The following is a 144179-nucleotide window of genomic DNA, read 5'->3' on the forward strand; positions in this document are numbered from 1 at the left end:
AATCACTGTCCAGGAGAACAAACACCAGCCAGGATGACTGTCGGAACTGCCGGTCTGCATGGGCTAGCAGTTAGCTTAGCCTGCCCCGCTTCCACGTCCTGTCAGAATGCTCTTGGCGTTTCCTCTTCGGGTGCAGCTCCAGGCAGGGCTGTGGTCCCTGGGCCCATGAGCTGCATGTATAGAGGTGCATGTATAGAGGTGTATGTATAGAGCTGTATGTACAGAGGTGTATGTATAGAGCTGTATGTACAGAGGTGTATGTATAGAGCTGTATGTACAGAGGTGTATGTGTAGGTGTATGTATAGAGCTGTATGTATAGAGCTGTATGTGTAGAGCTGTATGTAGAGGTGTACATATAGAGCTGTATGTCTAGAGGTGTACAAATAGAGCTGTATGTATAGAGTTGTATGTATAGCGGTGTATGTATAGAGCTGTGTGTATACAGGTGCATGTATAGAGGTGTATGTATAGAGCTGTATGTACAGAGGTGTATGTATAGAGCTGTATGTACAGAGGTGTATGTATAGAGCTGTATGTACAGAGGTGTATGTGTAGGTGTATGTATAGAGCTGTATGTATAGAGCTGTATGTGTAGAGCTGTATGTAGAGGTGTACATATAGAGCTGTATGTCTAGAGGTGTACAAATAGAGCTGTATGTATAGAGTTGTATGTATAGAGCTGTATGCACGGAACTGCGTGTGTAGAGCTGTATGTATAGAGGTGTATGTGTAGAGCTGTATGTATAGAGGTGTATGCATATAGCTGTATGTATAGAGGTGTATGTATAGAGGTGTATGCATATAGCTGTATGTATAGAGTTGTATGTATAGAGCTGTATGTACAGAACTGCGTGTGTAGAGCTGTATTTAGAGGTGTATGTATAGAGCTGTATGTATAGAGGTGTATGTGTAGAGGTGTAGGCATATAGCTGCATGTATAGAGGTGTATGTGTAGAGCTGTATGTATAGAGGTGTATGTGTAGAGCTGTATGTAGATGTGTATGTATAGAGTTGTATGTATAGAGCTGTATGCACAGAACTGCGTGTGTAGAGCTGTATTTAGAGGTGTATGTGTAGAGCTGTATGTATAGAGGTGTATGTGTAGAGCTGTATGTATAGAGGTGTATGCATATAGCTGTATGTATAGAGTTGTATGTATAGAGCTGTATGCACAGAACTGCGTGTGTAGAGCTGTATTTAGAGGTGTATGTATAGAGCTGTATGTATAGAGGTGTATGTGTAGAGGTGTATGCATATAGCTGTATGTATAGAGGTGTATGCATATAGCTGTATGTATAGAGTTGTATGTATAGAGCTGTATGCACAGAACTGCGTGTGTAGAGCTGTATTTAGAGGTGTATGTGTAGAGCTGTATGTATAGAGGTGTATGTGTAGAGCTGTCTGTATACACACACACACACACTATTAAGGCATGCATAGAAAACCTGTTCGATATATTACGTGCAACTACTCCCAACCCCCACCCCGCACAACCACCCTCCCCCCACACAACCCCCACCCCGCACAACCCCACACAAAACCACCCTCCCCCCCCGCACAACCCCCTGCACAACCACCCTCCCCCCGCACAACCCCACGCAAAACCACCCTCCCCCCGCGCTACCCCCACCCCGCACAACCCCCCTGCGCAAGGTGTAATGTGAGGATGGTAAAACAGGATCTTCATCACACTGAGGTGTAATGTGAGGATGGTAAAACAGGATCTTCATCACACTGAGGTGTAATGTGAGGATGGTAAAACAGGATCTTCATCACACTGAGGTGTAATGTGAGGATGGTAAAACAGCACAGGACAATAGCAATAAGAGAAACCGCTAAGGGCTAGGAAGATGGGGTAAAATGGTGACGCTAAGCTGTGATGACTGTAATGCTGCAGCATTTCTCCTGAATCATAGTGCTGAGGCACTGAAGCACAGTGGAGCGATGCTGTAAAGAGGTCTGACGGAATGATCTCTACATCTCGGAATGTTGGAACGATGACACCGGAAGCTTACTAATGGTTAAGCTCTTGTAACATGAACTGTCGCTCATTGTTGTTGAACATTCTGTTGCTCGTTCTCTTTGCAATATTGCATTTTCCACATTTTACTGCAGATAAGAGGGAATAGAGTCTTGAGAAAGTGTTACACTGAATCAGACGTGTGTGTTGTTGTGATATTTGAAATTCATAATATATGATATGTATCCAATCGGCACTAAAATATCGGGTTCATATAGAATTGGGAGGTACCTGCCTGTTCCCAGCCTTAATATCTCTTTCAGTTGGATTTTAGTGATCACATGAATGACCGTGAAGTGTAGCGTTTAGCAGCTGACGCTGCTGTTCTGCACAGGCCTGGACCCTGTCAAACAGCTCACCACGAAGACTAGATACGGTACAGATTCAAGAGTGGGCCAAGCATCACCCACCTCCTCTACATGGACATTAAGTTGTAGACCAAGAATGACTGAGACAACAACCTGTTCAACCATACCAGGAAATGACATCAGACTGACTTTCAGACTGGAGCAGAAGGCTGAATCAGGTCATCTGGACACCAAGTTTACTGAGAGAAACAATTCTTCACCCATCTAAGTCACCTCTTCAGTCTCACCTGACTGCAGGTACCCCACCCTCATAAACAATACAGTGGCTGCAGGTGTCCCCACCCTTATAAACAATACAGTGGCTGCAGGTACCCCACCCTCATAAACAATACAGTGGCTGCAGGTACCCCACCCTTATAAACAACACAGTGACTGCAGGTGTCCCCACCCTTATAAACAATACAGTGGCTGCAGGTACCCCACCCTTATAAACAATACAGTGGCTGCAGGTGTCCCCACCCTTATAAACAATACAGTGACTGCAGGTACCCCACCCTTATAAACAATACAGTGGCTGCAGGTGTCCCCACCCTTATAAACAATACAGTGGCTGCAGGTACCCCACCCTCATAAACAATACAGTGACTGCAGGTGTCCCCACCCTTATAAACAATACAGTGGCTGCAGGTACCCCACCCTCATGAACAATACAGTGGCTGCAGGTACCCCACCCTTATAAACAACACAGTGACTGCAGGTACCCCACCCTTATAAACAATACAGTGGCTGCAGGTGTCCCCACCCTTATAAACAATACAGTGACTGCAGGTATCCCCACCCTTATAAACAATACAGTGGCTGCAGGTGTCCCCACCCTTATAAACAATACAGTGACTGCAGGTACCCCACCCTTATAAACAATACAGTGGCTGCAGGTACCCCACCCTTATAAACAATACAGTGGCTGCAGGTGTCCCCACCCTTATAAACAATACAGTGGCTGCAGGTGTCCCCACCCTTATAAACAATACAGTGACTGCAGGTACCCCACCCTTATAAACAATACAGTGGCTGCAGGTGTCCCCACCCTTATAAACAATACAGTGACTGCAGGTACCCCACCCTTATAAACAATACAGTGGCTGCAGGTGTCCCCACCCTTATAAACAATACAGTGGCATAACGACCCAAACCAGCGACCGGTTTCATATGTAAATAGGCGTGACCATTAACTAGAGTTTCAAAGGCCACGTGTACCATTCACAGAAGTTTGGGGTGGAATAGTTGTAATCACAGCATTGTAAGATGGTGGCAGATGTACTCTTAGGCCCATTCACACCAAACCAACTGTTGCTTGGCCTCACGTCGCCTGCGTCTGGGCCAAAAAGTAGCACTTGAACACACCACAAAGACTACAGCCAACGGCCAACTAGCATGTACGTTCTGCGCCTGTGTGAGAGGAAATAACTCTCCATACCAGCAGGTGGCGGTAGTCTGTATTCATCATTCAACATTTGAAACTGAAAGTCCCAGGACTGTGGATATACAAAACGCTAGTTTCTAAAGGGTAGAGGCTATTTCCCATCGATGCAGAGAACGGAAATGGAGTAGAGAACGGTCAACTGAGCATGCGCGAAATGCCTCTACCATGCCTCCACACGCCCCACATAGCATCCAGGCGTTAGGGGGCGCCACAGCGGATCATTCGTTTCCATGTCTTCCTGTCTTCTGTGTCTTCCTCTGTCACACCAGCCACCTACATGTCCTCCCTCACCACATTCATAAACCTCCTCTTTGGCCTTCCTCTTCTCCTCTTCCCTGGCAGCTCCATATTCAGCATCCTTCTCCCAGTATACCCAGCATCTCTCCTCCACACATGTCCACACCATCTCCATCTTGTCTCTCTTGCTTTGTCTCCAAACCGTCCAACCTGAGCTGTCCCTCTAATATACTCGTTCCTAATCCTGTCCTTCTTCATCACTTCCAAAGAAAATTGTAGCATCTTCATCTCTGCCACCTCCAGCTCCACCTCCTGTCTTTTCATCAGTGCCACTGTCTCCAAACCATATAACATAACTGGTCTAACAACCATCTTGTAAACCTTCCCTTTAACTCTTGCTGGTACCCTTCTGTCACACATCACTCCTGACACTCTTCTCCACCTACTCCACCCTGCCTGCATGCTCTTCTCCACCTCTCTCCTGCAATCCCCGTTACTTTGGATAGTTGACCCCAAGTATTTAAACTCATATTCCCTCATCACCTCCACTCCTTGCATCCTCACCATTCCACTGTCCTCCCTCTCACTCACACATAGGTATTCCGTCCTGCTCCTACTGACTTTCATTCCTCGTCTCTCCGGTGCATACCTCCACCTCTCCAGGCTCTCCTCCACCTGCACCCTACTCTCACTACAGATCACAATGTCATCCATGAACATCATCGTCCATGGAGACTCCTGCCTGATCTCGTCCGTCAACCTGTCCATCACCATTACAAACAAGAAAGGGCTCAGAGCCGATCCTTGATGTAATCCCACCTCCACCTAGAACCCATCTGTCATTCCAACCACACACCTCACCACTGTCACACTTCCCTCATACATATCCTGCACCACTCCTACATACTTCTCTGCAGCTCCTGACTTCCTCATACAATACCACACCTCCTCTCTCGGCACCCTGTCATATGCTTTCTCTAAATCTACAGACACAATGTACCTCCTTCTGGCCTTCTCTATACTCCTCCATCAACACTCTCAAAGCAAACATCACATCTGTGGTGTTCTTTCATGGCATGAAACCATACTGCTGCTCGCTGATCATCACCTCTCCTCCTCTTAACCTAGCTTCTATTACTCTTTCCCATATCTTCATGCTGTGGCTGATCCACTTTATTGCTCTGTAGTTGTTACAGTTCTGCACATCACCCTTGTTCTTGAAAATCGGTACCAGTATGCTTCTTCTCCACTCCTCAGGCATCCTCTCACTTTCCAGGATTGAGTTAAACAATCTAGTTAAAAACCCCAACTGCCATCTCTCCTAAACACCTCCTTGCCTCCACAGGTATGTTATCAGGACCAACTGCCTTTCCACTCTTCATCCTCTTCATAGCTGCCCTCACTTCCTCCTTGCTAATCCGCTGAACTTCCTGATTCACTATCCTCACATCATCCAACCTGCTCTCTCTCTCATTTTCTTCATTCATCAGCCCCTCAAAGTACTCCTTCCACCTTCTCAGGACACTCTCCTCGCTTGTCAGCACATTTCCATCTCTATCCTTCATCACCCTAACTTGCTGCACATCCTTCCCAGCTCAGTCTCTCTGTCTAGCCAATCGGTACAAGTCCTTTTCTCCTTCCTTAGTGTCTAACCTGTCATACAACTCACCATACACCTTTTCCTTTGCCTTTGCCACCTCTCGCTTCACTTTATGCTGCATCTCCTTGTACTCCTGTCTACTTTCTTCATCTCTCTGACTGTCCCACTTCTTCTTTGCCAACCTTTTCCTCTGTATACTTTGCTGTACTTCCTCATTCCACCACCAAGTCTCCTTGTCTTCCTTCCTCTGTCCTGATGACACACCAAGTACCTTCCTAGCTGTCTCCCTCACTATTTCTGCAGTGGTTTTCCAGCCATCTGGCAACTCTTCACTACCACCCAGTGCCTGTCTTACCTCCTGCCTGAACTCCACACAACAGTCTTCCTTCTTCAACTTCCACCATTTGATCTTCGGCTTTGTCTTCACTCCCTTCCTCTTCTTGGTCTCCAAAGTCATCCTACAGACCACCATCCGATGCTGCCTAGCTACGTTCTCCCCTGTCACCACCTTGCAGTCTCCAATCCCTTTTAGATGGCGCCTTCTACATAAGATATAGTCCACCTGTGTGCACTTTCCTCCACTCTTGTACGCCACCCTGTGTTCCTCCCTCTTCTTGAAATATGTATTCATCACAACCATTTCCATCCTTTTCACAAAATCCACCACCATCTGTCCTTCCACATTTCTCTCCTTGACTCCATACCTACCCATCACCTCCTCATCACCTCTGTTCCCTTCACCAACATGTCCATTGAAGTCTGCTCCAATCACCCCTCTCTCCTCCTTGGGTACCCTCTCCACCACGTCATCCACCTCACTCCAGAATTCTTCTTGCTCGTCCATATATATATATATATATATATATATATATATATATATATATATATATATACACTGTATATCATATACAATGGTTAATCTCAGTCATTTTTTCCCTCTCAAACTCCCTAAAACATTACAGTACACATTATACTGTTCATATGGTAGTCGACAGGTAAATTATACAAACACAAACAGAAAACATTTTTGTTTTCTGTTTGTGTTTGTGCTGCTGTGTTTGCTTTATTTTACAAAGCATGATAGATCACGGCGTCTCCCCCTCCCCACAACACAGAACACTGTACCTGACACACATTAAGACTTCTATGTATTACTACCTAATGAGCCCTACCATTAATACATCTGAGGAAGCTGCCCCACATCTCAGTGAACCTAGACACGGAGTCCTAGATGTTGCTGAAGTCAAGAAAGTGTACCTTTTTATCGTGGTTGACTTGTTTCAAGACATTTACTCAAAACAACTTGATTATCTCTTTAAAGACTTTTTGTTCCTATTTGGGAAAAATCCTCATAAGTCTTATCACAAAACAAGTATTTTCTTTATGCGAGCAGGATCTGTCAGTGGTACAAGAAATATTTACTGTCAGTATCTTGAAATAAGCCTTATGAGACTTGAAACCACTATCCAGTGAAGCTATTCCACCATAGCAAGTCAGTAAACACAACAGTTCTTGGTTGTTGCCGTCAAATCAAACTTTCCTAGAGGAACAGAAATGACCGTGACAACAGGAATACCTAGTGACAAAAATAAAGCGTGTTGCCATTCCAATGTCTTACTTCTTTTGAAAGGGGCCGACAGCTGTGAATCTTTCAGAGCCCAGGAAGCACTATGGGCATCATCCATAGTCTCACAGAGCTGTGCAGGGTGAGAGAATTGAGTCCGGCTCAGACTCCAGTCTCCACCGTACATCCAACAATGATGTTCTCGTATCTTCTTCCTCTGTTGCTATCTGTGTCTCTATGTACAGCTCACCAGGCTCAATCTGTCTCATCAACTAGGTAGTTAGTACCTAGTAGGTAGTTAGTACCTGACCACACAGCTGAACCTCTGTTGCTATCTGTGTGTCTACATACAGCTCACCGGGCTCCATCTGTCTCATCAACTAGGTAGTTAGTACCTAGTAGGTATTTAGTACCTGACCACACAGCTGAACCTCTGTTGCTATCTGTGTCTCTACATACAGCTCACCGGGCTCCATCTGTCTCATCAACTAGGTAGTTAGTACCTAGTAGGTATTTAGTACCTGACCACACAGCTGAACCTCTGTTGCTATCTGTGTCTCTATGTACAGCTCACTGGGCTCTGGCTGTCTCATCAACTAGGTAGTTAGTACCTAGTAGGTATTTAGTACCTGACCACACGGCTGAACCTCTGTTGCTATCTGTGTCTCTACATACAGCTCACCGGGCTCCATCTGTCTCATCAACTAGGTAGTTAGTACCTAGTAGGTATTTAGTACCTGACCACACAGCTGAACCTCTGTTGCTATCTGTGTGTCTACATACAGCTCACCAGGCTCTGGCTGTCTCATCAACTAGGTAGTTAGTACCTAGTAGGTATTTAGTACCTGACCACACAGCTGAACCTCTGTTGCTATCTGTGTCTCTACGTACAGCTCACTGGGCTCTGGCTGTCTCATCAACTAGGTAGTTAGTACCTAGTAGGTAGTTAGTACCTGACCACACAGCTGAACCTCTGTTGCTATCTGTGTCTCTACATACAGCTCACCAGGCTCCATCTGTCTCATCAACTAGGTAGTTAGTACCTAGTAGGTAGTTAGTACCTGACCACACAGCTGAACCTCTGTTGCTATCTGTGTCTCTATGTACAGCTCACCGGGCTCTGGCTGTCTCATCAACTAGGTAGTTAGTACCTAGTAGGTATTTAGTACCTGACCACACGGCTGAACCTCTGTTGCTATCTGTGTCTCTACATACAGCTCACTGGGCTCCATCTGTCTCATCAACTAGGTAGTTAGTACCTAGTAGGTAGTTAGTACCTGACCACACAGCTGAACCTCTGTTGCTATCTGTGTCTCTACATACAGCTCACCAGGCTCCATCTGTCTCATCAACTAGGTAGTTAGTACCTAGTAGGTATTTAGTACCTGACCACACAGCTGAACCTCTGTTGCTATCTGTGTCTCTACATACAGCTCACCGGGCTCCATCTGTCTCATCAACTAGGTAGTTAGTACCTAGTAGGTAGTTAGTACCTGACCACACGGCTGAACCTCTGTTGCTATCTGTGTCTCTATGTACAGCTCACCAGGCTCCATCTGTCTCATCAACTAGGTAGTTAGTACCTAGTAGGTAGTTAGTACCTGACCACACAGCTGAACCTCTGTTGCTATCTGTGTCTCTACATACAGCTCACCAGGCTCCATCTGTCTCATCAACTAGGTAGTTAGTACCTAGTAGGTAGTTAGTACCTGACCACACAGCTGAACCTCTGTTTCTATCTGTGTCTCTACATACAGCTCACCAGGCTCTGGCTGTCTCATCAACTAGGTAGTTAGTACCTAGTAGGTATTTAGTACCTGACCACACAGCTGAACCTCTGTTGCTATCTGTGTCTCTATGTACAGCTCACTGGGCTCCATCTGTCTCATCAACTAGGTAGTTAGTACCTAGTAGGTATTTAGTACCTGAGCACACGGCTGAACCTCTGTTGCTATCTGTGTCTCTACATACAGCTCACTGGGCTCTGGCTGTCTCATCAACTAGGTAGTTAGTACCTAGTAGGTATTTAGTACCTGACCACACAGCTGAACCTCTGTTGCTATCTGTGTCTCTACATACAGCTCACCGGGCTCCATCTGTCTCATCAACTAGGTAGTTAGTACCTAGTAGGTATTTAGTACCTGACCACACAGCTGAACCTCTGTTGCTATCTGTGTCTCTATGTACAGCTCACGGGGCTCTGGCTGTCTCATCAACTAGGTAGTTAGTACCTAGTAGATATTTAGTACCTGACCACATAGCTGAACCTCTGTTGCTATCTGTGTCTCTACATACAGCTCACTGGGCTCCATCTGTCTCATCAACTAGGTAGTTAGTACCTAGTAGATATTTAGTACCTGACCACATAGCTGAACCTCTGTTGCTATCTGTGTCTCTACATACAGCTCACCAGGCTCTGGCTGTCTCATCAACTAGGTAGTTAGTACCTAGTAGGTATTTAGTACCTGACCACACAGCTGAACCTCTGTTGCTATCTGTGTCTCTACATACAGCTCACTGGGCTCCATCTGTCTCATCAACTAGGTAGTTAGTACCTAGTAGGTATTTAGTACCTGACCACACGGCTGAACCTCTGTTGCTATCTGTGTCTCTACGTACAGCTCACCGGGCTCTGGCTGTCTCATCAACTAGGTAGTTAGTACCTAGTAGGTATTTAGTACCGGAGTACACGGCTGAACCTCTGTTGCTATCTGTGTCTCTACGTACAGCTCACTGGGCTCCATCTGTCTCATCAACTAGGTAGTTAGTACCTAGTAGGTATTTAGTACCTGACCACACGGCTGAACCTCTGTTGCTATCTGTGTCTCTATGTACAGCTCACCAGGCTCCATCTGTCTCATCAACTAGGTAGTTAGTACCTAGTAGGTATTTAGTACCTGACCACACGGCTGAACCTCTGTTGCTATCTGTGTCTCTATGTACAGCTCACCGGGCTCTGGCTGTCTCATCAACGAGGTAGTTAGTACCTGACTGCACGGCTGAACTAACAGACTCAACTTAATGGAAGATAATGATGTCTAAAAGCTCCATCCAGAATTTATCTATAGTGCGACCTTGCCCAAAGCTCCACCCAAGGAGGTAACAACGTGGCTAACTGCTAGCCCATGCAGACTGGCAGTTCTGACAGTCATCCTGGCTGGCGCTTGTTCTCCTGGAAAGTGAGTTTGGTTTTTGTTGTTTTGGTTTTTTTGGTTTGGATATGTGTGTTAGTGTGGATATGTGTGTTCTTGTAGTTCTTCAATGTGTTTTTGTGTGTATGTTGCACTGCTGTGGGCTGGGGGAAACACTGTTCTGTTTCACTTCATGTGTGCAAGTGCATGAGGCCTCAAGATACTTGAACTCCTTCACTTGTTGCCTCAAGTGAAGGAGTTCAAGTATCTCGGGGTCTTGTTCAGGAGTGAGGGTAGGATGGAGCGGGAGATTGACAGGTGGATTGTGCAGCATCAGCAGTAATGTCGACATTGTACCGGATTGTTGTGGTGAAGAAGGAGCTGAGCCGGAAGGCAAAGCTCTCAATTTACCAGTCGGTCTTCGTTCCAACCCTCACCTATGGTCATGAGCTTTGGGTAGTGACCGAAAGGGTGAGATCGCAGATACAAGCGGCTGAAATTAGTTTCTTCCGTAGGGTGTCTGGCCTCAGCCTTAGAGATAGGGTGAGGAGCTCGGACATCCGGAGGGAGCTCGGAGTAGAGCCGCTGCTCCTTCACATCAAATGGAGCCAGTTGAAATGGTTCGGGCCTCTGATTAGGATGCCTCCTGGGCGCCTTCCTTTGGAGGTTTACCGGGCAAGTCCAACTGGGAGAGGACCCTGGGGTAGACCCAGGACTTGCCGGAGGGACTACATGGCCAGTCTGGCCTCGGAACGTCTTGGGATCCCCCAGGAGTAGCTGGAGGGCGTTGCTGGGGAGAGGGACATCTGAAGTGCCCTACTTAGCTTGCTGCCACCGCGACCCGACCCCAGAGAAGCGGCTGATGATGAGATGAGATGAGATTAGATGAGATGAGATGAGATGAGATGAGAATTGCATGAGGTGGAATGACAAATAAACTGTTCCTGATTCCTGAATCCTGGTCTGTAAAGCAGCGGTTGCCTTACTAATGTCTTTGTATTATATTTGAGATTAACTGATCACTCTATTGGATTGAAGTTAAACTCTCATAGCCACAGGTTTGTTCATTGATAGAATTACAGTTTTAAATGATTTATGACACAGTAAATAGACTGTTAGCATTTTTATTGCTGATGTAAGGCTTACTGTATATTAGAAGTGTCTAAGATTGATATTTAAATCGAGGACGTTATTTTTCATCAGTGCAGTCCTTCAAAAAAGTTTACAGATTCTGATAATTGACATGCTAAATTAAAAAAAATAATAAGGAATCATCTATTGTGTAGATTCTGCTAACCATCCTAGTTATTTGTTCTGATGTTCATGGTCAAAATATTCCCTCGAATCCTGTTGTAACCAAGCTATTCAGGGAAGCTCAGATCCATGTTGAATGTAATTCCTGTCGACGGGACATGTTTCCTAACCTCAGGAGGGACGTGCTGTCATTAAATACTCACGGATGTTTAGATGGCCTTCTTCCTCTAGAGTGAACACTGAGCCTACTCCTCTGACCTTTTTCAGACCAAAAAAAAACTGGAGGATTTCACTCTATAAACAGAAACGACTCCTTGAATCGTGGCACAAGAAGCAACTTGGGTACTATTCCCATATCTGGGAAAGGAACTCACTCAGCATGGATATGATACATTTTTTAATTCCGTAGATTCTCACCTGAGAGCGGCCCAGTACAGACACGGTGCTCTACGGTCGGCTGTAGGACAACTCCAGTCAGAAATGTGGAGATTGTTTTCTGCATGGACACCTTGGGTTTTGTGGTGAAAGGCATTACTCATGCACATACCCCAGATGAATGACTTTATGTTTTCTCTTGTGTTCAAAGTTAACAAGGGAGTTTATTTTCCAAAATGTTTCACTGTAAATGTGCATGACTTTGCAATCTCCTATGTGCACCAGCTTATTCTCCTAATTGCTAACCACTGGGCAGCACGGTGGCCCAGTGGTTAGCACTGTTACCTCACAGCAAGAAGGTCATGGGTGAGAACCCCAGGCTGTCCCAGGTCCTTTCTGTGTGGAGTTTGCATGTTCTCCCCATGTCTGCATGGGTTTCCTCCAGGTGCTCCGGTTTCCTCCCATCATCAAAAGACATGCAAGTTATGGTTAATAGTCCTGCCTGTGCCCCTGAGCAAGGCAATGGAAAGAAGACCTGGAATTGGTCCCCGGGTGCTGCAGCTGCCCACTGCTCCTATACAATAGGATGGTTACATGCAGAGAACACATTCATTGTAACAATACAATGACAGAATAAAGTGGCTTTCTTTCTTTCTTTCTTTCTCTTTCTTTCTTTCTGTCTTTCTTTCTTTCTTTCTCACTTCATGGTGTGACCCAGCTTTAGGTCATCTGAGTGAATAAATGAGTGAACGGGTTGGTGGACTGGTAACACTGGACTACGGAGATTGTGCTTCCTGAATACTTCTGGGTGTATTTTTTTGGATTTTGGGCTGCTGCTTAAGAAAAAAACCTTAAAATTTCCCCATCACATACCGTTTTGTAGACATAACCTATTTTTTGTGATTTCCTGTCATATTTTAAGTCTACTAGTACATTTCCCACACAGCAAGCTGTTTTGGTCAGTCCAAGCATGCCTGGGCATGTACTCAGGGTAGGTGCTATGCAGATGTTGCCTTGGGCAGCCTGGGCATGCTGAGTCAGGTTAGATGCTGGCAGACAGCTGCTCACATGTACACATGCTGTTGGGACACATGTTGATGATGCACATGTTCTTCAGGCAGTAGCATAGTGAGTATACTTAACAACAGGAGTTATTGTCTTCAGGAAGACTTAATACAGCAGAAATGCCTCGTCAGTGTTGCAGCAGCTGCAGTACATCCTGTTACATCAGTGGTGAGTACACGCGTAAGGCTCAGAGAAGCATCATAACTGCACTTATTAAGAAAGCCTATGAGCTGTACTTCTGATGCAACGTTGGAGACCAAGAGAAACCCTGGGCTCCTCACATTTGTTGTGCAACATGTGCAGACACCCTGAGAGCTTGGCTCAGAGGTACTCGGAAGTCAATGCCATTTGCAGTCCCAATGATATGGCGAGAACAGAAGGATCACGTGACGGGCTGTTACTTCTGTCTGACCAATGTATCTGACTTCTCTACTAAAAATAAGAAATCTATTGAATACCCCAACCTGCCCTCAGCCATGAGACCAGTGCCACATGATGACAGTTTGCAGGTACTGAAGCCACCAGAGACATGGAACCTAGATGAGGCAGATGAAGATGCCACAACGCATGAACCAGATGTGGAAAACGACACTGATCCAGATGTTGAACCCTTTATGCCTGGTTATCCTCATCTGAAAACACAACCAGGATTAAATGACCTGGTCAGGGACTTAGATGTGTCAGAAGCTAAAGCAGAACTACTTGGTTCAAGATTGCAAGGATGGGGTTTGCTGTCACCAGGTACAGAAATTTCTTTCGGAACCGTCAAGAACATTTGACAAACTTCTTTGCGTAGAGAAAAAAGCATGAGATAAAGGGTGTTGGGAAAAAATTTGGCTTTTGGGGTGACTTTTAACTACATGATGGATGGATACAGAAGGCTGTATGCTGAAGCACAGCAGTTTTACTTGAGTGCACCATGAAAAACCACATCTGTGTCAGTGATGCAGACATAGACCTGTCCATGCGAGTTTCACATAACATGAATGACCAGATGGGTGACACTGATCCTTACGTCTAATACCGCTCGTCCCATGGCTCGGCTAGTATAAGACTCATATCTTTGCTAGGGCAACTGACAGGAATACAGTTAATCAACTCCTACAGTTGATAGTGAGTCACAACCCTTGACCTCTTGCTAATTGGCTAATCCATTGAAGACAGATTTTGCAGTGTAAATATGGGAAGGGGGTGATGACAAATTGAACCATGACCTTTTGCTGCTGACAACATGGCTTAGGGTTGCTCTGAATTGAAATGTAGCATATTATCAAACATGTCCCATTTCAGTGGATCATCTGAATGTGGTGGGTGTATGACACTGAGCTGGCCAAGACTCAGCATGCAGATACTAGTGTGACAGCCTGCCGCAAAAGGATGCAAGGTCCACTGCCAGATTAGAAAAAATAAATAAATAAATCACCTCAAAGACGTTTTTATTTCCAGTTAAAAATTATGATGCATTTTATCAATTTAGACAGCTCCTATTGGATGTTATGAGGGTGCCTGGGTTATTACACTTAATACCTAAAAAGCAATGGGTGGTTGGTTGTATTTATTTATTTAGTTAAACTCAAAGTGAAACAATTTGATTCTAAATATTTTATGTAGTTAAAACTCATTATCTCGAGGGCTATTGAAACAAGTCAAGTCAGTTTATTTAGAGAGCATATTTTAAAACAACAAACCAGCCACTAAGGATGCACAAGCCAGTGCATTCTTAGTGCCAGTCCTAAGCCCGGATAAATGAGGAGGGTTGCGTCAGGTAGGGCATCCGGTGTGAAACCTTTGCCAAATCAAATATGCGGATCATAAATCAGATTTCCATACCGGATAGCTCAAGGCCCAGGTTACGAACGACCACTACCAGTACTGTTGGCCAGCAGGGTGCTGGGGGAAAATATGCTACTGTTGGGCGAAAGAGAGTGGGAAGGCATGTCTAGAGGCAGCGAGAGAGGAGGAAGGGTAGGAGTGTGGAGGTGAGAGTCAGAACTTTGAATGTTGGCACTATGACTGGTAAAGGGAGAGAGCTGGCTGAAGGTAGGCATACTCTGTGTACAAGAGACCAGGTGGAAGGGGAGTAAGGCCAGGAGCAACGGTGGTGGGTTCAAACTCTTCTACCATGGTGCGAATGGGAGGAGTAATGGGGTAGGGGTAATTCTGAAGGAAGAGTATGTCAAGAGTGTGCTGGAGGTGAAGAGAGTGTCAGACAGAGTGATGAGCATGAAGTTGGAAATCGAAGGTGTGTTGATGAATGTTATCAGCACATATGTCCCACAAGTTGGGTGTGAGATGGAAGAGAAAGAAGAATTCTGGAGTTGGATGACGTGATGGAGGGTGTACCCAAGGAGGAGAGAGTGGTGATTGGAGCGAACTTCAATGAGCATGTTGTTGAATGGAACACAGGTGATGAGGAAGTGATGGGTAGGTATGGTGTCAAGGGAGGAATGTGGAAGGATAGATGGTGGTGGATTTCTTGAAAAGGATGGAAATGGCTGTGATGAATATATATTTCAAGAAGCGGGAGGAACACATGGTGACATATAAGAATGGAAGAAATTGCACACAGGTGGACAATATCTTATGAAGGGGCACAATCTAAAAGGAATTGGAGACTGCAAGCTGGTGACAGGGGAGAACGCACCTAGGCGGCATCAGATGGTGGTCTGTAGAATGACTTTGGAGACCAATGAGAGGAGAGTGAGGGCAGAATCAAGGATCAAATGGTGGAAGTTGAAGAAGGAAGACTTGTGTGGAGTTCGGGGAAGAGCTAAGACAGGCACTGGATAGGAGTGAAGAGTTGCCGGATGGCTGGACAGATACTGCAGATATAGTGAGAGAGATGGCTAGGAAGGTACTTGCTGTGTCATCTGGAAAGAGGAAGGAAGACAGGAGACTTGGTGGTGGAACGAAGAAGTACAGCAAAGTATACAGAGAAAGAGGTAAGCAAAGAAGAAGTGGGATAGTCAGAGATAAAGAAAGTAAATCTGTAATGAGAGTAGGCTGAGTTAAGGAGAGCCTGGAGAGGTGGAGGTATGCACTGGAGAGAAGAGGAATGAAAGTCAGTAGGAGCGAGATGGAATATATATGCATGAATGAAAGGGAGGACAGCGGAATGGTGAGGCTATAAGGAGTAGAGGTGATGAAGGCATATGAGTTTAAACACTCGGGGTCAACTGTTCAAAGTTACAGGGAGTGGGGAAGAGAGGTGAAGAAGAGAGAGCAGGCAGGGTGGAGTGGGTGGAGAAGAGTGTCAGGAGTGATTTGTGACAGAAGGGTACCAGCAAGAGTTAAAGGGAAGGTTTACAAGATGGTGGTGAGACCAGCTATGTTATATGGTTTGGAGACAGTGGCACTGATGAAAAGACAGGAGGTGGAGCTGGAGGTGGCAGAGATGAAGATGCTACAATTTTCTTTGGAAGTGATGAAGAAGGACAGGATTAGGAACGAGTATATTAGAGGGACAGCTCAGGTTGGAGACAAAGCAAGAGAGACAAGATTGAGATGGTTTGGACATGTGCAGAGGAGAAGTGCTGGGTATACTAGGAGAAGGATGCTGAATATGGAGCTGCCAGGGAAGAGGAGAAGAGGAAGACCAAAGAGGAGGTTTATGGATGTGGTGAGGGAGGACATGCAGGTGGCTGGTGTGACAGAGGAAGATGCAGAGGACAGGAAGAGATGGAAACAGATGATCTGCTGTGGTGACGCCTAACGGGAGCAACCGAAAGTAGTAGTAGTAGTAGTAGTAGTAGTAGTAGTAGTGGTGGTGGTGGTGGTAATGGTAGTGGTAGTAGTAGATTTAAAAACAACAAACATTGAGTAGTAGTGGTGGTAGTGGTAGTGGCAGTAGTAGCAGCAGTAGTAGTAGATTTAAAAACAACAAACATTGACCAACGTGCTTTATAGAGAGACTAAAATGATTTACAATCAAACATAAACACTGGACTGCTCATAGTTAATAATGCCAAGACAGCTCTAGTTAAGGTTACTAATGATTATTGCAACGTGCATTACTTGAGTATCAGCAAGGGCTCCCTCCACCGCCTGCAGTTGGTACAAAACGCCACTGCTCAACTCATTACCGGGGTAGACAGGCATGACCATATCCCTTCTGTAAGGGTGGACAGTAGCAAAGTATATTTACTTGAGTACTGTACTTAAGTACATTTTTTGGAGTATTTGTACTTTACTTGAGTATACATTTTTTGGAAACATTAATTTTACTGAACTACATTTGAAAGACAAATATTGTACTTTTGACTCCACTACATTTCTATCAATCAATCAATCAATCAGATTTTGTTTGTATGGCACTTTTCATACAATCAAATGTAACACAAAATACTTCACTCAATAAAACAATAACCCCCCCTCACAAAAAAACAACGGTCAGATCCAAAAAAAAGTAAAGACAAATTGTGTAAAAGTACAGACAAGTTTAAAACTGAGTTAGTAAAATAAATAAAAGTGCGTTAAGAACTGATTAATTAAAAGTAACAACAATCGCAGCAGAATACATACAAACAGCAAAATATACAAAACACACACACACACACACACACACACACACACACACCAAGAACTTAGCCATAGGCTGTTTTAAAAAGTAGGGTTTTTAACCTGCTTTTAAATGTGTCCAGTGTGGGGGCCTCTCTGAGGAGTAAATACAAACTGCAGCTTCCCCTGCTCTAGAACCCAGCTAGTAACAAAAAGCCCTCTAGAACCTAGCTAGTAACAACAAGGTTAATAAATGTTGAAGTGAAACCAAAATGCCCCATATTCAACCGACATATACAATCTTATGAAGGGGGGTGCTGGAAGACACCGTGGATGAGCTTTTCCTGCTGTTACAACTGAAAGAACCCAGTGGGATCTAATGTGGGGCGTAGAGCAGTGTACCTTTAAATAATTTGTCAAGCCCTTCACCCTTTTGACTCAGATAGCTTTAGCATTTAGAATGTCTTTTTTTCTAAATTATAAATCACGGTCCCTTGAATTATTCATTGTCCACTTGACGACAAGATACGCCTTCCAGTGGATCTGGAAGGCGTATCTTGCGTATCTTGTGTGGTATCTAGTTTGGAGTGCCTGTTGACGTTAGGATATAAACCTGTCATCTGCTGATTTGGTTTGCCTTGCCCTTAAGCAGCTATGAAGGACGAATCTTTTTGGTACCAAAGGTCAAATAATTTCACAAATTCCTGATCCCCTGACATTAAAGACTTCTGTGAGCGGAGCATGCACATCCAGAGTGCTGCTACAGGCCATTGGGACACCCGGCCCACGTAGCTAGCTGGTGTATAGTAGTTTTCACTGTATACCTGAGGGTTTGTAGTACGATGGGCGGGGCCCTGGGTACTTCTAACAAATGGCTGCCGTGCTAACCTGTGCACAATAAATGAAATTCCTATGCTAACCCTTTTTCTTTTATACAAAAATGAATTTTAATTGGCGACGGTGCCTCCACTTAGCAGGAACATAGATATACTACTTTTGTTTAATCCTACTAAGAATTATGTTTTAAAGTATTTGTTCCCTAATGAACAATTTCTTTAATCACTATTTATGACACATGACACACACAATACTTTAAATGCAAATTATGAATTTAGGAAAAGTAAAAACAAATATCTAAATCAATAATAAAAATAACAATTATTCAAAGGACAAGATACTTCACATCACTTAAATGTATTGACCTTTTGATAATGGGCTTTCTAATTAGGCTTTCTAATTAAATTCCATTTGACTTTAAACACTTTTCTTATTTCTTTACCTATATACCTCCTATCCAAATGGCCCACACACACACTCCCTCACACACATTCTCACACACACTCTCACACACACCCTCACACACACTCTCACACACACCCTCACACACACTCTCACACACACCCTCACACACACCCTCACACACACCCTCACACACACTCTCACACACACTCTCACACACACATTCTCACACACACTCTCACACACACCCTCACACACACCCTCACACACACTCTCACACACACTCTCACACACACATTCTCACACACACTCTCACACACACCCTCACACACACTCTCACACACACATTCTCACACACACCCTCACACACACTCTCACACACACCCTCACACACACTCTCACACACACCCTCACACACACTCTCACACACACTCTCACACACACCCTCACACACACCCTCACACACACCCTCACACACACTCTCACACACACATTCTCACACACACCCTCACACACACTCTCACACACACCCTCACACACACTCTCACACACACCCTCACACACACTCTCACACACACTCTCACACACACCCTCACACACACCCTCACACACACTCTCACACACACCCTCACACACACCCTCACACACACCCTCACACACACTCTCACACACACACTCACACACACCCTCACACACACTCTCACACACACTCTCACACACACTCTCACACACACACCCTCACACACACCCTCACACACACCCTCACACACACCCTCACACACACCCTCACACACACTCTCACACACACACTCACACACACCCTCACACACACTCTCACACACACTCTCACACACACTCTCACACACACATTCTCACACACACCCTCACACACACTCTCACACACACCCTCACACACACCCTCACACACACATTCTCACACACACTCTCACACACACCCTCACACACACCCTCACACACACTCTCACACACACTCTCACACACACCCTCACACACACTCTCACACACCCTCACACACACTCTCACACACCCTCACACACACTCTCACACACACTCTCACACACACTCTCACACACACACCCTCACACACACTCTCACACACACCCTCACACACACCCTCACACACACCCTCACACACACCCTCACACACACTCTCACACACACACCCTCACACACACCCTCACACACACCCTCACACACACCCTCACACACACCCTCACACACACACTCACACACACCCTCACACACACTCTCACACACACTCTCACACACACTCTCACACACACATTCTCACACACACCCTCACACACACCCTCACACACACTCTCACACACACCCTCACACACACATTCTCACACACACTCTCACACACACCCTCACACACACCCTCACACACACTCTCACACACACCCTCACACACACCCTCACACACACTCTCACACACACCCACACACACACTCTCACACACACCCTCACACACACTCTCACACACCCTCACACACACTCTCACACACACCCTTACACACACTCTCACACACACCCTCACACACACTCTCACACACACCCTCACACACACCCTCACACACACTCTCACACACACATTCTCACACACACTCTCACACACACCCTCACACACACTCTCACACACACCCTCACACACACCCTCACACACACTCTCACACACACCCTCACACACACTCACACACACATTCTCACACACACTCTCACACACACCCTCACACACACCCTCACACACACTCACACACACACCCTCACACACACCCTCACACACACCCTCACACACACTCTCACACACACCCTCACACACACCCTCACACACACCCTCACACACACCCTCATACACACCCTCACACACACTCTCACACACACCCTCACACACACCCTCACACACACTCTCACACACACCCTCACACACACTCTCACACACACCCTCACACACACCCTCACACACTCTCACACACACTCTCACACACACCCTCACACACACCCTCACACACACCCTCACACACTCTCACACACACTCTCACACACACCCTCACACACACCCTCACACACACCCTCACACACACTCTCACACACACCCTCACACACACCCTCACACACACTCTCACACACACCCTCACACACACTCTCACACACACCCTCACACACACCCTCACACACACTCTCACACACACCCTCACACACACCCTCACACACACCCTCACACACACTCTCACACACACCCTCACACACACCCTCACACACACCCTCACACACACTCTCACACACACCCTCACACACACCCTCACACACACTCTCACACACACTCTCACACACACCCTCACACACACCCTCACACACACTCTCACACACACCCTCACACACACTCTCACACACACCCTCACACACACCCTCACACACACCCTCACACACACTCTCACACACACCCTCACACACACCCTCACACACACTCTCACACACACCCTCACACACACTCTCACACACACTCTCACACACACCCTCACACACACCCTCACACACACCCTCACACACACCCTCACACACACCCTCACACACACTCTCACACACACCCTCACACACACCCTCACACACACTCTCACACACACTCTCACACACACCCTCACACACACTCTCACACACACCCTCACACACACTCTCACACACACCCTCACACACACCCTCACACACACTCTCACACACACCCTCACACACACCCTCACACACACCCTCACACACACTCTCACACACACCCTCACACACACCCTCACACACACCCTCACACACACTCTCACACACACCCTCACACACACCCTCACACACACTCTCACACACACTCTCACACACACCCTCACACACACCCTCACACACACTCTCACACACACTCTCACACACACCCTCACACACACCCTCACACACACCCTCACACACACTCTCACACACACCCTCACACACACCCTCACACACACCCTCACACACACTCTCACACACACCCTCACACACACTCTCACACACACTCTCACACACACTCTCACACACACCCTCACACACACTCTCACACACACTCTCACACACACCCTCACACACACCCTCAACGCTGCAAAAAATCGCAGCGTCCACGGGGTAAGGCCTTCATTAGGCCACCCTTACCCGAGGGATAGTGGGTGTAGATCGGTGTAGTGTTCGGGGACTCGTCGTTCTCCAGCGACCCCTCTGGCCCACCCGGGCGCCTGCAGCCAAGCAACCGAAAGCATTCTCCCTACGCCTCCTTCATGGCCTGGAGGTGACGCAATCCATGCGAGGAGGCTTCAGCGTGTAAAGTAGCGAGAGCAGCGACACGAGTTGGAAGGAAGCTGGTGTTACGCCTATCTCCTTCCTGTGGAAACGGGAGCCAGGGGAGTTATTCCACAAGAGTTCCGGCCATATGCCGCTGGGTTAACCGGCTGGGATAAGGGGAGAAACTAGAAATAGATTTTTTTTTAAATACTGCAAAACAAAACAAATGAATGTCATATATATCTGTCTGAAATGTCAGATTTGTAGACGGGGCTACACCGTGCAGGCATGTTGCAGCAGGCATGTTGCAGCAGGCATGTTGCAGCAGGCATGTTGCAGCAGGCATGTTGCAGCAGGCATGTTGCTGCAGGCATGTAGCAACATGCCTGCTGCAACATGCCTGCTGCAACATGCCATGCTGCCTCCTTGCCGGGGTCTGCCTGTCTCAATGGGATGTTACTGCAAAACACTTAAAAGTCCTAATGTATAAAAATCGTAAAACTGTGTAAATCGTAGTGAGCCACAGCAACATTGTGATTATAATGCATCAGTCAGGTGCTTCTCCTGTCTGATGACAGTGTGATCTGCTCATGGACATGAACACTTGATGCGTTTGCAGTGCTGTGTCCATATGATAAGATGGGTGTATGCATGTGTGTGACTATGCATTTGTCCATTAGTATGCCCATGTGCATATTGATGTGCACTGTGCACTTTATTTGTGCATGTGTATGTGTGTGTCTGCAAATGAGTAGTTGCCCACAGAGGGCAGATGCTCTGCTGGTCTGTCTTGCAGGTTATCTCCACTGACAGGACGCTAGTCCTCCCAGAAAGCTCACATCTTTTCTTTTTATCGTTATCATTTGGTTTTCAAGGAAAACACATCGAACTGAGCCATTACAGTTGAAAGACTGTGTAATTTTTTTAAACATTTTAACATCCCCAAATCCCTTTTACCCACATCCTGCTCCCTCTATCTACCCCTACCCTGTCACGCAGGCCCCTTCTCACAACAGAATTCAACCACATAGCAGTAGGTTCAATATAAGCACAAAAAAGGAAACAAAAGAAACAACAAAAACTAGACAAGTAAAAAAACCAACAAAAATAATAAAATAAAATAAAGAAGTGAGTAAATACATAAAAGAATAACTACTGTACTAGCATCTGAGCCATTTTAATGGTCTTTTTGGGGGGGGGCTTTATGGGGTTGGGTATCTGCTGGCTGCGTACGTGGTGGGCAAGCCACAAAAATAAATAAATAAATAAAGGGAGCTGACATCTTCATTCAGCCATTTTAATGGCCTAGTTTATGGTCATTACATAAGCCGGAGCTAACACGTTCTGCTGCACATACACAGAGACATGGAGGCAGGGAGTGAAGCAGGAAGTAGAGGCTTGACAAGACAGCGTTTGAGCTGGAGAGCTATGAGAGGAGGGGTCCGTAATGTTGTGAAAAAAAGGGAGGGAAAAAAGCCCCTAAATAAGTGTGAAATTAATGTTGCATTGCAGAGCTTTCATCAGAAGGGACACATCTGGGGCAAAACGGAAGTAGACAGCGAGGGCTCTCAGCTAGCTAGGCAGAGGATGCTGCACACCACCCTCACTGGTGAGGTGGAAGACCATATGAATAAGGATAATGACTACAGTTGTTCCAATAGATGTGGGAAATGGGAGCAGCTGTTTACTGACGGGTTGTGTGAAGCCCTAAAGATGACTACTCATTGCTAGACTGCGTAGGACTGACATAGCAACATTATCAGTTGTGGCAGGTTTACCGGTGTGTTGTTGCGGATGGTTCAGAAAAGGACACCTATAGTCCTTGCCAGCAGGACCTGCACATGTGACTGTAGCACCTGATGTAGGCCAGTTCAGCAGGAAAATAAAGTCACCTTGCCTGTCTGCAGGCGAGCCAGCTCAGCCTCCAGCAGAAGCAGCAACAAACGCCGTGCCAGATGACACAGGCACAGGCTAAAAAGTGGGCTTTCATGAGGACCGTGCTGCAGCCTCCTCCGCCATGCCAGGCAAATCATCCCCACCCAAAACTCTACATGGAGATGATGATAAAAATGGATGATCCAAAGGCCCTCCCAACTGAAACTTAGGTGGCAAATATGGCCAAACCGTACATTTTTCCAATCATCTCCTCCTTCTGCCTAATAAAGCAGCCAGCACCTGCTGACCTTGCCCCCTTCAGACCACTGACCATCTAAAAGAAGGTGGCCCCTAAAAGAAGCTGGACCAGTTCACCTGCTGGTCTCATCCCCTTCAGACCACTGACCATCTAAAAGAAGGTGGCCCCTAAAAGAAGCTGGACCAGTTCACCTGCTGGCCTCGCCCCCTTCAGACCACTGACCATCTAAAAGAAGGTGGCCCCTAAAAGAAGCTGGACCAGTTCACCTGCTGGCCTCGCCCCCTTCAGACCACTGACCATCTAAAAGAAGGTGGCCCCTAAAAGAAGCTGGACCAGTTCACCTGCTGGCCTCACCCCCTACAGACCACTGACCATCTAAAAGAAGGTGGCCCCTAAAAGAAGCTGGACCAGTTCACCTGCTGGCCTCGTCCCCTTCAGACCACTGACCATCTAAAAGAAGGTGGCCCCTAAAAGAAGCTGGACCAGTTCACCTGCTGGCCTCGTCCCCTTCAGACCACTGACCATCTAAAAGAAGGTGGCCCCTAAAAGAAGCTGGACCAGTTCACCTGCTGGCCTCGCCCCCTTCAGACCACTGACCATCTAAAAGAAGGTGGCCCCTAAAAGAAGCTGGACCAGTTCACCTGCTGGCCTCGCCCCCTTCAGACCACTGACCATCTAAAAGAAGGTGGCCCCTAAAAGAAGCTGGACCAGTTCACCTGCTGGCCTCGTCCCCTTCAGACCACTGACCATCTAAAAGAAGGTGGCCCCTAAAAGAAGCTGGACCAGTTCACCTGCTGGCCTCGCCCCCTTCAGACCACTGACCATCTAAAAGAAGGTGGCCCCTAAAAGAAGCTGGACCAGTTCACCTGCTGGCCTCGCCCCCTTCAGACCACTGACCATCTAAAAGAAGGTGGCCCCTAAAAGAAGCTGGACCAGTTCACCTGCTGGCCTCGCCCCCTTCAGACCACTGACCATCTAAAAGAAGGTGGCCCCTAAAAGAAGCTGGACATTTCGTTTCATTTCATGCACCTGCGCACATGAAGTGAAACGACATATCATTTCCCCAACCCACAACAGTGCAACACAAAGACAACACACATCCAAACTACAAGAAGACATATATCCAAACTACAGAAAACTATAAAAACTACAAAAAGACATATATCCAACATAAAAAATAAAATAAAATAAATGTATAAAATAAATAAATAAATTCACTGTCCAAGAGAACGAACGCCAGGATGACTGTGAGAACTGTCAGTCTGCATGGGCTAGTAGTTAGCTTAGCCTGCCCTGCTACCCTGTCCTGTCAGACCGGCCTTGGTGTTTCCTCCTCAGGCACAGCTCCAGGCAAGGCCGCGGTCCCTGGGCCCACCGGCTTCTCCAGCCGATCCACTGTCAGCTGTCCCAGCCAGACACCCTCGACACACCGCTCCACACGACGACACCTAAAACACAGTCAAGAGCAGGCGAGGCCACTGCCAACCCCCCCTCGGTGTTATCACAACTGCCGGTCTGCATGGGCTAGCAGTTAGCTTAGCCTTCCCCGCGTCCACGTCCTGTCAGACCGCCCTTGGTGTTTCCTCTTCGGTCACAGCTCCAGGCAGGGCCGTGGTCCCTGGGCTTACAGGACGCAGCAGACCGGGCTCCCACAGCCTGTCCAGCGCCAGCTCTCCCAGCCATCAAATGAAGACACAAACGTAGACACAGATGCGGACAAAGACCCTGCCTGGATGTACTGGGTGAGGCCGCTGCAAACGTGAATTCGATCAGCCATCTTCCCACACCGGAAGCGGAAGTCCTAATAAGTGAAATTCTAATTCTTACTCCCATCCGAACTGATATACGTATAAATCAGTGGGCAGGGGGTATTTACAATAAGTGGGGAAATGTTCTACAATACTAAAACCATCACAGCTCACGTTTACCATATTATGTGTGCGGAGGACCTTGTCATTGTTAGTCCCTGTAGCGCCGGTCTCCAGCAGCTCCTTGATATATGTTGTGTGTACGGTGTGGAGCATGATAACAAACACAATGCTATGTAAGAGTGTTGTCATGACCCGCAGAACCAAACAGGTCAAACATCTAACATGTCCTGATTTTAAATTACTGAACAAATGACAGACGATGATGATGTTTATACGCAATGCTGCATGATGTATGCACAAGCACACACTCTGTCACGCAAGTTTGGTATGTGTTCAGTTAGAGTGAAGATGTGACTGTTCAGAGCACATTGTACACCACTTTATACTGCCCCCTGTGGTCAAAAGACATATTGTACACCACTTTATACTTCACACCTGTGGTCAAACTGCATATTGTACACCACTTTATACTGCACCCCTGTGATCAAACTACATATTGTACACCACTTTATACTGCACACACGTGGTCAAATTATAAAAAGGCAAGCTTACAGAGGCTTCGAGTGGCTTATAATGATGCAGTGAGAATACTACTAAAAAGACCTAGATGGTGCAGTACAAGTGAGATGTCTCTGGCTGCAGCAGTCAGTACCTTTCAGGCTCTTCTAAGAAATCTCGTGTAGGGTCCGCGGTGGTGTAGCGGTCTAAGCATCGGCTTTGTGTCGATGCAGTTGCCCACTGGGGACTGGGGTTCGCGCCCCGGTCTCGTCAGATCCGACTATGGCCGGACTCGATGAAGCAGCAATCATTGGCAAGCGCTGTCTTCGGGAGGGGGGCGGAGTCGGCTTGTGTTCGTCACGTGAATGCGTCTCTGTGTGTGTCGGAGGAAACAGTGGTTCGGCTTGGAGTCGCCTTGTCACGAAAGTGGGGAGGCGGTCTCCTTCGAGACTGCCGGCCGGAGAGATGCAGTTGGCGAATGCATGCAGTACGAGGGTGGGTGTTTGAATTAAAATAGGGATCGATTGGCCACTAAATTGGGAGAAAAAAGGGAAAAATCAGAAATAAATTTATAATAAAAAAAAAAAGAAATCTCGTGTATAAATGTATTTGCCGGCTCAGTGACTCTGATAATGTAATCATCAAGAGTTTAACTAATATACGTAAGATTCAGTACCACATGCTACCAGTCCCGGCAGTGGGACCACCGGTATAGCTGCCTTCTTATGAGACACTGATTCGCTCCATTTATGTTATTTTATTGTGTTTACTTTATGTATTGTCTTGCGTTACCTTTTACCTATGGTTCTTATCTTTCATGGCTTCATTGTAATACCTTGTCTTTTCTGTTATGGACCCTGAGTCTGCAATAAAGTGTTGAGTTGGCTTGAGTAAGACCTTAAATGATTTAAATAAAATTATCTATCTATCTATCTATCTTAGGCTATTCCCAGATATGTTCAAAACGGGTGCTCGTTAATTTATAAAATGTTGTAGGGGCCAGAAGGTACCATCGTTTTCTCGGAAGTGCTTTTGCTGCAGGCTGCGGTGAGGATCCAGTTGTGCACCAAGCTGTAACATAATCCCTCATCAAGTACTGTCCCCTCAAAGAGCCATGTAGCACTAACATACTCAGAATGTTCTGAGAAGTGTCTGAACACACAAAGTACTTTATCATGATGAAGAGACAACCCCGGTAGAGTCAGAGTGGTGACAGACCTTGTTTTTTACATGTCCTCACTAATACTTCCACTGTTACCCTCCTGCAACAAGTCACTCCTCACAAGATTACCAAACCAGCCTTCTGCTCCGGTTGGAAATGGGTTATCTATATGGACAGTAGGTATCCATGAATGAAACTGGGACTCCGTAGCCTCCTTTCATAACATTTAGTGCCCGAAAAGGGCTCCTTTAGTGGACATAATTTGGCGTGTGCTGTTGCCCTGTAGGATTACATTGCAGCTCAGTGCACAGCAGTTGGCGTATGCTAGCTTGAGGCTAGCTTGAGGCTAGTTTGAGGCTAGCTTGAGGCTAGCTTGAGGCTAGTTTGAGGCTAGCTTGAGGCTAGTTTGATGCTAGCTTGATGCTAGCTTGGGGCTAGTTTGATGCTAGCTTGCTCAATAGTGAATCAATTTAATTTGCCAGTTTGTTTAAAATAAATCATGTCCCTTGATAAACTTACGGTAAAACTCAGTTCTAAAAAACCCAAGTACACAAAGATAGGTCAATAAGTGTGTTTTCAGAAGTAATACAGAGGCAAGGAAAGAGAAAACAACTCAGGAAAGACATAAAAATGTGTCTTTCTGAGTCACCTTCACAGTCTTAATAATGTTTATATATATAATCATATGATAATATGGTATGAGGACTACCCAGTTCTGCAGTGTTAAATCCATGCACATGCAGTCCTGTGAAAGTCCAGAACGGGAAGTGGACATAATCCCCGGTTAACATAAGCATTTCTGATGAAGGAAGTTTCACATGTTCAAGCAGCCAAGATGCTTGTGAGTGAAGAGGTGGGACGCTGGAGGGCGCTTCGGCCTGTTTCAGTAGCAAAGCTTTATTCCGTTTGACTCGCCAACACATTTGCACAGCTTGTCATCCACCCTGGACGGCGTTCTGCGAGAGGACAGGCCAGTCTGACAGAGGGACGGCAATGAAGGAATACCTTGATCTATTTATTGTCGCACAAAATATGTGTCGATGCTTGTTTTCCTTCCCTTCCTTCCCTCATCTGATTCAGTACAGGACAGTAAAGGTGCTTTGACGGGCTCGGTAGCTGTATAGGAGCTGCACAGCTGATCACAGGAGGACCATGATAACAGGGAAACAGAGCACCGTCCACTCTGCTACCCAGCTGAGAGTCCACAGAACCGACTTAACCCCAACACAACCCCCTCACAGCCGTGCAGCATGGATATTTAGCCCACAGTTCTTCTTTTAACTCCACTCAAGGCACACATGTTTTCTTTACCTGGGTATCTGTGTTATCATTAGAATTATTATTATTATTATTTTTATTTTTTTGCGGGGGGGGGGGTTATTCCCCTTTATCTACCCTATTGTACTTGGCCAACCACCCCACTCTTCCGAGCCGTCCCGGTCTCTGCTCCACCCCCTCTACTGATCCGGGGAGGGCTGCAGACTACCACATGCCTCCTCCCATACATGTGGAGTCACCAGCCGCTTCTTCTCACCTGACAGTGAGGAGTTTCACCAGGGGGACGTAGCGTGTGGGAGGATCAGTTCCCCCTCCCCCCCGAAAAGGCACCCCGACTGACCACAGGAGGCGCTAGTGCAGTGACCAGGACACATACCCACATCCGGCTTCCCATCCACATACACGGCCAATTGTGTCTGTAGGGACACCCGACCAAGGTGGAGGTAACATGGGGATTCGAACCGGCGATCCCCATGTTGCTAGGCAACGGAATAGACCGCTACGCTACCCGGCCACCCTAGAATTATTTTCTTTTCTTTTTTTCCCTAAAGGGAAATAGTTAAGGCTTCAGAACAAAGTAAGTGACTCTATTGTAGCGAATTCGGGGGGTGGGGGGCAATCACAGGAACTGCCGCGGTCGGGACGCGAACCCGTATCGCTCCGCACCGCGTGAGACATCGCTGACCGCTCGACTAAAGGGTCAGACCCTCGAGCGGTCAGCGATGTCTCCCGCGGTGCGGGCGACACGGGTTCGCGTCCCGGCCGCGGCAGTTCCCGTGGTTCGCCCCCGAATTCGCTACATTGGTGTCAGAAGTGGGATGGTGAGACTGTAAGGCCATTGGAAGCGTATGCCCCCAGAGGCGTGAAGGAGCTGATATGCTTAAGCGCGGGGACGCGCTTCTCGAAGGAGGGGGGTAGTGTAACGATGGCGGATGAATAGGCTCGGTAGCCCTTGGCTAACGGGTCGGACCCTTTAGTCGACTGGCTAACGTCGTCGCTTGCGGAGTGGGAGCCCCATGTTCGCGTCCTGGCTGTGGCGATTCGCGGAATCCCGTAGGAAAGGAGCAATGTAACAATCACGGATGAATAGGCTCGGTAGCCCTTGGCTAACGGGTCGGACCCTTTAGTCGACTGGTTAACGTTGTCGCTTGCGGAGTGGGAGACACGGGTTCGCGTCCCAGCTGTGGCGACGGTCTCCCGGACTGCCCCCCGAATTCGCTACATTGGTGTCAGAAGCGGGATGGTGAGACTGTAAGACCATCGGAAGCGCATGCCCCCAGAGGCGTGAAGGAGGTGATATGATTAAGAGCGGGGACGCGCTTCCCGAAGGAGGGGGGTAGTGTAACGTGCATGGAGAAGTAGACCCGCTGGCTGACGGGTCGGACCCTTTAGTCGAGCGGTTAGCGATGTCTCCCGCGGGGCGGGCGGTACGGGGTCGCGGCGCGGCAGTTCCTGTGGTTGCCCCTCGAATTCGCTACACTATGTTTTGGATGAACATGGCCTCGATCAGGTGATCTTGGAGCGGATGTGAACAGTACCGTGTACCCCAAGAATCCCCCTAGAGTCAAAACAGCAGCGTTTAGCGGGGGACCAACGGCAGGTTCCTTTGGTACGCCACAGGTGGCTCTTACAGAACTCGGATAATATTGTCGTAGCAGTCCGCACAGGACCCGCGGGCACCACCTGAGGCATTTTACTCACCAGAGCAGCGCCTGGAATGCGCAGCTGCAGGGTGCTTTTGCCCTCTTGGCGCATGCTCTTTCTGAACGTGATGACATCACCAGCCTTTACACGGACTGCACCAGCCAGACGAGCACTTGACAGTGAAGCGCAACGATATCAGGTCTGATGTCTGTGCTGCAGCGCCACCAGGTGTAGAACCGCTGGGCGAGCACGTGTGCAACACGTAAGCTGTCAGATAACGTGCCCAACACCACACCCCTGTTTATGTCAGGGCCATTCCCAGACGCGCTGCTGCTGAGGGCACATTTTAGACAGATGTACAGGTGTCGCATGATGTGTGCCACACGAGGAGGGCGTGTATAGTAGAAAGGATGAATACATTTAAAACCAAATCCAGCAGCGGAAGTGGTTTGGACCTTTCAGTGGAACATTGTGACACTGCCACACCTACAGTATTCAGCGCAGTGGAATGACTAATGCTCTAAAGAACCTCTTCTTCCCCCCCTCCTTGTTTTGTAGGATCTGCTTCACCTGTTTGTCATCAGCTACCGGTGCCACACAGCTTCCCCATGGTGTAGTGTTGTGTTATGTTATGTTATGTTATGTTATGTTATGTTATGTACACATTTCATGTGGTGAAGAACGTGGGCTAGGGACAACCTCTTCACTTTAATAAGAAAGAAAGAAAGAAAGAAAGAAAGAAAGAAAGAAAGAAAGAAAGAAAGAAAGAAAGAAAGAAAGAAAGAAAGAAAGGGTGGTCATAGTAGCACAAAAGGGGCAACAGTAGTCAGGTCAAAAGATTGTCCATTTATCATGTCACTACAGGAAGAGAAACAACAGAACAGGAAACACTGAGATGGGGCCAGGCGGAAGCGTGGCCACCATAAAACTCTGATATGCTCTATAGAAAAGTGGCCATGCAAATGTTTAGAGGGTAATAAATCTTTTACAATGTAACACAAGCTTGCCATACAAATACTGGAAGTTACCTCTGGACACCTATCGTCGTGTTTTGTGAGAGGTACTTGCTTTGGAAAATAGTTCATGTGCTCAAAGGTAACAATGATAAAATAGTCTGCAAATAGTTCACGCTACGACTGCTGGCGCTGATGAATGTTCACCTTCAATGTATTTGAACGCATCGAGAGTCTAATTTAGTCACAGGTAGAATCTAAGCCACTGGTGAGGCGTATGCACCATAAGATATCAACCTCTATAAACCCAAGCTCTTTGTAATGGTTCAGCTCTATCAAAGCACCTCCCCCTTCTCGGTCTTGCCCCAGAACAGGCCGAGTTCTCGGGAGATAGGCCTAAGCTTAGCTATGTGCTTGCGACAAAAGTTGTGCATCCTGATTTCAAAAAAGATTGCTCAAAATGCGGTCAAGCCATTAAAAAAGAGTTGGGTAACCCCCCGGTACCTAAAAAAACCAACTAAGGACCGCTCAACTTGAAGGTATTTCTCAGAACTAAGAGTGAAGCAGAGCGCTTGTATCAATCGACTGTGTGCATAACTGTAGTCCACTGACTTCCGGTTTCTACCGCAGCGGTCATACCAGTTTCCTGTTTGTTGGCGCGTGCTATCGACAATGGCATATTTTCGCGATGCCTGCCAGATTTACCATGGATAAATGTCAACCACATGCACACAACTGTCCACACACTCCCGCCTGCAGCTACCAGCACACGGGTGACACGTGTCAAGTGGTCCATGTCAAGTTACGTAACTGTGGAAGTAACTTGATATTGTAACGCGAAGTGTGCACATCCTCATAAGGGTCTTCGGAGCGCGGGTTTAACGAAGCGCGTGGGAGCGCTTCCGGGAGAGGGTGACTACTGTAACCTACAAAAAGGCTCACTGGCCGGTGGCCAGGGGGTCGGCCCCCTTCAGTCGAGCGGTCAGCGATACGACCTTGTGGTGCAGTACACTGCGGTTCGAATCCCGCTCCCAGCGGAGATATACGCTCGGTTCCAGGAGAACTTGAACCGCTTCACCCGTGTGCTGGCAGCGGCGGGTGAAAGTGTGTCGACAGCGGTGTGCGTGTCCTTGACATTTATCCATGGTAAATCCTGCAGGCATCGCAATGACATATGCCGTTGTCAATAGCGCACTCAGACAAACAGGAAACTGGTATGACCGCTGCAGTAGAAACCGGAAGTCAGCGGACTACAACTATGCAGAGCCTATTGGAAGCAATGTTCTGTCGTCAGTTCACCGGAACAGCGCTCACTCCTCAACTATAAAATGAACAAATCACCCAAGTTTGTTCTCTTCTCCGTGTGTATGATGCATGCTACAAGGTCAGCACAGTGCTTTACAGGGCAAATCGCCTAAAATCCCTCTATTAGGGGTGATACAAGGTCACCCTAATAGCGGTTTGGCACACCTCCAATTCTGACTGCAGGTTTTGTACTCAAGTATTGCATTAGAGAATGTGCTAGACTTGTACAAATGACGTCATGGCTTAAAGAAGCAAATCTATTATTATGAGTGTTTGTGCAACAGGATATGGGGAGGGCGGTTAACGTGGACATCCAGACGCAAGATGGTGTCAGATAGGAGGATAGTAGTTAACAGTATACATGGTACAGTAAACGTGTATTTCAGTGCAAGTCACAGCATATTCGACCTCATAGTAGCTACAGAAGGAATGCTAAGCACACTTATGGTTCAAAACGGTTTTCTGTTGAGTATGTGGTACCTGTACAGAAAAGAGACAAAATACAAAACATATCTCTGTCACATATTAATGATCTAGTTTTCAGTCTTTGTAAAATAAGTTATCTTTTATCTATTGAAATTGTACATAATATTGTATATTAAATAGCATTTTCTGGTGTAGCACCCTTTTCAAACACACACTATTTACAGTACAGGAAATTCAACAGTTTCACAGATATGGTACAATAAATTTGCAATATTTTGCTACAGCTTTAAATTGTCAGTGCTTTTTTTTCATTCTTGCAAAGAAATATATCCAAAAACTTACATAACTCTCTTGTCCCTGTCCAGAAATCACCGGCACAGGGTCAGTGCTACAACAGATATCCTCGGGAGCAACCACAAAGGTACACAGTGATTATTTCTACAACACCTCAAAGGTTGTGCTTTAGTCTCGACACATACAAAAAGTTCATGCTGGATAAAACCTCTTGTTTCTGTAAAGGTATTTACAGACTTGTAATGCTGCTATTTGGCCACGAAAGTTCTCTGGAAAATCTACTCGGTCCAGTCTGTCCGTTTCATTTTTTTAACTTGCTTTAGTTATTTATTCCTTAAAAGCAGGTGTTAGGGAGGTTCCTTTGTAGAAAATATTCCGGGTATTATCTGGACTGTTGGCTCTTTCTGGGATCAGAATCAGGTTATTCCCTTTCCGCCGCAGAGTGGAGTCCCGGCTGGAGGCTACTGAAGGAGCCTCTGAGGTGGCTTCCACACCTCCGGCCCCTCCACCTCCTGCAGATCCACAGTTGCCGCCATCCCCGGGAGTCACCCGGATGGTGGAGAAACCCTGGGGGGGCAGCCTCTGTTCTCCTTGGCCGCTGCTCTGGGTATGCACCGTAACAATGGGTGGAGTTGTAATGGTGGAAGTCATGGTAACAGCGGTGGGGATGACATGATTTGTGTGCTTCCTATCAATGGAGCCCTCGCGAATTGACTCGGAGCTTTCAGAGTCCCTATTGAGATCGTTGAGCTCAAATGACTGCCTCAGAATTCCTCCTCCACCACCTCCCCCTCCGACCCCACAGTTTCCGGTGCCATGATCCAGTGACCGCCACCTCCATGACCCACTCCCATCTGTGGATGGGGCTTGGATCACTGGCCTGTTGTTTTCAGGATGGGCCTCGACTCTAACGATTGCTCCAGTGCTCCCCGAAATACTGCCTGTGGTGCTCCCCAGCGAGCTGGGCCCGGCGGTGCTGCTAGGATCTTGGTCAAGTGCCCTGTAGCGAGCAGAGCCCTGGTAGCTTCCAGCTATGCTGCAGCCCATACTGCTCTCATCAAGGCTTTTGGAGTGGGTCTGCAGGAGACCCTGCTGCTTGGACATAGCTATGACCTGCATGATTCGTGGCTGGCCGTTTGGCCCACTTTCATTAGTCCTACAGGCTGCTGTCTTTTCCGCTGCTCTTTGCCAGTTTGCCTGTGCTGCACTGTTACCTGTTGTCAACCCCTCTCTGCCTCCTCCCTCACTTCCCCCTCCTCCTCCTCCTACAGTCCTTGGGGATGTGTTACTGTAGTTCTCATGTACTTCCTCTGGTATATAGACCAGCTGTGAAGATCCCGGTCGAGACTGCATGGCTATCCTGGCACCTCCGGTTATCCCGCTGCAGTTACTGGGTAGGGTGGTGCTGGCACCTGCAGCCAACTTGGCCATGTAAGCATAAGTGCTACAGTCAAAGCCTCCATTCAGGCCCATTGCTGATGGTTCAACACTTGAGTGGAGCTCCATGCTCCCATGGTGATGGGGGTGCTGGGAGGACTGGCCGGAGGAAGAGTCGACAGAGGAAGAGAAGGAGTCAGGTACCTGCAGGGAGCGACTGCGGATGTCATTTTTGCTTTTCCACTGAGACAGTAGCTGTTTGGAGCGACTGGAGTCCATCGAGGCATGGTGAAGGGTAGCAGCATGGCGTCTTGCTGCCTCATCATATGCAGCTATGGCCTGGGGAGTATGAACCCGTGGGAGAGTGTGACTGAAGGTGACCATGGACTCCTTGCTCAGGGGGCTGTGTGGAGAGATCACCTCCACATCAGCACTTGAGCGCTTGAGGATGTTACCAGGTCTCTGCTGCTGGAGGCCACGATGGAGGAGGCCCTCTGAGTGGGAAATGGGGATGCTCAGCTCTCCAGCCATGCTTGCCTTCATCTGTAGATGGTGGAGGACGGCCTCCTGGCTGATGTGAGGTAAGGAACAGGGATGGTGGAGCTGGGGAGAGGGATATTTGCTGGCCTCCTCACTCGGTTGGAAGTTACCAACCGCATAATAACCCTGAACACAACAGGAGAAACTTGATGGATCATGAGGCTGCAATGCAAAATTTTACTTGATATGCTTTAAAAAAACACTGCACAGTGTTCCTGCAAAAGTGAATATAATAATGTACGGTTCACAGCATGCATGTAGTTGATCTGAATGTTAAAAGGTAATGTATAGCCAAAGCATTTGGAACTTGTGATGTCAAGGCAAAATGTCTACGCAAGGACATAATCAGTTCTATTATAGCTACCACTTTACAATAACACTACACTTATGAAGGATTTATAAATGGTTTACAATTAGGTTATCAATAAGGTTGTTGTTGCTTTCTAAATCATTAATAAACAAATACAAACAAGTTGCAAGAGTTTTCATACATCGATGCAGGCAAGCTCACCATTTGGCAAGATAAAGTTACCGCTCCATTTTGTATCTATCCTATTCTGATTAAGGTCGGATCTTGCTAGTTGCTAGCAGATCTTGAAATTGCTAGCTAACCAATGAGATCTGAGGCTTAACAGTACAGATAAATGTGGGCTCACTATCTGGCAAGCAACATCACTGTTGCCCTTTTTATCTAATGTGTTATAACAGCTTTTTATGATTTATAAAGTGTTCACAATCTAACGAATGAACTAATTATAAACCATTTTCAATACTTTATAAGGGTAGTCTTATTGTAAAGTGGTACCATATCCAATTTCTAAATTAAATTTGAGACACACAAAAATTGGGTTCATAACAGCAACAGAGAGGTGAGGACAAATTTACCCCCAACTAGTCTTTCTCGCAAACAGTATTTCAAAGGAAATGGTAGATGTACCCTACCAGGTAGATGGCTATTGCCCCTCCGATCAGGAAGCCCAGATAGACATCGATGGCATGATTCTTGTACTGGATAATCCTGGTTAGGCCACAGATGATGGCACACATGATGAAGGAGAAGACCAACAGCGGCTTCAGCAGCTTGGACGAGTCAGTCAGTGTGCTGTTGAAGTACATCTGGATACACAGACAATCACAAACCTGTTTCAGTACGCTGACGAGTCGCCTCATGCACACCACAGAACCAAGCACACACCTCTCGTACCACACTTGGTATTCTGATGAACACAAAAGACTTTGTCAGACGTCTAACCCACACCATGCTATGCTATGGGCTCTAGTTTCCAGATGGTGCAAGGCCAGAGGTAGCTCTAACGCGGGTGTAGTGCCAGGTGGTTTTTCTCTATCCTGGATGCGTTTGCAAATTTCTGGGCTCCCCATGACATCGCTTGGGCCGAACCGGGCGGGAGGACGCAGTAGAGGGTGTGACAGTCAAAAGCAGGTGGTTCGTTGCTAGTGTTTAGTGTCAAATAAAACCAAATAATATGCCTGCGTCTCAGCCTGGTCAGACCACGTCTTAGTGCAGACGCAGACATCGTGTGGTGGTTTCCGGGCTTTGGGTAAAGGTACACCAACGTAGCGAATTCGGGGGGGGGGGGGGTAGCAGGGAACCGCCGCAGCCGGGACGCGAACCCGGGTCTCCCACACCACAGGCGACTACGTTAACCAGTCGACTAACGGGTCCGGCCCTTTCAGCCAAGGCCTAGCGAGTCTAGTCATTCATGGCCGTTACCCTAAGCATAGACTTATCCAAAATCACACACGCCCCTTTTGTGTATGTTGTGTCGGCCTATGGTGTGAACAATCTAGCTGAATACTGTCCTAAACCTTTTAGATCACAAAACAAAATATCTGCGTGCATCATTGTCTACTATCATGACACAGTCAATGTGCGTCGTAACGCATGGAAACCAACACGGTGACGGGGTTTTCAGTATCTCATCAACCTCATTTAACACGAAAGAACGAACTGATTGGCTGGACTCACTGATCCCTGATCACAACTATGTAAGGTCTCCTGCTGTGTTCATAGTACGAGCAGGAAAGCGAGGAAGACGCTGGTGAGAACGAAGACCAGTTAAACGGTAGCCTGTCAAATATTCGTCTTGGTGTCTCATATCACACTGGGATTGGTGTTAGTGTCTTTTGTAAGCGCACTTGGCGACTCTGCACCTCCCGGAAAAGGACATCAGTTCCCTCCTGCTGGAAGCTTTTCTGACTTAGCTGGACTGGAATTCCCGCCGTCCATTACGAAACTGGCAGTTCACCGTGACTCCAAGGAATCGGTCACTATATCCTGATGAAGACTTCATCAGGGGTGATCACCCTTTAAGTGCCACAGTTGTGTTCCCGAAACTGTGGGACTGGAAACTCGACTGTGCCGTATTGATCCAGCTGGTCATCGGTCAGGCCCGGTTTAACCAGGCTGCTTTCACAGGGAATGCCAGGAGCTGATTTGATTGGCCATACCTGAAGACAGCCCCCATCTCTCCCAGTGATCATTTATTCCCCCTGATCCAACCCTTTTACAACTGTGCCTCAATCGGGTCTGTGTGTAACTGTAGTCCACGGACTTCCGGTTTCTACTGCAGCGGTCATACCACTTTCCAGTTTGTTGGCGTGTGCTGTTGACAACGGCATATTTGTCGCGATGCCTGCCAGATTTACCATGGACAAATGTCGACCACATGCACACAACTGTCCACACCCTTTCACCTGCACCTCCCAGCACACGGGTGAAACGTTCCACATTGTACACATCAAGTTCCGTAACTTGCTAAGTACAACTTGAAACGTGTCACCTGGGATGACCCCTGCAGTAGAAACAGGAAGTCAGTGGACTACAGTTACGCACAGAGTCAACTGTGCCCGATTACCACCAGCGCAGCATGTCCCCAAATTAGCTGAAAGGTATTGGCTACACCTCCGATCTGTGCCGTGAAGTATCGCTGGCGCCTTCGACTGCACCATGACCCGGAAACTCGAGCCCTGCGGATGTGAGATAGGGAAAGAAGAAGAGACGGAAAGCGAGGGGGCGATCAGAGACGTGTGTGAATATGGGTTTGTGGAGAGGTTGAGCCTTCGTCTTCTGTCAGAGAGCTTCTATAAGCACAGACTGACACCGCCTTCCAAGTCCTTTTTAATCACGCAGCCCTCCGACTGGCCTGCGCCGCGGGCCGTGAAGGCCAGGCGTCCGGTCACAAGCCCCCTCAGCATCTTTAGAGCAGCTAGCAGCACTGCGTCTGGCAGCCCAGGTGTGTTTGTGTTGGAGAGTCAGACGGAAGACACACACACACAGAAGATACAGGGCCAGCCTCAGAGGACTGCATGACGCGAACTTTGTTAAGAAATACACAGTCGTTCTCTTTGAATACTGCAGGTTATATCACCACATGGGCAGATGTACATGTCATCCCTAGAACATACTGAGCCGAAGGCTTCCTGTGCGTCTACTGTGACTAGATCAGAGATACAACGACCACATGACCTGCACTGGGAAATGAGTTGCAGCCTGCTGCTTTCACTGTACAGAGTAGGAGGAATCCCACACAGCATCCGGATGTGGGCCACTTCAGGCACTGATGCGGCACTGGTGGCCTTCTTCTGGCCCTGACAAAATGGATGTGAGCCTGAAGTGGCCCACATGTATAATAACAAATATGGCCCCAATGTGCCAAATCAAATGTGGCCTTTTGTGGCAGAGATGCGGTGCTCTGGGCAACATGTGGTCTGGATGTGACCCTGAAGTGGCCCGTGTGGTAAATGCTGAATATGGCCCAAATATCACAAAACAAATATGGACCACCTCTGGCAAATATGTGGCACATGCAGCATTGCTATGGCTTGGTTCTGGCCCAGATCTGGCAACAGGAGCGGACCGCCCAAGTGCCACCATTCCTCATGGTATGTGGGCCGGATGATGTGTCGGGTGTGGGACGGGTCCGGGCCACAGCAATTTGGCTATCTGGGACACAGTTTAGTTGGTACAACCCGGGTTTCTAAGAGATTTAGCTGCAGCTCATAACCACCTCGCACATCTTCCCTGGTACTGTCCAATACTGAAAGTCCTTCTGCTGAAGCAAAGATGTCATACATATCAAAGTGAAGAACCAGAAGAGTCAGTTAATCCGGACTAACTTAATCTTCCTCTTGCTTTTTTTTTCACGTCACGTTTCATTAACTGGGCTATTGGAGGGCATTAAGCAGTTCTGGAGAAGGCCAGCGGGGCGGAGTGTTTGTGTGGGTATGAGCCATTACTCACTGAAACGTAGACCGCTGCAAAGGACGCTAGGGTGGCGTGCTGTGACGGAAAGGATTTTCTGGAAGAGACAGAGGACAGAAATAGACTGAGATGGTGCTCCAGCGATGCTCCACTGTGAGTCAACAGAGAGGCAATTACACCACATCGAAAAGACAACAAGAACCACATCTCAAACACCGCCTCTCACACACAGGCAAGCATGCACACACACACACACACACACACACACACACACACACACACACACTCCTCTTCAGCCGGTTGTTGTTACAGGGGACACAAGTTGAAGGCGGTGTTGGTGTGTGTATCATGGCCACATGGTAGCAGCACTGTTAACCCTCCAAACAGCTTCTTTACACCGAACTGCTTTAACAAGGCGGGTTAAGGCAGAGAGAACGGACGTGTAGGAGGTGTTTCCTCTCTCCTTGCTCTCATCAGCTCAGCCACACTGAAACCCAAACAATCTGCACACTTGCACACTCAGACCTCATTCAGCCTGAGACAACACGCTCCCTGTGTTCTGATCTGCTGCAGAGTTCAGCAGCAGCTCTGCTCAGCGCTGCACAATGGAAGTGAACCTGTGGCCCGGTTCCTCAGTACAAACCACCCACACGACCTACTTCTGCCAGCCCCAGCACCAGCCTCAGCCCCAGCACCAACACCCTCCCAGCCTTCTGACAGCCCCAGCACCAACACCCTCCCAGCCTTCTGACAGCCCCAGCACCAACACCCTCCCCAGCCTTCTGCCAGCCCCAGCACCAACACCCTCCCCAGCCTTCTGACAGCCCCAGCACCAGCACCCTCCCAGCCTTCTGACAACCCCAGCACCAGCACCCTCCCAGCCTTCTGACAGCCCCAGCCCCATCACCAACACCCTCCCCAGCCTTCTGACAGCCCCAGCACCAGCACCCTCCCAGCCTTCTGACAGCCCCAGCACCAGCACCCTCCCAGCCTTCTGACAGCCCCAGCACCAACACCCTCCCAGCCTTCTGCCAGCCCCATCACCAGCACCCTCCCAGCCTTCTGACAGCCCCAGCACCAACACCCTCCCAGCCTTCTGCCAGCCCCATCACCAGCACCCTCCCAGCCTTCTGACAGCCCCAGCACCAACACCCTCCCAGCCTTCTGACAGCCCCAGCACCAACACCCTCCCCAGCCTTCTGACAGCCCCAGCACCAACACCCTCCCCAGCCTTCTGACAGCCCCAGCACCAGCACCCTCCCCAGCCTTCTGACAGCCCCAGCACCAGCACCCTCCCAGCCTTCTGACAGCCCCAGCACCAGCACCCTCCCAGCCTTCTGACAGCCCCAGCACCAGCACCCTCCCCAGCCTTCTGACAGCCCCAGCACCAACACCCTCCCAGCCTTCTGCCAGCCCCAGCACCAGCACCCTCCCCAGCCTTCTGACAGCCCCAGCCCCAGCACCAACACCCTCCCCAGCCTTCTGACAGCCCCAGCCCCAGCACCCTCCCCAGCCTGCTGACAGCCCCAGCCCCAGCACCCTCCCCAGCCTTCTGACAGCCCCATCACCAACACCCTCCCAGCCTGCTGACAGCCCCAGCCCCAGCACCCTCCCAGCCTTCTGACAGCCCCAGCCCCAGCACCCTCCCAGCCTTCTGACAGCCCCAGCACCAACACCCTCCCAGCCTTCTGACAACCCCAGCACCAACACCCTCCCAGCCTTCTGACAGCCCCAGCACCAACACCCTCCCAGCCTTCTGACAGCCCCAGCACCAACACCCTCCCAGCCTTCTGACAGCCCCAGCACCAGCACCCTCCCAGCCTTCTGACAGCCCCATCACCAGCACCCTCCCAGCCTTCTGACAGCCCCAGCACCAACACCCTCCCAGCCTTCTGACAGCCCCAGCACCAACACCCTCCCCAGCCTTCTGACAGCCCCAGCCCCAGCACCAGCACCCTCCCAGCCTTCTGACAGCCCCAGCACCAACACCCTCCCAGCCTTCTGACAGCCCCATCACCAACACCCTCCCAGCCTTCTGCTAGCCCCAGCACCAGCACCCTCCCAGCCTTCTGACAGCCCCATCACCAGCACCCTCCCAGCCTTCTGCTAGCCCCAGCACCAGCACCCTCCCAGCCTTCTGACAGCCCCATCACCAGCACCCTCCCAGCCTTCTGACAGCCCCATCACCAACACCCTCCCAGCCTTCTGACAGCCCCAGCACCAACACCTCCCAGCCTTCTGACAGCCCCATCACCAGCACCCTCCCCAGCCTTCTGCTAGCCCCAGCACCAGCACCCTCCCAGCCTTCTGACAGCCCCAGCACCAGCACCCTCCCAGCCTTCTGACAACCCCAGCACCAACACCCTCCCCAGCCTGCTGACAGCCCCATCACCAACACCCTCCCAGCCTTCTGACAGCCCCAGCACCAACACCCTCCCCAGCCTTCTGACAGCCCCATCACCAACACCCTCCCAGCCTGCTGACAGCCCCAGCACCAACACCCTCCCCAGCCTTCTGACAGCCCCAGCACCAAAACCCTCCCAGCCTTCTGCCAGCCCCAGCCCCAGCACCAACACCCTCCCAGCCTTCTGACAGCCCCAGCCCCAGCACCAACACCCTCCCAGCCTTCTGACAGCCCCAGCACCAACACCCTCCCCTGCCTTCTGACAGCCCCAGCACCAAAACCCTCCCAGCCTTCTGCCAGCCCCAGCCCCAGCACCAAAACCCTCCCAGCCTTCTGCCAGCCCCAGCACCAGCACCCTCCCAGCCTTCTGACAGCCCCAGCCCCAGCACCAACACCCTCCCAGCCTTCTGACAGCCCCAGCACCAACACCCTCCCCAGCCTTCTGACAGCCCCAGCACCAACACCCTCCCAGCCTTCTGACAGCCCCAGCACCAGCACCCTCCCAGCCTTCTGACAGCCCCAGCACCAACACCCTCCCAGCCTTCTGACAGCCCCAGCACCAACACCCTCCCAGCCTTCTGACAGCCCCAGCACCAACACCCTCCCAGCCTTCTGACAGCCCCAGCACCAACACCCTCCCAGCCTTCTGACAGCCCCAGCACCAACACCCTCCCCAGCCTTCTGACAGCCCCAGCACCAACACCCTCCCAGCCTTCTGACAGCCCCAGCACCAGCACCCTCCCAGCCTTCTGACAGCCCCAGCACCAGCACCCTCCCAGCCTTCTGACAGCCCCAGCACCAACACCCTCCCAGCCTTCTGACAGCCCCAGCACCAACACCCTCCCAGCCTTCTGACAGCCCCAGCACCAGCACCCTCCCAGCCTTCTGACAGCCCCAGCACCAACACCCTCCCAGCCTTCTGACAGCCCCAGCACCAGCACCCTCCCCAGCCTTCTGACAGCCCCAGCACCAGCACCCTCCCCAGCCTTCTGACAGCCCCAGCACCAACACCCTCCCAGCCTTCTGACAACCCCAGCACCAACACCCTCCCAGCCTTCTGACAGCCCCAGCACCAGCACCCTCCCAGCCTTCTGACAGCCCCAGCCCCAGCACCCTCCCAGCCTTCTGACAGCCCCAGCCCCAGCACCCTCCCAGCCTTCTGACAGCCCCAGCACCAACACCCTCCCAGCCTTCTGACAACCCCAGCACCAACACCCTCCCAGCCTTCTGACAGCCCCAGCACCAACACCCTCCCAGCCTTCTGACAGCCCCAGCACCAGCACCCTCCCAGCCTTCTGACAGCCCCATCACCAGCACCCTCCCAGCCTTCTGACAGCCCCAGCACCAACACCCTCCCAGCCTTCTGACAGCCCCAGCACCAACACCCTCCCCAGCCTTCTGACAGCCCCAGCCCCAGCACCAGCACCCTCCCAGCCTTCTGACAGCCCCAGCACCAACACCCTCCCAGCCTTCTGACAGCCCCATCACCAACACCCTCCCAGCCTTCTGCTAGCCCCAGCACCAGCACCCTCCCAGCCTTCTGACAGCCCCATCACCAGCACCCTCCCAGCCTTCTGCTAGCCCCAGCACCAGCACCCTCCCAGCCTTCTGACAGCCCCATCACCAGCACCCTCCCAGCCTTCTGACAGCCCCAGCACCAACACCTCCCAGCCTTCTGACAGCCCCATCACCAGCACCCTCCCCAGCCTTCTGCTAGCCCCAGCACCAGCACCCTCCCAGCCTTCTGACAGCCCCAGCACCAGCACCCTCCCAGCCTTCTGACAACCCCAGCACCAACACCCTCCCCAGCCTGCTGACAGCCCCATCACCAACACCCTCCCAGCCTTCTGACAGCCCCAGCACCAACACCCTCCCCAGCCTTCTGACAGCCCCATCACCAACACCCTCCCAGCCTGCTGACAGCCCCAGCACCAACACCCTCCCCTGCCTTCTGACAGCCCCAGCACCAAAACCCTCCCAGCCTTCTGCCAGCCCCAGCCCCAGCACCAACACCCTCCCAGCCTTCTGCCAGCCCCAGCCCCAGCACCAGCACCCTCCCAGCCTTCTGACAGCCCCAGCCCCAGCACCAACACCCTCCCAGCCTTCTGACAGCCCCAGCACCAACACCCTCCCAGCCTTCTGACAGCCCCAGCCCCAGCACCAACACCCTCCCAGCCTTCTGACAGCCCCAGCACCAAAACCCTCCCAGCCTTCTGACAGCCCCAGCCCCAGCACCAACACCCTCCCAGCCTTCTGACAGCCCCATCACCAGCACCCTCCCAGCCTTCTGACAGCCCCAGCACCAACACCCTCCCCTGCCTTCTGACAGCCCCAGCACCAAAACCCTCCCAGCCTTCTGCCAGCCCCAGCCCCAGCACCAAAACCCTCCCAGCCTTCTGCCAGCCCCAGCACCAGCACCCTCCCAGCCTTCTGACAGCCCCAGCCCCAGCACCAACACCCTCCCAGCCTTCTGACAGCCCCAGCACCAACACCCTCCCCAGCCTTCTGACAGCCCCAGCACCAACACCCTCCCAGCCTTCTGACAGCCCCAGCACCAGCACCCTCCCAGCCTTCTGACAGCCCCAGCACCAGCACCCTCCCAGCCTTCTGACAGCCCCAGCACCAACACCCTCCCAGCCTTCTGACAGCCCCAGCACCAACACCCTCCCAGCCTTCTGACAGCCCCAGCACCAGCACCCTCCCAGCCTTCTGACAGCCCCAGCACCAACACCCTCCCAGCCTTCTGACAGCCCCAGCACCAGCACCCTCCCCAGCCTTCTGACAGCCCCAGCACCAGCACCCTCCCCAGCCTTCTGACAGCCCCAGCACCAACACCCTCCCAGCCTTCTGACAACCCCAGCACCAACACCCTCCCAGCCTTCTGACAGCCCCAGCACCAGCACCCTCCCAGCCTTCTGACAGCCCCAGCACCAACACCCTCCCAGCCTTCTGACAGCCCCATCACCAACACCCTCCCAGCCTTCTGACAGCCCCAGCACCAACACCCTCCCAGCCTTCTGACAGCCCCAGCACCAACACCCTCCCCAGCCTTCTGACAGCCCCAGCACCAGCACCCTCCCAGCCTTCTGACAGCCCCATCACCAACACCCTCCCCAGCCTTCTGACAGCCCCAGCACCAACACCCTCCCAGCCTTCTGACAGCCCCAGCACCAACACCCTCCCCAGCCTTCTGACAGCCCCAGCACCAGCACCCTCCCAGCCTTCTGACAGCCCCATCACCAACACCCTCCCAGCCTTCTGACAGCCCCAGCACCAGCACCCTCCCAGCCTTCTGACAGCCCCAGCACCAACACCCTCCCCAGCCTTCTGACAGCCCCAGCACCAACACCCTCCCCAGCCTTCTGACAGCCCCAGCACCAGCACCCTCCCCAGCCTTCTGACAGCCCCAGCACCAACACCCTCCCAGCCTTCTGACAGCCCCAGCACCAGCACCCTCCCAGCCTTCTGACAGCCCCAGCACCAACACCCTCCCCAGCCTTCTGACAGCCCCAGCACCAACACCCTCCCAGCCTTCTGACAGCCTCAGCCCCAGCACCAACACCCTCCCAGCCTTCTGACAGCCCCATCACCAACACCCTCCCCAGCCTTCTGACAGCCCCAGCACCAACACCCTCCCAGCCTTCTGACAGCCCCAGCACCAACACCCTCCCCAGCCTTCTGACAGCCCCAGCACCAACACCCTCCCAGCCTTCTGACAGCCCCAGCACCAGCACCCTCCCAGCCTTCTGACAGCCCCAGCACCAACACCCTCCCAGCCTTCTGACAGCCTCAGCCCCAGCACCAACACCCTCCCCAGCCTTCTGACAGCCCCAGCACCAACACCCTCCCAGCCTTCTGACAGCCCCATCACCAACACCCTCCCAGCCTTCTGACAGCCCCAGCACCAACACCCTCCCAGCCTTCTGACAGCCCCAGCACCAACACCCTCCCAGCCTTCTGACAGCCCCAGCACCAACACCCTCCCCAGCCTTCTGACAGCCCCAGCACCAACACCCTCCCAGCCTTCTGACAGCCCCAGCACCAGCACCCTCCCAGCCTTCTGACAGCCCCAGCACCAACACCCTCCCCAGCCTTCTGACAGCCCCAGCCCCAGCACCAACACCCTCCCCAGCCTGCTGACAGCCCCATCACCAACACCCTCCCAGCCTTCTGACAGCCCCATCACCAACACCCTCCCCAGCCTGCTGACAGCCCCATCACCAACACCCTCCCAGCCTTCTGACAGCCCCAGCACCAACACCCTCCCCAGCCTTCTGACAGCCCCAGCACCAACACCCTCCCAGCCTTCTGACAGCCCCAGCACCAGCACCCTCCCAGCCTTCTGACAGCCCCAGCACCAACACCCTCCCAGCCTTCTGACAGCCCCATCACCAACACCCTCCCAGCCTTCTGACAGCCCCAGCCCCAGCACCAACACCCTCCCCAGCCTTCTGACAGCCCCAGCACCAACACCCTCCCAGCCTTCTGACAGCCCCAGCACCAACACCCTCCCAGCCTTCTGACAGCCCCAGCCCCAGCACCAACACCCTCCCCAGCCTTCTGACAGCCCCAGCACCAGCACCCTCCCAGCCTTCTGACAGCCCCATCACCAACACCCTCCCAGCCTTCTGACAGCCCCAGCACCAACACCCTCCCAGCCTTCTGACAGCCCCAGCACCAACACCCTCCCCAGCCTTCTGACAGCCCCAGCACCAACACCCTCCCAGCCTTCTGACAGCCCCAGCACCAACACCCTCCCAGCCTTCTGACAGCCCCATCACCAACACCCTCCCAGCCTTCTGACAGCCCCAGCACCAACACCCTCCCAGCCTTCTGACAGCCCCAGCACCAACACCCTCCCCAGCCTGCTGACAGCCCCATCACCAACACCCTCCCAGCCTGCTCTAACTGAGTTTCTGCTCTCTTTGTCTTGCATAGCCTGGTGTGTGTGTGTGTGTGTGTGTGTGCGTTTCTTTTTGCTTGTGTACATGAACACATCTATGTGTTTATGTGTGAACTGCATCCCAGCTGTGTGTGTTTCAACACACACAGCTGATGTGAGGTGCTGTTGTACGTTGTATGTCAGTAAAGTTTGTGTGTGAGTGTCAGTATGCCTCTTCATTAATGGCTGCAAAACTTTTTAGTATGCAGACGTGGTGAGCATTAGCCAATGTTGAATTTAGATCCAACGGTTTCGAATAGGCTGCTAATATCCCTCCTCAACAAACGTCCCAGCATAATACTGCATGCTGTGCTGGGAACGTGACCACTGACTAAAGCTGATGCTGCCGGAGAAGACAATGGCAAACAGTGTTTATGCCGTGAGCGTTCAGTTATATTTAGCCCCTCTTCTCTGCAGCCCAGGAATGTGTGTCCCAAATGCGTGGGTTAAACCTTGCCTCATCCACTGTCCCACATCCAGCCAAGGTCTGCTGCCACAAACACAAACACTAAAAAACCAACATGAAGCCGACATGCAGCGTAAAACCAACAAACACTCTGGACTCTGTTCAGGCCCCTCACTGAAACGTGGCCAGACATGGCTGGGACGAGGAGAGCAGGCAGAAGCTGTGTTGATGCCTGAAGCTACAGCCAGTCAGATGGCTTGTCAGCAGGCTACGGATGCCTTTAGTGCTCCGATACATCTGTTGCAAGGCCCGGTTCTCCCAGATGACTCGGACATGACCGGGATCAAGTTCTACGGTTTAAGGGGCTAAGCCGTGAGGCTGGGAAAGCTGGGACATGGGTACAGGGGATGATTTTCTCACCATAGCTTCTGATGGAGAAAAGGAAGTATTGTGCTTATCTTTTTTTCTTTACAGTTTTCAAAGGAAACATGCTAAATAACTCTCACAATGCATGCATGTCCTGCACCTCTGTCTAGAGGTCTTCTGTCTGCTAAGTGTTTCTTCAGGACTTGCTTTCCCAGTAGTCCTCGGATGGGAATATGTATTTTCTGTCGGACTTTAAGGTCACTCTTTACACTTGAAATTCAAACTGCTGTGATGTTTCTTGGGCTTTGTCGACCTATTTATGAGGAGAGTGCATGCACTTATCTGCTCACCTCCAGTGTCCATGCCTTTGTTCTGCAAGGAGCTAGTCGCTGGTGTTTTTACTAAGCTCATTAATAAGAACATCAAAAGGCGATTCCTCTCTTTCTTTCTCTCCTCTTTCTCTCTGTTTCATTGGCACAAAAACAGACTTGTTCTGGATAATTCTCTCATGAATAAATACATACACCAACAACACAAACTGACAACAAAACAAAATCAGCCAAATCCTCCCAGACAGCTGGAGAAAGTGTGCCAGTTACATCAAGACTTGATCTCCTGCAACATTTCCACCACTGTCAAGACCCCAGCTTGAACTGAAGGCTGAAATCCACAACTTTTCTCCCTTAATACATCAACATTTTATCCATCTTGGATCATCGAGTCAGGTGACCTTATACTGACCAGCCTCTACACAACAGTTGGAGACACTGTATAAGTAAAATAAATGAATGAATGAATGAATGAATGAATATATATATATATATATACACACACACACGTCTCCTTGTGATACTGCTGAATTCTTGTTTGGTTGAGTCACACAAACTGGAGTTGGAGTTGCTTTCCTCCAAGAACACACATCTCATTTTGGTACACTCAATCAATAAATCAATAAATCAATCAATAAATGTCTTGCTAGTGTGAAACGTGGAGGTTTGCAGCTTTCTGTCCACACCTGCCCTGGTTGATGGCTGCGGGGTCGGAGCCCGCGCAGATGTCGTCCATGACGTAGGGGTTCTGCTCGCAGGTGACATTGAGCGTGGTGTAGTTGGGCTTGCACACAGTGAGGAAGTAGGGTGTGGGGTAGCCTGTCATGAGCTGCAGCATGGCGGTGATGAGGGCCGTGGCACACAGGCCGAACGCGTGGACCCCTGGGACGGAGAAAGACAGCGGAGGTCAGAGTTGGAAGTGTGGACAGATGGGCGGTGACAAGGTAAACTTGTTATACTGCCTCCTATAAACAGCACATAGACTCGAACCTCTATTTGAGCTGTTCTTGTTTTAAATGAATCATTTGGAAGTTTTTAGTCAGTTTTATTCGCATCACTCATGTAGGACACAGGTAGGTGTTGTTTTCATCCATGCTTTTCTTCACTCTAGACACACAGCTCCAGCCTGTCATCGACAGTTCAGAGCATTAATGTAGGACAAATCCACAATCCTCCGTGTAAAAACACCCCCAGCTCAGCCACAGCTGACATGATGCCAGGGTGCTCATTACAGAGAATAGTAGAGACATTTCCAACCTTTACAATGTTCTTTTTTTGATCATGAAACCCCTCTTTATTGCTGCTGTGACACTACGTAGTGACTCCTGCTGGTCATATCTTACAGGCTGCTGTGGCACTACGTAGTGACTCCTGCTGGTCATATCTTACAGGCTGCTGTGGCACTACGTAGTGACTCCTGCTGGTCATATCTTACAGGCTGCTGTGACACTACGTAGTGACTCCTGCTGGTCATATCTTACAGGCTGCTGTGGCACTACGTAGTGACTCCTGCTGGTCATATCTTACAGGCTGCTGTGGCACTACGTAGTGACTCCTGCTGGTCATATCTTACAGGCTGCTGTGGCACTACGTAGTGACTCCTGCTGGTCATATCTTACAGGCTGCTGTGGCACTACGTCGTGACTCCTGCTGGTCATATCTTACAGGCTGCTGTGACACTACGTCGTGACTCCTGCTGGTCATATCTTACAGGCTGCTGTGGCACTACGTCGTGACTCCTGCTGGTCATATCTTACAGGCTGCTGTGGCACTACGTAGTGACTCCTGCTGGTCATATCTTACAGGCTGCTGTGACACTACGTAGTGACTCCTGCTGGTCATATCTTACAGGCTGCTGTGACACTACGTAGTGACTCCTGCTGGTCATATCTTACAGGCTGCTGTGGCACTACGTAGTGACTCCTGCTGGTCATATCTTACAGGCTGCTGTGGCACTACGTAGTGACTCCTGCTGGTCATATCTTACAGGCTGCTGTGACACTACGTAGTGACTCCTGCTGGTCATATCTTACAGGCTGCTGTGGCACTACGTAGTGACTCCTGCTGGTCATATCTTACAGGCTGCTGTGGCACTACGTAGTGACTCCTGCTGGTCATATCTTACAGGCTGCTGTGGCACTACGTAGTGACTCCTGCTGGTCATATCTTACAGGCTGCTGTGGCACTACGTCGTGACTCCTGCTGGTCATATCTTACAGGCTGCTGTGACACTACGTCGTGACTCCTGCTGGTCATATCTTACAGGCTGCTGTGGCACTACGTCGTGACTCCTGCTGGTCATATCTTACAGGCTGCTGTGGCACTACGTAGTGACTCCTGCTGGTCATATCTTACAGGCTGCTGTGACACTACGTAGTGACTCCTGCTGGTCATATCTTACAGGCTGCTGTGACACTACGTAGTGACTCCTGCTGGTCATATCTTACAGGCTGCTGTGGCACTACGTAGTGACTCCTGCTGGTCATATCTTACAGGCTGCTGTGGCACTACGTAGTGACTCCTGCTGGTCATATCTTACAGGCTGCTGTGGCACTACGTAGTGACTCCTGCTGGTCATATCTTACAGGCTGCTGTGACACTACGTAGTGACTCCTGCTGGTCATATCTTACAGGCTGCTGTGACACTACGTAGTGACTCCTGCTGGTCATATCTTACAGGCTGCTGTGACACTACGTAGTGACTCCTGCTGGTCATATCTTACAGGCTGCTGTGACACTACGTAGTGACTCCTGCTGGTCATATCTTACAGGCTGCTGTGACACTACGTAGTGACTCCTGCTGGTCATATCTTACAGGCTGCTGTGACACTACGTAGTGACTCCTGCTGGTCATATCTTACAGGCTGCTGTGACACTACGTAGTGACTCCTGCTGGTCATATCTTACAGGCTGCTGTGACACTACGTAGTGACTCCTGCTGGTCATATCTTACAGGCTGCTGTGGCACTACGTAGTGACTCCTGCTGGTCATATCTTACAGGCTGCTGTGGCACTACGTAGTGACTCCTGCTGGTCATATCTTACAGGCTGCTGTGGCACTACGTAGTGACTCCTGCTGGTCATATCTTACAGGCTGCTGTGGCACTACGTAGTGACTCCTGCTGGTCATATCTTACAGGCTGCCGTGACACTACGTAGTGACTCCTGCTGGTCATATCTTACAGGCTGCCGTGACACTACGTAGTGACTCCTGCTGGTCATATCTTACAGGCTGCCGTGACACTACGTAGTGACTCCTGCTGGTCATATCTTACAGGCTGCCGTGACACTACGTAGTGACTCCTGCTGGTCATATCTTACAGGCTGCCGTGACACTACGTAGTGACTCCTGCTGGTCATATCTTACAGGCTGCCGTGACACTACGTAGTGACTCCTGCTGGTCATATCTTACAGGCTGCCGTGACACTACGTAGTGACTCCTGCTGGTCATATCTTACAGGCTGCCGTGACACTACGTAGTGACTCCTGCTGGTCATATCTTACAGGCTGCCGTGACACTACGTAGTGACTCCTGCTGGTCATATCTTACAGGCTGCCGTGACACTACGTAGTGACTCCTGCTGGTCATATCTTACAGGCTGCCGTGACACTACGTAGTGACTCCTGCTGGTCATATCTTACAGGCTGCCGTGACACTACGTAGTGACTCCTGCTGGTCATATCTTACAGGCTGCTGTGACACTACGTAGTGACTCCTGCTGGTCATATCTTACAGGCTGTTGGGAGAAATTATACAGTAAGGAACACATTTACATTTTTGAAATAATAATAATAAACTTTATTTATGCAGCGATTTGAAAACAATGTTACCAGATGCTTTACAAGAAAATAGTTTGTACAGTCAAGATTATATATATGTGTGTGTGTGTGTGTGTGTGTGTGTGTGTGTGTGTGTGTGTGTGTGTGTGTATGTATGTATGATTAAAACAAGTGAACTAAAATTGGCAAAATAGAAATATAAATGTGGCCAGCAACAGCTTTACTCTAAAAAGTCCCCCCTTAAACGTAAGTTTTGAGAAGTGATTTAAAAGAAGGCCCTGGGTTTGCTAGCCTTGTTTCCTCAGGTAGGGAGTTCTGCGGCTGCGGGGCTCCGACGTGAAACCCCCGGTGGCCTTTTGTGAAGCGGCTGGCTGAGGGAACCGTTAATCAGGTCCTTCCTGAGGAGCGCAGGCAGTGGCTAGGCTCACGGGGGGGAGTAAATCTGGGATGTACAGGGCCTTGCTTAACTATTCAACCCCCTTGACGGTCATCAGTAAATCCTGGATCCTGAAAGATACTCACGCTTGTGTCCCTGAACAGTATTGTTGTTGTGAACCCACAAGCTCTAACAGCACGTTCCCAAGGCCAGAATAAGTTAGGCTTCACTGGCCTTTGTTTCAGACAAATTAAAAACTAAAACATAGTGTTGTATAGTTATTCAACCCCCACATATCAACACGTTGTACGGTACCCTTTTGCTGCAGTAACAGCCACGATTATCTTGGGGTAAGTAATGCAGCGAATTAGGGGCGCCCCCCTAATTCGCTGCATTGGTGTCGGGAGTGGGATGGTGAGACCGGGAGGTCATCAGAAGGGCGTGCGCCCAGAGGCGTGAGGGAGCTGATATCCCGGAAGAGGGGGGACACGCTTCCGGAAGAGGGGGGACACGCTTCCCGGAAGAGGGGGGTAGTGTAACGTACACGGATAAGTAGACACGTTAGCCCTTGGCTAACAGGTCGGACCCTTTAGTCGACTGGTTAACGCTGTCGCCCACGGTGCAGGAGATACGGGTTCGTGTCCTGGCTGTGGCTAATACCTGGGCTGCCCCCTGAATTTGCTACACACACACACACACACATATATAAACTTAGCACAAAAAGTAAGGAAACGTGTGTTTGGTAGATTATGTCTTTGGTGTAACGAGGCTTCTTGGCAATAAATCTTCTATCAGGCAGCTGACTGTCAGCACCTGGGGGACCAGAAGCTCCAAACAAGAGGCAATAGCAATAGCAACAGCAAAATAAGCTGTTTGGCATTGGCAGAGAAGATTTGGCAAATGTTTCATGGGCGCAACCCACATACTCAGCTCTGCTGCTCATCCCACAGATGCATGTTCCTTACACATGTGGCGCCATTTAAAAGGGAAATAAACAGGCTTTCCAACGGTATAAGATTTATAGCCAAGAAGCATCGTTACAACAAAGAAATAATCTACCAAACACACATTTCCTTACTTTCTGTGCTAAGTATATATATATATATATATATGTGTGTGTGTGTGTGTGTGTGTGTGTGTGTGTGTGTGTGTGTATATATATATATATATATATATATATGTGTGTGTGTGTGTGTGTGTGTGTGTGTGTGTATATATATATATATATATATATATATCATAAGACATACATATTAAAAATGTGAGAAATTCTAAAACTTGGAGAATTTTGTTTTGTTTTTTCTTTTCTTTTTTATTGTGTTTTTGTTTTTCCCCCTTTTTCTCCCCAATTGTACTTGGCCAGTTACCCCACTCTTCCGAGCCGTCCCGGTCTCTGCTCCACCCCCTCTGCTGATCCGGGGAGGGCTGCAGACTACCACATGCCTCCTCCCATACATGTGGAGTAACCAGCCGCTTCTTTTCACCTGACAGTGAGGAGTTTCACCAGGGGGAGGTAGCGCGTGGGAGGATCATGCTATTCCCCCCAGTTCCCCCACCCCCCAAACAGGTGCCCCGGCTGACCAGAGGAGGCGCTAGTGCAGCGACCAGGACACATACCCACATCCGGCTTCCCACCCGCAGACATGGCCAATTGTGTCTGTAGGGACTCCCGACCAAACCGGAGCTAACAGGGATTCGAACCGGCGATCTCCGTGCTGGTAGGCAATGGGAAAGACCGCCACGCCACCCAGACACCCGGAGAATTTTGTTTTCTTTTAAAGTGTTCCGGATGAGAAACCCAAGTCCAGTTCCAAGTGTGTCAGAACTTAGAGGGAACATTGAACAGATTGCCATTTTGATCCACATTCTAAACACTCTGATGCAAGGATACACACACACACACACACACACACAAACACACACACACACACACACACAAACACACACACACACACACACACACACACACACACACACACACACACACACATAGTACACAAAAGAACAAGGTTCAGTAGTCAATAACAGTACATGTGTTACGGGTGAAGTACAGAGATGAATAAATAAGTAAATCAGCAGTAGAGAGAGAAGTAAACAAATCAGCAGTAGAGAGAAGTAAACAAATAAATCAGCAGTAGAGAGAGAAGTAAACAAACAAATAAGCAGTAGAGAAAGAAGTAAACAAGTAAATAAGCAGTACAGAGAAGTAAATAAGCAGTAGATAGAGAAGTAAACAAGTAAATAAACAGTAGAGAGAGAGAAGTAAACAAGTAAATCAGCAGTAGAAAGAGAAGTAAACAAGTAAATCAGGTGTAGAGAGACAAGTAAAAAAGTAAATCAGGTATAGAAAGAGAAGTAAACAAATAAATCAGCAGTACAGAGAGAAGTAAACAAGTAAATCAGCAGTAGAGAGAGAAGTAAACAAGTAAATCAGCAGTAGAGAGAAGTAAACAAGTAAATCAGCAGTAGAGACAGAGAAGTAAACAAGTAAATCAGCAGTAGAGAGAGAGAAGTAAACAAGTAAATAAGAAGTAGAAAGAGAAGTAAACAAGTAAATCAGCAGTAGAGAAAGAATTAAACAAGTAAATCAGCAGTAGAGAGAAGTAAACAAGTAAATCAGCAGTAGAGACAGAGAAGTAAATAAGTAAATCAGCAGTAGAAAGAGAAGTAAACAAGTAAATAAGAAGTAGAGAGAAGTAAATAAGTAAATAAGAAGTAGAGAGCAGTAAATAAGTAAATAAGCAGTAGAGAGAAGTAAATAAGAAGTAGAGAGAAGTAAATAAGTAAATAAGCAGTAGAGAGGGAAGTAAATAAGTAAATAAGCAGTAAAGAGAGAAGTAAATAAGTAAATAAGCAGTAAGGACAGAAGTAAATAAGCAGTAGAGAGAAGTAAATAAGCAGTAGAGAGAGAAGTAAATAAGAAGTAGAGGGAGAAGTAAATAAGAAGTAGAGAGAAAGTAAATAAGCAGTAGAGAGAGAAGTAAATAAGAAGTAGAGAGAAAATAAATAAGCAGCAGAGAGAGAAGTAAATAAGTAAATAAGCAGTAGAGAGAGAAGTAAATAAGTAAATAAGCAGTAGAGAGAGAAGTAAATAAGCAGTAGAGAGAAGTAAATAAGAAGTAGAGAGAGAAGTAAATAAGCAGCACAGAGAAGTAAATAAGTAAATAAGCAGTAGAGAGAGAAGTAAATAAGTAAATAAGCAGTAGAGAGAGAAGTAAATAAGCAGTAGAGAGAAGTAAATAAGAAGTAGAGGGAGAAGTAAATAAGAAGTAGAGAGAAAGTAAATAAGCAGTAGAGAGAAAGTAAATAAGCAGTAGAGAGAAAGTAAATAAGCAGTAGAGAGAGAAGTAAATAAGCAGTAGAGAGAGAAGTAAATAAGCAGTAGAGAGAGAAGTAAATAAGCAGTAGAGAGAGAAGTAAATAAGCAGTAGAGAGAGAAGTAAATAAGGAGTAGAGAGAGAAGTAAATAAGCAGTAGAGAGAAGTAAATAAGCAGTAGAGAGAGAAGTAAATAAGCAGTAGAGAGAAGTAAATAAGCAGTAGAGAGAGAAGTAAATAAGCAGTAGAGAGAAAGTAAATAAGCGGTAGAGAGAGAAGTAAATAAGCAGTAGAGAGAAGTAAATAAGCAGTAGAGAGAGAAGTAAATAAGAAGTAGAGAGAAGTAAAGAAGCAGTAGAGAGAAGTAAATAAGCAGTAGAGAGAGAAGTAAATAAGCAGTAGAGACAGAAGTAAATAAGAAGTAGAGAGAAGTAAATAAGCAGTAGAGAGAGAAGTAAATAAGCAGTAGAGAGAGAAGTAAATAAGAAGTAGAGAGAAGTAAATAAGCAGTAGAGAGACAAGTAAATAAGCAATAGAGAGAAAGTAAATAAGCAGTAGAGAGAGAAGTAAATAAGCAGTAGAGAGAGAAGTAAATAAGCAGTAGAGAGAGAAGTAAATAAGAAGTAGAGAGAGAAGTAAATAAGAACTAGAGAGAAGTAAATAAGCAGTAGAGAGAGAAGTAAATAAGAAGTAGAGAGAAGTAAATAAGCAGTAGAGAGAAAGTAAATAAGCAGTAGAGAGAAATAATAAGCAGTAGAGAGAGAAGTAAATAAGCAGTAGAGGGAGAAGTAAATAAGAAGTAGAGGGAGAAGTACATAAGAAGTAGAGCGAAAGTAAATAAGCAGTAGAGAGAAAGTAAATAAGCAGTAGAGAGAAAGTAAATAAGCAGTAGAGAGAGAGAAGTAAAGAAGTAAATAAGAAGTACAAAGAGAAGTAAACAAGTAAATCAGCAGTAGAGAGAGAAGTAAACAAGTAAATCAGCAGTAGAAAGAGAAGTAAACAAGTAAATCAGCAGTAGAGAGAAGTAAACAAATAAATCAGCAGTTGAGAGAGAGAAGTAAACACGTAAATCTGCAGTAGAAAGAGAAGTAAACAAGTAAATCAACAGTAGAGAAATAAGTAAACAAGTAAATAAGAAGTAGAGAGAAGTAAATAAGCAGTAGAGAAAAGTAAATAAGCAGTAGAGAGAGAAGTAAATAAGCAGTAGAGGGAGAAGTAAATAAGAAGCAGAGGGAGAAGTAAATAAGAAGTAGAGAGAAAGTAAATAAGCAGTAGAGACAGGTAAATAAGCAGTAGAGAGAGAAGTAAATAAGAAGTAGAGAGAAAGTAAATAAGCAGTAGAGAGAATGTAAATAAGCAGTAGAGAGAAAGTAAATAAGCAGTAGAGAGAGAAGTAAATAAGCAGTAGAGAGAGAAGTAAATAAGCAGTAGAGAGAAGTAAATAAGCAGTAGAGAGAGAAGTAAATAAGCAGTAGAGAGAAGTAAATAAGCAGTAGAGAGAGAAGTAAATAAGCAGTAGAGAGAGAAGTAAATAAGCAGTAGAGAGAAAGTAAATAAGCAGTAGAGAGAAGTAAATAAGCAGTAGAGAGAGAAGTAAATATGCAGTAGAGGGAGAAGTAAATAAGAAGTAGAGAGAAAGTAAATAAGCAGTAGAGAGAGAAGTAAATAAGCAGTAGAGAGAGAAGTAAATAAGTAAATAAGCAGTAGAGAGAAGTAAATAAGAAGTAGAGAGAAAGTAAATAAGCAGTAGAGACAGGTAAATAAGCAGTAGAGAGAGAAGTAAATAAGCAGTAGAGAGAGAAGTAAATAAGCAGTAGAGAGAAGTAAATAAGCAGTAGAGAGAGAAGTAAATAAGCAGTAGAGAGAAGTAAATAAGCAGTAGAGAGAGAAGTAAATAAGCAGTAGAGAGAGAAGTAAATAAGCAGTAGAGAGAAAGTAAATAAGCAGTAGAGAGAAGTAAATAAGCAGTAGAGAAAGAAGTAAATAAGCAGTAGAGGGAGAAGTAAATAAGAAGTAGAGAGAGACGTAAATAAGCAGTAGAGAGAGAAGTAAATAAGCAGTAGAGAGAGAGAAGTAAATAAGCAGTAGAGAGAGAAGTAAACAGGTAAATAAGCAGTAGAGAGAGAAGTAAACAAGTAAATAAGCAGTAGAGAGAGAAGTAAATAAGCAGTAGAGAGAGAAGTAAATAAGAAGTAGAGAGAGAAGTAAATAAGCGGTAGAGAGAGAAGTAAATAAGAAGTAGAGAGAAGTAAATAAGCAGTAGAGAGAGAGGTAAATAAGCAGTAGAGAGAAGTAAATAAGAAGTAGAGAAAGAAGTAAATAAGAAGTAGAGAGAAAGTAAATAAGCAGTAGAGAGATAAGTAAATAAGAAGTAGAGAGAGAAGTAAATAAGCAGTAGAGAGAGAAGTAAATAAGCAGTAGAGAGAAGTAAATAAGCAGTAGAGAGAGAAGTATATAAGCAGTAGAGAGAAAGTAAATAAGCAGTAGAGAGAAAGTAAAGAAGAAGTAGATAGAGAAGTAAATAAGAAGTAGAGAGAGAAGTAAATAAGCAGTAGAGAGAGAAGTAAATAAGCAGTAGAGAGAGAAGTAAATAAGCAGTAGAGAGAGAAGTAAATAAGCAGTAGAGAGAAGTAAATAAGCAGTAGAGAGAGAAGTAAATAAGCAGTAGAGAGAAGTAAATAAGCAGTAGAGAGAGAAGTAAATAAGCAGTAGAGAGAAGTAAATAAGCAGTAGAGAGAGAAGTAAATAAGCAGTAGAGAGAAGTAAATAAGCAGTAGAGAGAGAAGTAAATAAGAAGTAGAGAGAAGTAAATAAGAAGTAGAGGGAGAATTAAATAAGAAGTAGAGAAAGTAAATAAGCAGTAGTGAGAAAGTAAATAAGCAGTAGAGAGAAAGTAAATAAGCAGTAGAGAGAGAAGTAAATAAGCAGTAGAGAGAGAAGTAAATAAGCAGTAGAGAGAGAAGTAAATAAGCAGTAGAGAGAGAAGTAAATAAGCAGTAGAGAGAAGTAAATAAGCAGTAGAGGGAGAAGTAAATAAGCAGTAGAGAGAGAAGTAAATCAGCAGTAGAGAGAAAGTAAATAAGCAGTAGAGAGAAGTAAATAAGCAGTAGAGAGAGAAGTAAATAAGCAGTAGAGGGAGAAGCAAATAAGAAGTAGAGAGAAAGTAAATAAGCAGTAGAGATAAAGTAAATAAGCAGTAGAGAGAAAGTAAATAAGCAGTAGAGAGAGAGAAGTAAAGAAGTAAATAAGAAGTACAAAGAGAAGTAAACAAGTAAATCAGCAGTAGAGAGAGAAGTAAACAAGTAAATCAGTAGTAGAAAGAGAAGTAAACAAGTAAATCAGCAGTAGAGAGAGAAGTAAACAAGTAAATCAGCAGTAGAGAGAAGTAAACAAATAAATCAGCAGTAGAGAGAGAGAAGTAAACAAGTAAATCAGCAGTAGAAAGAGAAGTAAACAATTAAATCAGCAGTAGACAAAGAAGTAAACAAGTGAATAAGAAGTAGAGAGAAGTAAATAAGTAAATAAGCAGTAGAGAGGGAAGTAAATAAGTAAATAAGCAGTAAAGAGAGAAGTCAATAAGTAAATAAGAAGTAGAGAGAAAGTAAATAAGAAGTAGATAGAGAAGTAAATAAGAAGTAGATAGAGAAGTAAATAAGAAGTAGAGAGAAGTAAATAAGCAGTAGAGAGAGATGTAAATAAGCAGTAGAGAGAGAAGTAAATAAGCAGTAGAGAGAGAAGTAAATAAGAAGTAGAGAGAGAAGTAAATAAGCGGTAGAGAGAGAAGTAAATAAGAAGTAGAGAGAAGTAAATAAGCAGTAGAGAGAGAGGTAAATAAGCAGTAGAGAGAAGTAAATAAGAAGTAGAGAAAGAAGTAAATAAGAAGTAGAGAGGAAGTAAATAAGCAGTAGAGAGAGAAGTAAATAAGAAGTAGAGAGAGAAGTAAATAAGCAGTAGAGAGAGAAGTAAATAAGTAAATAAGCAGTAGAGAGAGAAGTAAACAAGTAAATAAGCAGTAGAGAGAGAAGTAAATAAGTAAATAAGCAGTAGAGAGAGAAGTAAATAAGCAGTAGAGAGAAGTAAATAAGCAGTAGAGAGAGAAGTAAATAAGCAGTAGAGAGAGAAGTAAATAAGCAGTAGAGAGAAGTAAATAAGCAGTAGAGAGAGAAGTAAATAAGCAGTAGAGAGAAGTAAATAAGCAGTAGAGAGAGAAGTAAATAAGAAGTAGAGAGAAGTAAATAAGCAGTAGAGAAAAGTAAATAAGAAGTAGAGGGAGAAGTAAATAAGAAGTAGAGAAAGTAAATAAGCAGTAGTGAGAAAGTAAATAAGCAGTAGAGAGAAAGTAAATAAGCAGTAGAGAGAGAAGTAAATAAGCAGTAGAGAGAGAAGTAAATAAGCAGTAGAGAGAGAAGTAAATAAGCAGTAGAGAGAGAAGTAAATAAGCAGTAGAGAGAGAAGTAAATAAGCAGTAGAGAGAGAAGTAAATAAGCAGTAGAGAGAGAAGTAAATAAGCAGTAGAGAGAAAGTAAATAAGCAGTAGAGAGAAGTAAATAAGCAGTAGAGGGAGAAGTAAATAAGCAGTAGAGAGAGAAGTAAATCAGCAGTAGAGAGAAAGTAAATAAGCAGTAGAGAGAAAGTAAATAAGCAGTAGAGAGAGAGAAGTAAAGAAGTAAATAAGAAGTACAAAGAGAAGTAAACAAGTAAATCAGCAGTAGAGAGAGAAGTAAACAAGTAAATCAGTAGTAGAAAGAGAAGTAAACAAGTAAATCAGCAGTAGAGAGAGAAGTAAACAAGTAAATCAGCAGTAGAGAGAAGTAAACAAATAAATCAGCAGTAGAGAGAGAGAAGTAAACAAGTAAATCAGCAGTAGAAAGAGAAGTAAACAATTAAATCAGCAGTAGAGAAAGAAGTAAACAAGTGAATAAGAAGTAGAGAGAAGTAAATAAGTAAATAAGCAGTAGAGAGGGAAGTAAATAAGTAAATAAGCAGTAAAGAGAGAAGTCAATAAGTAAATAAGAAGTAGAGAGAAAGTAAATAAGAAGTAGATAGAGAAGTAAATAAGAAGTAGATAGAGAAGTAAATAAGAAGTAGAGAGAAGTAAATAAGCAGTAGAGAGAGATGTAAATAAGCAGTAGAGAGAGAAGTAAATAAGCAGTAGAGAGAGAAGTAAATAAGAAGTAGAGAGAGAAGTAAATAAGCGGTAGAGAGAGAAGTAAATAAGAAGTAGAGAGAAGTAAATAAGCAGTAGAGAGAGAGGTAAATAAGCAGTAGAGAGAAGTAAATAAGAAGTAGAGAAAGAAGTAAATAAGAAGTAGAGAGAAAGTAAATAAGCAGTAGAGAGAGAAGTAAATAAGAAGTAGAGAGAGAAGTAAATAAGCAGTAGAGAGAGAAGTAATTAGTAAATAAGCAGTAGAGAGAGAAGTAAACAAGTAAATAAGCAGTAGAGAGAGAAGTAAATAAGTAAATAAGCAGTAGAGAGAAGTAAATAAGCAGTAGAGAGAAGTAAATAAGCAGTAGAGAGAGAAGTAAATAAGCAGTAGAGAGAAAGTAAATAAGCAGTAGAGAGAAAGTAAATAAGAAGTAGATAGAGAAGTAAATAAGAAGTAGAGAGAGAAGTAAATAAGCAGTAGAGAGAGAAGTAAATAAGCAGTAGAGAGAGAAGTAAATAAGCAGTAGAGAGAAGTAAATAAGCAGTAGAGAGAGAAGTAAATAAGCAGTAGAGAGAAGTAAATAAGCAGTAGAGAGAGAAGTAAATAAGAAGTAGAGAGAAGTAAATAAGCAGTAGAGAAAAGTAAATAAGAAGTAGAGGGAGAAGTAAATAAGAAGTAGAGAAAGTAAATAAGCAGTAGTGAGAAAGTAAATAAGCAGTAGAGAGAAAGTAAATAAGCAGTAGAGAGAGAAGTAAATAAGCAGTAGAGAGAGAAGTAAATAAGCAGTAGAGAGAGAAGTAAATAAGCAGTAGAGAGAGAAGTAAATAAGCAGTAGAGAGAAGTAAATAAGCAGTAGAGGGAGAAGTAAATAAGCAGTAGAGAGAGAAGTAAATCAGCAGTAGAGAGAAAGTAAATAAGCAGTAGAGAGAAGTAAATAAGCAGTAGAGAGAGAAGTAAATAAGCAGTAGAGGGAGAAGCAAATAAGAAGTAGAGAGAAAGTAAATAAGCAGTAGAGATAAAGTAAATAAGCAGTAGAGAGAAAGTAAATAAGCAGTAGAGAGAGAGAAGTAAAGAAGTAAATAAGAAGTACAAAGAGAAGTAAACAAGTAAATCAGCAGTAGAGAGAGAAGTAAACAAGTAAATCAGTAGTAGAAAGAGAAGTAAACAAGTAAATCAGCAGTAGAGAGAGAAGTAAACAAGTAAATCAGCAGTAGAGAGAAGTAAACAAATAAATCAGCAGTAGAGAGAGAGAAGTAAACAAGTAAATCAGCAGTAGAAAGAGAAGTAAACAAGTAAATCAGCAGTAGAGAAAGAAGTAAACAAGTGAATAAGAAGTAGAGAGAAGTAAATAAGTAAATAAGCAGTAGAGAGGGAAGTAAATAAGTAAATAAGCAGTAAAGAGAGAAGTAAATAAGTAAATAAGAAGTAGAGAGAAAGTAAATAAGAAGTAGATAGAGAAGTAAATAAGAAGTAGATAGAGAAGTAAATAAGAAGTAGAGAGAAGTAAATAAGCAGTAGAGAGAGATGTAAATAAGCAGTAGAGAGAGAAGTAAATAAGAAGTAGGGAGAAGTAAATAAGCAGTAGAGAGAGAAGTAAATAAGCAGTAGAGAGAGAAGTAAATAAGCAGTAGAGAGAAGTAAAAAAGCAGTAGAGAGAGAGAAGTAAATAAGCAGTAGAGAGAAGTAAATAAGCAGTAGAGGGAGAAGTAAATAAGCAGTAGAGAGAGAAGTAAATCAGCAGTAGAGAGAAAGTAAATAAGCAGTAGAGAGAAGTAAATAAGCAGTAGAGAGAGAAGTAAATAAGCAGTAGAGGGAGAAGCAAATAAGAAGTAGAGAGAAAGTAAATAAGCAGTAGAGATAAAGTAAATAAGCAGTAGAGAGAAAGTAAATAAGCAGTAGAGAGAGAGAAGTAAAGAAGTAAATAAGAAGTACAAAGAGAAGTAAACAAGTAAATCAGCAGTAGAGAGAGAAGTAAACAAGTAAATCAGTAGTAGAAAGAGAAGTAAACAAGTAAATCAGCAGTAGAGAGAGAAGTAAACAAGTAAATCAGCAGTAGAGAGAAGTAAACAAATAAATCAGCAGTAGAGAGAGAGAAGTAAACAAGTAAATCAGCAGTAGAAAGAGAAGTAAACAAGTAAATCAGCAGTAGAGAAAGAAGTAAACAAGTGAATAAGAAGTAGAGAGAAGTAAATAAGTAAATAAGCAGTAGAGAGGGAAGTAAATAAGTAAATAAGCAGTAAAGAGAGAAGTCAATAAGTAAATAAGAAGTAGAGAGAAAGTAAATAAGAAGTAGATAGAGAAGTAAATAAGAAGTAGATAGAGAAGTAAATAAGAAGTAGAGAGAAGTAAATAAGCAGTAGAGAGAGATGTAAATAAGCAGTAGAGAGAGAAGTAAATAAGCAGTAGAGAGAGAAGTAAATAAGAAGTAGAGAGAGAAGTAAATAAGCGGTAGAGAGAGAAGTAAATAAGAAGTAGAGAGAAGTAAATAAGCAGTAGAGAGAGAGGTAAATAAGCAGTAGAGAGAAGTAAATAAGAAGTAGAGAAAGAAGTAAATAAGAAGTAGAGAGAAAGTAAATAAGCAGTAGAGAGAGAAGTAAATAAGAAGTAGAGAGAGAAGTAAATAAGCAGTAGAGAGAGAAGTAATTAGTAAATAAGCAGTAGAGAGAGAAGTAAACAAGTAAATAAGCAGTAGAGAGAGAAGTAAATAAGTAAATAAGCAGTAGAGAGAGAAGTAAATAAGCAGTAGAGAGAAGTAAATAAGCAGTAGAGAGAGAAGTAAATAAGCAGTAGAGAGAAAGTAAATAAGCAGTAGAGAGAAAGTAAATAAGAAGTAGATAGAGAAGTAAATAAGAAGTAGAGAGAGAAGTAAATAAGCAGTAGAGAGAGAAGTAAATAAGCAGTAGAGAGAGAAGTAAATAAGCAGTAGAGAGAGAAGTAAATAAGCAGTAGAGAGAAGTAAATAAGCAGTAGAGAGAGAAGTAAATAAGCAGTAGAGAGAAGTAAATAAGCAGTAGAGAGAGAAGTAAATAAGAAGTAGAGAGAAGTAAATAAGCAGTAGAGAAAAGTAAATAAGAAGTAGAGGGAGAAGTAAATAAGAAGTAGAGAAAGTAAATAAGCAGTAGTGAGAAAGTAAATAAGCAGTAGAGAGAAAGTAAATAAGCAGTAGAGAGAGAAGTAAATAAGCAGTAGAGAGAGAAGTAAATAAGCAGTAGAGAGAGAAGTAAATAAGCAGTAGAGAGAGAAGTAAATAAGCAGTAGAGAGAAGTAAATAAGCAGTAGAGGGAGAAGTAAATAAGCAGTAGAGAGAGAAGTAAATCAGCAGTAGAGAGAAAGTAAATAAGCAGTAGAGAGAAGTAAATAAGCAGTAGAGAGAGAAGTAAATAAGCAGTAGAGGGAGAAGCAAATAAGAAGTAGAGATAGAAGTAAATAAGCAGTAGAGATAAAGTAAATAAGCAGTAGAGAGAAAGTAAATAAGCAGTAGAGAGAGAGAAGTAAAGAAGTAAATAAGAAGTACAAAGAGAAGTAAACAAGTAAATCAGCAGTAGAGAGAGAAGTAAACAAGTAAATCAGTAGTAGAAAGAGAAGTAAACAAGTAAATCAGCAGTAGAGAGAGAAGTAAACAAGTAAATCAGCAGTAGAGAGAAGTAAACAAATAAATCAGCAGTAGAGAGAGAGAAGTAAACAAGTAAATCAGCAGTAGAAAGAGAAGTAAACAAGTAAATCAGCAGTAGAGAAAGAAGTAAACAAGTGAATAAGAAGTAGAGAGAAGTAAATAAGTAAATAAGCAGTAGAGAGGGAAGTAAATAAGTAAATAAGCAGTAAAGAGAGAAGTAAATAAGTAAATAAGAAGTAGAGAGAAAGTAAATAAGAAGTAGATAGAGAAGTAAATAAGAAGTAGATAGAGAAGTAAATAAGAAGTAGAGAGAGAAGTAAATAAGCAGTAGAGAGAGAAGTAAATAAGCAGTAGAGAGAGAAGTAAATAAGCAGTAGAGAGAGAAGTAAATAAGCAGTAGAGAGAAGTAAATAAGCAGTAGAGAGAGAAGTAAATAAGCAGTAGAGAGAAGTAAATAAGCAGTAGAGAGAGAAGTAAATAAGAAGTAGAGAGAAGTAAATAAGCAGTAGAGAAAAGTAAATAAGAAGTAGAGGGAGAAGTAAATAAGAAGTAGAGAAAGTAAATAAGCAGTAGTGAGAAAGTAAATAAGCAGTAGAGAGAAAGTAAATAAGCAGTAGAGAGAGAAGTAAATAAGCAGTAGAGAGAGAAGTAAATAAGCAGTAGAGAGAGAAGTAAATAAGCAGTAGAGAGAGAAGTAAATAAGCAGTAGAGAGAAGTAAATAAGCAGTAGAGGGAGAAGTAAATAAGCAGTAGAGAGAGAAGTAAATCAGCAGTAGAGAGAAAGTAAATAAGCAGTAGAGAGAAGTAAATAAGCAGTAGAGAGAGAAGTAAATAAGCAGTAGAGGGAGAAGCAAATAAGAAGTAGAGAGAAAGTAAATAAGCAGTAGAGATAAAGTAAATAAGCAGTAGAGAGAAAGTAAATAAGCAGTAGAGAGAGAGAAGTAAAGAAGTAAATAAGAAGTACAAAGAGAAGTAAACAAGTAAATCAGCAGTAGAGAGAGAAGTAAACAAGTAAATCAGTAGTAGAAAGAGAAGTAAACAAGTAAATCAGCAGTAGAGAGAGAAGTAAACAAGTAAATCAGCAGTAGAGAGAAGTAAACAAATAAATCAGCAGTAGAGAGAGAGAAGTAAACAAGTAAATCAGCAGTAGAAAGAGAAGTAAACAAGTAAATCAGCAGTAGAGAAAGAAGTAAACAAGTGAATAAGAAGTAGAGAGAAGTAAATAAGTAAATAAGCAGTAGAGAGGGAAGTAAATAAGTAAATAAGCAGTAAAGAGAGAAGTAAATAAGTAAATAAGAAGTAGAGAGAAAGTAAATAAGAAGTAGATAGAGAAGTAAATAAGAAGTAGATAGAGAAGTAAATAAGAAGTAGAGAGAAGTAAATAAGCAGTAGAGAGAGATGTAAATAAGCAGTAGAGAGAGAAGTAAATAAGAAGTAGGGAGAAGTAAATAAGCAGTAGAGAGAGAAATAAATAAGCAGTAGAGAGAGAAGTAAATAAGCAGTAGAGAGAAGTAAAAAAGCAGTAGAGAGAGAGAAGTAAATAAGCAGTAGAGAGAAGTAAATAAGCAGTAGAGGGAGAAGTAAATAAGCAGTAGAGAGAGAAGTAAATCAGCAGTAGAGAGAAAGTAAATAAGCAGTAGAGAGAAGTAAATAAGCAGTAGAGAGAGAAGTAAATAAGCAGTAGAGGGAGAAGCAAATAAGAAGTAGAGAGAAAGTAAATAAGCAGTAGAGATAAAGTAAATAAGCAGTAGAGAGAAAGTAAATAAGCAGTAGAGAGAGAGAAGTAAAGAAGTAAATAAGAAGTACAAAGAGAAGTAAACAAGTAAATCAGCAGTAGAGAGAGAAGTAAACAAGTAAATCAGTAGTAGAAAGAGAAGTAAACAAGTAAATCAGCAGTAGAGAGAGAAGTAAACAAGTAAATCAGCAGTAGAGAGAAGTAAACAAATAAATCAGCAGTAGAGAGAGAGAAGTAAACAAGTAAATCAGCAGTAGAAAGAGAAGTAAACAATTAAATCAGCAGTAGACAAAGAAGTAAACAAGTGAATAAGAAGTAGAGAGAAGTAAATAAGTAAATAAGCAGTAGAGAGGGAAGTAAATAAGTAAATAAGCAGTAAAGAGAGAAGTCAATAAGTAAATAAGAAGTAGAGAGAAAGTAAATAAGAAGTAGATAGAGAAGTAAATAAGAAGTAGATAGAGAAGTAAATAAGAAGTAGAGAGAAGTAAATAAGCAGTAGAGAGAGATGTAAATAAGCAGTAGAGAGAGAAGTAAATAAGCAGTAGAGAGAGAAGTAAATAAGAAGTAGAGAGAGAAGTAAATAAGCGGTAGAGAGAGAAGTAAATAAGAAGTAGAGAGAAGTAAATAAGAAGTAGAGAGAAGTAAATAAGCAGTAGAGAGAGAGGTAAATAAGCAGTAGAGAGAAGTAAATAAGAAGTAGAGAAAGAAGTAAATAAGAAGTAGAGAGAAAGTAAATAAGCAGTAGAGAGAGAAGTAAATAAGAAGTAGAGAGAGAAGTAAATAAGCAGTAGAGAGAGAAGTAATTAGTAAATAAGCAGTAGAGAGAGAAGTAAACAAGTAAATAAGCAGTAGAGAGAGAAGTAAATAAGTAAATAAGCAGTAGAGAGAGAAGTAAATAAGCAGTAGAGAGAAGTAAATAAGCAGTAGAGAGAGAAGTAAATAAGCAGTAGAGAGAAAGTAAATAAGCAGTAGAGAGAAAGTAAATAAGAAGTAGATAGAGAAGTAAATAAGAAGTAGAGAGAGAAGTAAATAAGCAGTAGAGAGAGAAGTAAATAAGCAGTAGAGAGAGAAGTAAATAAGCAGTAGAGAGAGAAGTAAATAAGCAGTAGAGAGAAGTAAATAAGCAGTAGAGAGAGAAGTAAATAAGCAGTAGAGAGAAGTAAATAAGCAGTAGAGAGAGAAGTAAATAAGAAGTAGAGAGAAGTAAATAAGCAGTAGAGAAAAGTAAATAAGAAGTAGAGGGAGAAGTAAATAAGAAGTAGAGAAAGTAAATAAGCAGTAGTGAGAAAGTAAATAAGCAGTAGAGAGAAAGTAAATAAGCAGTAGAGAGAGAAGTAAATAAGCAGTAGAGAGAGAAGTAAATAAGCAGTAGAGAGAGAAGTAAATAAGCAGTAGAGAGAGAAGTAAATAAGCAGTAGAGAGAAGTAAATAAGCAGTAGAGGGAGAAGTAAATAAGCAGTAGAGAGAGAAGTAAATCAGCAGTAGAGAGAAAGTAAATAAGCAGTAGAGAGAAGTAAATAAGCAGTAGAGAGAGAAGTAAATAAGCAGTAGAGGGAGAAGCAAATAAGAAGTAGAGATAGAAGTAAATAAGCAGTAGAGATAAAGTAAATAAGCAGTAGAGAGAAAGTAAATAAGCAGTAGAGAGAGAGAAGTAAAGAAGTAAATAAGAAGTACAAAGAGAAGTAAACAAGTAAATCAGCAGTAGAGAGAGAAGTAAACAAGTAAATCAGTAGTAGAAAGAGAAGTAAACAAGTAAATCAGCAGTAGAGAGAGAAGTAAACAAGTAAATCAGCAGTAGAGAGAAGTAAACAAATAAATCAGCAGTAGAGAGAGAGAAGTAAACAAGTAAATCAGCAGTAGAAAGAGAAGTAAACAAGTAAATCAGCAGTAGAGAAAGAAGTAAACAAGTGAATAAGAAGTAGAGAGAAGTAAATAAGTAAATAAGCAGTAGAGAGGGAAGTAAATAAGTAAATAAGCAGTAAAGAGAGAAGTAAATAAGTAAATAAGAAGTAGAGAGAAAGTAAATAAGAAGTAGATAGAGAAGTAAATAAGAAGTAGATAGAGAAGTAAATAAGAAGTAGAGAGAAGTAAATAAGCAGTAGAGAGAGATGTAAATAAGCAGTAGAGAGAGAAGTAAATAAGAAGTAGGGAGAAGTAAATAAGCAGTAGAGAGAGAAGTAAATAAGCAGTAGAGAGAGAAGTAAATAAGCAGTAGAGAGAAGTAAAAAAGCAGTAGAGAGAGAGAAGTAAATAAGCAGTAGAGAGAGAAGTAAATAAGAAGTAGAGAGAAGTAAATAAGAAGTAGAGAGAAGTAAATAAGAAGTAGAGAGAAAGTAAATAAGCAGTAGAGAGAGAAGTAAATAAGAAGTAGGGAGAAGTAAATAAGCAGTAGAGAGAGAAGTAAATAAGCAGTAGAGAGAGAAGTAAATAAGCAGTAGAGAGAAGTAAATAAGCAGTAGAGAGAGAGAAGTAAATAAGCAGTAGAGAGAGAAGTAAATAAGCAGTAGAGAGAAGTAAATAAGAAGTAGAGGGAGAAGTAAATAAGAAGTAGAGAGAAAGTAAATAAGCAGTAGAGAGAAAGTAAATAAGCAGTAGAGAGAAAGTAAATAAGCAGTAGAGAGAGAAGTAAATAAGCAGTAGAGAGAGAAGTAAATAAGCAGTAGAGAGAGAAGTAAATAAGCAGTAGAGAGAAGTAAATAAGCAGTAGAGAGAGAAGTAAATAAGCAGTAGAGGGAGAAGTAAATAAGAAGTAGAGGGAGAAGTAAATAAGAAGTAAAGAGAAAGTAAATAAGCAGTAGAGAGAAAGTAAATAAGCAGTAGAGAGAAAGTAAATAAGCAGTAGAGAGAGAGAAGTAAAGAAGTAAATAAGAAGTACAAAGAGAAGTAAACAAGTAAATCAGCAGTAGAGAAAGAAGTAAACAAGTAAATAAGAAGTAGAGAGAAGTAAATAAGTAAATAAGCAGTAGAGAGGGAAGTAAATAAGTAAATAAGCAGTAAAGAGAGAAGTAAATAAGTAAATAAGCAGTAAAGAGAGAAGTAAATAAGCAGTAGAGAGAGAAGTAAATAAGCAGTAGAGGGAGAAGTAAATAAGAAGTAGAGGGAGAAGTAAATAAGAAGTAGAGAGAAAGTAAATAAGCAGTAGAGAGTGAAGTAAATAAGAAGTAGGGAGAAGTAAATAAGCAGTAGAGAGAGAAGTAAATAAGCAGTAGAGAGAAGTAAATAAGCAGTAGAGAGAGAAGTAAATAAGCAGTAGAGAGAGAAGTAAATAAGCAGTAGAGAGAGAAGTAAATAAGAAGTAGGAGAAGTAAATAAGCAGTAGAGAGAGAAGTAAATAAGCAGTAGAGAGAAAGTAAATAAGCAGTAGAGGGAGAAGTAAATAAGCAGTAGAGGGAGAAGTAAATAAGAAGTAGAGGGAGAAGTAAATAAGAAGTAAAGAGAAAGTAAATCGGCAGTAGAGAGAAGTAAACAAATAAATCAGCAGTAGAGAGAGAGAAGTAAACAAGTAAATCAGCAGTAGAAAGATAAGTAAACAAGTAAATCAGCAGTAGAGAAAGAAGTAAACAAGTAAATAAGAAGTAGAGAGAAGTAAATAAGTAAATAAGCAGTAGAGAGAAGTAAATAAGTAAATAAGCAGTAGAGAGAAGTAAATAAGAAGTAGAGAGAAGTAAATAAGTAAATAAGCAGTAGAGAGGGAAGTAAATAAGTAAATAAGCAGGAAAGAGAGAAGTAAATAAGTAAATAAGCAGTAGAGAGAGAAGTAAATAAGAAGCAGAGAGAAGTAAATAAGCAGTAGAGAGAAGTAAATAAGAAGTAGAGAGAGAAGTAAATAAGTAAATAAGCAATAGAGAGAGAAGTAAACAAGTAAATAAGCAGTAGAGAGAGAAGTAAATAAGAAGTAGAGAAAGTAAATAAGCAGTAGAGAGAGAAGTAAATAAGTAAATAAGCAGTAGAGAGAGAAGTAAATAAGTAAGTAAGCAGTAGAGAGAGAAGTAAATAAGAAGTAGAGAGAAAGTAAATAAGCAGTAGAGAGAGAAGTAAATAAGCAGTAGAGAGAGAAGTAAACAAGTAAATAAGCAGTAGAGAGAGAAGTAAACAAGTAAATAAGCAGTAGAGAGAGAAGTAAATAAGTAAATAAGCAGTAGAGAGAGAAGTAAATAAGCAGTAGAGAGAGAAGTAAATAAGCAGTAGAGAGAGAAGTAAATAAGCAGTAGAGAGAGAAGTAAATAAGTAAATAAGCAGTAGAGAGAAGTAAATAAGTAAATAAGCAGTAGAGAGAGAAGTAAATAAGCAGTAGAGAGAAGTAAATAAGCAGTAGAGAGAGAATTAAATACGCAGTAGAGAGAAAGTAAATAAGCAGTAGAGAGAAAGTCAATAAGAAGTAGAGAGAGAAGTAAATAAGAAGTAGAGAGAGAAGTAAATAAGCAGTAGAGAGAGAAGTAAATAAGCAGTAGAGAGAGAAGTAGATAAGTAGAGAGAAAGTAAATAAGCAGTAGAGAGAGAAGTAAATAAGCAGTAGAGAGAAGTAAATAAGCAGTAGAGAGAGAAAGTAAATAAGCAGTAGAGAGAAAGTAAATAAGCAGTAGAGAGAAAGTAAGTAAGCAGTAGAGAGAAAGTAAATAAGCAGTAGAGAGAAGTAAATAAGCAGTAGAGAGAGAAGTAAATAAGCAGTAGAGAGAGAAGTAAATAAGCAGTAGAGAGAGAAGTAAATAAGCAGTAGAGAGAGAGAAGTAAATAAGCAGTAGAGAGAGAAGTAAACAGGTAAATAAGCAGTAGAGAGAGAAGTAAATCAGCAGTAGAGAGAGAAGTAAATAAGCAGTAGAGAGAAAGTAAATAAGCAGTAGAGAGAAAGTAAATAAGCAGTAGAGAGAAGTAAATAAGCAGTAGAGAGAGAAGTAAATAAGCAGTAGAGGGAGAAGTAAATAAGAAGTAGAGGGAGAAGTAAATAAGAAGTAAAGAGAAAGTAAATAGGCAGTAGAGAGAAAGTAAATAAGCAGTAGAGAGAAAGTAAATAAGCAGTAGAGAGAGAGAAGTAAACAAGTAAATCAGCAGTAGAAAGAGAAGTAAACAAGTAAATCAGCAGTAGAGAAAGAAGTAAACAAGTAAATAAGAAGTAGAGAGAAGTAAATAAGTAAATAAGCAGTAGAGAGAAGTAAATAAGTAAATAAGCAGTAGAGAGAAGTAAATAAGAAGTAGAGAGAAGTAAATAAGTAAATAAGCAGTAGAGAGGGAAGTAAATAAGTAAATAAGCAGGAAAGAGAGAAGTAAATAAGTAAATAAGCAGTAGAGAGAGAAGTAAATAAGAAGCAGAGAGAAGTAAATAAGCAGTAGAGAGAAGTAAATAAGAAGTAGAGAGAGAAGTAAATAAGTAAATAAGCAGTAGAGAGAGAAGTAAACAAGTAAATAAGCAGTAGAGAGAGAAGTAAATAAGAAGTAGAGAGAAAGTAAATAAGCAGTAGAGAGAGAAGTAAATAAGCAGTAGAGAGAGAAGTAAACAAGTAAATAAGCAGTAGAGAGAGAAGTAAACAAGTAAATAAGCAGTAGAGAGAGAAGTAAATAAGTAAATAAGCAGTAGAGAGAGAAGTAAATAAGCAGTAGAGAGAAGTAAATAAGCAGTAGAGAGAGAAGTAAATAAGCAGTAGAGAGAGAAGTAAATAAGTAAATAAGCAGTAGAGAGAAGTAAATAAGTAAATAAGCAGTAGAGAGAGAAGTAAATAAGCAGTAGAGAGAAGTAAATAAGCAGTAGAGAGAGAATTAAATAAGCAGTAGAGAGAAAGTAAATAAGCAGTAGAGAGAAAGTCAATAAGAAGTAGAGAGAGAAGTAAATAAGAAGTAGAGAGAGAAGTAAATAAGCAGTAGAGAGAGAAGTAAATAAGCAGTAGAGAGAGAAGTAAATAAGCAGTAGAGAGAGAAGTAGATAAGAAGTAGAGAGAAAGTAAATAAGCAGTAGAGAGAGAAGTAAATAAGCAGTAGAGAGAAGTAAATAAGCAGTAGAGAGAGAAAGTAAATAAGCAGTAGAGAGAAAGTAAATAAGCAGTAGAGAGAAAGTAAATAAGCAGTAGAGAGAAAGTAAATAAGCAGTAGAGAGAAGTAAATAAGCAGTAGAGAGAGAAGTAAATAAGCAGTAGAGAGAGAAGTAAATAAGCAGTAGAGAGAGAAGTAAATAAGCAGTAGAGAGAGAGAAGTAAATAAACAGTAGAGAGAGAGGAGTAAACAGGTAAATAAGCAGTAGAGAGAGAAGTAAATAAACAGTAGAGAGAGAGACGTAAATAAGTAAATAAGCAGTAGAGAGAGAGGAGTAAACAGGTAAATCAGCAGTAGAGAGAGAAGTAAATAAGTAAACAAGCAGTAGAGGGGGAGAAGTAAACAGGTAAATAAGCAGTAGAGAGAGAAGTAAATCAGCAGTAGAGAGAGAAGTAAATAAGCAGTAGAGAGAGAAGTAAATAAGCAGTAGAGAGAGAGGAGTAAACAGGTAAATAAGCAGTAGAGAGAGAAGTAAATAAGCAGTAGAGAGAGAGACGTAAATAAGTAAATAAGCAGTAGAGAGAGAGACGTAAATAAGTAAATAAGCAGTAGAGAGAGAGACGTAAATAAGTAAATAAGCAGTAGAGAGAGAGGAGTAAACAGGTAAATCAGCAGTAGAGAGAGAAGTAAATAAGTAAATAAGCAGTAGAGAGAGAGGAGTAAACAGGTAAATCAGCAGTAGAGAGAGAAGTAAATAAGTAAATCAGCAGTAGAGAGAGAGGAGTAAACAGGTAAACAAGCAGTAGAGAGAGAGAAGTAAATAAGCAGTAGAGAGAGGAGTAAACAGGTAAATAAGCAGTAGAGAGAGGAGTAAACAGGTAAATAAGCAGTAGAGAGAGAGACGTAAATAAGTAAATAAGCAGTAGAGAGAGAGAAGTAAACAGGTAAATAAGCAGCAGAGGGAGAGAAGTAAACAGGTAAATAAGCAGTAGAGGGGGAGAAGTAAACAGGTAAATCAGCAGTAGAGAGAGAAGTAAATAAGTAAACAAGCAGTAGGGGGAGAGAAGTAAACAGGTAAATAAGCAGTAGAGAGAGAAGTAAATCAGCAGTAGAGAGAGAAGTAAATAAGCAGTAGAGAGAGAAGTAAATAAGCAGTAGAGAGAGAGGAGTAAACAGGTAAATAAGCAGTAGAGAGAGAAGTAAATAAACAGTAGAGAGAGAGACGTAAATAAGTAAATAAGCAGTAGAGAGAGAGGAGTAAACAGGTAAATCAGCAGTAGAGAGAGAAGTAAATAAGTAAACAAGCAGTAGAGGGGGAGAAGTAAACAGATAAATAAGCAGTAGAGAGAGAAGTAAATCAGCAGTAGAGAGAGAAGTAAATAAGCAGTAGAGAGAGAAGTAAATAAGCAGTAGAGAGAGAGACGTAAATAAGTAAATAAGCAGTAGAGAGAGAGACGTAAATAAGTAAATAAGCAGTAGAGAGAGAGACGTAAATAAGTAAATAAGCAGTAGAGAGAGAGGAGTAAACAGGTAAATCAGCAGTAGAGAGAGAAGTAAATAAGTAAATAAGCAGTAGAGAGAGAGGAGTAAACAGGTAAATCAGCAGTAGAGAGAGAAGTAAATAAGTAAATAAGCAGTAGAGAGAGAGGAGTAAACAGGTAAATCAGCAGTAGAGTGAGAAGTAAATAAGTAAACAAGCAGTAGGGGGAGAGAAGTAAACAGGTAAACAAGCGGTAAAGGGAGGGAGAAGTAAACCAGCAGCATACCAACGAAGCGCACGGCTCTGCGTATGAAGGAGTTGAAGTTGCAGCCGGCAGCGTTGATGTTGGCCTCGGACCTTGTCCCGCCCCTCCTCCGAGACACGCAGCAGAACAGGATGCCCTCACCTATCATGATCTGGACACATGGCACACGCATGTCACGGGGGGGGGGGTGTATACACATTCATCTTTTTAACGTTTTATGGTAGCTTGGTTAAAAGTAGGAGAAATAACTCAGAGGAGGGCTACAAGCCATGGTGGCTAGCTAGCCAACACATTTTCTTCTGCAAGACTCACAGGTGGTTGGAATATGACTGAAATCCCTAATCAGTAACTGTTCTCAATTGCCATAAGAAGTATGAGTGGGAGCTCTAGTCCTCATGAATATTCATCAGCTGTCTGACTACGAGTTCCAAGCAAGGGTTGGTGCAGGATGGGCAGGCGTTAATGTTGTGATAGTGTGATTTGATTGGCTGTATGGGAATGAGTGTGTCTGTCTGATGAAGACAAAATGATCGGCTGTGAGAAGCTGAATTAGGGGGACCGCACTGGAAAAATTAATTTATATATATATATATATACATATCGATATATAGATAGATATATATATATGTGTGTGTGTGTGTGTGTGTGTGTGTATATATATATATAGATAGATAGATAGATAGATAGATAGATAGATAGATAGATAGATAGATAGATAGATAGATATAGATATATATATAGATATAGATAGATATATAGATAGATATATGTATGTATATATAGATATAGATAGATATAGATATATATAGCTATATATATATAGATATATCTATATCTATATATAGATAGATAGATAGATAGATAGATAGATAGATAGATAGATAGATAGATAGATAGATAGATAGATAGATAGATAGACAGATAGACACACACACACATGTACACGTGTGTTGGTGTGTGCTGTAGAGTGCTGATTGAACCTCAGACCTGCCTAAGTGCTTGAAAAGATTCTAAGGACCATGCGCCATGCTACAGGCCAGGTAAAGTCAAGTTAATATGGCATGCAATTTAAATTATCATGTATTCATTGTAAGGTATTAGTCACTGAAATGTATACACTAGTACTTTTTTATTCACAAGACACTCTTCTGACTGCTGCCAGCTGCTATTGTAAGGCCACTAGTTACTAAAAATGAGATACTAGGTATATCAGAATACTATAATATTACTATAATAATAATATTAGAATACTATACTAGCTATATTAGAATAAGCACTAGCTACTAATTTCATTACAACTAGTCAGTTTTCACATTTAGTAGTAATTCAATAACCACGAGTAATTTTATTTTAGTTACTAGAATGTAATTTTCGCTTTTACTGGTTAGAATTGAATAAACACTGGTTCTTTTATGTCATGTACTACTAGCTAACTTAAAAAGCACCAGTGGCTCTTCTTACAGTATCTAATTATTCAGCAACTATTAAATTCACAATAAGAGCTAGAGTTTACAAAATAAGTACAATGGTTAATTTCTAGGGACGGGTGTCTGAACGGCCCCTAGTCCACCCGCTAAATGCAGCCTGCCATAAAAAAAAGATGGCTGAGTTGATCAGGCAGTAGCATTAATAATTAAACACTAGTATATATGTTTTAATACTACCTGCTATTCTGGCTGTACTTTGCTGACAATGAAATGCTTAGGCATCAGTTCAACCTCAAAAAAAAACTAAAGAACATGACGTAAGCGAATTTGAAAATAAACAAAAATTAAAATTATTCTAAAAATTAAAAAAATAAGATTATAAAATTACAGCATTTATAGTTCAGCCTGAGAAATTAAAATAAAGCTAAAATAACTAAAAAATAGACTAAAAGTAAGCTAAAATTCACAGTGTGTACAGGCTGGAGAAGAATAAAATAAAATTTAAAATAAAATTACACCTTACCTCTAAAATGAACAGTCGACATGGAAATGCAACGGTATATACAGCGTTGGCATGGAAATGTAACGGTATATAGAGAGTTGACGTGGAAATGTAACGGTATATAGAGAATGGACATGGAAATGTAACAGTATATAGAGAGTTGACATGGAAATGTAACGGTATATAGAGAATGGACATGGAAATGTAACGGTATATAGAGAGTCGACATGGAAATGTAACGGTATATACAGCGTTGACATGGAAATGTAACGGTGTATACAGAGTTGACATGGAAATGTAACGGTATATACAGCGTTGACATGGAAATGTAACCGTGTATACAGAGTTGACATGGAAATGGAACGGTATATACAGCGTTGACATGGAAATGTAACCGTGTATACAGAGTTGACATGGAAATGGAACGGTATATACAGCGTTGGCATGGAAATGTAACGGTATATAGAGAGTTGACATGGAAATGTAACGGTATATAGAGAGTTGACGTGGAAATGTAACGGTATATAGAGAATGGACATGGAAATGTAACGGTGTATACAGAGTTGACGTGGAAATGTAACGGTATATAGAGAGTTGACGTGGAAATGTAACGGTGTATACAGAGTTGACATGGAAATGTAACGGTATATAGAGAGTTGACATGGAAATGTAACGGTATATAGAGAGTTGACATGGAAATGTAACGGTATATAGAGAGTTGACGTGGAAATGTAACGGTATATAGAGAATGGACATGGAAATGTAACGGTGTATACAGAGTTGACGTGGAAATGTAACGGTATATAGAGAGTTGACGTGGAAATGTAACGGTGTATACAGAGTTGACATGGAAATGTAACGGTATATAGAGAGTTGACGTGGAAATGTAACGGTATATAGAGAATGGACATGGAAATGTAACGGTGTATACAGAGTTGACATGGAAATGTAACGGTGTATACAGAGTCGACATGGAAATGTAACGGTATATAGAGAGTTGATATGGAAATGTAACGGTATATACAGCGTTGACATGGAAATGTAACGGTATATAGAGAGTTGACATGGAAATGTAACGGTGTATACAGAGTTGACATGGAAATGTAACGGTATATAGAGAATGGACATGGAAATGTAACGGTATAGAGAGAGTTGATATGGAAATGTAACGGTATATACAGCGTTGACATGGAAATGTAACGGTATATAGAGAGTTGACATGGAAATGTAACGGTGTATACAGAGTCGACATGGAAATGTAACGGTATATAGAGAATGTACATGGAAATGTAACGGTATATAGAGAGTTGACATGGAAATGTAACGGTATATACAGAGTTGACATGGAAATGTAACGGTATATAGAGAATGGACATGGAAATGTAACGGTATATAGAGAGTTGACATGGAAATGTAACGGTATATAGAGAGTTGATATGGAAATGTAACGGTATATACAGCGTTGGCATGGAAATGTAACGGTATATAGAGAATGGACATGGAAATGTAACGGTGTATACAGAGTTGACATGGAAATGTAACGGTATATAGAGAGTCGACATGGAAATGTAACGGTGTATACAGAGTTGACATGGAAATGTAACGGTATATAGAGAGTTGATATGGAAATGTAACGGTATATACAGCGTTGACATGGAAATGTAACGGTATATAGAGAATGGACATGGAAATGTAATGGTATATAGAGAATGGACATGGAAATGTAACGGTATATAGAGAGTTGACATGGAAATGTAACGGTATATAGAGAGTTGACATGGAAATGTAACGGTATATAGAGAGTTGACATGGAAATGTAACGGTATATAGAGAGTTGATATGGAAATGTAACGGTATATACAGCGTTGGCATGGAAATGTAACGGTATATAGAGAATGGACATGGAAATGTAACGGTATATAGAGAGTTGACATGGAAATGTAACGGTATATAGAGAGTTGACATGGAAATGTAACGGTATATAGAGAATGGACATGGAAATGTAATGGTATATACAGAGTTGACATGGAAATGTAACGGTATATACAGAGTTGACATGGAAATGTAACGGTATATAGAGAGTCGACATGGAAATGTAACGGTGTATAGAGAGTTGGCATGGAAATGTAACGGTATATACAGAGTTGACATGGAAATGTAACGGTATATAGAGAGTTGACATGGAAATGTAACGGTATATAGAGAGTTGATATGGAAATGTAACGGTATATACAGCGTTGGCATGGAAATGTAACGGTATATAGAGAATGGACATGGAAATGTAACGGTGTATACAGAGTTGACATGGAAATGTAACGGTATATAGAGAGTCGACATGGAAATGTAACGGTGTATACAGAGTTGACATGGAAATGTAACGGTATATAGAGTTGATATGGAAATGTAACGGTATATACAGCGTTGACATGGAAATGTAACGGTATATAGAGAGTTGACATGGAAATGTAACGGTATATAGAGAATGGACATGGAAATGTAACGGTGTATACAGAGTTGACATGGAAATGTAACGGTATATAGAGAGTCGACATGAAAATGTAACGGTGTATACAGAGTTGACATGGAAATGTAACGGTATATAGAGAGTTGATATGGAAATGTAACGGTATATACAGCGTTGACATGGAAATGTAACGGTATATAGAGAGTTGACATGGAAATGTAACGGTATATAGAGAATGGACATGGAAATGTAACGGTATATAGAGAATGGACAAGGAAATGTAACGGTATATAGAGAGTTGACATGGAAATGTAACGGTATATACAGAGTTGACATGGAAATGTAACGGTATATAGAGAGTTGACATGGAAATGTAACGGTATATAGAGAGTTGACATGGAAATGTAACGGTATATAGAGAGTTGATATGGAAATGTAACGGTATATACAGCGTTGGCATGGAAATGTAACGGTATATAGAGAATGGACATGGAAATGTAACGGTGTATACAGAGTTGACATGGAAATGTAACGGTATATAGAGAGTCGACATGGAAATGTAACGGTGTATACAGAGTTGACATGGAAATGTAACGGTATATAGAGAGTTGATATGGAAATGTAACGGTATATACAGCGTTGACATGGAAATGTAACGGTATATAGAGAGTTGACATGGAAATGTAACGGTATATAGAGAATGGACATGGAAATGTAATGGTATATAGAGAATGGACATGGAAATGTAACGGTATATAGAGAGTTGACATGGAAATGTAACGGTATATACAGAGTTGACATGGAAATGTAACGGTATATAGAGAGTTGACATGGAAATGTAACGGTATATAGAGAGTTGATATGGAAATGTAACGGGATATAGAGAATGGACATGGAAATGTAACGGTATATAGAGAATGGACATGGAAATGTAACGGTATATAGAGAGTTGACATGGAAATGTAACGGTATATAGAGAGTTGATATGGAAATGTAACGGTATATACAGCGTTGGCATGGAAATGTAACGGTATATAGAGAATGGACATGGAAATGTAACGGTATATAGAGAGTTGACATGGAAATGTAACGGTATATAGAGAGTTGACATGGAAATGTAACGGTATATAGAGAATGGACATGGAAATGTAATGGTATATACAGAGTTGACATGGAAATGTAACGGTATATACAGAGTTGACATGGAAATGTAACGGTATATAGAGAGTCGACATGGAAATGTAACGGTGTATAGAGAGTTGGCATGGAAATGTAACGGTATATACAGAGTTGACATGGAAATGTAACGGTATATAGAGAGTCGATATGGAAATGTAACGGGATATAGAGAATGGACATGGAAATGTAACGGTATATAGAGAATGGACATGGAAATGTAACGGTATATAGAGAGTTGACATGGAAATGTAACGGTATATAGAGAGTTGATATGGAAATGTAACGGGATATAGAGAATGGACATGGAAATGTAACGGTATATAGAGAATGGACATGGAAATGTAACGGTATATAGAGAGTTGACATGGAAATGTAACGGTATATAGAGAGTTGACATGGAAATGTAACGGTATATACAGAGTTGACATGGAAATGTAACGGTATATAGAGAGTCGACATGGAAATGTAACGGTGTATAGAGAGTTGGCATGGAAATGTAACGGTATATACAGAGTTGACATGGAAATGTAACGGTATATAGAGAGTTGATATGGAAATGTAACGGGATATAGAGAATGGACATGGAAATGTAACGGTATATAGAGAATGGACATGGAAATGTAACGGTATATAGAGAGTTGACATGGAAATGTAACGGTATATAGAGAGTTGATATGGAAATGTAACGGGATATAGAGAATGGACATGGAAATGTAACGGTATATAGAGAATGGACATGGAAATGTAACGGTATATAGAGAGTTGACATGGAAATGTAACGGTATATAGAGAGTTGATATGGAAATGTAACGGTATATACAGCGTTGGCATGGAAATGTAACGGTATATAGAGAATGGACATGGAAATGTAACGGTATATAGAGAATGGACATGGAAATGTAATGGTATATAGAGAATGGACATGGAAATGTAACGGTATATAGAGTTGACATGGAAATGTAACGGTATATAGAGAATGGACATGGAAATGTAACGGTATATACAGAGTTGACATGGAAGTGTAACGGTGTATAGAGAGTTGACATGGAAATGTAACGGTGTATACAGAGTTGGCATGGAAATGTAACGGTATATACAGAGTTGGCATGGAAATGTAACGGTGTATAGAGAGTTGACATGGAAATGTAACGGTGTATACAGAGTTGCACGTAGTTGTAATGAATATGTTTGATGTATCTGTACATAGTGCAGGACTGGTATAGCTGAAAGTGAACAGTGCAGAATTAAGTAAAGCATATTCATTCTGCGAGGGAAAGTGAGAGAATTTTGAATTTTAAACAACTCTTTATTTTACATAAAACAAATTCAATAATGGCATATCCATTTCACAGAGAGAAACGGAGAGAGAGAGGGAGAGAGAGAGAGAGAGGGAGGGAGGGAGATAGTGTGTTTGTTCATAGCAGTCATCGTAGGCTGAGCCAATGGAAATAATGTTGTTCCAGTTGAGTTTATGAATTATGAATTCACTGTTTTCATTTACATCTGAGATAAGTTGAGATAAAATGAAATCAAGTCAATTTATATTATTGAAACATTTATGAGGTCAGTGTCTCAGTGTTCAAAATTAAGGCTGTCCCGTTGTCCCGGGGACCCTGGGTGCAGATCCAGGGGAGGCGGATGTTTTGTTTGTGGTTTTAAAATGAATGGGCCGAGACCTTTACCGAATTCACACCGAATCCTTTATTTATCCTACATGCCCGATTCCGTGTTCATACCTCCCGACCTCAGGCAGGATGGCAGCCAGAGGTGATTTCAGTCTGCACCGACTGGAGGTGATGGTGGCAGCGGTGGAGGAGGAATGGGACCCAGACCCCTGGTACTGGGTGGAGGACCGGGCTTGGGCCCAGGAACTCCATCCGGAAGGATGGGACCCTCATCGGCTGGGGCACAAAATTACATGTACCGTTCTCCGATGCCTGGGCCTGGTTATCTGAATCCAGCATGCCCCCTTCCTGACATATGACCCCTCAGGGGTCAGCCATGGGCTCCCCAGGGTACAGCAGTAGTCCGGTGTCCCGCCCTGGGACGCCTGGTGTGATGGACCCTTCTTGCAAGCGGCGTGTGCCCCAGCAGATCCAACAGAATCACAACCGGCACACAGAGAAGAAAAAGATGGCTGATAAAATTCTACCTCCGAGGATCAGGGGACTGGTTCCAGTCTCAAGGTTGCATCGACCTGCTGGCCTTCGAGAGGAAGCTGGACCAGACCATCATGAGAAAAAGGCTGGACATCCAGGAGGCTCTGAAGAGGCCCATTAAGCGAAAGAGAAAGCTCCAGATCTTGATATCAAACACCTTCAGCCCTGCCAAGCCTGATGGAGAGGATGGAGAGGGCACAGTTGCATTGTGGGAGCTGCGTGTTGAGGGGCGTCTGCTTGAGGATACCGCTGTGCCCAAGTAGGAAGCCACCAAGCAGAAGGGTAAGTTCTCCTCTTTCTTCAAGTCCCTGGTGATCGGGTTGGACAGAGACCTGTATGGTCCCGACAGTCACCTGGTGGAGTGGCTGCCACCCAGCAGACGAATGGTTTCCAGGTGAAGAGGCAAGGTGACGTGGGCGTTCGCTGCACGGTCCTGTTGATGGTGGACTACTGTTGGTTTGCTCTTTTAAAAATGGATGGACCGAGACCTTTTTCCACATTCACCCCGAAGCTTTTATCTATCCCAAATGCCCGATTCCGTGTTCGTACCTCCCGACCTCTAACCTCAGCACATCACTACCCTGCAACATAACAGCTAGGATTCTGGGTAACGCAGTTCCTAACGAAGGCATTTAGTAATACGGGGGGGGGGTGCCCTACAACTTCAGAATAACATAAGTTGTCCCCCCAATAAATAATCAATAAATAATTTCTAAATAAATTATGTAACTGAAAATATGTGTTTAATAGAAGCCGACTCTACTTTTGAAATGATTCACACACAACACAACAGTTTTGAAGGTTTTGTTTATGTCCCCCCTCTGCATCGTGCCCAGTGGTCTGAGCCATCGATACTAAATAAGAGGGAATTTGCATAGGAAACCCATCGCTGGTTTCTGTCCTTATGCCACTGTATTGTTTATAAGGGTGGGGTACCTGCTGTCACTGTGTTGTTTATAAGGGTGGGGACACCTGCAGTCACTGTATTGTTTATAAGGGTGGGGACACCTGCTGTCACTGTGTTGTTTATAAGGGTGGGGACACCTGCAGCCACTGTATTGTTTATAAGGGTGGGGACACCTGCAGCCACTGTATTGTTTATAAGGGTGGGGACACCTGCAGCCACTGTATTGTTTATAAGGGTGGGGACACCTGCAGTCACTGTATTGTTTATAAGGGTGGGGACACCTGCAGCCACTGTATTGTTTATAAGGGTGGGGACACCTGCAGCCACTGTATTGTTTATAAGGGTGGGGACACCTGCAGCCACTGTATTGTTTATAAGGGTGGGGACACCTGCAGTCACTGTATTGTTTATAAGGGTGGGGACACCTGCAGCCACTGTATTGTTTATAAGGGTGGGGACACCTGCAGCCACTGTATTGTTTATAAGGGTGGGGGTACCTGCAGTCAGTGTGTTGTTTATAAGGGTGGGGACACCTGCAGCCACTGTATTGTTTATAAGGGTGGGGACACCTGCAGCCACTGTATTGTTTATAAGGGTGGGGACACCTGCAGCCACTGTATTGTTTATAAGGGTGGGGACACCTGCAGCCACTGTATTGTTTATAAGGGTGGGGACACCTGCAGCCACTGTATTGTTTATAAGGGTGGGGGTACCTGCAGCCACTGTATTGTTTATAAAGGTGGGGGTACCTGCAGCCACTGTATTGTTTATAAGGGTGGGGGTACCTGCAGCCACTGTATTGTTTATAAGGGTGGGGACACCTGCAGTCACTGTATTGTTTATAAGGGTGGGGACACCTGCAGTCACTGTATTGTTTATAAGGGTGGGGACACCTGCAGCCACTGTATTGTTTATAAGGGTGGGGGTACCTGCAGTCAGTGTGTTGTTTATAAGGGTGGGGACACCTGCAGTCAGTGTGTTGTTTATAAGGGTGGGGACACCTGCAGCCACTGTATTGTTTATAAGGGTGGGGGTACCTGCAGCCACTGTATTGTTTATAAGGGTGGGGACACCTGCAGTCACTGTATTGTTTATAAGGGTGGGGACACCTGCAGCCACTGTATTGTTTATAAGGGTGGGGACACCTGCAGCCACTGTATTGTTTATAAGGGTGGGGACACCTGCAGTCAGTGTGTTGTTTATAAGGGTGGGGACACCTGCAGCCACTGTATTGTTTATAAGGGTGGGGGTACCTGCAGCCACTGTATTGTTTATAAGGGTGGGGACCACTGCAGTCACTGTATTGTTTATAAGGGTGGGGACACCTGCAGCCACTGTATTGTTTATAAGGGTGGAGACACCTGCAGTCAGTGTGTTGTTTATAAGGGTGGGGGTACCTGCAGTCAGTTAAGACTGAAGAAGTCCTCTAGATGATGCTGAAACGTTCCTGTCAGTAAAGGTGGTGTCCAGATGAACTGATTCACCTTCCTGTGAAAATCTGTTCAACAAATTGTGTGACCATCTAAACCACTCTCAGCAGAGAGCATGTGGCTCATCACTATGTCATCGTACACGTGTGTGTGGTTATTTTTTTTGGGGGGGGGGGTTCATCCCCTTTTTCTCCCCAATTGTACTTGGCCAATTACCCCACTCCAAGTTGTCCAGGTCTCTGCTCCACCCCCTCTGCTGATCCGGGGAGGGCTGCAGACTACCACATGCCTCCTCCCATACAGGTGGAGTCACCAGCCGCTTCTTTTCACCTGACAGTGAGGAGTTTCACCTGACAGTGAGGAGTTTCACCAGGGGGACGTAGCGCGTGGGAGGATCACACTATTCCCCCCAAAAGGCGCCCCGACCGACCAAAGGAGGCGCTAGTGCAGCGACCAGGACACATACCCACATCTGGCTTCCCACCCACGGACACAGCCAATTGTGTCTGTAGGGACGCCCGACCAAGCTGGAGGTAAGACGGGGACATACGTCTGTCTTCCTAGCGTTGTCATTTCATCTGCAAACAGGTGTTCAGCAGAAGATGCTAGTTGTTATTGTGGTTCATGGTACACGTCTCGTGTACTGCAATCATTTCCACGTTCAGCCAATTCTCTTTTGAGGGGGGCATTAAAGCAAGCATGATTTGATATTTTGACTAATTAAATAATAATTAAACCATTCATTCATTCATTATGTTTTGGAAGGACAAAGCTACCTAACTCTAAATTTAACAAAATGTCTGTGTGCTAGTGGTGTACTGGCCGTCAGGCATAATCCCAGTGGTGTACTGGCTGTCAGGCATAGTCCCAGTGGTGTACTGGCCGTCAGGCATAATCCCAGTGGTGTACTGGCCGTCAGGCATAATCCCAGTGGTGTACTGGCTGTCAGGCATAGTCCCAGTGGTGTACTGGCCGTCAGGCATAGTCCCAGTGGTGTACTGGCCGTCAGGCATAATCCCAGTGGTGTACTGGCCGTCAGGCATAGTCCCAGTGGTGTACTGGCCGTCAGGCATAGTCCCAGTGGTGTACTGGCCGTCAGGCATAGTCCCAGTGGTGTACTGGCCGTCAGGCATAGTCCCAGTGGTGTACTGGCCGTCAGGCATAATCCCAGTGGTGTACTGGCTGTCAGGCATAGTCCCAGTGGTGTACTGGCCGTCAGGCATAATCCCAGTGGTGTACTGGCCGTCAGGCATAGTCCCAGTGGTGTACTGGCCGTCAGGCATAATCCCAGTGGTGTACTGGCCGTCAGGCATAATCCCAGTGGTGTACTGGCTGTCAGGTGTAGTCCCAGTGGTGTACTGGCTGTCAGGCATAATCCCAGTGGTGTACTGGCCGTCAGGCATAGTCCCAGTGGTGTACTGGCCGTCAGGCATAGTCCCAGTGGTGTACTGGCCGTCAGGCGTAGTCCCAGTGGTGTACTGGCCGTCAGGCATAGTCCCAGTGGTGTACTGGCTGTCAGGTGTAGTCCCAGTGGTGTACTGGCCGTCAGGCATAGTCCCAGTGGTGTACTGGCTGTCAGGCATAATCCCAGTGGTGTACTGGCCGTCAGGCATAATCCCAGTGGTGTACTGGCTGTCAGGTGTAGTCCCAGTGGTGTACTGGCCGTCAGGCATAATCCCAGTGGTGTACTGGCTGTCAGGCATAATCCCAGTGGTGTACTGGCCGTCAGGCATAGTCCCAGTGGTGTACTGGCCGTCAGGCATAATCCCAGTGGTGTACTGGCCGTCAGGCATAGTCCCAGTGGTGTACTGGCCGTCAGGCATAGTCCCAGTGGTGTACTGGCCGTCAGGCATAATCCCAGTGGTGTACTGGCCGTCAGGCATAGTCCCAGTGGTGTACTGGCCGTCAGGCATAATCCCAGTGGTGTACTGGCCGTCAGGTGTAGTCCCAGTGGTGTACTGGCCGTCAGGCATAATCCCAGTGGTGTACTGGCCGTCAGGTGTAGTCCCAGTGGTGTACTGGCCGTCAGGCATAATCCCAGTGGTGTACTGGCCGTCAGGTGTAGTCCCAGTGGTGTACTGGCCGTCAGGCATAATCCCAGTGGTGTACTGGCCGTCAGGTGTAGTCCCAGTGGTGTACTGGCCGTCAGGCATAGTCCCAGTGGTGTACTGGCCGTCAGGCATAATCCCAGTGGTGTACTGGCCGTCAGGTGTAGTCCCAGTGGGCCGCCACATCTGCGGGTCAGTGGACCATTGAATAACCTCCATGACAGGCCGTGTGTGCGTGTTATTCGGGGTGTGCATGGGAGCGTGTCGCGTGCATGTTCTGGGACTGGGCTCATTAGCCAATCACAACCAGGTTAATTAATGCACATTAACATTTTAGATGCACAAGTAGCGCGCAGCAGTGCGATGGCTGACAAAAGTCATGGACAAGAAAATGTAATGAAGTAAAGGTGGGGCTGAAAAAATAGAGTAAAGGGAAGCAGGCAGTAGAGGCACAGGCTTCCCCTGTAAACAAGCACGAACCTGTGCAGAACCCCAGCACACCTGTGGTGCAGCACGTGTAGGTGGAGCAAGGCAGGGTTCAGGGAGAAAGGCAGGGACCAGGAGGTAGCGATATGTTCCAGGGATCAGGCATCGGTGACAGGAGAAGACAACTGCAATGTGGACACTTACGTGGGACTAACAGAGGACCCTTTTAAAATGAGGTTTAACGCCCATATGAGTAGCTTCAGACATGAGCATGCAAGACATGCAGCGGCCTTAAGCCGCCACATTTGGTCCTTGGTGGACAAGAATATCGGTTATTCTGTCTCATGGAAAATCCTGGCAAAGAGTAGTGCACATTCAGTTAGGGGTAAAAGACGCAACCTGTGCTGGGCAGAAAAGTATTTTATTATTTGCAGACCTGAGATGTCCACCTTGAATAGTAGAAACGAATTGGCCACCAGCTGTAGACACCGAAAAATATCTCCTTTGTTACTATAAGTCAAATGTCTTTATTACCCCCCCCCACCATTAGATGATACACACATGACATTTATTAGAGGTTTTTTAATATGCTATTTTAAATATGTTTTTTCAAATGTTTGTTTTTTGTTTTTGTTTTTTTAACTGCCTGTCCTCCCACCTGTGCCCCAACACCACCCCAATATATAATCCACATAAGTTACCTTGTTAGATTTCTAATGTAGGCCACTTCAACAGCGCCCTGGCCCCTAAATGCTTTTCAAAACAAGCCCCAGTCCCATTGGTTGTAATGTTTTCTACCCCTCCATTGGTTGCTGTGCATCATAAGTACCTACCCCATTGGCTGTTATAGTTTGAATGTTTCCTCATCTGATTGGTCGCTGTCCAACCGACATTAGGGGCAGCGTAACCTTATGACTCTTTGTGAATAAACATCAGCAGCTGATGAGTGCCAGACGCACCAAACAGGCCTGTCCTGCTATGTATTCACATCTTTTTTCCTGTATCCGTGCTGATATTCCGCTCCTCATTAGTCCAACACTCAACACCACTGACGGTTTTGGAAAAAAACGCTATATATATATATATATATATATACACACACACACACACACACACACACACACAAGGAGGATTGTATTGCTTCAGTCGACTACGTTAGTCATCACTACTGCTTGTTCTTGCGTGTAACCACTGGCGAAATTCTCATTTAAGAGATTGAACCTTTCAAAGCTGTGTCATGTCCTACCGTGATGGCGGGAACTGCGAAGGCCAGGCTGAGCAGCATCAGCAGGGGGATGACCTCGTGGTTGGGGTCGATGTAGGGCAGGCTCAGGCTGCGGTCATGGCAGTTGAAGCCAGACTTGACCGGCTTGAAAACATCCGTCCACTCCAAGAAGTACAAGCTCACCACAGAAGACACCAGGATGGGCAGCTGTCCGTGCCGAGTTGGGAAAGACGGGGAGGAAGAGAAGGAGAGGGAAAACAAGGCAGTCAGTCATGCACAGCTGGGGGAGGGCTGACAGATTGTAAATGAATAAATAAATAGCTCGGGGAATTCTGCAAATGTCCCCATTACCTTATGGTTCAGTGGCCATGCTAATTTGACTAGATAAAAGAAGGTGGAGGCTTAGAAAAGAGGTTCTGTGGCCTAAGGGGGGCGGGAGGGGTAATCTATGGGGTACTAGGGGACATAAGGAAGTAATTCCACTTAAGCACTTAACATGTTTTCACTAAAAAGAAATCTAAACTCAACGAGATGAATTCTGTCAAACTCATAAAATGAAATAAAACTGCAGTTTTCCGTCATGTGGTAACACAGCAGTTACAGTAAACACAGCAGTTACTGTAAACACAGCAGTTACAGTAAACACAGCAGTTACTGTAAACAAAGCAGTTACTGTAAAAACAGCAGTTACAGTAAACACAGCAGTTACAGTAAACACAGCAGTTACTGTAAACACAGCAGTTACAGTAAACACAGCAGTTACTGTAAACACAGCAGTTACAGTAAACACAGCAGTTACAGTAAACACAGCAGTTACAGTAAACACAGCAGTTACTGTAAACAAAGCAGTTACAGTAAACACAGCAGTTACTGTAAACAAAGCAGTTACAGTAAACACAGCAGTTACTGTAAAAACAGCAGTTACTGTAAACCTGTAACTCTCAGCCACATAATGAAGGTTATACTGGTTGTTTAGATCCCTCTCATGAATACATTTAAGTTGTGTAGATCCCTCTCATGAAGACATTTAAGTTGTGCAGATCCCTCTGGAGAAGACATTTAAGTTGTGTAGATCCCTCTCGTGAAGACATTTAAGTTGTATAGATCCCTCTCATGAAGACATTTAAGTTGTGTAGATCCCTCTCATGAAGACATTTAAGTTGTGTAGATCCCTCTCATGAATACATTTAAGTTGTGTAGATCCCTCTCATGAATACATTTAAGTTGTGTAGATCCCTCTGGAGAAGACATTTAAGTTGTGTAGATCCCTCTCATGAAGACATTTAAGTTGTGTAGATCCCTCTCATGAAGACATTTAAGTTGTGTAGATCCCTCTCATGAAGACATTTAAGTTGTGTAGATCCCTCTCGTGAAGACATTTAAGTTGTGTAGATCCCTCTGGAGAAGACATTTAAGTTGTGTAGATCCCTCTCGTGAAGACATTTAAGTTGTATAGATCCCTCTCATGAAGACATTTAAGTTGTGTAGATCCCTCTCATGAAGACATTTAAGTTGTGTAGATCCCTCTCATGAATACATTTAAGTTGTGTAGATCCCTCTCATGAATACATTTAAGTTGTGTAGATCCCTCTGGAGAAGACATTTAAGTTGTGTAGATCCCTCTCATGAAGACATTTAAGTTGTGTAGATCCCTCTCATGAAGACATTTAAGTTGTGTAGATCCCTCTCATGAAGACATTTAAGTTGTGTAGATCCCTCTCGTGAAGACATTTAAGTTGTGTAGATCCCTCTCATGAAGACATTTAAGTTGTGTAGATCCCTCTCATGAAGACATTTAAGTTGTGTAGATCCCTCTCGTGAAGACATTTAACTTGTATAGATCCCTCTCATGAAGACATTTAAGTTGTGTAGATCCCTCTGGAGAAGACATTTAAGTTGTGTAGATCCCTCTGGAGAAGACATTTAAGTTGTGTAGATCCCTCTGGAGAAGACATTTAAGTTGTGTAGATCCCTCTGGAGAAGACATTTAAGTTGTGTAGATCCCTCTCATGAAGACATTTAAGTTGTGTAGATCCCTCTGGAGAAGACATTTAATTTGTGTAGATCCCTCTCATGAATACATTTAAGTTGTGTAGATCCCTCTCATGAAGACATTTAAGTTGTGTAGATCCCTCTGGAGAAGACGTTTAAGTTGTGTAGAGACCTCTGGAGAAGACATTTAAGTTGTGTAGATCCCTCTGGAGAAGACATTTAAGTTGTGTAGATCCCTCTGGAGAAGACATTTAAGTTGTGTAGATCCCTCTGGAGAAGACATTTAAGTTGTGTAGATCCCTCTGGAGAAGACATTTAAGTTGTGTAGATCCCTCTCATGAAGACATTTAAGTTGTGTAGATCCCTCTCATGAATACATTTAAGTTGTGTAGATCCCTCTCATGAAGACATTTAAGTTGTGTAGATCCCTCTGGAGAAGACATTTAAGTTGTTTAGATCCCTCTGGAGAAGACGTTTAAGTTGTGTAGATCCCTCTGGAGAAGACATTTAAGTTGTGTAGATCCCTCTGGAGAAGACATTTAAGTTGTGTAGATCCCTCTGGAGAAGACATTTAAGTATCTGACTGGTTATGTCCAAGATGGCAAGGGATCGAGTCAACGACGAACATGTAGAGCCTCTGGCTGGTTTAAGCAGTCCAGTGTGTGTAGTCCTTGTTGGATGTGACGTGATGGAGTACTACACCGAGGTATCATTCCCTTGTTAGTCTCGTAGTAATATCCAGTACTGGTGGGTGAGTGCAGATGTTATTATCCATCACAGGGTATCAACTGTGGCCTGGTAAGAGGTAGAAAACTGCCCCTTCTGGAAGATCTGACAAGACTAAAACTGACTTTATCTGAATGACCATGTAAAACATCAAAGATGTAGATCGGTCGGCTGGTGTTCAAGTTGACTAACAGAGCTTTGTGGGGACATGTGCACTATACAATGTGTTTAAGTTATCTAACGCTGACAGGAAATAGGAAATCAAATCAAATGAAATGTTTTTATTTGCAACATGCAAAATAAAATAAAAAATGACTAAGCATAAAAAAACGACAACAAATAATGAAAATAAAACCAGAAAACATTCTCAGTAGAGAATCCGACAGATATCGGATGATGAAAAAGCAGCAGGAGGAAGCGACTACTGATAATGTCCTGCCCCTCTCAAGCTCAGTAGATAAACCTGCATAACAAACTGAGTTTTCCACACATCAGAGTGTGTCACCTCCATATCTATCTCACAATGACTGAATAAGAAATAAAAACTGGAAAACAAAACAATAACGGTAATTTCCAATAAAACAACAGCATCCACCACGGGTGTCCTGCCATGAGAGACACAAGACCTCCCCTTGAACACAAGTTGTTGTACCTCATCTTGAATTGATTTAAACGTGTGCTTTCTTTGACTTCTTCGTCTAGACCATTCCACAAACCCTCTAAAATGACCCCAGCACTACAATACAATTAAATGATCTAACATTAACATTACATTATTAGAATCACAAAATTACCCCACAATTTGAAACACACATACTTTTGCAAGTGGTACGAGCACAGTGTATCTTACAATTTGAAATGTTCTCTTAATTCGTGCCCCCCCCCCCCGTCTGAGAGCAGTTGTTGTATGATGCCAGGAAGTAGATTATATTGTGCTTTGTGCAACGTTTGTGCAGTCTTAGATTCCACCAGGTCATGAACGTCATAGCCCGTGAGTTTAAAGACAGTGTGTTAATGTGTTGCCTATAGCCTACATTGTTACTGTATCCTACATTGATACTGTATCCTACATTGTTACTATATCCTACATTGTTACTGTATCCTACATTGTTACTGTAGCCTACATTGTTACTATATCCTACATTGTTACTGTATCCTACATTGTTACTGTATCCTACATTGTTACTATATCCTACATTGTTACTGTAGCCTACATTGTTACTATATCCTACATTGTTACTATATCCTACATTGTTACTATATCCTACATTGTTACTGTATCCTACATTGTTACTATATCCTACATAGTGCATAGTGCTAGTGCAGCGACCAGGACACACACCCACATCTGGCTTCCCACCCGCAGACACGGCCCGGAGGCAACACAGGGATTCGAACCGGTGGTCCCTGTGTTGGTGGGCAGCAGAATAAACCGCTACGCTACCCGGACGCCCGTTCATGAAATGCTGAGGGTAGCTTGTGTCTGTTGATCCATTTCTAATAAAGCTATGTAATACTCTGCATGTGTCCTTGATGTGGTCTTTGTTTTTCTCTAATACTTTGTTACAATGTTCCTTCTGGCATACTCTCATAATATTAATTAACGTATCTTTATATCGTTTGTATCTACCCTTTACTCTTGAAACTGGATTAAAAGTCTGTAGTGGTATTCTGTAGTGGTCCCAGTACTGTTTACTGTTAAAGTGTGCTGAACTAGCACATCACGTGACATGGCGTTCTGTCATTCATACATCCATCCATGCTGTGTGTCCCGTATACATGCTCGTCCGCCCTCCCACTTCCGTGCTCGCCCCATAACCCCTTGCTTCTATTAAAGAGGTATTCTCCATTAAAGTCTGAACGTCACACTGCGGTCAAATTAAAAAATGCATTTGCAAAAACCATACTTTCCACTCATATCTTGGGGTTGTTTCTTTGGAAAGAGAACTCAATTCAATTGTATCTATAACTATTCTAATTATCTGTTAACTCCCCCTCCTCTCTTTCTATCTCCTCTCTTTCTATCCTGTTTCTGTCTCCTCTGTTTCTATCTGCTCGGTTTCTGTCTCCTCTCTTTCTATCCTGTTTCTATCTCCTCTGTTTCTGTCTCATCTGTTTCTGTCTCCTCTGTTTCTATTTGTGGATGCCTCGTTTTTCTAAGACTCACTCTGTGTTGAGTCTTTTGTCAGAGTGGTGGTTATTAGTCAGACTGGTGGTTATTAGTCAGACTGGTGGTTATTAGTCAGAGTGGTGGTTATTAGTCAGAGTGATGGTTATTAGTCAGAGTGGTGGTTATTAGTCAGAGTGGTGGTTATTAGTCAGACTGGTGGTTATTAGTCAGACTGGTGGTTATTAGTCAGAGTGGTGGTTATTAGTCAGACTGGTGGTTATTAGTCAGACTGGTGGTTATTAGTCAGAGTGGTGGTTATTAGTCAGAGTGGTGGTTATTAGTCAGAGTGGTGGTTATTAGTCAGACTGGTGGTTATTAGTCAGAGTGGTGGTTATTAGTCAGAGTGGTGGTTATTAGTCAGACTGGTGGTTATTAGTCAGAGTGGTGGTTATTAGTCAGACTGGTGGTTATTAGTCAGACTGGTGGTTATTAGTCAGAGTGGTGGTTATTAGTCAGACTGGTGGTTATTAGTCAGAGTGGTGGTTATTAGTCAGAGTGATGGTTATTAGTCAGAGTGGTGGTTATTAGTCAGAGTGGTGGTTATTAGTCAGACTGGTGGTTATTAGTCAGACTGGTGGTTATTAGTCAGACTGGTGGTTATTAGTCAGACTGGTGGTTATTAGTCAGAGTGGTGGTTATTAGTCAGAGTGGTGGTTATTAGTCAGAGTGGTGGTTATTAGTCAGAGTGGTGGTTATTAGTCAGACTGGTGGTTATTAGTCAGAGTGGTGGTTATTAGTCAGACTGGTGGTTATTAGTCAGACTGGTGGTTATTAGTCAGAGTGGTGGTTATTAGTCAGACTGGTGGTTATTAGTCAGAGTGATGGTTATTAGTCAGAGTGGTGGTTATTAGTCAGAGTGGTGGTTATTAGTCAGACTGGTGGTTATTAGTCAGAGTGGTGGTTATTAGTCAGAGTGGTGGTTATTAGTCAGAGTGGTGGTTATTAGTCAGACTGGTGGTTATTAGTCAGAGTGGTGGTTATTAGTCAGAGTGGTGGTTATTAGTCAGACTGGTGGTTATTAGTCAGACTGGTGGTTATTAGTCAGAGTGGTGGTTATTAGTCAGAGTGATGGTTATTTGGGGGTCTTTAACTGTGGACCCTCCCTCGTGTCTCTTATGGAGAGCTGTGTTCTCCTACTCTGCTCTATGCTGGCCTGTTGCAGTGTGTAACGACATGTTTGCTTTGAAAGAGAACTTATACTGAAGTAAATCACACTCAGTAATATAAAATGTAATATGAAATATGAGTATGAAAGAGTAGTATCCTAGTATTCTGTCATCACTCTAACATGGCCAGTCACAGATATCCAGGGCTGTAGGGCTGGCCCCGCTGGCCAGTCCAGGCAAAGGTTAGTTTCATATATAATTCAATTCAATTTATTTTCATTAAAAACAATGTGCAGGCACATGTTAAAAATGAAATGAGGGCTGTGGCTTCACCAAACAGTGCAAGACAGACACAGACAAACACAGCAAACACAGTATAAGATATACACACATGAAGACCAAAAGCTAAAATAAGTTAAAGAGAGCTGGAGTACAAAATATTTAGAAATATCTACAGATATTCAGTGGGTGGCCAGGTTCAGGTGGGCAACAGCTTGGGGAAAGAAGCTGTTTTTGAGCCTGGTAGTGCGGGCTCTGAGGCTCCTGTAGCGCCTCCCAGAGTGCAGGGGGGAGAACAGTCCATGGTTGGGGTGGGTGGGATCTCTGCTGATGCTCAGACCCCTTCCAAGGCAGCGTTTATGATAAATGTCTTTTATGGCTGGCAGCTGGGTACCGGTGATATGCTGGACCGCCTTGACGACCCGCTGCAGAGCTTTCTGGTCTACTGAGGTGTAGTTGCCGTACCACACTGAGATGCAGCTGGTCAGGATGCTCTCTATGGTGCAGTGGTAGAAGTTGGTGAGAATTTTGGGGGGTAGACGGGCGCTCCTCAGCCTCCTCAGGAAATGCAGGCGTTGTTGGGCCTTTTTCATAAGGGCCTGGGTGTTTAATGTCCAGGAAAGGTCCTCGCTGATGTGGACTCCAAAGAATTTAAAGCTGGAAACACGCTCCACTTCCACCCCATTGATGTGTATGGGGGAGTGGCTGCAGCTTCTAGACCACAGCAGCTCCTTCGTCTTCTGCACACTGAGGAAAAGATTATATACGTGTGTATATATATATATATATATATATATATATATATATATAGATAGATAGATAGATAGATAGATATATATAGATATATATAGATATATATTTCTTCATTGCAAGATGGCGCTGTGAGCACTTTAAACCCAACACGAGGGCCTAAACACTTTAGAGCCTAGAACCCTGAGCACTCCACCTTGCTCCACATATGAAACACATTACATTTCTACTTACAGTGCATCCGGAAAGTATTCACACCCCTTCACAAACATATGTAGACTGACTGGTCAAACTCCCATGCCTCCCTCAGCACTTCCACAAGGGTAAAGAGTTGGTCTGTTGTTCCACGGCCAGGACGGAATCCGCATTGGTCCACCTGAATCCGAGCCGCCTTTCCAGCGCCCTAGAGCAGACTTTCCCTGGGAGACTGAGCAGTATGATGCCTCGATAATTGGAGCTCACCCTCCGGTTCCCTTTTTTAAATATGGGAACCACCAACCCAGTCTGCCACTCCACAGGTACTGTCCCTGACCTCGCCGTGACACAGAAGAGGCGTGTCAACCAAGACAGCCCAACAATGTCCAGAGCCTTCAGCATCTCAGGGCGAATCTCCTCCACACCCGGCGCCTTGCCACCGAGGAGCTTCTTAACTACCTAAGAGACCTCTGCCAGGGATATGGGTGAGGCTTCCCCCAAGTCTTCACACTCTACCCCCTCCACTGAGGACGTGTTACCCGGATTCAGGAGCTCCTCCAAGTGTTCTTTCCATCACCCGATAACATTCCCAGTCCGGGTCAGCAGTTCCCCACCCCGTCCGAACACAGCCTGAGTCAAGCCCTGCTTCCCCTTCCTGAGTCGCCGGATGGTTTGTCAGAACTTCCTTGAGGCCAACCTGAAGTCCTCTTCCATAGCATCGCTTAACTCCCCCCTACACCCAATTTTTATTGCATCTGCGACCGGCGAAGCCGCATTTATTTATTTATTTATTTATTTATTTATTCAGTTGATATAGTTTATCTACCAATTTGATTGATTTCCTTATTTTCACTTATTTCTTTTATCTAATAGTTGATGTTTGTTTCACCTATTTTTCAAATTAATAAATTAATTTCCCGTCTCATGTGTATTTATGTAGTATGATGTTAATTGGATTGAAGCAATTAGTTCCAGCTGAATTTCCTGCACCTGATGGGTCTGGTCTAAATAAGTCAGACATTGTAAATCACAGGAATTTAGTGCCCGATATGGACTGAGTTCGACATATAGTACGGAGTATATACATACACTGACATACACACATAAATTATATAAAGTTACATACGCAATTTGCAAACATGCAACCCACCCTGTAGTTTAAGGACCGTTAAAGTCCCTTTGCAAGATTCCCTTATCTTTTCAATCCCAAATGCACGACATGACCGAGCCAACGTGTTCCTAAGATACACGAGTGGCACGTTAGGCAAAGACCTGATATGTAATTAGGCTGAAGTATCCACCGAGGAATGCAGAGTTAGTTATATGCATATGCAAATGAAAGTGCTTGGCTCACTAGCTAATGTTAAGTGGAGCAACGAGGTGGTGCCCTCCCCCCCCCCCCCGGGAGCAGGGTAGAGGAGCGTCCCTTCATGTCAGTGGTGCAGGACGCTCTCCTGCTGCGAGCTGAGCCACAAGGTCAGAATACATTTAAAAGCAAAGACTGACATAATAACACAAACACACACACACACACACACACACCCAGAGGAGGCGCTAGTGCAGCGACCAGGACACATACCCACATCCGGCTCCCCACCCGCAGACACGGCCAACTGGGTCTGTCGGGACGCCCGACCAAGCTGGAGGTAACACGGGGATTCGAACCGTCATCCGCATGTTGGTAGGCAACGGAGTATACCGCCACGCTACCCGGATGCCTGGTTGATCGATCGATCGATTGATCGATCGATCGATCGATCAATCCTTTTCTTGTTGATATGACATCGCTTACATGACAAGTAAACGTTGTTCAAAAACGTGTGCTATCATCGCTGTGGTCTTAAAGGAAGTGAGGATGACTGAAGAAATGGAGGAAGAGTGGAAATGGAGGAGAAAGGAAGGAAAGATGGAGGGAATGAATGCTGAGAGGCAGGGAGTAAGACCTTTGTCTCTGTACTTCTAATGAGGAACGCATGGTCACAGAGTAGAACAACATCTGGTGTCCTCCACCACTACATCCACCAGTTCCTCCACCAGTACACCCACCACTACATCCAGCAGTACACCCACCAGTTCATCCACCACTACATCCACCAGTAAACCCACCACTACATCCAGCAGTACACCCACCAGTTCATCCACCACTACATCCACCAGTAAACCCATCAGTACACCCACCACTACATCCAGCAGTACACCCACCAGTTCATCCACCAGTACATCCACCAGTTCATCCACCAGTACACCCACCACTACATCCAGCAGTACACCCACCAGTTCATCCACCACTACATCCAGCAGTAAGCCCATCAGTACACCCACCACTACATCCACCAGTACACCCACCAGTACACCCACCACTACATCCACCAGTACACCCACCAGTACACCCACCACTACATCCAGCAGTACACCCACCAGTTCATCCACCACTACATCCACCAGTAAACCCATCAGTACACCCACCACTACATCCAGCAGTACACCCACCAGTACATCCACCAGTAAACCCACCACTACATCCACCAGTACACCCACCAGTTCACCCACCACTACATCCACCAGTAAACCCATCAGTACACCCACCACTACATCCAGCAGTACACCCACCAGTACATCCACCAGTAAACCCACCACTACATCCACCAGTACACCCACCAGTTCACCCACCACTACATCCACCAGTAAACCCATCAGTACACCCACCACTACATCCAGCAGTACACCCACCAGTACATCCACCAGTAAACCCACCACTACATCCACCAGTACATCCACCAGTTCACCCACCACTACATCCACCAGTAAACCCATCAGTACACCCACCACTACATCCAGCAGTACACCCACCAGTACATCCACCAGTAAACCCACCACTACATCCACCAGTACATCCACCAGTTCACCCACCACTACATCCACCAGTAAACCCATCAGTACACCCACCACTACATCCAGCAGTACACCCACCAGTACATCCACCAGTAAACCCACCACTACATCCACCAGTACATCCACCAGTACACCCACCAGTACATCCACCAGTACATCCACCAGTAAACCCACCACTACATCCAGCAGTACACCCACCAGTAAACCCACCACTACATCCACCAGTTCATCCACCAGTACATCCAGCTGTACAACCCCCAGTACATCCACCAGTACACCCACCACTACATCCACCAGTACATCCACCAGTATATCCAGCAGTACACCCACCAGTACATCCAGCAGTACATCCAGCAGTACATCTATCAGTACATCCAGCTGTACACCCACCAGTACATCCAGCAGTACATCTATCAGTACATCCACCACTACATCCACCAGTACACCCACCACTACATCCACCAGTATATCCAGCAGTACACCCACCAGTACATCCAGCAGTACATCCAGCAGTACATCTATCAGTACATCCAGCTGTACACCCACCACTACATCCAGCAGTACACCCACCAGTACATCCAGCAGTACATCTATCAGTACATCCAGCTGTACACCCACCACTACATCCAGCAGTATACCCACCAGTACATCCACCAGTACACCCAGCAGTACACCCACCAGTACACCCAGCAGTACACCCACCAGTACACCCACCAGTACACCCAGCAGTACACCCACCAGTACATCCAGCAGTACACCTAGCAGTACACCCACCAGTACACCCAGCAGTACATCCAGCAGTACACCCAGCAGTACACCCAGCAGTACATCCAGCAGTACATCCACCAGTGCACCCAGCAGTACATCCACCAGTACATCCAGCAGTACACCTAGCAGTACACCCAGCAGTACACCCACCAGTACACCCACCAGTACACCCAGCAGTACACCTAGCAGTACACCCAGCAGTACACCCAGCAGTACACCCACCAGTACACCCAGCAGTACACCCAGCAGTACATCCAGCAGTACATGCAAGTGTAGTGACTGCTGCGGTGCATTGACGCTGCAGCTGCAGCACAACCACTACATGGAAACTGTGAAGCCAGCATTTTTACCTACACATGTTGAAATATTCAGATGAAGCAAACCACTGAGCTGGAGAGACCTACAGAAGATTTACAGAATCAATCAGTCAACTTTATTGAACATGTTAAAGAAAACATGCAAGAAATAAAAACAAATCAACAAACAAACAAAATCCTCGGCAACATATAAGTGACAAACATGCAAATCAAATAATACAGATCATGTTCAGAAGTTGAGAATGTCTCCTTATACTGTTCCTTATACTATCCATGCATTGATAATAATAATAATAATAATAATAATAAAAAAACTGGTCACCGGTCCATATCACAACTGTTATAACTGTTCATATCATAACTGTTATAACTGTTCATATAACTTCATATAACTGTTCATATCATAACTGTCCATATAAAACTGTTCATATAACTGTTCATAGCATAACTGTCCATATAACTATTCATAACATAACTGTTCAATATTTTGTTTCTGACGCATCTTTTCGGTTCAAACCAACTCCCTATATTAGTAAATATATTAGTGTAGCAGGTAATAACATTAGTAAATATATTAGTGTAGCAGGTAATAACATTAGTAAATATATTAGTGAAGCAGGTAATAACATTAGTAAATATATTAGTGTAGCAGGTAATAACATTAGTAAATATATTAGTGAAGCAGGTAATAACATTAGTAAATATATTAGTGAAGCAGGTAATAACATTAGTAAATATATTAGTGTAGCAGGTAATAACATTAGTAAATATATTAGTGTAGCAGGTAATAACATTAGTAAATATATTAGTGTAGCAGGTAATAACATTAGTAAATATATTAGTGAAGCAGGTAATAACATTAGTAAATATATTAGTGTAGCAGGTAATAACATTAGTAAATATATTAGTGTAGCAGGTAATAACATTAGTAAATATATTAGTGAAGCAGGTAATAACATTAGTAAATATATTAGTGAAGCAGGTAATAACATTAGTAAATATATTAGTGTAGCAAGTAATAACATTAGTAAATATATTAGTGTAGCAGGTAATAACATTAGTAAATATATTAGTGAAGCAGGTAATAACATTAGTAAATATATAAGAGAAGCAGGTAATAACATTAGTAAATATATTAGTGAAGCAGTGTGTGTTGTTATTCCAGCTGGCTTTGTGATTGAGGGATATAAGCTGGTACTCAGGGTTGTAGTCGAGTCACTAAACCTCAAGTCCGAATCGAGTCTCAAGTCCTGATTTTCAGGACTCGAGTCTGAATCCTGGACTCTAGTATTACAACACTGCTGGTACTGTACATTGAGTTAATTAAATATGTGGTTGTATTGTGTTCTTGGGGGTTTAGCAGATCCATATTGAAGTGTTTAGTGAGGTCCATTATCTTGCTAGGTTGATGTTTTCATACTGTGACCTTTCATGCTGTGCCCATTCTGCTTAACGAATATTTTGCAGCCTGCTGTCCATGTCTCCTGGATCTTGCTCTGTCTCTTCAGAATGCATGTTCTCCTTGCAATGTCTGCATTTTCTTGGTGAGGTGTTCATTTATGTACACGTCAGACCCCTTTCATTTCTATCCTTGTTCTAGAAGATGCTGCTCTTTCTTCCTGTTGTTGGAGTGGATAATTATAGCTAGTGTTGCACTTTTGTCTTTGCTGGGCAGGGTGTGACAACCATCGATGTCCCTGCTGTCGACAGAAAAGCCCTTGCAATCCAGGAATCCAGCTACCTGATATTCCACCACCTGATGTTCCACCACCTGATGTTCCACCACCTGATATTCCACCACCTGATGTTCCAACACCTAGTGTTCCACCACCTGATGTTCCACCACCTGATGTTCCACCACCTGATGTTCCACCACCTGATGTTCCACCACGTGATGTTCCAGTTATTCCCTCTCAGTCTTGGAGACTTCGGCCCCGCTCTGGGCACTGTTGTCCTCAGAGGCCGCCGCTGCGTAGGTCCGATGTCTGGTCTTCAGGCTGGTGATCATCAGTTCATTTATCCAGGAGTACTGTACCCAGGAGTACATCTCTGGGTTCTCCAGAGATGTGATCTTTCTATCTTTTTCCACGTTTTGTTTCTTGAGGGACTGGATTTCATCCATCAGCTCCAAGATAATCTTTTGTTGAGGGGCAATTGCTGTCAGCTCGCTCAACAAGAAGTGGAGAGATTTCTTGATCTCCTCAACCTCTTCTGTGAGGCTAGCGCCTTTCTTCTGGCCCAATTCGCTCTGAAAATTGACTCGAAAAGACACTCTGAAATAAACTCCTTTAAAGATTAATCTATCAGAGTCGCCATAGCACAAATTTTAGGCAGCCACAGTGGTCTTCGCTTCCAGGACCCATACCAAATGCATCCAAAAAGTGTGCTCACGGATGGATGGACAAATTATGGAAGAATAGAAAGGCAGGTGGATGGACAAAAATGCATGCAAAGTAAGAAAGGACCTCTTACCTCAGGCTTAAACCCCCTCTTTGGCTTTTTCTCTCCCTCTCTTCCTTTCTCTCACTGCCATCTCTCTGCCTTTCCCTCATTTTTCTCTCTACAACACCCTTTCTCCCTCCTTTTCTCTTTTTTTTTCTTTCTAGCCCATCTCTCTGTCTGTCTCTCTGTCTCTCTGTCTGTCTGTCTGTCTCTTTCTCTCTCTGTCTGTCTGTCTGTCTGTCTCCCTCTCTCTCTTCCTCTGCTGTTTTCCTGGCTCAGATCATAGCTCAGGGACAAGACAACCTCCGGTTAGCTCCCTGACCTCCGATTCAGCTGCTAGCATAGTAGAAATGTAGGTCATTGGTGTCGGTATTCTTAATGCTGTACCACCTCCCCTACATACACTGTCGATGGAAGGAGCTGCTCTTTGAAGTATACTTCACAGCATGTAGGCCATTTCCACATCACACACTCTGATGCTGGAACTGTGGCTTGATTCATCAGGGCTGGCAGCTATCCAAACTGTGCTGTTTCTTGCTCGTCTAAATAAGAATGAAGTGTTGCCGGTGTGAAACAATACTACCAGCAAGTAAGGACCTGGTAAACTAGTGCTCAGTAGATGTAGCATGTGTGTCCACTATAGATCTGGAACAGGAGTCGGTCAGAACCTTGTACACCACTGTACCATGTATGGTCAGCGTTTGAAATTGTGGCCAGTTTGTAACAGAGATAGTCAGTGTCTATAATGTCTATCATGTGAATTCCTGGATATTAAAGGTTCATCTGCCATTTTCTGTAGTGGTGCCAGTTTTGTTGTTCAAGTGTGCTGAAGTAGCGTGCTACCTAACAAGGTTAAGCTACATTCGAGTAAAAAGAAAAGGTTATAAATGCAGTTGCAAAAACAATACTTTCCACTCATATCCTGGGACGTTTGATTTGAAAGAGAACTTTATTTAGCCTCCTACTACGACTACTTTCGGCTGCTCCCATTGATGTTTATGTTTATTTAGATCTCCATTAGCTGTTACGCAAGGCAACAGCTACTCTTCCTGGGGTCCACATTAAAAACTTCCTACAACTACATCCATGTATACACATGCTATCACATGCATGCATACATAAATAAACACAATTGCATCATTCAATTCAATTCATCCCCCACCCCATCCGACCCACCTCCATTAAACTAGCATTATTAGAGAAGCCAAACACATAACCCCCCCCCCCCACACACACACACACACACACACACACACTCACACTTACAATAGCATCAATCACAGGGGGCGCCACAGCGGATCATCCGTTTGCATCTCTTCCTATCCTCTGCATCTTCCTCTGTCACACCAGCCACCTGCATGTCCTCCCTCACCACATCCATAAACCTCCTCTTTGGCCTTCCTCTTCTCCTCTTCCCTGGCAGCTCCATATTCAGCATCCTTCTCCCAATATACCCTGCATCTCTCCTCCACACATGTCCAAACCATCTCCATCTTGTCTCTCTTGCTTTGTCTCCAAACCATCCAACCTGAGCTGTCCCTCTAATATACTCCTTCCTAATCCTGTCCTTCTTCATCACTCCCAGTGAAAATCTTATCATCTTCATCTCTGCCACCTCCAGCTCCACCTCCTGTCTTTTCATCAGTGCCACCGTCTCAAAACCATACAACATGGCTGAAGAGCATTATTTGATTGCTCACCAACCTTTACGTGACTCCTACAGTCATGAGTGTTTATGAAAGTTAGCTAACACGTGACAGAATATTTTAAGTTCTGTAAGTGAGGAGGAGCAACATGAGGAGTGAGGAGGAGCAGCATGTCTTTCAGCTATAAGCGCAGAAGTGTTGCACAGAAAAGAAAAGAAAAAAAAACAGGTGGATGAGACAGAGACAAGCCTGTATAAGTGGGTTTGTTATTTAGTCGGTAGGGGGCTCGTCATTCAGGAGCAGCTTTTTCCAGTTCTGCCGTGTGCACTCCTGCGAGTCCTCGGCTCAAGTACAACTTCAGCCAGTTCGTCAAATAAGTGTGTAATTCAGTTTGCATTAACATTTGGTCAATTTGACAATTCTTGCACCCGGGCCTGTCATTGCTCGCTCCTGCCAGTGACTATAGCCCAGCTTTCAAAATACCACAAGCTTGAATAGCGGGTAAAGGATTCAGCAGTTATCCCAATTTTGCGGCATCTTTACTGTGCAACTAAGTGACCTTCATCATTTCCAGCACGCGCGTTATTTCAGGTGTCCGTAGGTGGTGAATCAGGGATAAAAAAAACACACACAAACATACAGCAAAATTCAATATCTAGCACAGAGGTTGTTGATTCCTGACATTACAGATTCTATTTTTCATTTGTATTTTAAACACAACTAGCAAGGGAGCATTTAAAACACGATAACCAACCTTAAAGGGACAGCTGGGATTTATTGCCATTAGCTGGTATGAGTGCATATCTAGGTCAATGTCTCCCTTGTCCAGAGATCTGGCTGCTAGTCCCAACAAGCCAGCAGCAAATGAACAGCAGCAAACGAACAGCAGCAAATAAGAACAACATACTGAGACATAACACAACACATAATAAAAAACTGGTACCATTCACAAACTAATATGACATTTATCATGTGTTTCCAATGCTGAAATGCCCTGTCAGACCGTTTTGCGTTTTTGAAATAATTTGTGTTGTTTAAGACTGCCTGGGTATTCCTACACACGGCAGCCTGTTCATGTAGCATCATCATGCTGCCTATCAGCTGTTTACTACAGGGACGCACTGAGAAACGGTAGCGTCAGCTGTTTTTACAGAAAGGAAATGTAGTACTTTCAGAGGAAAAGAGCTGTGTGCGCCAGTACTTTTCCTGGCTGTAGAACAGCGACCACTCTTGGTTACTGTATAGATGCCAGCAGTCTCCACTAGATGACGCTGTACAGTACATAATGTTGGCTGGTTGTATCCTGTTTGAGCTGTGTATTTCGTGAAGATGCTAATGTAACTGTGTTTGCGCAGCGCACATGTGGACACGCGATGTTTATGTTCCTGCTCGTCCTGGGGAGAAAAGTGAGCACCTGACAGGGAGCACCCCTGCCCGTGCTCACACACCACATACGTTTGAGTAGCAATGTCAGCTCGCCCTCTCCCTACTGCAGCTTTGGGCTCATCTCTGCTTTCATCACGCTGTTCCTGTCCTTTCCATGTGGGCCTGACAAAGTCCTAACTCTGTTCCTGTCCTTTCCATGTGGGCCTGAGAAAGTCCTAACTCTGTTCCTGTCCTTTCTATGTGGGCCTGACAAAGTCCTAACTCTGTTCCTGTCCTTTCCATGTGGGCCTGACAAAGTCCTAACTCTGTTCCTGTCCTTTCCATGTGGGCCTGACAAAGTCCTAACTCTGTTCCTGTCCTTTCCATGTGGGCCTGACAAAGTCCTAACTCTGTTCCTGTCCTTTCTATGTGGGCCTGACAAAGTCCTAACTCTGTTCCTGTCCTTTCCATGTGGGCCTGACAAAGTCCTAACTCTGTTCCTGTCCTTTCCATGTGGGCCTGACAAAGTCCTAACTCTGTTCCTGTCCTTTCCATGTGGGCCTGAGAAAGTCCTAACTCTGTTCCTGTCCTTTCCATGTGGGCCTGACAAAGTCCTAACTCTGTTTCTGTCCTTTCCATGTGGGCCTGACAAAGTCCTAACTCTGTTCCTGTCCTTTCCATGTGGGCCTGACAAAGTCCTAACTCTGTTCCTGTCCTTTCCATGTGGGCCTGACAAAGTCCTAACTCTGTTTCTGTCCTTTCCATGTGGGCCTGACAGAGTCCTAACTCTGTTTCTGTCCTTTCCATGTGGGCCTGACAAAGTCCTAACTCTGTTTCTGTCCTTTCCATGTGGGCCTGACAAAGTCAGTAGTGAAGTGCGGGACATCTAGTGAAGTGTAGGACATCTAGTGAAGTGTAAGACATCTAGTGACATGTAAGACATCTAGTGAAGTACGGGACATCTAGTGACGTGTAAGACATCTAGTGACGTGTAAGACATCCCTCATTTCATTTTTAACATGTGCCTGCACATTGTTTTTCATGACAATAAAATTGAATTGAAATGAAGTGCAGGACATCTAGTGAAGTGCAGGACATCTAGTGAAGTGCAGTACATCTGGTGAAGTGCAGGACATCTAGTGACGTGCAGGACATCTAGTGAAGTGCAGTACATCTGGTGATGTGCAGGACATCTAGTGAATCGCAGGACATCTGGTGAAGTGTAGGACATCTAGTGAAGTGTAGGACATCTAGTGAAGTGCGGGACATCTAGTGAAGTGCAGGACATCTAGTGAAGTGCAGGACATCTAGTGAAGCGCGGGACATCTAGTGAAGTGCAGGACATCTAGTGAAGTGCGGGACATCTAGTGAAGTGCAGGACATCTAGTGAAGTGCAGGACATCTAGTGAAGTGTAAGACATCTAGTAAAGTGTAAGACATCTAGTGAAGTGCAGGACATCTGGTGATGTGCGGGACATCTAGTGAAGTGCAGGACATCTGGTGATGTGCGGGACATCTAGTGAAGTGTAGGATATCTGGTGAAGTGCAGGACATCTAGTGAAGTGCAGGACATCTAGTGACGTGTAAGACATCTAGTGACGTGCAGGACATCTAGTGACATGTAAGACATCTAGTAAAGTGTAAGACATCTAGTGAAGTGCAGGACATCTGGTGATGTGCGGGACATCTAGTGAAGTGCAGGACATCTAGTGAAGTGCGGGACATCTAGTGACATGCAGGACATCTAGTGACATGTAAGACATCTAGTAAAGTGCAGGACATCTAGTGAAGTGCAGGACATCTAGTGACGTGTAAGACATCTAGTGACGTGCAGGACATCTAGTGACATGTAAGACATCTAGTAAAGTGTAAGACATCTAGTGAAGTGCAGGACATCTGGTGATGTGCGGGACATCTAGTGAAGTGCGGGACATCTAGTGAAGCGCAGGACATATAGTGAAGCGCAGGACATCTAGTGAAGCGCAGGACATCTAGTGAAGCGCGGGACATATAGTGAAGCGCGGGACATCTGGTGAAGTGCGGGACATCTAGTGAAGTGCAGGACATCTAGTGAAGTGCAGGACATCTGGTGAAGTGCAGGACATCTAGTGAAGTGCAGGACATCTAGTGAAGTGCAGGACATCTAGTGAAGTGCAGGACATCTAGTGAAGTGCAGGACATCTAGTGAAGTGCAGGACATCTGGTGAAGTGCAGGACATCTTGCCAGTACAAAGATGCCTCTCTTCTTATACTCATTGAGAAGTGATGAGTGTCGAGAAAGAGAAGTGCAGGAAGAGAGAGGGTTACGTGACTCTTACAGGACGGACGTGGCGTGTCTGGTAGGGGAAGCCTTGGTAGTGATGGAGCCTTCACAATACTTTGAGATGTTGCACAAAGAAAACCAGCGACATAAGGAGAACAAGTGCACGTGTACATTTGTGTGTTGTTTTTTATTTATGTATTATACTTATCATAATAATATATCTTATTTTATTTGCATTTATTTTATTTATGTATTTATTTTGTGTGTGTGTGGGGGGGGTTGATCGATAGTTCAACAGTTAAGATGACACCGAGGAGACAAAAGAACCAGTAATTTACTGCTTCATGGACTGACGTGGCCCCGGAGCTGTGAGCCGACTGAAACAAGAAGAATAACAAGAAGAAAGTGCGGGAGCTCAGGTGGCACAGTACACTATTATGTTCGAGTCCCAACGCTGAGGTTAATGCTTCAAACCCCAGTTTTCAACCAGGTGGTAGTCAGGGGGCCTGTCCTGCATGTGCATTACATTTCCCCAATGAAACCTGCATTTTGCAGGGGAAAAGGAGTGGCGCCTTGTCCACCTGAGGACACACGTGTTACGGGTCTCACGGGATCTCTACACTCTCCTCAAGGCAGGAGAAGGTCTAAAAGCTCGGTGGTCTTCTTCCTGTCTGTATCTTCTGTGAGTCTACGTGTGCTTTTTCTGCTCTCTTTCTGTAGAAAGCTCCAGCTCTCCAGGGAGAGCCCTGCTGGCTGAACCCACCGTAGCGAAGAGCAATACTCTGCTGGCCTACATATGCTCCAGCTTCCTACCCCCCCCCATGCTCCTATGTCTTTTTCCTCTCTCGCTCCCTCTCTCTTTTGTTGCTCCCTCTCTCTCCTGCTCACACAGACGCAAAAATTAGTATCTGCTTCACATATTCTTTACACTGTCATCCTTTTAGTTTTTTCTGTATTCAACTTTTTCTTTTTCTGTCTGCCTCAGCCTTTTAGATTGTAGACAATCTCTCTCTATATATATCTCTCTGTCTCTCTCTCTCTGTCTGTCTGTCTGTCTGTCTGTCTGTCTGTCTGTCTCTCTCTCTCTCTCTCTCTCTCTCTCTCTCTCTCTCTCTCTCTCTCTCTCTCTCTCTCTCTCTCTCTCTCTCTCTCTCTCTCTCTCTGTCTCTCTCTCAGCCCAAACTTCTCTTGAATTCAGTTCTCTCTGCTGTTAAAGTGTCTTTAAACCAGCAGGTTCAAGCATATAGATAGTGCTGTTTGTTCAGGACACATGCTAACTCTAGCTCGCTGCTCAGCCAAGGTTAGGTTCTGACTGGCTGGAGGTGCTGCTATGTGTTATTCTACTGGAATCCTGATTTCAATAGTTTAGCAATAACAACAAATCAAAGCCAGTAAGACAAACAAGCTCAAATAGAAAGGTAGATGCACACCATGATTGCTGACATCTGTCACCTGCATGACCATAGTTGATACTGTCTGTGGCTATCTGATACTATCTGTGGCACTCACTATGTAGTTTGCTGAGGACCATGCAAATGTGAGCCAAGTCGTGTGCCTGAGAGAGCAGTTGTGGTATTGCCTGAGAGTGAAGAGAGTGGCAGAAAATTACATCAGCATAATTCAGGACATGTACAGGGACGGTAAGACCGCAGTTCAGTGTGCAGTGGATCAACAAGCCAGTTTGAGGTGGAGGTAGGACTGCATCAAGGATCGGCGTTGAGCCCTTTCCTGTTTGTGATACTGATGGAAAGCCTCACAGAACATCTTAAGAAAGAGCCACCATGGAGCGTGATGTTTGCTGATGACATCGTGCTAGCAAATGAGGACAAGGGAAGGTTGGAGAGAGATCTTGAAGATTGGAGAGAAGCGCTAGAGATTAGAGGACTAAAGGTCATCAGAACAAAGACTGAGTACCTGTGTGTAAATAAGCAAGTAGAAAGTCCAGGATTGACCTTAGGAGAAGATGTCCTGGAAGTTAATGAATTCAAGTACTTAGGATCAACAATACAGACAGAAGGTGGTGACAAGAAGGAAGTCAAGAGAAGGACACAATCTGGGTGGAATTCATGGAGAAAGGTAGCTGGAGTATTTTGTGACAAAAGAAGGCTGTTGAGGGTGAAGGGCAAAGTATACAAATCAATGGTTCGGCCTGCCAAGCTCTGTGGTATGGAAGCAGTGACCACTGGTAGCAGAGATGAACATGCTGTGTTTGTTGCCTTGAGAGTTCTTAGTAGAGACGGGAAGAGAAATAAAGAAGTGAGAGCTACATTAAAGGTCAGATGAATGGATGAGAAGTTGAGGGAGACAAAATGGAGATGATTTGGACATGTACAGACAGGAGGCAGTAGACTCTATAGGATAGGAGGTATTGGATATGGAAATATCTGGCAAAAGAAAAAGAGGAAGACCAAGGAAAAGATGAAGAGACCAGATAGAGAAGGACAGGAGGAGGTTGGACTGCAGGAGAGGGATGCAGCAGACAGAAAGCTATGGAGGGCGAAAATCTGCTGTGGTGACCCCTGAGAAACAGGGAACAAGCCGGAAGAAGAAGAACAAGGATATCTAATAACATGTGTGCAAGTATGCACAAATCTCACTCTTCAGTGTATGGTAAAAATTCATGTCGTTCACCATTCAGCCCACCCACTGGGTCCATCAGCAGGACACTGGTGCTAGTAAACCCTTTATTGCCAGGATTCAGTAGCAATCAATAAGCCCTGACATCTGAGTTGAGGTTTGTTTTCTTAATCTTTGTCATAAAGCTAACATGATGCACGATCATCACTCATTATGATATCAATGACAAGGAGCGACCTGGAGGGCAAGGTCTGCGTTTATGGACTGGGTCAGGAATTGGGTTCTGTCAGCTCTGCCTCTGGAATGGCTCACCATTCATTCACTGCTCATTATGCACAAACAAACAAATAAAGGCTGAATCTACATTTCTGGTGAATTCATGGCCCAGTTAGCGACGGGGAACTAATTGGGTTAATGGCCTAAATCACAGTTTACTGGGTTTGCCTGCAAAAAAAAAAATATGTGTTTTGAAAAAGATGGTTTTGAAAATGTGGGTTCCTGAAGAAGAAGTGAGAGAAGCACCACCACTGGAGTGATGAAAGAGTGCGGGCTACAAAAGGAAGTCTCCCTGTAGGAGTTTTCTTTGTTTTCACCACTCTGTTGATGACGGCATCCTTTATCTGGGTTAATGGCCATGAAGCTCCCCAACTATTCTACATGTGATCACATCTCTTGTTTTTTACCCAGCCTCAGATAACCGTTGTTCAGCCCTCTCGACTTGCTTCCGATTTGTTCCACTTTAGAGGCGAGGCAGCCCGGGGCGAGCAGGGCTCCACGGTGCAAGCATACTGCATTTTACCAACAAATGCAAACCAGAAGAAGCAACCTGTTTTGGGAACTGGGATCCAGCGATGCAGCATATCCATCTGTTCACGTATGTCACGAGAGGAACCCCATCTTCCTCCCACACTACATGAGAGTCACGTGTAATTACATTAATCAAATGACAAAAACCTTATCATGTTTTCTTTGTTACTTTCTCCCACTATGAGTACACACAAGCGAAACTGAATGGTAAATGACATACGTGTTGGAGGACTAGAAAAAAAACATGTATGAAAAGAGGACGTCCATACTTAATATTGGTATACCATGACACTAAAAACTCCACCAAACCACGGACCACGGTCTGTACACTGAAGTGACTTGTTCTTAATGTGCAAATGCTACAGATTCTGGAGGCAAGGCAATCAATAAATAACCCCAAACAATGCCCATTCATTACAGTTTAGGTGTTTCTTAAACTTTATAACTTTAAACAGGTATTCAGTGGTCATGAACCTTTTGAAAGTGGCCCCGCCTGCATACCAGCCCAACCAGTCCATACCAGACTACATGGACCCATCACCGTGCCTAGGAGATAAATCAAGAGGGATGGTTAACTGTAGCTCTGCTTAGTGTTCACCCGCCCTAAGTTCTCCCACACAACTCCCCTTCTCGGGTCCCTACACTGGCTCCCAGTAGCTGCTCGCATCCGGTTTAAGACTCGGGTGCTAGTCTACAGGGCAGTGAAAGGAACAGCTCCTTCCTATCTCCAGGCCATGGTCAAGCCCTACACCCCCATCCGACCCCTTCGCTCTGCTGCCTCGGGACGCCTGGTTGCCCCGTTGCTCAGAGGCCCCTGCTGCCGATCGACCCGGTCCCGGCTCGGTTCTGTCCTGGCCCCACAGTGGTGGAATGAACTCCCCACTGATGTCAGGACAGCGGAGTCGCTGCCCATCCTTCGGCGCAGGTTGAAAACTCACCTCTTCAAGAACTACTGGTACCCTGTTACTTGCTCTTACCACTTATTGTATTCACTCATTAAAAAAAAATCTCTCTCTTGCGCTTTTACTTTAGCACTGGTTTTGCTTTTAGATGCTTGTTTAGATGCACTTATGACCTCTGATGACTAGTAGTTCTCCTGATCTCCTACGTTAAATGATGCACTTATTGTAAATTGCTTTGGATAAAAGCGTCGGCTAAATGACTGTAGTGTAATGTCATGTCATGTCATGTCAGGTCATGTCATGTAATGTAAAGTGCCTACCTCCGCACCATCATCCTTTTGCATCAACTTCAAAACACAAAATTCTTCAAAACTCCTATCAAACCTCACACTGAGTTTACATGACATGGGAAAGAAGGACCAATCAGAACCGAACCAGACGAGTCCTGATTCCTCCACCCAGCGTAGTGACATGATGGCAGGTTGCAGCCGCAGTTCATCCCCGACGCTACGGTGAGGGAGGATGCCACCGGGCTGCTGATGGGGCCACGCGTGGGGAAACAGAGATAAATCACTCAGGGGAGGAAGGATATATGCTGATTGGCACGCTCTGATCTCCTCCCAAAATCTAATGTGGGATGTGGCAGTCACGCTTGACAGGAGAGCAGGATCAGATTCAGCCGAGTGGGGCTGCCTCCTCGATTCTCTGGGAGCCACTGACGGACAGAGATAGCAAATGACCAGGCCAGGAGCACTCAGGGAATAGAATAGAATAGAATAGAATAGAATAGAATAGAATAGAATAGAAATGCATTGCTTTTGTGCAATATCCATAAGCGGTGGTAAATAAGCACTGGTTTGAATAAACGTTCATCACTGACCTAGATTAAATGCACCTTGCTGTTTGTAAAACCAGATCAAGAGGGTTGTGAAACCCCACTGCAGGTTTTGTGACTTGAGAACTTTAAGAGAAAAGTGGAGCTATTATCCTTATTTGGGGCATAAGTGTCAGCTTCGTAAGCACGCTTCTTTTAAACAACACAATCACATGTGACGCTAAGCTGTGCTGTATGACGTCTGTTTGACTGCGTCCCCTATAGGCAGTGAGCGAATTAGAGCATGTCTAAACTAGCCAGCAGGACTGGAACAACCCACAGCCATCACAAGTTGTTGTGGACGTGGCCGATCATCACAAATGAAACATGCAAAAAGATGTTAAATCTCAATAAATTACCCCCCCCCCCATTCACAGGATCAGTCACACATGACTACATCATTACACCTCCTGGTGGCCTTCAGCCTCACACCTCAAGACGTCTCCAAGACAGTGAGGACATGACGGGTAGACGAGAGGGCAGTCTGCCCTCTCGTCTACCCGTCATGTCCTCACTGTCTTGTTACTAGAGCTCCATCTTTCTGAGCTGTTTCTGTCGTTTAATGCTTTACATCTTTTTCCCCACTCATATTTGCTCAACGTGCGTGCGCGCGGTACGTCACGTGTTCATACAGACTCCCTGGCAATGTACGGGACTTTGACTGGAAGAAGACACGCGTGAAAAAAAAGGCTTTCGAGTTACAAGCGCCATCAACGCACCTCAACAAAATAGAAGCAGGGCAGCAGGCTGACGCTGTCTTTGGTCGGGAGCCCCTTTTCTCTCGGAGACATGGTGACGCCTCTCGGGGGTGCTCGACGTGACGGCGGCGCGGCCTGAACCTGTTGTGAGACGCTGAGATGTGTCCGTCGGAGCGCTCCGAGATCATGGACCCCAGACCGCCGCGCACCCCATCCCAGGGACGGCTGGAGTCGCCGTGTGGATCAGCTGCGCGCTGGCTGGCGTTGCAGGAGGCAGCACGACGTGTCCCGCACAGCCGAGCAGCTCTTCAGTTACTGTGATTCAAGCACGCCAGGCTCCAGAGTCTGCATGTCTTCGGAGACCTCTCCAACGAGCGGGGAAGGAGAGAGAGAGAGAGAGGGAGAGAGAGAGAGAGGGGGGGGGAGAGAGAGAGAGAGAGAGAGAGAGAGAGAGAGAGAGAGAGAGAGAGAGAGAGAGAGTGGGGGGGGGCAGCGCGCACCGAGCGCAGTAAAGACCCAGATAGAATGGAGACCGCGCTTCTATCTTTTCCTTCACAGCGTCGAGCGCCAGCCGCGCATGCGCACCGCGTTGAAGCTCTAAAGTGGCAACATACGGTTTTGACAGCTGACGCATGAGAGCATGGACCGATGTGACGCAGGGATACAAACCCGCTTCCACATTAACGGGAGTTTCATCAGTGCGTCGTGCGACAAGGCAGGGCGGTTTCACAGCCCGCAGGAGATGCTGAATGGGGAGGCCAGAGGAGGGCCGGGGATTGTTGGGAGGTGGCGTCGAAATAGTTCTTAAAATGTGCTGTGTTGTCTCCACGATACAACAGCAGGTGAAATAATTGCGTGATCAAGAAGAGCATACCTCCACTGGTAAACTGATGACGTGGTAAGTTGAGGGGGAAACTTCCGGCCAGATGAACTCTGAATAGTGATAATGGACTTGTTCAACCAAGGGCAGGACTGCATACAGTACAGCAGGAGGGGACCAGGTCCTCTGCACCCAGCTGGCTACAACACAGGAGCTTCCGTCAGTAAACAGCCATGCACGGAGAATATTCACAGCGCCCTCTGCTAACGTCTCTTATTATGACCCCATACCTACTACATCCATACATACTATAGCCATACATACTACATCCATACCTACTACATCCATACATACTATATCCATACATACTACATCCATACCTACTACATCCATACATACTATATCCATACATACTACATCCATACGTACTACATCCATACATACTATATTCATGCATACTACATCCATACATACTACATCCATACCTACTACATCCATACTACTATATCCATACCTACTACATCCATACGTACTACATCCATACATACTATATCCATACATACTATATCCATACCTGCTACATCCATACATAATATATCCATACATGCTATATCCATACATACTAAATCCATAAGTACTACATCCATACCTACTACAGCCATACGTACTACATCCATACCTACTACATCCTTACATACTACATCAATAAGTACTACATCCATACCTACTACATCCATACATAATATATCCATACATACTATATCCATACATACTACATCCATAAGTACTACATCCACACCTACTACAGCCATACCTACTATAGCCATACCTACTACATCCATACCTACTACATCCATACATACGATATCCATACATACTACATCCATACGTACTATATCCATACATACTATATCCATGCATACTACATCCATACATACTACATCCATACATACTACATCCATACCTACTACATCCATACTACTATATCCATACATACTACATCCATACGTACTACATCCATACATAATATATCCATACATACTATATCCATACCTACTACATCCATACATAATATATCCATACATACTATATCCATACATACTACATCCATACATAATATACCCATACTTACTACAGCCATACGTACTACAGCCATGCCTACTACATCCAAACGTACTACATCAATAAGTAATACATCCATACCTACTACATCCATACATAATATAGCCATACATACTATATCCATACATACTACATCCATAAGTACTACATCAATAAGTACTACATACATATGTACTACAGCCATACCTACTACATACATAAGTACTACATCCAAACGTACTACATCCATACGTACTACATCCATACCTACCACATCCATACATGCTGCATCGATACACACTACATCCATACCTACTACATCCATACACATGAAATCCATACCTACTACAGCCATACGTACTACATCCATACCTACTGCATCCATACATACTACATTCATACGTACTATATCCATAAGTACTACATCCATACCGACTACACCCATACCTGCTACATCCATACCTACTATATTCATGCCTACTACATCCATACATACTACATCCATACCGTATACATCCATACGTACTATATCCATAGGTACTACATCCATACCGACTACATCCATACCTACTACATCCATACGCACTACATCCATATGTACTACATCCATACCTACTACATCCACACGTACCACATCCATATGTACTACATCGATACGTACTACATCCATACCTACTACATCCATACCTACTACATCCATACCTACTACATCCATATGTACTACATCCATACGTACTACATCCATACCTACTACATCCATACGTACTACATCCATACCTACTACATCCATATGTACTACATCCCTTCCTTCTTAAGCCACAACCTTGTTCCATTAGTTTCTACAGTGAAAACAGTGACACTAAATAAGAAGAATCTTCTTGCAGTGAGGCAACTATGCTAACGACTGCGCCACCATGCCGCCCGGTTCAATAAACGTGTTAAAAAAATATATACATATTAATAATAATGGGTCTGGGCGCACTTAAATCCAACAGAGCCATTGTTAATAGTATCTGCTGCTGTGTTTACCCTGCTATGCTTACACCATAGAGTACCAAGACCAGCCTGCTATGTTTTAACCTTTCCATGGTTTTTAACCTGTAGATGTCAGCAAACTCACTAAAATGGTCTGGAGTTTAGATACACTTAAAGTACATTTTTAAATAACCACTGACTGAAGTATATACAGAATTTTGGAGATTTTTGACTTTGACTCCAGCGCATTTCAAAGCAAAACATATTTACATTTTGCTCCACTATATTTGTAACACATTAGCGTTACTTTAATTATAAAATATCTGGATTTAATTTGTATATCAAAAGTAAGAGGGACTAAACCACTGAACCAATCAGGGAGTTAATTAAAATGCTCTAAAAGTAAGATCAAATCGTGCTCTTCAGATGTGTTGGCAATATTGAAAGGCTAGCTGCAGTTCGGTGGTTAAGTCTGGGGTGAAAAACATCTCGTTCGGATCTCTAGGATCTTTAGTGTGTGGGCGAGACTACAGGTGTCCACGAGTGTTATTAGATCTAGGTTAAACAGGGTAAAACTGGATGATATGAATGAACAGCTGACTTAGGATTGCTCATCAGTGATTCATCAGGTCCCATATGATCCTTGTACATTAGTCTGACGTCAGTGAGATATAAAGAATGGATAGATGTCATTAGAATAGATAGATGTTGTCATCAGGGTATCAGTAGCACTCATCTTCTGCTTAGCTCGCTCCCAGCTTCTACCAACCATGTGATAGTGCATGTTGGGACTAATGATGCAGCTTGTCAGCGGTCTGAACTAACCAAAAAGGATTTTATTGATCTTTTCAGCTTTTTAGGTACGCGCGGAAAGTCTGTTTTTATCTCAGGCCCTATTCCGACACTGGCCTGTGGAGCGGGGTGTTTCAGCAGAATCCTCAGCCTGTGTTTGAGCTAGTGGTGTGTAAAAACGAGGCATACTCCAAGTTAACAGCTAAGGGGCCTTAGTGTCGAACTGTAAGTATCAACAATACAGAGATGAATTGACGCACGCAGGAGACTGCGTGCCTTACGTGACACTGACTGCAGCTCCACTGGGTGGTGCTATAGTACCACCCATAACATCTCCCTTTCCTTTAAGTAAACAAAACACTTCTTGAAATAACAACTTGTGAACTTCACCCAAGACATGGTTATGTCTAGATCTCAAAAACAATTCAACAGCCCATCAGTCCCCCCCCTCCCTTCAGCCACTATCCCCAGACTGCCTAAACGCTGAACATTAGAACCAGTCCATGTGAGCTTATAGGTTCAGTCTGTTAGGAGGCCGTATCTGACGGCCATATCGAGAGAGAGAGAGAGAGAGAGAGAGAGAGAGAGAGAGAGAGAGAGAGAGAGAGAGAGAGAGAGAGAGGAGGGAAATGGGGTGACGATGGGACAGCAGGCAGAGGTGTCCAAAGTCTGTGGTGGACCCGGAGCCCGTGGACTGCTGTAGAGCCTGCTGGGAGAGGGTCGAGGAGAGAACGTGCATGCCCTCTCACCCTCCGTCATTTCACTCTGTGGCTGAGACCCACTGCATTCAGACGAAGGCCCCTCTGCATCAGCCCTAGGGTTTTGTGATGGCCTTGGCTCTGCCATACATACATCGACTCGAGTGCGACGATGCAAGGAGCCCTCGACCTCTACCAGATATGACCGTGGGGCCACTTTCTGCAGACACACTCCCCATCGCCAGATCAGTCCTGTCCCCTGGTAGTGATTCCATCCGAACTGCTTCTCCCACTTCGAGCTCAGGTAAGTCCTTAGCAGTCCTGTCGTAGATAAGTTTTGAGATTTGTTTCCTGTGCCGCAGTTTACCCACAACGTCTTTAACGACGCGTGGCTCAAGAAGTGCATCAACCACTGGCAGAGCTGACTTCAAACGTCATGACATCAGTTGTTGGGCAGGACTGTTGTCCATACCCTCCGTTGGGGTGTTTCTCCATTGTAAGATTGCCTTTCAGGCATCCTCGCCATCCTGTAGTGCTTTCTTGCACAGGTTCTTTGCGATTTTGACCGCTGCTTCCACCTTCCCATTGGCCTTTGGGATGCCTTGGTGAGGCGGTGATATGGTCAAACCCCCACTCCACAGCGAATTGACGGAACTGAGTACAGGCGAACTGGGGCCCGTTGTCGGAAATGACCCTGTCAGGTTGCCCATAACGAGCAAATTGAGCCTTGCATCATTTTATTGTTGTCTCCACGCTAAGGTCCGGCAGAACATCAATCTCCCAGAAATCTGAGTAGTGATCAACTACCATCAGAAAGTCTTTCCCACTGTGTTGGAAAAGATCCAGACTTACGATTTGCCAAGGGCGTGATGGCAGTTCAAGGCTCAGCATTGTCTCCTTTTGCTGCTCAATCGCATACTCATTGCATGTAGAGCATTTACTGACATAATCCTTGATTTCGCTCTGCATTCCAGGCCAGTATATGGTCTCCCTTGCTTGTGACTGCCATGTACTCTGGCAAGCATCTCAGGATGCAATGATTTTGGGATCACCAATCTTTGCGTCCCCTAAACAAGACTGCATTCTGAACACTTAGCTCATAATCACGATGTGCTCTACCATTTTTATGCTGACGACACTCAGTTATACATGCCACTAAAACCCACAGATCCTAGCACCCTAGCAAATCTCACAGCTTGCCTCACCGACACTAAATCCTGGATGTCCAGAATTTTTCTGAAATTTAATGATGATAAATCTGAGGTCATTCTGTTCAGTCCTGAAAATTCCATCAATCCATTTGCTACTAATCTTGGTGGTCTGTCAGGTAGTCTTAAGCAGGCTGCTAGGAATCTTGGGGTAATATTTGATGCTAACCTCTGTTTTGACAATCAACCTAAACATGTTGTTCAGTCGAGCTTTTTCCAACCCTAATCTGCAAAAGTATGTAATTTTTATCAATTGCCGATTAACAAAAAGTTGTACACGCTTTTATCTTTTCTCGACTCGACTACTGTAATGCACTTTATTCTGGTATCAGCAAGGGCTCCCTCCACCGTCTGCAGTTGGTACTACATGCCGCTGCTCGGCTCATTACAGGAACAAGGAGGCATGACCATATCACTCCTGTGCTTGCCTCCCTACACTGGCTCCCTGTTATATTTCGAATCTATTTTAAAATTTTACTGCTCACTTTTAAGGCTTTAAAAGGCATTGCTCCTTGATACAGTTGTGATTTATTGACTTGGTATGTTCCCCCTCGACCATGAAGGTCTGCAGATGGAGCCCTGCTGGTTATTCCCAGGTCTCTGTATGTTACAAAGGGTGACCGGGCTTCTGCTGTTAGCGCCCCCACACTAGGGACCACTCTTCCTGCTGAGCTGAGACGAACTAGGTCTCTAGCTTCTTTTAAATCTCGTCTTAAAACTTTTCTTTTTCTGAAAGCTTTTACAAATGTTTGACATTTGCTTTTCTTTTTACTGTTTTTAATTTTACTCTTATTTGATCTTACTCTTATTCCTGCCTTGTCTGGTTTTATCTGGTTTCTGTTTTTGTTTTTTTGTGAAGCACTTTGTAACATTGCTTTAGAAAGGCGCTATACAAATAAAATTATCGTTGTTGTTATTGTTATTATTCAGGAAGAGAGCAGCCTTCTAGTCTATGTTACTTCAGCGAAGTGAACATGTCCATTAGGTCTACTTGTCAGAACACGCGTGCTTTACTTTACTACTTCCGGGAGGTGAAAGCAGGTACTGATACACTACGGGGGAATACTTCAGGTAGGTGAAAGCACCACCGGGGGAAACGTCGATGTGGGACGTCCACGTCACTGCGGTGATGCTGCACCCCTGCAGCTGGTGTTGTTTTACCGGTAAAAGGACACCGCGGTGCAGAGCAGCGGAGTGTTCCTGAACACTACACCTGTAGCCAGGAGGACGGGACCAGAATGAAGGGGGGGGGGCGCAGTGTTGCTATGCATGCACCCCCCCCCCTCTCCTGCATAGGAGGCGAGGGACCCAAGATGCGCATGCGCACTACTGGCGCAGCTTCATGCGCCAAGGTACAGTGATTAAACACACACACACACACACACACACACACACACACACACACACACACACACACACACACACACACACACACACACACACACAACGAGGAAGCGGAAAAGTATCGACAAATGGACTGGACACCTCAGGAATCGATCGAGAACATTCGAGTGCGGCTCACCGAAGTCTCCGGCGTCTAACGGCGGCAGTGATGGTCTCTGGCAGATTTTTGGTGCATTTTGTTGAAGGTTTGAGTCGCGAAAACTACGTGAGCTCTCCAAGGTAGGACCTCCATAAACTCAAGAACACACACACACACACACACACACACACACACACACACACACACACACACACACACACACACACACACACACACACACACACACACACCGTTGTTGTGACAACATGAATGACTGATGGTGCACCGAGGTGTCGGTCTGAGGCTTTAGCCACCACTCCGTCCTGCCGACTCCACCGTACCCCTCACAACATACCCCTCACAACTACCCCTCACAACATACCCCTCACAACATACCCCTCACAACTACCCCTCACAACATACCCCTCACAACATACCCCTCACAACATACCCCTCACAACTACCCCTCACAACATACCCCTCACAACATACCCCTCACAACATACCCCTCACAACTACCCCTCACAACATACCCCTCACAACATACCCCTCACAACATACCCCTCACAACTACCCCTCACAACATACCCCTCACAATATACCCCTCACAACATACCCCTCACAACTACCCCTCACCCAGTGCTACTTATCTTAACAGCTCAGCATGAGTATTCTCTCTCATTTGACTGCAGGTGGAAAGTTTGTGTGGTTGTCGAGATGGATGTCGAGTACAGTTTGTTGTTGTTTTTGTACTGCTTGACATAACGTATCAAAAAGATATCACAGTAATCATGTTGACATCAATATCAATATATCATATCAACATACAGACTGTCACATCAATATCAATATATGACATCAATATATAGACCATAATATCAATATCAATATATCATATCAATATACAGACTGTCACATCAATATATAGACCATAACATCAATATCAATATGTCACATCAATATATAGACTGTCACATCAATATCAATATATCACATTAATATATAGACCATAACATCAAAATCAATATGTCATATCAACATACAGACTGTCACATCAATATCACTATATCATATCAACATACAGACTGTCACATCAATATCAATATATCATATCAATATATAGACCATAATATCAATATCAATGTATCACATCAATATACAGACTGTCACATCAATATATAGACCATAACATCAATATCAATGTATCATATCAATATAAAGACTGTCACGTCAATATATAGACCATAACATCAATATCAATGTATCATATCAATATACAGACTGTCACATCAATATATAGACCATAAGATCAATATCAATATATCATATCAATATATAGACCATAACATCAATATCAATATGTCACATCAATATATAGACCATAACATCAATATCAATATGTCACATCAATATATAGACTGTCACTTTAATATCAATATATCACATGAATATATAGATCATAACATCAATATCAATATATCATATCATTATACAGACTGTCACATGAAGTGAAATGAAGTGTGCAGGTGTCTTGTAACTGTAGTTATTATAAATATGTAAGCTGCTTTACTCCTGCCATGAAAGGAACTGTGAAACATGGACTCATTTAATAGAGTGTTGGTACTTATTATTATTATTATCCTCATTATTATTATCATTATTATTATTATTGTTATTATTATTGTTGTTATTATTATTGTTGTTGTTGTTATTATTAGTATTATTATTATCATCCATCACATATGGGGCAGGCTGCACCAGCTGGGCTGCACCAGCAGGCTGACGCCTTTTCTGCAGCCGGTTCTACCTTGTCATTCTGATCCGACCTGATAGTTACGCTGGCAGTTCCATCCGGACTGGCCCTTCCCGCTGGGACCGGGCGTAAATCCTGCGCCTGCGCATGAACGCCAAGTCAAACCCGAGGCCGTTTCTATAGTAACGACTTTAAGCAACACAGCTCGTTACACTGGTCATGGCGCGTCCCGTATGTGGACTGGACAACACGCTGGCTTCCAGGCAGGAGAGGTGTTAGACAGGAGAGGTGTTAGACAGGAGAGGTGTTAGAGAGGAGAGTTGTTAGAAAGGAGAAGTGTTAGAAAGTAGAGGTGTTAGACAGGAGTGTTGTTAGACAGGAGAGTTGTTAGACAGGAGAGGTGTTAGACAGGAGAGGTGTTAGACAGGAGAGGTGTTAGAAAGGAGAGTTGTTAGAAAGGAGAAGTGTTAGAAAGTAGAGGTGTTAGACAGGAGTGTTGTTAGACAGGAGAGTTGTTAGACAGGAGAGGTGTTAGACAGGAGAGGTGTTAGACAGGAGAGGTGTTAGACAGGAGAGGTGTTAGAAAGGAGAGTTGTTAGAAAGGAGAAGTGTTAGAAAGTAGAGGTGTTAGACAGGAGAGGTGTTAGACAGTAGAGGTGTTAGACAGGAGAGGTGTTAGACAGGAGAGGTGGTAGACAGGAGAGTTGTTAGACAGGAGAGTTGTTAGACAGGAGAGGTGTTACACAGGAGAGGTGTTAGACAGGAGAGGTGTTAGACAGGAGAGGTGTTAGAAAGGAGAGTTGTTAGAAAGGAGAAGTGTTAGAAAGTAGAGGTGTTAGACAGTAGAGGTGTTAGACAGGAGAGGTGTTAGACAGGATAGTTGTTAGACAGGAGAGGTGTTAGACAGGAGAGGTGTTAGACAGGAGAGTTGTTAGACAGGAGAGGTGTTAGACAGGAGAGTTGTTAGACAGGAGAGGTGTTAGACAGGAGAGGTGTTAGACAGGATAGTTGTTAGACAGGAGAGGTGTTAGACAGGAGAGTTGTTAGACAGGAGAGGTGTTAGACAGGAGAGGTGTTAGACAGGAGAGTTGTTAGACAGGAGAGGTGTTAGAAAGTAGAGGTGTTAGACTGGAGAGGTGTTAGACAGGAGATGTGTTAGACAGGAGAGGTGTTAGACAGGAGAGGTGTTAGTCAGGAGAGGAGAGTTGATTAACAGTCTTGGGTTCTGTAGGACAGATCTGTTTGAACTTAATGAAGAGCTGTGACCGGACTTCCGGTTTGTACTGGGCCACAGCGCAGCGTCCTCGCCCGCATTGCGGCTGCTAATAGCGCTTCGTTTTTACGTAATCTGAACGTTTCAAACCACAGCTGGACACTTGATCAGCGTCCACATGTCCACCGCCTGTCGCGCCACCTGCAGGCTGTCACCGTTATTAAACTAACTAACTAAAGAAACAATCTCTGAACAATCATGTTTCTCTCCAAGTTTTTACTTATGTCTTATCAGTAATAACACATAAGAGCTGGACTGCTTGTTATTAGTAATAACACATAAGAGCTGGACTGCTTGTTATTAGTAATAACACATAAGAGCTGGACAGCTTGTTATTAGTAGTAACACATAAGAGCTGGACTGCTTGTTATCAGTAATAACACATAAGACCTCGACAGCTTGTTATTAGTAGTAACACATAAGAGCTGGACTGCTTGTTATTAGTAATAACACATAAGAGCTGGACTGCTTGTTATCAGTAATAACACATAAGAGCTGGACTGCTTGTTATCAGTAATAACACATAAGAGCTGGACTGCTTGTTATTAGTAGTAACACATAAGAGCTGGACTGCTTGTTATTAGTAGTAACACATAAGAGCTGGACTGCTTGTTATCAGTAATAACTCATAAGCGCTGGACTGCTTGTTTTCAGTAATAACACATAAGAGCTGGACTGCTTGTTATCAGTAATAACACATAAGAGCTGGACTGCTTGTTATCAGTAATAACACATAAGAGCTGGACTGCGTGTTATTAGTAATAACACATAAGAGCTGGACTGCTTGATATCAGTAATAACACATAAGAGCTGGACTGCTTGTTATTAGTAATAACACATAAGAGCTGGACTGCTTGTTATTAGTAATAACCCATAAGAGCTGGACTGCTTGATATCAGTAATAACACATAAGAGCTGGACTGCTTGTTATTAGTAATAACACATAAGAGCTGGACTGCTTGATATCAGTAATAACACATAAGAGCTGGACTGCTTGTTATTAGTAATAACACATAAGAGCTGGACTGCTTGTTATTAGTAATAACATTACTGTGCATATTAACTTCTGGAGTGATTCTGAATTGCTGGTTCTTCTAGAATAGAGTAAGTATCATCTTTCTTGCTTAACAAGTTGCTACTAGTCTTATTCCAGCTGCTTGAGTATTAGTCATTTTCTCTATACATCTGCTGCTGGTTCCCAGTGGGAAGTAGTGGGATCTTATTCTAGCTGTAGCTGTTTTTCACCTAGTGTGTCCTTAAATATGTCTTGTTGCCTAGCTGTTTTGACTTAGCTATCATTTTAGCTTATACATATATTCCTTGGTAACTTGCTGTTTCCAGTTTTAATATTATTGTGTGAGGTTTGATAGAGTTTTACATAAGTGACCAGTTTCTGATCAATAGGTCTATTTTCAGTGTACCTCTTTGGCCAATTGGGTGTTAAGTGGCCAGGGTGTGGCCTGCACTCCTGACAGACAATCAGCAATCAGTGTTCTTTAAATCACTGCTGCTGCTTCCAAGCGTCAGGCAAACAAGCCGAGGGCCAACAGGTCTAGCTAGGCTGAATGAAGGCTAGAGTGAACAAAGGCAAGCGCAACTTTTTCAAGCCAAGACTTCCTCAAGCAAGGACTCCCCTTTTTAGATCTGGTCAGTCATCTGTATTTTGTGTACCTAGTATAGACTATGTGTTTCCTTCACATTCCTGTCCTTTCCTCTTCCCGGGGCTGGCACAGACGTTGGGTCACTCCTAGGCGCTGTGACCCTACTAAATCTCATCTATCCCCCTCTCTCCACTCACGTTGAGCAGGTGGTGACGGAAGGGCTCTGGAGTTGCCAGTCTGCGGTGCCGAAAGCTGAGTTTATCTCAGGCTATGTATCCTTGCCCTCCCTCGACTTTCTTGCTCTAACTGAGACCTGGATCATGCCAGAAAACTACCACACCCGCAGCTCTGTCTGATGTGTACTCTTTTTCTCACACTCCCAGAGCTGGGAGGCAGGGTGGTGGTACCGGCCTGCTAATCTCCCTGAAAAGGAAATACTTTCTTGTTTCCATTCCACAATTTTCTCTGCCCTCTTTTGAATTTCATGCTGTTACTGTCTCTTATCCAGTCAAACTCCCCATCGTGGTTGTATACCGTCCACCAGGCCCCCTTGGTGAGTTTCTGGAGGAGCTTGACACACTTGTCTCACACTTCCCTGTTGATGATGACTCTGCACTTATCCTTCTCGGTGACTTCAACATCCACACTAACAAGCTAGATCCTCTTCTCTCTTTCCTCTCCTCCTTTGACCTTCACCTCTCACCCTCTCCTCCTACCCACAAGGCCGGCAACCAGCTGGACCTTATCTTTACTAGACACTGTCCTATTTCCAATCTCTCTGTTACTCCCCTCCAGCTCTCTGACCACTATTTCATGTCCTTCTCTCCCCCCCCCCTCAGCCCCTTCCCCTACCCACATGGTTTCCACCCATAGACACCTCCGCTCTCTCTCCACCACTGATCTTTCTTCCTCTGTTACCTCTACCCTCCCTACACCTGAATCTTTCTCTCTCCTACCCCCTGACACTGCTACTGATCTTCCTCTCTCTACCCTCTTCTCTGGACAATCTCTTTCCCCTCACCTCCAGGCCTGCATGCCCAACTCCACCTGCCCCTTGGCTGTCCGACTCAGTATGTACTGACAGATGGAGCCTAAGAGTGGCAGAGCGCAAATGGAGAAAAGGCGAACTCCCAGAGGACCTTCTCAACTTCCAATCTCTTCTTTCCACTTTCTCCTCCTCCCTTTCTGCTGCTAAAGCTGCCTTCTATCACTCTAAAATCCTATCCTCTGCTTCTAATCCTAAGAAACTCTTTGAAACCCTTTCTACACTTCTTCAACCCCCACCTCCTCCTCCTACTTCCTTATTTCTCCCTGATGACTTCGCTAACTTCTTTGACAAGAAGGTAAACAACATCAGATCCTCCTTTTCTCACCACCTGGTTAGTGCTGCTTGCACTATCCCACCCTCTGCACCCTCCCTCACCTCTCCACGTCCCACCCTATCCCACCTCGCTCCCCTCTCCCCTGACGAGTTCTAAATCTCAGCACATCCAGTCGCCCCACCACATGGTCCCTTGACCCGGTACCCCTCCCTCTTCTTCAGTCTATAGCACCTGAACTCCTTCCCTTTCTAACCCACCTCATCAACACCTCCCTCCAGGCAGGATGCTTTCCATCTGCCTTCAAGACTGCTAGAGTCAGCCCCCTTCTCAAGAAACCATCACTTAACCTCTCTGACGTCAAAAACTACAGACCGATTTCCCTTCTACCCCTTCTATCCAAAACTCTCGAACATGCTGTCTTTAACCAACTTTCTTTGTACCTCCACCAGAACAACCTCCTGGACCCCAACCAGTCTGGGTTCAAGGTGGGTCACTCGACAGAGACGGCCCTCCTTGCAATGACAGAATTGCTGCACTCTGCAAGAGCAAACTCTCTCTCCTCAGTCCTGATGCTTCTGGACCTGTCAGCTGCGTTCGACACAGTGAACCAGGTGGTGTTCTTTCATGGCATGAAACCATACTGCTGCTCGCTGATCATCACCTCTCCTCTTAACCTAGCTTCTATTACTCTTTCCCATATCTTCATGCTGTGGCTGATCAACTTTATACCTCTGTAGTTGCTACAGTTCTGCACATCGCCCTTGTTCTTGAAAATCGGTACCAGTATGCTTCTTCTCCACTCCTCAGGCATCCTCTCACTTTCCAGGATTGAGTTAAACAATCTAGTTAAAAACTCCACTGCCATCTCTCCTAAACATCTCCATGCCTCCACAGGTATGTTATCAGGACCAACCGCCTTTCTACTCTTCATCCTCTTCATAGCTGCCCTCACTCCCTCCTTGCTAATCCACTGCACTTCCTGATTCACTATCCCTACATTATCCAACCTTCTCTCTCTCTCATTTTCTTCATTCATCAGCCCCTCAAAGTACTCCTTCCACCTTCTCAGCACACTCTCCTCACTTGTCAGCACATTTCCATCTCTATCCTTGATCACCCTAACTTGCTGCACATCCTTCCCAGCTCAGTCTCTCTGTCAAGCCAATCGGTACAAGTCCTTTTCTCCTTCCTTAGTGTCTAATCTGTCATACAACTCACCATACGCCTTTTCCTTTGCCTTTGCCACCTCTCTCTTTGCTTTACGCTGCATCTCCTTGTACTCCTGTCTACTTTCTTCATCTCTCTGACTATTCCACTTCTTCTTTGCCAACCTCTTCCTCATTTTACCACCAAGTCTCATTGTCTTCCTTCCTCTGTCCTGATGACACACCAAGTACCTTCCTAGCTGTCTCCCTCACTATTTCTGCAGTGGTTGTCCAGCCATCCAGCAACTCTTCACTACCACCCAGTGCCTGTCTTACCTCCTGCCTGAACTCCACACAACAGTCTTCCTTCTTCAACTTCCACCATTTGATCGTCGGCTGTGTCTTCACTCGCTTCCTCTTCTTGGTCTCCAAAGTCATCCTACAGACCACCATCCGATGCTGCCTAGCTACGTTCTCCCCTGTCACCACCTTGCAGTCTCCAATCCCTTTTAGATCACACCTCCTACATAAGATATAGTCCACCTGTGTGCACTGTCCTCCACTCTTGTACGTCACCCTGTGTTACTCCCTCTTCTTGAAATATGTATTCACCTCAGCCATTTCCATCCTTTTCACAAAATCCACCACCATCTGTCCTTCCACTTTTCTCTCCTTGACTCCATACGTTCCCATCACCTCTGTTCCCTTCACCAACATGTCCATTGAAGTCCCCCCCAATCACCACTCTCTCCTCCTTGGGTACCCTCTCCACCACGTCATCCAACTCACTCCAGAATTCTTCTTTCTCCTCCATCTCACACCCAACTTGCGGGGCATATGAGCTGATAACATTCATCAACACACCTTCGACTTCCAGCTTCATCCTCATCACTCTGTCTGACACTCTCTTCACCTCCAGCACACTCTTGACATACTCTTCCTTCAGAATTACCCTACCCCATTACTCCTCCCATTCACACCATGGTAGAAGAGTTTGAACCCACCTCCGATACTCCTGGCCTTACTCCCCTTCCACCTGGTCTCTTGCACACACAGTATGCCTATCTTTCTTCTTTCCATCATATCAGCCAGCTCTCTCCCTTTACCAGTCATAGTGCCAACATTCAAAGTTCTGACTCTCACCTCCACACTCCTACCCTTCCTCCTCTCCTGCTGCCCCTGGACATGCTTTCCCCCCTCTCCTTCTCCTTCGCCCAACAGTAGCATAGTTTCCACCGGCATCCTGCTGGTTAACAGTACCGGTGGCGGTCGTTGGTAAGCCGGGTCTCGACCGATCCGGTATGGAAATCTGATTTATCATCCGCATATTTGATTTGGTAAAGATTTTACGCCGGATGCCCTTCCTGACGCAACCCTCCCCATTTATCCGGGCTTGGGACCGGCACTAAGAATGCACTGCTTGTGCATCCTCAGTGGCTGAGTTAAAAAAAAAACTTTCAATAAATCAAACCTTTTTTTTTTTGTCCTGCATTCAGGTCTAGGCCATGTTCTATTTAGTTCTGTCCACTGTGCTTAGCTGTGAGTGCATCCAAGTTGTTTTTCTACACAATCCAGCATCTAGTGCCGCATTTGCCCTCATCAATATTACATGATGTGTGGAGAGGACGTGTCTGTTCATTTCTCGTGAGTTGGACAGCCGAGTGTATTTTAGCCTTATGGTCATGTTTATGCTCAGTTACAGCATATCAAATGGGATATATTCATTCTTTCATTAGCTATACTAGGCTAACATTAGCTAGCTTGCTAACTAGCCAGGCTGAAAACGTGTGTTGGGTTTCGCTGCAGCTGCTGAGGCGGAATTGGTCTTTTAGTCTACAGCATGCAGGGGCAGCAACGTTGTAATGGTGTTTACTAAATGTTGACAAACCTATGATCATCTATTGTGAACAGATGGTGTGTGATACTTGGAATAACAATGTTCTGTGTTGTTGTCATGACAACTGAACCAGAAATGGGGTCAAAGTTCAGTCAAAAGTATGACTCGACAATAGCCGCATTGACCATTGCTATGATGACAGGTCACTTATGGCTGAACACATAACAACTGTTATGAGCACGCAACAACTGTTCAGAACATGTAGCAACTGTTCAGAACATGTAGCAACTGTTCTGAACACATAACAACTGTTCAGAACATGTAACAACTGTTCAGAACACGTAACAACTGTTCAGAACATGTAACAACTGTTCAGAACACGTAACAACTGTTCAGAACATGTAGCAACTGTTCTGAACACATAACAACTGTTCAGAACATGTAGCAACTGTTCAGAACATGTAGCAACTGTTCTGAACACATAACAACTGTTCAGAACACGTAACAACTGTTCAGAACATGTAGCAACTGTTCTGAACACATAACAACTGTTCAGAACATATATTAACTGTTAGGAACATAATGAAGTGTGATAGGCAGCGAGAGATCATTGAATTGTTTTCTGTGCCATTTTGTGAAACTGTAACACTCCGGATCCTGTCAGGCTTTGTGTGTGTGTGTGTGTGTGTGTGTTTGTTGAGTAGGAATAGGGGACGAGTTGTGAGTGTGGCAGTACCAAAGTCCAAGAGGGTCTATTCATAGTCTTGCACCGATCACACAAAACATGCAAAGTGCAGCACCTAGTGGCCAGTGTGTGACACTACAATAGATTCTAACTCACTACAGTATTGTGTCCATTAACCGCTGACAGGCTTGACTTTGAGCAAATTGTACCCCGAAGATGGTGTCACACAGCCGGGTTTGGTGGACTTAAGAGGGCCTGTCGAAGTCGGGTTTAATGCTAATAAGGGCCCGTATGGGTGAGGACAGATGTTTAAAACTCTGGTTATTAGAAAACAGAGCATATCTAAAACAGCGTACTCATATAATACAGCGTATTCATATATCAGTGTATTCATATATCACAGTGTGTTCATATATCAGTGTATTCATATGTGTTCGTATGTATTCATATATCAGTGTATTCATATGTATTCATATAACACAGTGTATTCATATATCACAGTGTATTCATATAACACAGTGTATTCATATGTGTTCATATATCACAGTGTATTCATATGTATTCATATATCAGTGTATTCATATATCACAGTGTATTCATATATCACAGTGTATTCATATATCAGTGTATTCATATAACAGTGTATTCATATATCAGTGTATTCATATATCACAGTGTATTCATATAACAGTGTATTCATGTGTATTCATATATCACAGTGTATTCATATATCACAGTGTATTCATGTGTATTCATATAACAGTGTATTCATATATCAGTGTATTTATATAACAGTGTATTCATATATCAGTGTATTCATATAACAGTGTATTCATATATCACAGTGTATTCATATGTATTCATATAACACAGTGTATTCATATATCAGTGTATTCATAGAACACAGTGTATTCATGTAACAGTGTATTCATATATCAGTGTATTCATATATCACAGTGTATTCATATGTATTCATATAACACAGTATATTCATATAACAGAGTGTATTCATATATCACAGTGTATTTATATGTATTCATATAACCCAGTGTATTCATATAAAACACATCTTCGTTGTCCCATCAGAAGAGGAAGGTGCAGCACGTGTTGGAGTGACGTGTCATGAGAACACCAGCCTCGACTGTTCTGCTGCCGGACGCCTCTGCTTTCTCAGCTTCATAAAGGTCAGCAGAGTTCAAACTGAGGACACAAGCTGCTGCTGCTGCTGTGTGTGTGTGTGTGTGTGTGTGTGTGTGTGTGTGTGTGTGTGTGTGTGTGTGTGTGTGTGTGTGTGTGTGTGTGTGTGTGTGTGTTCTCCCATTAGTTTGTTCAATTCGATAAGTTGTAACTTGGTGGCGCACTGTTTCCAGCTTTATTATAATGGTACTTACATTTTCCCTGTGAGGCGACTCTGCCTGCTAGTTGTTATCTAACAGCGACACGTACTGGCTGAACAGGATATTGCTGTTCATACTTGAAACCCCGCTAAGCTCCACTCAGATGACAAGGCAGCCAGGGACTGACCAACAGACTGTTTTTTTTTTTTTTTTTTTTCATTTGGAATCACAAATTAACTGCATTTTTTACATACTCATCTTTAGTTAGATATTTTTACATACTCATCTTTACTTAGATACTTTTACATACTCATCTTTAGTTAGATACGTTTACATACTCATCTTTCGTTAGATACTTTTACATATTCATCTTTCGTTAGATACTTTTACATACTCGTCTTTAGTTAGATACGTTTACATACTCATCTTTCGTTAGATACGTTTACATACTCATCTTTCGTTAGATACTTTTACATACTCATCTTTCGTTAGATACTTTTACATACTTATCTTTCGTTAGATACTTTTACATACTCATCTTCAGTTAGATACTTTTACATACTCGTCTTTAGTTAGATACGTTTACATACTCATCTTTAGTTAGATACTTTTACATACTCATCTTTCGTTAGATACTTTTACTTACTCATCTTTCGTTAGATACTTTTACATACTTATCTTTCGTTAGATACTTTTACATACTTATCTTTCGTTAGATACTTTTACATACTCATCTTTCGTTAGATACTTTTACATACTCATCTTTAGTTAGATACTTTTACATACTCATCTTTACTTAGATACGTTTACATACTCATCTTTCGTTAGATACTTTTACATATTCGTCTTTAGTTAGATACGTTTACATACTCGTCTTTCGTTAGATGCTTTTACATACTCATCTTTCGTTAGATACTTTTACATACTCAGCTTTCGTTAGATACTTTTACATACTTACCTTTCGTTAGATACTTTTACATACTCATCTTTAGTTACATACGTTTACATACTCATCTTTCGTTAGATACGTTTACATACTCATCTTTCGTTAGATACTTTTACATACTCATCTTTACTTAGATACTTTTACATACTCATCTTTAGTTACATATGTTTACATACTCATCTTTAGTTACATACGTTTACATACTCATCTTTCGTTAGATAATTTTACATACTCGTCTTTAGTTAGATACGTTTACATACTCATCTTTCGTTAGATACTTTTACATACTCGTCTTTAGTTAGATACGTTTACATACTCATCTTTCGTTAGATACTTTTAAATACTCATCTTTAGTTACATACGTTTACATACTCATCTTTCGTTAGATACTTTTAAATACTCATCTTTAGTTACATACGTTTACATACTCATCTTTAGTTACATGCGTTTACATACTCATCTTTCGTTAGATACTTTTACATACTCGTCTTTAGTTAGATACGTTTACATACTCATCTTTCGTTAGATACGTTTACATACTCATCTTTCGTTAGATACTTTTACATACTCATCTTTCGTTAGATACTTTTACATACTTATCTTTCGTTAGATACTTTTACATACTCATCTTTAGTTAGATACTTTTACATACTCATCTTTACTTAGATGCGTTTACATACTCATCTTTCGTTAGATACTTTTACATACTCGTCTTTAGTTAGATACGTTTACATACTCATCTTTAGTTAGATACTTTTACATACTCATCTTTCGTTAGATACTTTTACATACTCATCTTTCGTTAGATACTTTTACATACTTACCTTTCGTTAGATACTTTTACATACTTACCTTTCGTTAGATACTTTTACATACTCATCTTTAGTTACATACGTTTACATACTCATACGTTTACATACTCATCTTTACTTAGATACTTTTACATACTCATCTTTAGTTACATACGTTTACATACTCATCTTTCTTTAGATACTTTTACATACTCATCTTTCGTTAGATACTTTTACATACTCATCTTTCGTTAGATTCTTTTACATACTTATCTTTCGTTAGATACTTTTACATACTCATCTTCAGTTAGATACTTTTACATACTCGTCTTTAGTTAGATACGTTTACATACTCATCTTTAGTTAGATACTTTTACATACTCATCTTTCGTTAGATACTTTTACTTACTCATCTTTCGTTAGATACTTTTACATACTTATCTTTCGTTAGATACTTTTACATACTTATCTTTCGTTAGATACTTTTACATACTCATCTTTAGTTAGATACTTTTACATACTCATCTTTAGTTACATACTTTTACATACTCATCTTTACTTAGATACTTTTACATACTCATCTTTAGTTACATACGTTTACATACTCATCTTTAGTTACATACGTTTACATACTCATCTTTCGTTAGATACTTTTACATACTCATCTTCAGTTAGATACTTTTACATACTCCTCTTTAGTTACATAATCTTCAGTTGGATACTTTTACATACTCCTCTTTAGTTACATACGTTTACATACTCATCTTTCGTTAGATACTTTTACATACTCATATTTCGTTAGACACTTTTACAAAGAGATCCATCTTCTCTGCTTTTTACAGAGTAATTATAGAACACAAAAATAGAACATGTGGTGTTTTTCCATTTGAGATAAGAGAAAAAAGAAAGAAAAAGTACAAAAATCTTACTTACATAAACAGATTTAAACAGAAGAAGGGTGTTTTGGGGAAATACACAATTTCCACTTCTCCCAAATTTCCTCAAATGCAGTTTCCTCGAGCGTGATGGAGAACGTGATTCTTTCCATCATACCAATAATGGAAACAGGTGTTTACACAGGCCACTGAGTTCTGGGTAAGGAGATTGACTTCTTGAGATGGTTTTATTCATCTTTAATTTGACTATCTTTAGGCAAACGGTAAACTATCTCTTTTCTATGATTTATTTGTATTTGTGTTTTATTTATTTTTTAAATAAGTGTGGTTGCCCATAAAGACAGAGTCCATCTGGTCACATTGAAAAGTTTGTGTTAATATTATAAAGCAGCGCTTTCTTCAAGTCACGTTTGTTTTGTTAATGTTTGGTTTACTTTGTTAAACCTATTGAGAAGATGGGTGTAGTTCTATCTGGTTGGGTGTGTTTTGGTCTGGAGGGTGTAGTTCTTGGTGATTAGGTGTGTTTTGGTCTGGAGGGTGTAGTTCTTGGTGGTTGGGTGTGTTTTGGTCTGGAGGTGGAGTTCTGGGTGGTTGGGTGTGTTTTGGTCTGGAGGGTGTAGTTCTTGGTGATTAGGTGTGTTTTGGTCTGGAGGGTGTAGTTCTTGGTGATTAGGTGTGTTTTGGTCTGGAGGGTGTAGTTCTTGGTGGTTGGGTGTGTTTTGGTCTGGAGGTGGAGTTCTGGGTGGTTGGGTGTGTTTTGGTCTGGAGGGTGTAGTTCTTGGTGATTAGGTGTGTTTTGGTCTGGAGGGTGTAGTTCTTGGTGATTAGGTGTGTTTTGGTCTGGAGGGTGGAGTTCTTGGTGGTTGGGTGTGTTTTGGTCTGGAGGGTGGAGTTCTGGGTGGTTGGGTGTGTTTTGGTCTTGAGGGTGGAGTTCTGCCTCGCCTGGTGTGTCTATGGGGGCAGGTTGCACTACATACACACTACAAGTCTTACAAGCCCGCCGTGTAACTTGTGTTTTGTCGCCATCTAGTGTCTGTTTCACACACATTCATGTACTATCTGTCGTACTGTCTGGATGACATCAAACCCCCTTGATTAACATGAGTCTTCTCCTCTGCAGTTAAGAGCAGCAAGCTGAGATGCCTTCGAGACAACTGGACCGCTCAGACCGGCAGAAGCCCTGCAGCTCGCTGGCATGTGAGGTGAGGTGGTGCTCAGGGTGCAGACTCACACCCGTCCACTGTGTCTTCAGCATTCGTTTGAGACCGAAACATTTCATAGTCTGGTTCTTCTGTCTCACACAAGATCCCCTGAACTCTGACTTACACCGCTGGTGCAGGGGAACTTGGAGGTCAGCAGCACATATTATTTTACATGTCCACTCCTGTGTAAGACAGCATATATTATTTTACATGTCCACTCCTGTGTAAGACAGCATATATTATTTTACATGTCCACTCCTGTGTAAGACAGCATATATTATTTTACATGTCCACTCCTGTGTAAGACAGCATATATTATTTTACATGTCCACTCCTGTTGTAAGACAGCACATGTCCACTCCTGTGTAAGACAGCATATATTATTTTACATGTCCACTCCTGTTGTAAGACAGCACATGTCCACTCCTGTTGTAAGACAGCACATATTATTTTACATGTCCACTCCTGTTGTAAGACAGCATATATTATTTTACATGTCCACTCCTGTTGTAAGACAGCACATGTCCACTCCTGTTGTAAGACAGCATATATTATTTTACATGTCCACTCCTGTTGTAAGACAGCATATATTATTTTACATGTCCACTCCTGTTGTAAGACAGCATATATTATTTTACATGTCCACTCCATCAGTCGGGAGACGGATTCGAAATCTGCCGTCATGACAGCCGGTAGTTTTATTATACAACAACTGTCCCATGACACTCCAAGTCCCCCGTTATATCAATACCCTGGTCTGCCTATAGGTGGCAGCAGCGGACCAGGTATAATCACAATATATAACATCTCCCCACTTAATGAACATGTGGCCTCCCTAATATCAGAACACCCGTAATCATGACATGTCAACACTATGTTGTCCATGGTAACTAAAATGTCTCAAATCCCGGGACTCAAAACTGTTCAATTACAAATAACAATAAGAATTAACAGTCCCTCTTACTCCCAGTGACAAGCAACAATATTCCTTTTTTTTTTTAACCAAGGAAATGAGGTGTACTACTCAGACCCTGCCATAACCCTGGGGATTATTCTGCCCCATTCTTCAGGGTGTGGCTTCTATAAATCTAGGCGTTTAGGAGACCGCCGTTCTCTCTGGGGATACCGGCGGTTAGCACCAGCCTCTGGCGGATCTACAAGGGGCGCAACAGGGACAGACGTCAGTGTGGAGCATGATGACAGTTCTGTCTCTGAAACTGCTGAAGAGGTGGGCCCATAAGAAGCAGGTTCTGTGTGACCTGGTGTATTCTGGGTGAGGGTGGGTTGGGCTGGGTTGTCCTGCTCATATGGCTCAGCACAGACCACTGGTAGTGGTGGTGTAGTGTTCTCAGACGCTGTTTCTGCAGCAAGCAGTTGGTCTGTGTGTCTCCTCCAGACGGTGTCCTCAGTGGTCCGGACTGTATAGGACACAGGTCTTGTCTGTGCCAGGACGGTGGCTGGCACCCATTCTGGTCCGGTGTTATAGTTGTGTGCCAGTACACTGTCACCTGGGAAGAAAACCCTTTCTTTTGCTTTATGTTGGCATTGTTGAACCTGAGTTTGTTGTTTCAGGTGAACAGTCTCTTTGGTCATTGGTGGTTTTAGGAGGTCGAGGTTGGTGCGGATCTGTCTCTTCATGAGCAGTACCACAGGAGCAGCTCTTGTGGTTGCGTGGGGCACATTTCTGTAAGACAGCAGGAAGTTGTTCAGCCTCTGGTGGAGAGAGCCTTGGCCCTGAGAAGCCTTCAAAGCGTGTTTGATGCTCTGAACAAGTCTCTCTGCTAATCCATTAGTAGATGGGTGATAGGGAGCAGAGCAGATGTGTTGCACTCCGTTTACCTCGAGGAATCGCTCGAACTCTTGTGAGACAAATTGGGGCCCGTTATCACTCACCAGCTGTTCTGGGAAGCCAAACCGACTGAACATTTCCCCACGTTTCTCGGTGGTTTTCTCAGCTGTTGTCGATCTCATTGTGGCCACTTCCGGCCACTTGCTGTGAGCATCAACTACTGCCACCAGAAGCATCCTCTCCTCGAACGGGCCAGCAAAATCAATGTGGATGCACTGCCAGGGTCCCTCTGGCCATTCCCATGGGTGGAGGGGGGCTGGCTGTGGAATGCCGCGCACCCGCTGACCAGATGGACATGTTCTCGCAGTCTCTTCTATTTGCCCATCCAGTCCAGGCCACCAGAAGTAGCTCCTGGTGAGTTCTTTCATGCAGACCATTCCACTGTGGCCTGCATGTAGCTGCTGTAGTAGCCTTTTTCGCAGCGTGGGTGGAATAATCACTCTGCGTCTCCATAGGAGACATCCTGCCTGCACAGAGAGCTCATTCCTTCTTGCTAGGTACGGTTTTAGCTCTGGAAGGTTCCCACTCCTTCCACTGATCACAACATCTATCGGTTTGGAGAGCACAGGGTCGTTTCCGGTGTGTCGTTTCACTTGAGTAGAAGTGATGGGAGCCTCCTCCACTTGCCTGAAGTAGAAAATGCCAGCTTGCTGTGGCTCACCATGGTCAATTGGCAGGCTGTTGGCATTTGCATGCAGCTCCAACTTGCGGTATTTGATGTCGTAGTTGTGGGTGGACAACAATAAGGCCCATCTTTGCATCCAACTAGCTGCCAAGGAAGGAATACCAGTATGGGGCCTGAAAATTGTTGTCGGGGTGATGGTCTGTCAGAAGGACAGATTTCCTCCCAACGAGATATGGGTGAAATTTTCTGACCCCAAACACAATTCCCAGGACTTCTCGTTCAATTTGCACATACGGTGCATCTGGAAAGTATTCACACCCCTTCACTTTCCCCACATGTTGTTATGTTACAGCCTTATTCCAAAATGGATTAAATCCTTTTTTTTCTCATCAATCTACACACAATACCCCCATAATGACAAAGCAAAAAAGGTTTTGTAGAAATGTTTGCAAATTTATTAAAAATAAGAAACTGAAATATTGCATGTACATAAGTATTCACAGCCTTTACTCAGTACTTGGTTGAGGCACCCTTGGCAGCGATTACAGCCTCAAGTCTTCTTGGGTATGAAGCTACAAGCTTGGCACACCTATATTTGGGGTATTTCTCCCATTCTTCTCTGCAGATCCTCTCCAGCTGTGTAAGGTTAGATGGGGAGCGTCGCTGCACAGCTATTTTCAGGTCTTTCCAGAGATGTTCAATGGGGTTCAAGTCTGGGCTCTGGCTGGGCCACTCAAGGACATTCACAGACTTGTCCCGAAGCCACTCCTTCGTGGTCTTGGCTGTGTGCTTAGGGTCGTTGTCGTGTTGAAAGGTAAACCTTCACCCCAGTCTGAGGTCCTGAGCGCTCTGGGGCAGGTTTTCATCAAGGATCTCTCTGTACTTTGATGATGAATATGATGATGATGCTGTACGCAGTGCAGATAGATATATCGCACATCTGAACAGCTTCGACTTTAACGTTTTGCTGTGAACTTTTTGTGAGATGTTTGCTTAAGCAGATGTACTGTCTGGGATTCTTCAGTCCAAGGCATTAGATATGCAGTTCTGCCTGGCCAGAGTGAAAGAGTTCTGTGAAAATATCGAAACGCAGAGAGACCGTTTTGATGCTATTTATAACGGGACTGAGCGTGACGTAGGTAAGCCAGGAGGACGGAGAGGCCAGGGGCACGGGGACATTTGTTAAAATTACCGAAAACTGCACAGTGACATCCTCGACAACATTCAGACCCAGATCACAAATAGATTTAAAGACCACGAGAAACTTGCTTTCCTTTCCCTTCTCGATCCACAGCAGTTTCCCGTATTCAAAGTCACATTTCCCAATGCTCTCTTCTCCAGACTGAACGGGTCATGGGACCCTGTCCGTCCTGCACCGTCTGAAGACAGAACTCACAGTCATGTATTCTATGGCTGATTTTCAAGGAAACAGCCCTGCAGACCTGCTCATGTTCCTCCAACAGAAGAAACTGCATGACACAATGCACCAACTCTGTGCACTGACTGGTTTAGCTGTGGCGGTCCCGGTTTCCACGGCGTCTGCTGAAAGGACATTTTCAGCACTTAAAAGAGTAAAAACATATTCCAGGAACACAACGGGACAGACACCACTCACAGCCCTGGCCTCCATTGCCACTGAAAAGGACACTCTGATGGGTTTAAACCAAAGGAGTGCTCTGTGACCGTGTGATCCACCGTCTCCTCCACAAAGAAAGGAGAATGGGGTTTGTCTTCAAATGGACAACACTCGTGAGTCAAATGTCTTTGTTGTACAGCTGGTTGATCTGTATAATCTAGTTGATCTGTATAATGTTTTATTGTTTTTATGACCGGCGGCCCGGCTGGGACGTGTTGGTTGAGTTTCTTGATAGCATAATATGTCCAGCGGGATTACTTCCAGTAAGGCTGTACGTTACACCATGTCGCCACACGATGTCGCTGTTGTGAAGTGAAAAGTGTCAAATAACTTGATGATGGTGATGATGGTGATGATAACCACTTCTGCGACTAAAACATTGTAGCGTGGCGATATGACGGCTGGCTTTGGGTAATTATGAGGAGGTGACGTCTCACCGAAGGCCTAGGTCGGAAATGCACGGTCCGCTACTGCATGTCTTAGGGTCACACATGACCCACACATGTCTTAGGGTCACACATGACCCACACATGTCTTAGGGTCACACATGGCCCTAAGACAGTCTTAGTACCCTAGTGGTGTACAGCTTTTATGGAAATATGAACAAAAACAACGTTTCAGTCTTTCTAATGTTGGGGTCCCTGTAGGAAAAGTCATCACAGTTCAGGTTGAAAACAAGTCATTTAGAGTCTTTTCTCTGCCGTTAAACACGGTTATGGGTCATTTTGACCCAGAAGACAACAGAAGGGTTAAATCAAGTCCTCCTACTCCTAACAAGCAGCCAAAAGTCAAAAAGTATTGCACTTTGGCACATTTCTGACACTTGGTTGGTGGTGAATAAACTGGAGTGTGCCAGTTTTCCGTCTGTGTTTAGAATGGCAGATTTTGCCTGCGTGGGGTGGGTGGAGGTAAAGTCATGTGTGACACCTTCCTGACTCTGAAATACAGAGAGATGCAGCTTTGGCTGCATTCCTTCAAACTGTCCAACCTTCAATATGTCCTTCCCCCAATGCCTGCCACAATTATTTCCATTGAAGAACAGGGGCCTGGAGGAACAGCCTTCACACCGGGTGGGTCATGAGGGACCGTGCATGAATTCCTTAAGAAGTGTGACATGCCAGATAAGCTCCGCCGCTTGAAGCATGCTACTTTGAAGTTTTCTCTGCTGCTTTGCCTTTCAATAAGTGCTGTTAGTCAGATGCGATGATGAAACCAAATCTCATGTGCTGCACTCAACTTGCTTGCAGAAATCACAAAGCTGTACATTCTGGACTGAATTCTAGCTAATTAACATTTGCGTTCCTAATTTTCCACTTGCGGTTGTTGTCGATTCTGACCCCTTGAACTTGCTTTATGTAGACTGAGCAAAGTGATATGAGTGTGCCTCTTAGCTAAGTCACAGAGAGGTGAATCAGGTCATCTGGACACAACGTTTACTGAAAGAATGTTTCATCATCATCTAAGTGACCTCTTCAGTCTCACCTGACTGCAGGTGTCCCCACCCTTATAAACTATACAGTGACTGCAGGTACCCCCACCCTTATAAACTATACAGTGACTGCAGGTACCCCCACCCCTATAAACTATACAGTGACTGCAGGTGTCCCCACCCTTATAAACTATACAGTGACTGCAGGTGTCCCCACCCTTATAAACAATACAGTGACTGCAGGTGTCCCCACCCTTATAAACAATACAGTGACTGCAGGTGTCCCACCCTTATAAACAATACAGTGGTGTAACGACCAAAACCAATGATTGATTTCATATGCAAATATGGCCGTGATCATTAACTAGAGTTACAATTTGGCCATGTGTACTATTCACAGATGTACTCCTAGACACCCCCCCCCCCCCGGTTCAGGGATGGTCGTTCCTTCTTCACGTAGATGTCCTCTTTGACTCCCCATTCAAACCAGCGTTCCTCCCTATCAAGGATGTGATTGTTGATATTTACCGTAATTTGGTAATTTGCATATGGAACCAATCGTTTGGTTTTCAGTCGTTATGCCACTGTATTGTTTATAAGGGTGGGGACACCTGCAGTCACTGTATTGATTAAGGGTGGAGTACCTGCAGCCACTGTATTGTTTATAAGGGTGGGGACACCTGCAGTCACTGTATAGTTTGTAAGGGTGGGGACACCTGCAGTCAGGTGAGACTTAAGAGGTCACTTAGATGATGATGAAAAGTTTCTCTCATTAGATGTTGTGTCCACATGACCTGATCCACGTCTCTGTGAGCTCCTTATCTGGATTACTGAGCATGCATAAAGACACTTCTCAGCGAAGGTCTTTGTGTGTGCTGATCTCTGTGATGTATTTACTGAATCTGGGTCACAGTGCTGCCTTGGGCATAATGGTGTAATAAAACACAATCTAAGCATTTCTCAGAGGGTCTGTTTAAAGATTCTCTGTGTGGTTTCATGTTTCCTTGGTTGTGAAGGAGTTCAGTTTCTGTGCCTTTGTGTTTGTGACATATGTTGTATTGGTAGTAAATAGGTCTGAGTGAGTATTTGCATGTGTCAAAGTGAATTTTAAGTGGGCAGCATGCTGGTAGAGTGCTCAGCACTGTTGCCTTGCAAAGAAGAGGCTCCAGATTTAAGTCCGAGGCTGGGTCCTCCCTGTGTGGAGTTTGCATGTTCTTCCATGTTCATTTTGGGTTTCCTCTGGGTGCTCTGGCTTCTTCCCACATTCAAATACATGCATTTCAGATATATCCAGTATTTCTGCTGGAAGGTGCCTGTGACCAAGCCACTGGCCTCAGAATTTGGGAGTAGGTTCCCAGATACTGCACTGTGGCTACCCATCACTCCTCTAGTCGAAGCATTGCATTATGTAGAGAATGTATCACCCCAAAGGGATACGTAATACTGTTAAACTGTGTTATTTCAATCCTCAGTAACTTAATTCATTAAAATGTGCTCAAGCAGCTAGAATTTACTTAACATGCTGTAGTTGTGATATCATATTTTCAAGTAAATCCTACAATTTGTCTTTTAGAGTGCAGTAGTGTGCGTTTAAGATGGCGACAGGCATGGGCACATGTCCATGCATACTGGGATGGCATCCAGAGCTCTACCTATGCCCCATCCTCGGTGTTAGTAGTCGACGGAGGAAGGTAAGTGTCTGATTGACTCCAGGATGACAGTTAAGTCTGGTCGAGTGCCCCCACTAGAGAACCTCAGAGCGGACAGAGTTCGGGACAAACAGGAGGTTAGGTGGACCATTACCTTGATCGGCCTGATGTTGTTCGGCCTGGCAGACACGGGACTCAATTTCCTTGGTAACGGCAGCAATGACGCAGGAAGACGGCAGGATGGCATCTTGTTCTGAGCTGGTCTCCACGGTGAATTGACGAGAGAGGACATCAGGTTTGATGTTCCTAAAGCCGGGACGAAAGGTTAATGTAAAGTTGAACCTGCCAAAAAACAGAGCCCACCTGGCTTGACGGGATTTCAACCTCTTGGCTGTTTGGATGTACTCTAGATCAGCGTTTCTCAAACCTCTCCTGGAGGACCGCTTGTCCTGCATGGTTTAGACCTCTCCCTGCTCCAACACAGCTGATTCAAATGATCAACTCGTTATGAGCTCCCGAAGCTCATTTAAATCAGCTGTGTTGGAGCAGGGAGAGATCTAAACCATGCAGGACAAGTGGTCCTCCAGGAGAGGTTTGAGAAACGCTGCCTTAGATTTTTGTGATTGGTCCAGACGATGAAGGGGTGTTTGGCGCCCTCCAGCCAGTGGCGCCACTCTTCCAGGGCCAGTTTCACCACCAGAAGTTCCCGGTTGCCAATGTCGTAGTTTCTCTCTGCTGGTGAGAGCTTACAGGAAAAGAAAGCACAGGGATGCAGTTTAAGATCAGTTGTAGAGCGTTGAGAGAGTACAGCACCTACCGGTATCCGCTGCATCCACCTCAATGATGAACTGAGTCTCCGGGTCTGATTGAATGAGAACAGGAGCCGTAGTGAAGCGCCGTTTGAGTTCCTGGAATGCGGTCACCGCCTCAGGGGGCCAACGGAACGGAGTGGAGGTGGAAGTGGGAGCCGTGAGGGGGGCTGCCAGGTGACTGTAGTTGCGGATAAAACGCCTATAAAAGTTGGCAAATCCCAAAAATCGCTGCAGCTGCTTCATGCTGGTAGAGGTTGGCCACTCAGTGACCGCACTGACTTTTGCCGGGTCCATCTGTAACTGGCCCTCTGAAATGATGTAGCCTAGGAAAGAGATGGTTGCAGAGTGAAATTCGCACTTTTCTGCTTTGACATACAGTTTTTTCTCCAACAACCGTTTGAGTACCTGACGAACTTGCAGCTGGTGAGTGTCGAGGTCGGGGGAGTGTAAGTAAACGAAGACGAAGCGTCTGATCATGTCTCTCAGCACATCATTCACCAAAGCCAGGAAGACAGCGGGGGCGTTAGTAAGGCCGAATGGCATGACCAGATATTCAAAATGGCCCGGAGGTGTCTTAAAGGCTGTCTTCCACTCATCCCCCTCTCTGATGTGGACAAGGTGGTAAGCATTCCGGAGGTCAAGCTTGGAAAACACTTTTGCTCCATGGAGAGGGGAGAAAGCAGAAGTGATGAGTGGCAGGGGATATTTATTTTTCACGGTGATATTGTTCATACCCCGGAAATCAATGCACGGTCTCAAAGTCCCATCTTTTTTTTTTCACAAAAAAGAATCCAGCACCCACCGGGGAGGACGAAGGCCTGATGATCCCTGCAGCCAGGGAGTCCTGGATGTACGTCTCCATAGCCTGTTGTTCTGGGCGAGAGAGATTGTACAACTGGCTGCTGGGAAGGGGAGTTCCTGGCTGAAGGTCGATGGCACAGTCATAGGGCCAGTGGGGAGGTAACGACCGGGCCTGATGTTTGCTGAACACGGGAGCTAAGTCGTGATAAACTGCGGGTACCGGAGACAGGTCTGGTGGCTCTGAAACAGGTGAAGGAACAGACAAGGCAGGAGCAAGGGCAGAACGAAGACAGTTAGCATGACAGGATGAACTCCAAGATATTACCTTTCCAGCAGCCCCGCCTATGTGAGGGCTATGGAGAACCAACCAGGGATGACCGAGGACAAGGGGAGAACCAGGGCAGTCAAAGACATGGAAACTAATCTCCCGAAGGCTGACTGGCTCTGTCCTCTCGGTTACACGGGCGAGGAGTTGTCCGTGGAGGGCTCTGGCATTGAGGGGCCTTTCCAGTGGAATGGTCTCCAGTGCCAATTGGGTCACAACATTACGGTCCAAAAAAACTCTCATCGGCCCGAGTCAACAAAAGCAGCTAGTGGGAGCGTCTGATTCAGCCAAGAAAGGGTGGCATCTAGTGGAATTCTCGGGAGAGAGGAATCAGGGATCCGAGGTCTGGCCCAACAATGTCTCTCCCACTACTGTTGAGCCCCCCCCCCCCTTTTTGCTTGGCGTAAGGGACAAGTGGAGACTGAAGAAGTCATTAAAAGTAAAATTTTACATTGAATTTGGATAAAACCCTTGTAATATTCGTTTTATTTAAGTATTTGAACTGTTATTGTGTCATTTGCTTATTGCAAACAGCTGAAAAATTATACATTTTGCCAAAAACTTAATATGCAGTGGGGGTTGAATAATTTTGATTGCAACTGTATGTGTTAGTTTGGATACGTGTGTTAGTTTGGATATGTGTGTTAGTTTGGATATATGTGTTAGTTTGGATATGTGTGTTAGTTTGGGTATACGTATTGTTAGTTTGGATATATGTGTTAGTTTGGATATGTGTG

The 144179-nt window shown here is 44.5% G+C and overlaps 1 protein-coding gene across 1 annotated transcript; it reads right to left on the reverse strand.

The window, feature by feature from the left end:
• Positions 1–33981: 33981 nt before the first annotated feature.
• Positions 33982–112544, reverse strand: LOC130130166 (phospholipid phosphatase-related protein type 4). The gene is made up of 7 exons (XM_056299907.1): positions 112473–112544; positions 87704–87889; positions 73937–74066; positions 48927–49122; positions 39833–39890; positions 36514–36687; positions 33982–35697 (listed from the first exon to the last, which is right to left on the reverse strand). The coding sequence occupies exons 1-7, from the start codon at positions 112542–112544 to the stop codon at positions 33982–33984; spliced, it is 2532 nt and encodes an 843-aa protein (XP_056155882.1).
• Positions 112545–144179: the final 31635 nt, after the last annotated feature.

Source organism: Lampris incognitus, chromosome 19, assembly GCF_029633865.1.
Source record: "Lampris incognitus isolate fLamInc1 chromosome 19, fLamInc1.hap2, whole genome shotgun sequence".
In the NCBI taxonomy this organism is placed as follows: Eukaryota; Metazoa; Chordata; class Actinopteri; order Lampriformes; family Lampridae; genus Lampris; species Lampris incognitus.

Coding starts and splice junctions, on each gene's coding strand:
- LOC130130166 (XM_056299907.1), bottom strand. CDS start 112,544: ATGTCTCCGAGAGAAAAGGGGCTCCCGACCAAAGACAGCGTCAGCCTG. Junction 39,891..48,926: donor GCAGCCATCAACCAGGGCAG/GTGTGGACAGAA, acceptor TGTCTCTTCCAG/AAAATCCTTTCCGTCACAGC. Junction 36,688..39,832: donor TTGCAGCGGTCTACGTTTCA/GTGAGTAATGGC, acceptor CTGTGTATCCAG/ATGTACTTCAACAGCACACT.